Below are 144,179 nucleotides of genomic sequence, written 5' to 3' on the forward strand. Positions count from 1 at the left end.
CGCTTCCGTGCATGTGCACGGAGCGTACGGCGCCTGCGCAACGCTCCGCCGAGAATCTGGAGCATCACAGGAGGTAAGGATGCATGTGCGTGCTGCGTGCATGTGTACATGTGCTGCGCACATTCATATAGTGGACGCCGGGCCCCGTTGCACTGTACCGGTTGCAATGGGATTCGGAACCCATCACTGACCCACCTCCAACACAATACAACTCACAGGGAAAGACAAAAAATCCCTACCCTAGTGAATCCTACTAGGAAACACCCAGTCCTACTGTGCCATGTGAACTTATTGCATGTCGTGCCGGCCCCTCAAGTCAATCGTACTACAATACAATACAATACAATACAATACAATACAATACAATACAATAGCAGAGTTGAAAGGGACCTTGGAGGTCTTCTAGTCTAACCCCCTGCCTAGGCAGGAAACTTTATACCGTTTCAGACAAATGGCTATCCAACTTCTTCTTAAAGACTTCCAGTGTTGGGGCATTCATAACTTCTGGAGGGAAGCTGTTCCACTGATTAATTGTTCTAACTGCCAGGAAATTTCCCCTCAGTTCTAAGTTGCTTCTCTCCTTGATTAGTTTCCACCCATTGCTTCTTGTTCTACACTCAGGTGCCTTGGAGAATAGCTTGACTCCCTCTTCTTTATGGCAGCCCCTGAGATATCAGAACACTGCTATCATGTCTCCCCTAGCCCTTCTTTTCATTAAACTAGACATATCCAGTTCCTGCAACCGTTCTTCATATTTTAGTCTCCAGTCCCCTAATCATCTTTGTCGCTCTTCTCTGCACTCTTTCTAGAGTCTCCACATCTTTTCTACATTGTGGTGACCAAAACTGAATGGAGTATTCCAAGTGTGGCCTTACAAAGTGGTATTAACACTTCATGTGATCTTGATTCTATCTCTCTGTTTCTGCAGCCTAGAAGTGTGTTGGCTTTTTTGGCAGCTGCTGCACACTGCTGGCTCATATTTAACTATTCCACTAGGACTCCAAGATCCCTCTCAGTTATTACTATTGAGCAAGGTACCACCTATACTGTACCTGTGCATTTTGTTTTTCTTGCCTAAATGTAGAACCTAACTTTTTTCTCTACATTGAATTTCAATTTGTTCGATAGGGCCCAATGTTCAAGTTTGTCAAGATCCTTCTGTATCTTAAGCCTGTCTTCTGGACTGTTGGCTATTCCTGCCATCTTGGTGTCATCTGCAAATTTGATGAGTTCCCCAACTATGTTGTTTAGGGTTATTTTTCATTCGGGAGTCTGTCAGCCCACGGATAAAAACCGTTCTTCAGCCAGTTTGTGTGGCTGCCCATCCTACTACATCTCCTTCCAGATGGTAGGCGGGTAAAGAAGGAGGGACCAGGGTGTGAGTCGTCCCTGAGGATTTTCCTCACTCTCCTAAGGCAGTGAGCCCTAGTGATCTCATCCAGTAGTGTCAGGGGGCAGCCCACAATGTTTTGTGCTGTGCTCACCACCCTCTGTAATGTCTTTCTATCCGCAGCTGTCAAACCAGCATGCCACACCGTCATGCAATGAGTGAGGACACTTTCTATTGTGTAAAAGGAGGTCATCAGTTGTTGTTTATTTTTTCGGAAGACCCTGAGGAAGTTAAGTCTCTGTTGGGCCTTTCTGGCTACCTGGGTCGTGTTGAGGTGAGATCTTTGCTGAGAAGTGTTGGCAATGTCATTAGCATATACAAGCATATATTATTCCACACTTTCCTATATTCTTGCACATACATTTTAGTGAAGCCTAACATTCCTTCGATTATTATTGATATATTATTTAGTAAAGAAATTATTAAGTCCTCTAGGGTGAGGGATGTCTCTGAAGTTCCTCTGATGTAATTGTCATTACAAGTGTTTGGTAGAAACATTAGGTCATCCCCTGGTGTTGTCACGCACCCCACAAATTGCGTAATTCATGTCTTTTGTGAATTATTGGTAAGTTATCTATATTCACAATCCAAAGCAGGTATATGTTGACCAATGGTGGCTTTGTACCGTTTTTACTACCAGTTCTCTCATGCGCGCACACTCCCTCTCTCTCACAACACTTCTGCGCATGTGCAGAAGTGTCCGGGTGGGTGGGTGGAGCCTCCTGCCGCCGCCCCTACTGGTTTGGCCGAACAGGGAGCAACCCGCCTCTGATGTTGACTTCCGCCCTTCCCCAGATACTCTGAAACAGCTCATGAAACTTGTAAGTTACCACAATCTGTGCCAACAGGTGGCTGTTGATGAGGTGCCCTTATTTATTTTATTTTATTTATTTGTGCAGAATCTGTAGCTTGGATTCGATGTATATTAAAATATCTCACAGAACTTGCCAATGGGTATATCTTATTTACACCTTTATTTAAACTTTTCAACAATACAATTTTCAAACATCCATGTATTTATACATACAGGCACTGTGCATATATTTATATATCTATATATTTATATAAAAATATTTTTTAACTCAAGAACCTAAGAGTTGAGAAGACTTTATTGCTACAGTTTAGCATTGACAGGAGAACACAACCGCACAAAGCAAATTTGAAAACCTCAGGCTCCTGCGTAAACTACATTTGAACAAAAACAAAATTATAAAAATATAGCTTCTGAGACTCTTAAAAAGAAACAAATAATAAACCATCCAAGTGCCAATGAAGTACCGCTGTGCCTATAATTATTACAATTTTCTGAAAATAACCGCTATAAAAGCCAGAGCGCGTTTTTCTGGTAGCTTTAAAAGCTTTAGGAAGGTAAAAAGTATATGACTCCAGCCCTGTTTTCACCTTCTGTACAGAAATATACATCGAACTGGGGAAGTTCTCCAATCACCTCTCTATCTCCCACACATTCAACTAAAATGCTACCTCTCTCCCAGGAGATTTGAAGTTAACTTGTGATGATTGTATCTGGGTAAAAGATTCTTCTGCTACTAGTCTTTCTGACTTCTGGGAGGACTCTGTAAGGAAAGATGCAATATTCACATCTGGAATAAACGTGAATGCTGGGGAATCTCAAGATAGGTCTACATCTTATTCCGATTGCTTAGGACTCCCCCTTCAGAGCTGGCCGAACGGGTGAAAATCGGAGCAATGAGACAGCAGAGTTCTATCCGCAGTCCCAATTCTCTAGTTAGCCTTACGGGGCGAGGAGCATGGATGAAGAAACCTCTGCTATGGCTGAATGAGGGAATAGGTTAAGATTCTTCCATGCAACTGGGAAGCTATTTTGCAAGGTTTCCAATCCTACATTTCCAAGCCTATCAGTGCTGAGTTACGTAAGGAGGAGGATCTGTTTCAGATATTCTTGCACAGATTGGAAAGGGTCAGATGTTGTGACTTCTGTGTGTACCGAACGAGAAAACAGGGCTAACAACAGCCTTCTCCAATGTTGTCATATAGGTGCCATTTAGCTCTCCTAGCCCCCTCAATTGGAACAGTTGGTCCAATGGCTCCCCTGAGCAGGTAAGGTTTTGATGTACACACAAATACTTGGCAGGACCTTCCCCTTAATGAGAAGACCAAGGTCTTCTGCATTTTGCAAGGAGAATCTAGTATTTGGTTGAAGTCCATTCCCTTCACAGAAGGGAATGGGAACCTTCTGCAATTAGGGAGCTTGGACTACGCCATCCCCCCCCCCCCCCCAAAAAAAAAACTCTGGCAAAATTTGGAAAGGTGCAACAGTGTAACATCTCCAGTGAAAGGGTCTACAAAACTGGCTGGCCCACTTTGGTAGCTAAACAACATAGAATAATATTAAATTATAGATCAGATTACAAAGGCTAATGGCGTTTAACCCGGGGAGGACATTAGGGGTGTATTTTAATTATCTTGCAGCTGGAGAAGTGTTTAATAACATTTCAGGAGGTCAAATAACTGCTTTTATCAGAAATGTATGTAAACGTAACAATGCAGTAAATGTAAATAACAGGATGTGAAAGCCCCAGTGCATTCTAAATAAATCAATACTTTAGAATTTGTTAGGAGATTTATTCTCGAGTCTTCCCTGTTTTGCCTTTAAGAGAAAGATGCACTTTCAGAAAAAAAATACCAATGGATACACGTAACTGATATTTACCTGCCAATACTCTGATTTAAAACATGTTATTAGTTATTTTTCTAAATGCTGACATACCCAAATACCCAGTAACACAGGTAAGTAAGATGTTTCCAGATGTAACTAAGAAATGGTTTACCTCTAATAATTTTTCAAAGGAAAATGCACTCCTGATAAAAAATTTGGAGTTTATCAAATGTACTCGACTGATTTAAATACACCCTGTCACACATATACATAAATTGAACAAGTGAGCCATCTTTTCACTCAATCTACAGGAGCTACACAAAGAATATATGACTGTTTTGAAACACAAGTATGTCTCCACCAGACTGGGAAATCCACCATATCAGATGTTACATTTTTTTACACTCTCTTACAAATGAAGATACGTTGTTAATATGGAAACCACCATATGACAGCCTGTTTTTTTTCCCCTCCCAATATATGCTGCCGGAAACCATCAGGACTACCGTATCCGAGCTACAAATTCTGAACAAACCACTAAAGGGCAGCAGAGAGACATGGAAAACTCTTAAAACTCTCTGCTGCCACCTAGTGGTTCATCTGATAGTTGCAGGCCAGATAGAGCAGCCCTGAACATAAGCAAAAAAAGCAACTAGGAAACTGTACAGAAAATATGTCTGTTAATATCAACCCTGTAGAAGAAATGAGGCAGGAAGATTCTTTTGTGTCCCTCTCATGTTATATATTTTCTGCTCAAACGGTTTTTCTTCAACCTTGGGCAACTTTGAGAGGTATGGATTTCAACTCCCAGAATTCCTGAAACAGACAGCAAGCTGGCTGGAGAATTCTGAGGGCTGAATCTACACCAGAGATGGTATTCTGCCAGTTCGCCCTGGTTCAAGCGAATTGGTAGTGGCGGTGGTAGGGGGGTCCGCCCACCCATCCAGACGCCCTGCGCATGTGCAGAAGCGCCGCGCGTGAGCTTCCGTTTCCAAACCAGTAGTGATGATTAGAGCATTTCATGCCTGGTCCACAACCTCTTAAAATTGCCAAGGTTGAGAAACTGGCCTAGAGTGAAACATTTGGGAACACTGAACTAAGGCTTAAGCAAGATGGGACTGGCAGTAACTCAAACCTAGGGAATCTGTGGTTCTCCAAAAAGTTATAATTTTTAACATCCATGACTACGAGCTTGCTTCACAGCCATAAGTTCCTCAACTCTCTCTACTAGGAATAAGTTCTGTTTGAGGCTCATTCGAGATCTATTTCTCAACCAAGTGTTGCCTCTTTGTTCTTGGAATGTCAGTTTTTCTTTGTTTTGCTTTCGCTTCTAACCCTTTTAAGATTTGGGAAATAATGGAAATTGCTCAAATATTTCCTCTTCCACGCTCAACACAACAACATTTTGGACTCAGGTGTTTTGATGCCTTTTGTATGATGCTCTTTTTTAAAAAAACAACAACAACAACCCATACTTATTTTTGAAACTGCTATTTCCCACTCCCAAATCTGATTCTACATTACCCATTGCCTATAACATAGCAATTATACAAATCCTAGCAAGCAGTGTTAACAATGGTGTGGCTGTCACGGGCAGTCTAATTTTGTATGTGATTAAAAAGAAAGCAGAGCAACTCCTGAAGTACTTCTACTAGAGCAACAGACTGTCATTTTGAAACGGTACAATCTCCAGCAAGTTGGGTTGAAGTCTATTTTCAAACGTCCTCGTGTGTGAGTAAAGGCTGAGTAGACGAAGCACTGCTACCCACCGAGTTAATTCTTACGGAGTGATCTGTGGCATTTCCTTGACCACAAATGCCGTTTGAAACGTTTGAGTAAATCTGGAAAAGATAAGAAATTAGAATCAGTCTCTCGGACACAACACCAAACAAGCTATACAATTTGCTTTTTGCATCTCATCCGCAAATGCCGTCTAGCTTTCCTCAATCTGATAAAAGCGTATTATAAAAGCTCAAGCCACCGTAATTTTAGTGATTGCTTTTTTGCTTGCTCGGAATATTGATTCTGTTTATGATTTTTTTTTTTTTGCTTCCTATCTACATTTTATGGAGATTTCAATTACCATATCGCGAGAGGCAATCAACAGACATATTTTCACATTCGAGGGATGTATGTATATAATCAATAATTGATGTTGATTCATTCTGACTGTGATAAACTCAACGTGGCTGTTTTTTTTTTTAACAGATGATGATTTTAACTAAGGATGTGTCCTCTTAGTTTTGAGAGAAGGACAGTTTCCATCTATAAAATTAATAGTGTTTAATTCAAGCATCAATTAAACAAGAGATATAGAGTGGAGAGGGGGAAGATGCTCAGCACTGCAATATTAAAGGAACGGTTTTGTATTCATCTTTAAATACACCTGTTTAGATTTCAATGTCTGGACTGGGATCATGTGACCAGAGAAATGGTACGATGGGCGGAACTTTGAAGATGGCTCATTAAGTACCACATCCTCAGCACTGTTTTAAGCTTAAAAGGTTACTAAAGAAGTGGTTAAGTAATGACCACCTGCAGCTAAAAGTTGTTTAGAGAAAAAGAAAAATCCCAAATAATGAAGACAATGTAGGCATCGAAACTGATTAAGAAAGGTGGGGGGAACACAGTTAAGCACTTGTTTCATTTTTATTTTTCCCTTGTAAATTTTAATTTTGTTTTTAACCACACTTTTAGTTGTGATTTTATGTTCTGTATATTATCTTGTTTGTAAACAACTTAGCTGAGATGGAGCAGTGTACAAATTTCATTGACTGATGCATAAATAGAAGAAAGAAAGAAAGAAAGAAAGATAGATAGATAGATAGATAGATAGATAGATAGATAGATAGATGGATGGATGGATGGATGGATGGATGGATGGATAAGGATGGGTGGGTGGGTGGATGGATAGATGACAGAGGTGATAGACATATATATATGTCTTCAGAAAAGCTGTTAAAACCTGGCTATTCCGTCAGGCCTGGGGCTGTTGACCTCATTGTTGAGGTCCAGCTCCGATCAAAACGAATGGATGTGTGTTGATTTTAACCTGTTTCATTTCAGTTTTTACCATTTCTTTTTTTCCTCGTTGTAAGCCGCCCAGAGTCCTCCGGGATTGGGCGGCCTATAAATCGTATGTATGTATGTATGTATGTATGTATGTATGTATGTATGTATGTGTGTATGTGTATGTGTATGTATATGTATATATGATAGCAATAGAGAGATAGATAGCAATAGCAATAGCAATAGCAGTTAGACTTATATACCGCTTCATAGGGCTTTCAGCCCTCTCTAAGTGGTTTACAGAGTCAGCATATCGCCCCCAACAACAATCCGGGTCCTCATTTTACCCACCTCGGAAGGATGGAAGGCTGAGTCAACCCTGAGCCGGTGAGATTTGAACCCCTGAACTGCTGAACTAGCAGTCAGCTGAAGTGGCCTGCAGTACTGCACTCTAACCACTGCGCCACCTCGGCGATAGATAGATGGATGGATGGATGGATGGATGGATGGATGGATGGATGGATGGATGGATGGATGGATAGATACAGACAGACAGACAGACAGACATGGATAGATATTGGTGGATGGAGTGGAGTCGAATGGAATGGAATCAAATGGAATGCAATCAAATGGAATCGAAGCACATATTGGAAACGAAGCTGTTATGACCAGGACAGTGAGAACACACTTCATCCCTTCTGAAGGTCACAAGTGGCAGGAAACTAAATCCCCCAAAAAGACAAGCGAAAATAATGCGCTGAGCTTCTGGTTTCTGGCACGTGCATGCATGCCGGTCACCTGGCCTTCTGATTTCTGGTGCACACATCAGGGGTGGGTTTCAACCGGTTCGCGGCGGTCCCTGCGAACCGGTTGTTCAGCAAACCCGGAAGTAAGTAACTTCCGGGAACGGCGAAGGGCCCATCCGCCCGCCCTCCTTACCCGGTTTTGACAAATTCTGCGCTTCCACGCATGTGCATGCGCAGGACGCATACAGCGCCTGCGCGATCCTCCAGGAGCAGCTGGAGCATCGCACAGACACTAGTACGCATGCGTGCGCCGCGCGCGTGCACGAGGACGCCGCCGGCCCCGTTCCAACCGAACCGGTTGGAACGGGGTGAGAAACCCACCCCTGGCACACATGCACGAGCGAAGACCAGGTGGCCAGCGGGCATGCACATGCCAGAAACCGGAAGCTCAGCTTCTCGGCGCGCCAGGGTGGGAGGGAGGGAGAGGGGGAGAGGAAGAGAGAAGGTCCATTTTCCAATTCTCCAAACTCACCATTTAGCGCTGTTTTAAAGCTTTGCTAAAGCCATGCTTCAAATCTAGCCTCTCCCCCTGAAAAAAATTCAGCGGGCAATGGGATACTGGATAAAATTGAGATGAGCCCCTCTTTCAAAATCCAACCTTCTCAAAAGTCTGGTCCTCGCTTTACCTGACATTTATCTGATCATCTTTTCGACGAGATGAATGGAAAGCCACATAAAACAAGACCTGTGAACAACTAACACCTGATGTTGACACCTGTAGTGCCGAAATACTCAGTACTTACGTGACTTGTGGCGTCGGAGATCTGCTGTTCAATCAGTTGTACAATTTGCTTAAAAGTTGGCCTCTTCACAGGATCAGAATCCCAGCAGCTCTTCATGATGTTAAAGCTGCAGAGACAGAATGAACCAAATGAAAAACATCCATCGTAATTTTGAGAAGGTTTTGGGAAACTTTTAGAAAACTCACAGGCATGCAGTTGGGTTCATTTTTCCCAAAACAAACCATTCATTTAATCGCCGAAAGCATCAGAGTGCCTTCTCAAAGGAACTCTGAAAAATACAATGTGTGTCTAAAGTCCCAGCCGCCCATTTGTCATAAAGGGGTAAAGGTAAAGGTTCCCCTCGCACATATGTGTTAGTTGTTCCCGACTCTAGGGGGCGGTGTTGATCTCCGTTTCAAAGCCAAAGAGCCAGCTCTGTCCGAAGACATCACCATGGTCATGTGACTGGCTTGACTAAACGCCAAAGGCGCTTGGAGCGCTGTTACCTTCCCACCAAAGGTGGTCCCTATATTTTTCCTTGCATTTTTGCATGCTTTCGAACTGCTAGGTTGGCAAAAGCTGGGACAAGTAACGGGGACTCACACCATTACGTGGCGCTAGGGATTCAAACCGCCGAACTGTTGATCTTTCTGATCGACAAGCTCAGTGTCTTAGCCATGGAGCCACGGTGGCCCCTTGACACAACACTAGATAAAGGATAATTGTTGTGCTTTTATATTATACTTCTTGGAAACTGAAAGAATTCTGCTATGGAGCTTGCTGCAATTATATATGTATTTGTTTTTAAATTCTCAGTGCGAATGAATGCTAGTATCACAGACTGCAAGGGTTCATATTTAGTTTTGTTTACTTTACTTTATTGTCACTGCACATTGTACAACAAAATTAAATGCCATCTTCAATATACATTATAACTATAAAAATAAAAACACTAACACACATCCTTCACATTCATATCTCCTTGAAGTAAGCTGTGAGGAACTCTGGAAGAGTTCGGCTTATTTTATTAAGTACTGAGACAGGCATTCTATTTTTCCTGGAATGCTGACATGAACATCCAATGTTACAGTCACATGGGCATTCCAGAATGTGCTGCCAAAGGAGAGGAAAAATTAAACCAATTGTCAAGCTTATTAATTTTATCCACATGCTAAAATACACATATGTACATATACACACATACTCTACTGGAAATAGATCCAACAATGATGTTTTATTTACTCTTTAATTAACAGAAAACCAGAGTTGGAAGGGACCTTGGAGATCTTCTAGTCCAACCCTTGCTCAGGCAAGAAAATTAATTTCTGTTGATTTTTAGGAGAGTAGATATTGACACAGGGCAAAGAACCCAGTTCTATTCAATACAAAAAAAAAAAAGCATTTTGTCTCTATTTTCTAAGAAGACAACGTCTTATAATTGGAAAACCAATGATCAAGATCAATTATTAAATTGATGAATTGGCTATACACAATTGAAAGCCAGTCGCATCAGACCATAGTGAAGAGATTTAACTTTAGGATGTCAAATTTGATTTAACTGTGGTGATGATGATGATGATGGTTATTGTTATCCAGATAACTAGTTGCATAAGGAATCAAATAACCATCATGTACCTATGCATCCGGCCCTCTCAATTCCTGGCAAATAGTTGGGGAAGAAATGACAAATTTTATTTTCCTGGGCTCCAAGATCACCGCAGATGGGGACTGCAGCCAAGAAATTAAAAGACGCTTCCTCCTGGGGAGGAAAGCTATGGCAAATCTAGACAGCATACTAAAAAACAGAGACATCACCCTGCCAACAGAAGTGTGTATAGTCAAGGCTATGGTATTCCCAGTTGCAATGTTTGGCTGTGAAAATTAGACCATAAGAAAGGCTGAGCGCCAAAGAATGGAGGCCTTTGAACTATGGTGCTGGAGATGAAGACTCCTGCGAGTCCCTTGATTGCAAGGCAATCAAACCAGTCAGTCCTAGAGGAGATCAACCCTGACTGCTCTTTAGAAGGCCAGATCCTGAAGACAAAACTCAAATACTTTGGCCACCTAATGAGAAGGAAGGACTCATTGGAGAAGAGCTTAATGCTGGGAAAGATTGAGGACAAAAGAAGAAGGGGACGACAGAGAATGTGATGGCTGGATGGAGTCACCGAAGCAGTAATGGACTCCAGAGGATGGTAGAGGACAGGAAGGCCTGGAGAAATGTTGTCCATGCAGTTGCAATGGATCGGACACGACTTCGCAACTAGCAACAACAATCTTCTATGCATATGAGGTCACACACCACAATGGGTTAATTTAATGAGCACCTTAATTTCAAAAGATTTGTAAATATTGGGCAATGCATGCAAGGGTAGATAAATGTGGGATATTGACCGAGGAAGACCTGTGGTCACAATGGAACAAAAAAAAAAAATAGTGCCATGGCTAATTGTAACACCATTTCTTTTCCCCAGGATCAATTCAAACAGAATTCTACAAAATTTGTAAATATATGAAAATGCGAGAGGGGACCTACGCTTTTAGTATAGTATAGTCTTTATTGTCATTGTACAAAATAAAGACAACAAAATTGCTTTTATCTACTACTGAAACTTTTAGAAAAAACAGCATAAAATAAGTATTTCCATCAAAAGTGGATAATCGGAGTTTTTAAAGTTTAAATAAATTCAGACTCACATTTCTGGAGGTGCATATTCTGGACTAAACATTCTGTATCCTTCCTTAATGTTTTTATAGAATTTGGAATCCACAGGCATTCCAGGATAGGGACTGCTTCCTGTTAAACAAGATGCTATTTATTAGTATATAATTTTAATTACATGGGGGTTTTTTTGCATTTATTAACCACTCGCTCCAGTGGACTCTATTTTAAATGGGTTTATGTTCTGCTTGGTGCTTTTTGGGGAAGCCTAGGTCAGAACAGGCCTCAGTTGTTAAGTGAATCAATGCAGTTGATAGGTTAAGTAACCTGCTTGTCGATGGAATCTCGCTTTCCCATTGACCTTGCTTCACCATATGACCCTGGGACACTGCAACCCATTAGGAAGAGTTGTAAGTGTGAAAAACAGTCCCATCACTTTTTTCATAGTTGTAACTATGAATGGTCTTAACTGTCGTAAATTGAGGACTAGCTGTCCCAACCCAGCTCCCAAACACAACAAACCCTTTGTAAATATTAAATAAATGTTTCTTTTATTAGGAACGCCAGCAGCCCTTGCAAAAAGCTTCTCTCTCAACGCAAGCTAACAAGTCTGTCTGGCAGGGAGATGAATAGTTGTCTGCCACACCTCTGCTCCCTGCCTTTGATCCCCAGAGCTCGGGTGGCTCGCTTTGCTAGCAGCAGTGGCTCTTCCGTCCCAAGGACCGGCCCATAGATTTCCACTGCTCTCCTCTCCTCTGCCTTCTGCACAACAAGCACTGGGCCCAGCTGTTCCTCCTCTTCCTCATCAATCACCTCCAGAAATGAGGGCTGTTGACTCTCCATCTGAGGGCTGACAGACGGCCCAGGCTCCGCCTCTCTCTCTCCCCCCCCTCCCTCCCTCTCTCTCTCTCTCTCCCTCCCTCCTCCCCCTCCCTCCCTCCCTCCCTCCCTCCCTCCCTCTCTCTCTCTCTCTGACAGCTCCATTCCCTCTTCTCCCTTGGAGCTCTCAGGTTGCCTTGGTGCTGGCCCTGACTCCCACGCCTCCTCCTGATCTAATTCGGCTGCTGGAGGGGCCGGCGGCCGACAAGTCACAATACTACCTCTACAAAGGACATATGTGATCACCAGGTGCCTGTTACCTAAAGAGAAGAGTTCCCAGAGCAGAATTCCGTAAGACCAAACATCGCTCTCAAAGGTGTACACACATTCAAAAATGCTCTCTGGGGCCATCCACTTCACAGGAAGCCGTGCCTGGGGAGACAAAGGAAGAACATGTTACAAAAAATAATAATCGACAAAGATTAAAGATCTTATCCTGCGCAAGGTGAAAATCAAGAGTTATTTGATAGAGCTTTCAACGGATTAAACATTTAATCGAATGCATCAGTTAGCTTTCAGTACATTACTTGTTAATTAATCTTGTTGTTATAAATTTGCATGTAATCAGATGTATCATAAAAACAGTTCCTCGTTGCCGGAAGAAAAAACTACCAGAATACTAAAAATTAAACTGGATAGATTAACACTTCAAATAAAGGAGAAGGAAGAAACAGAATATTTTTTAATGTGGAATTTGTTTTACGAATGGATAGCTAATAGAAACAGAAGTTAGAAACTCAAAAGTTTAAGAGAATGACCAACTATAGACCAACTGTTTATTAGTATGGGTAAGCAAATATTATTATCATTATGTGATTATCATTAATGCTATGAATATTAGTGTTATTATTGCTATTACTTTTCAAAATGAATTGTTGCTAGACAACACACTATTCATGTAGATATTGAGTTTCTATGTATTCTAAAGAAAAATGTATAAATAAATATATAACAAAGATACAAAATACTAAAAATTAAACTTTTTTGGGGTTCCCATTCAATAATTAAAGAGACCAAGTGCCTCTGAGAACTTATTCTCATTTTTTGGGGGGGAAGAGTATCAGCAATGGGTAGGATAGATTAAAACCATCTGTTGCCATACAAGAAATGGAAATTACATGTCTCTCTTCTATTCCCCCTTTCAGAACAAGCACATTTGATCCTGGACAAAAGGGTCAGTAAATTAGTAAATTAATGATAGTGTCTAAACTGTATAAACATTCTTAAACATGCTGTTAACTTCAAGCCCAGTGAATTATAATTCAGCTTCTTGGCTTGTCAGCTAAAGCTTCTATTGATGATGAATAAAAGTTATTTAATAATTATTCAGTAAATTTATTGCTACCAGAGAGGAAAGTACAATAGAAACGGGTACTGATTGTCCACACAATACTAAATAATCCCACGAAGATACTGAAATTAATGTTATTTCAAAGATTTCATGAAACTTCAATCTATCTAATAGAAGTGACTAACAATCTGATTTTCATGAATGAATGAATGAATGAATGAATGAATGAATGAATGAATGAATGAATGAATTCCTTTCCTGGCTGCTCTTGCAAATAATTTCCTTTGAGATGGACAAGGTGATACCATCTCATTTGACCCTGATTCAGTTTAATTGCAGTTGTATCTGAGCTACAATTCCCAATTGTGTGGTTTTGTATGTATACATTGGATTTAATTTGCCACAATTCTCCACCTAAACTGATGAAAGACTTTTCCTCTATCCTATGGTTATTGTTTTCATGAATCTCATACATTTCTGTACAGAGGTGGTATTCAGCAGGTTCTGACCAGTTCTGGAGAACCGGTAGCGGAAATTTTGAGTAGTTCAGAGAACCAGTAAATACCACCTCTGACTGGCCCCGCTCCCATCTATTCTCTGCCTCCCGAGTCCCAGCTGATTGGGAGGAAATGGGGATTTTGCAGTAACCTTCCTCTGGAGTGGGGAGGGAATGGAGATTTTACAGTATCCTTCTCCCACCACACCCACCAAGCCATGCCGACAGAACCAGTAGTAAAAAAAATTTGAATTCAACCACTGATTCTGTATCTTTATTAATTTAAAATTCATGTCTTCGTCCATTTGCAAGTCTTTTCAAGTCACAATCTTGTAAACTCTGCTTTACATTGTTACCCAAGGAACCATGTCACCCAGCAAAAGTTGGATTTTGGATAGAAATTCCTTGGATTATATTTAAAAAAAAAACCCTCTGGAATTTGGATTTTCTAATGTAGATCCATGTTTTTTTAATCGCTACTATATAATTCATGTTCTTCGTTACAATTTCTATAGCAAAGTATTGATGATTATTGCTGGCTTTGTTACTGAAGTTAACATTTAGTTGAATCAGACTACTTTAATGGATCTCATTATACATTTCATCCAATGATAACCACTGCATGGTACAAGAATCATACATTTATTTTGAAGTTTAGGAAAGTAATCTGCATTACTATTTCAATTAATTCTATGAAGTAAAGCTTTTAAATTAGAGTTCTAATTCTATATCAAGAAAGAATGGAATCATTATTAAACTAAAGGTAAAGATTCCCCTCGGACATATATGCTAGTCATTCCCGACTCGAGTGGGCGGTGCTCATCTCCGTTTCAAAGCCGAAGAGCCAGCACTGTCCGAAGACGTCTCTGTGGTCATGTGGCCTGCATGACTAAATGCTGAAGGCGCACGGAATGCTGTTACCTTCCCACCAAAGGTGGTTCCTATTTTTCTACTTGCATTTTTACATGCTTTTGAACTGCTAGGTTGGCAGAAGCTGAGACAAGTAACGGGAGCTCACTCCATTATGTGGCGTTAGGGATTCGAAACGCCAAACTGCCAACCTTTCTGATCGACAATCTCAGCGTCTTAGCCACTGAGCCACCGCTCAATGATTCCTCAATTAGGAATCATTATTGCTAAAAGCCAAATGAAATGCTGACTCCTTTCATTTTAAAGCAGGATCAGTATTTCCTTAACATGTGCTTTAGGTTCTCCCCATATACATGGCGAGAAAAATGAATCTTGCGAGTTTACGAGACAGATGGCAGAGGGAACAAAGCTGTTACAGAATCTGGTAGTCCTACTAGAAATACTTCAAAACCTCCCAGATGGGAGTAACAGAAACAGACCCTCAAGTGGGTGTGTGGGGTCTCTAACAATGCTTTGAGCTCTAAGCACATAGTGCTTATAAGCAATATCCTGAATAATGGGAAGCGAGTTTGCTATAATAAAAATATAATATAAAATATAAACATATAATTTAATATAATATAAAATGACGCTATAGGGCACTGCACACCAGAACAACTAAACACAAGGACAGTTTTTCCCTGAATGCCATCACTCTGCTAAACAACTAATCCACACAACACTGTCAAATTATCTACTAAGACTGTATTACTATTATTATTCTCTTCCTTCCTAGTACTTATCTTTCTCCTAGTACCTATCTCTTTCCACTTGTGACTATAACCATGTTGCTTGTATCTTTAAAATTTATATTGTTTTGTTTCCTAGTATGATTAGATTGCTTATTATTAACCTATGACTATCACTAAGTGTTGTATCTTATGATTGTTGATGAATGCATTCTATTTGATTTTTCTTTATGTACACTGAGAGTATATGCATCAAAGACAAATTCCTTGTGTGTCCAATCACACTTGGCCAATAAAGAATTCTATTGTATTCTAATCTTCTCCGCTGTCCATACCACTCTCTGTATGGACTTTCTATCTGAGGCACTGCTGCCACCAAACCAAACAGTGATGCAGTTTGTTAAAAAGTTCAAAGAAGAGATAAAGAAGTTTATATCAGGGAAAACCATTTGAGAAGAAGTTTCTATCAAGGAAGCCATAGGCAGCAAGCTAATGCAAGGTAGGAGGAATCTCCTTCATATCTCTTTGTTTGGAAAACTAGCCAAATCTGCGTGTTTACCCCCCCCCCCCAAAAAAAAACCTTTCTAACTTTAGAGAAAGAATCACTTACTACAGAGCTAATTGGTATGGTTTATTGTTGTGGCCCAGCAGGAGCCGTTGGAGCTGCCACAAGACTCTGACAGCGAGGAGCTCTATGAGTTGGCCCTGGAGGATGTGGAGGACCCTGGACAGGGTTCTGACTCCGAGCAGGGCACAGAGAGACTGGTTGGCCACCAGGTGGCACCTGAACCTTGGACCAGTGGGGAGGAGACAAGGGAGAGTGATCCAGAAGCCAGCAGTGAGTTGTTCCTGGATGCACGCCATCGAAGAGCTACTCGGCATCAGGAACAATTACGCAATTACAGGAGATAATTATGCTCAGCTGGTGGTCATTAGGCTCCTCTCCAGACTATAAAAGAGACTGCTTGTGCCACACCCTTCTTGCAGAAGTCAATGCTTTGACTAAAGAGAAACTAACTTGGCAGGGTGGATTGCTGCCAAGGTTTGTCTGAGTTGCTGCCAAGGTTTGTCGGACTTGCTGCCAAGGTCCTTATCTGTTTGTTTGTTTAGCTTTCAGCCACCGAGATTCTGGTCTTGTTATTAAAGGACATTCCATTTAAGCTTGTCTCGGCTTTCGTTACTGGATGGAGGAGGGGGTCAGAACAGTTTATGGTCCATTGAGTTTGATGCTACCAACTGAGAGAGACATAAGCTGGGTCAAACATACTTACATTTCCTTTGACCACATAATTTGAGTCATTCCTGATGTCTCTTGCAAGACCGAAATCACAGATTTTTGTTATCCGTCCATGAGTAAGTAATATATTCCTTGCTGCCAGGTCTCTGTGAATGCACTGAAGGAATACAATTGCAGAACATACGTGTAAGGCAAGTAAACCAAAGTAATCATCAACACTGCAAATGACTATATAGAGGATATGATGGGATATAGAGGATATGATGGGAGTTTTAACGATTCATAGCAGAACTCAGGCTTTTGAAGATAAAGAGCATAAGAATCTAAGGAAATGCAAAGCAGCCACATGTTGTCGCTACATATACAAGATGGTCCTATATTAACACAAAAAATACGTGTTTCAACCTTGTACAAATTTCCATTCACAAATCATATCTGTCAGTGTTCTGAGCAACATGTCCGAAGAAATCAGAACTCCGAGGCAGGAAGGTTCCTCAGACAACGTGTTTATTGGATACATCATATCGGCACAATTAGTGAAAACTAACTCTAAAAAGTTCGTGTGGTTACAGTATAATTAAAAGAGTAAAAGTTTCCCTCCCCCCCAAAAAATGTCAGAGGTCACATTGTCCAATCAAAACAGTTGGCGGGCTCCTTGGTCACTTCTGTTCCTCCTCCAATTGCCACCTGTTGGGATGACCTTGGTTCCCACGGGAGAGCTCTTTATTATGTCTACGAGGTGGTCTAGCTATTTCCCCCTCATCCTCCCCCCGTAGTACGTGGCAACTATGAAGCAGCAAAAGATGGCTTCAGCCAGGTTCAATTCAGAGTTGGCAATATCATTAAGATTGCAATTGGTTATTTCCTTTCTCAATCCTCCGATAGGGTTAAAACATGCTTCGGAAGAATATTCTGTAGAAACCAATGGCAATGCGTTTGTTCACTATTTCTAAATTAAAGCACATTCTTGTTGCTTCTGGGGCAGGATCTGTGGGCCACCGTATTGGTGGCTCTTTCTTCCTGAGTCTGGAGAGAGGATTCTGACGTTGGAGGAGTTGCATCTGAATTGCCCCTTCTTTGTACACCAACCCACTAGGCTTGATGATCTTGTTTAGATGTGGGCATTCTTAATTCAGAAACCATCACAGATGTTGGAGGAGGAGGAATAGAAGAAGCCCTTCTCCAGGTGCCAATCCAAGAGACTATTGATATCGACAATTTTTGCTTATTTAGTTCAAGTAACATGGTGTTTCTCACAGCAAAACATTGTATACTTGAGGCCAAACATGCAATATATTGTTTTAGAAGTTATAATACAGAGCACTGAAGAACTTGCAGATTTCCTACCTATCTCAATTGGAGATGAATCACCATAAATTGGTGCTACCCTCTGTCTGTCTGTCTGTCTGTCTGTCCGTCTGCCTGATTACCTACCTACCTACCTACCTACCTACCTATCACTGTATATATGTATTATTATTATTTATTATTATTATTTATAAAATTATGTATAAAATGTACATAAAATATATGTTCCAGCATAACCCTGGAGCGCCTTGAGCAATTTCAACCAAACTTGGTACACAGATGATTTACCCTCTGGAAACAAATACGGGGGTGGGGGGGTCTCTGTGTGTGTGTTCCGCATAACTCTGGAATGCCTGGCCCGTTAAGGAGAACGACTGCGGCATTCTAGAGCGGAAATTGTTTGTGATGTCATTTCCTTTGCAGCTTCCTCTGGAAAGCCAGCTGTGACATTCGCCCTCCATTGGATCAATGGGGAAGTGCCTGATGCATTTGGGGCAAAGTGCCAGGATCGTACACAGGGCAGGAATGGGAGAGGGAAGGGAGAGGGCAAGGTTGATGGGCATGGGAGTAGGGGGAAGAAAGGCTCCTCCCAATGGCTCCCTGTCAGACAAACGCTTCGACGTCTATAAATACCCGGGCAATGACGGGTTATCAGCTAGTCTAATATAAAGGCAAAGACTAAAAAAGTGGGATCAGAGTTCCTAATGATTCCACAGGATAATTTAGAGATTGCCCTTCTCTAGAAGGTTTACTAACTTTGAAAATACAGAGAACATCATGATTCTTATATGAAAGGCTTCCTGGGGAGAAAATATGACAATCTAATATATTTTTTTAAAAATAAATTTCCTTGAGTTTCTACTTACATTTTTAGCTGAAAGAAAGCTCATCCCCTTTGCTACCTGGTAAGAAAAACTTAACAGATCTTCAACATCCAGAGCCAGTTCATCATCTTCTAAAATGGCAACAGTGACATCCGGATTAGCCAAGGAGCCTAACACGCGGGAACAATAAATGGAGAAATAATGTCACTTGGAAACAGAGCGGACATTTGATCAACAGGGCACGGCACCAAGGCCCTGCAGAAATGCTATTCAAATAAATGCTATTTAATGTTTAAAAAGAAAAAAAAAGAATGTAAATTCCCCCAAGCCAACATAACATTTTAACATTGCTTTTATTTCTTTTATCCTACATTTTATTTTAAGTGGCCACTGTCAGGGTTCCAAGTAACACCCCCGCAACAAAAGAAGACTCCGAGGCTGGAGTTTTCTCAAAGTTCCATTTTATTAGAAATGTCCTATCGGCACATCTGGGAAAACCTGAATCTGAAAGTTCCCAGGTTTTCCCCACCCAAGTGAAAGTTCAAGTCCCTGCCCGGCATCCACATGTCCATCACACATGGCCCAATCAAGCGCCATCCAAAACTGGAGATGCCTCCCAGTCACCTCATCTCAGCTGCAGGGCAAGGTGGCCTTGACTCTTTGAGAAAAGAATGTTATTTTGACTACATATCACCCACACTCCATATAATCCCCACTCCTGTTTTCCCACAGTAGCAAATGTGGCAGGCCCAAATGTAAAAGATGGCTTCCAGGTCGGACAGCCACGTTTAAACAAATATCAACAATTTCAGTGCAAAGGTTCCCACCCTTCCCCCACCCAAAAAATTACCTAGTCTTTTAGTGGTTTTGGCGTGGACGATTTGAGAAACTCCTGGTTTCATGTCCATGTACTCATTGGTGGCATCACTGTGTGGAAAGCAGAGGGGATATGAGACTAATTCATACATGGAGTTTACAAGAACAAAAGAAGTATATAAAATATTCAATTGCTAAATAACCACATTTCTTGAAAAGAAATGGGAATCTATTATTAACCTGATGAAAGGTGATGATACCTAGCTATGGGACCGAAGATACCACTGTGAGTGTTATATTTGAATTCTGACATTTTACGAGAAAGGATCTTAGAATTAATCATGAAAAAAGACAGTTTAAATAATAAGTTATTTGGGCTGAAGAAGGTTAATCTTCTTTACGGAGCCAAAAAAGGCTATCTTGTAGGAAATTCCCTTTATCAATTGACTGACCTCCTGAGAAATGACTTTTCACTGATTCTGTTTGAATAACATAAATTAACATAAGAAAGCAGCAGATTGTAATGTTAAGAGGTCATTTTGTGTGCAGATAAGTTCTTGTCAGAAGGAATACTTTAACTTGACCTGATAATTTTTTTTCTGATTATTTAAACCTCCTGAAATAATTTCTACTTTAATAACCAGCTTCTTGAGTTGATATGATACCAAATTGCTGTTTCCCCGAAAATAAGACCCAGTCTTATTTTCTTTTGACCCCCCCCAAAAAACGGCTAGGATGTCCCCACCCTAGCTCAATTTTTACCTGTATGGCTTGCCTCATTCATGCACCGCAGAGTGGGCAGGGTCTTAATTAGGGCTTATTTTGGGGGGAGGGCTTATATTGGGCGTGCATGTAAAAATCAAGCTAGGATTTTCGGGGTAAGGTCATATTTTTGAGGAAGCACAGTATTTAAATAGCTTGCCTGTGTGGCTTGCCTCATTCCTGCACCCAAGAGTGAGCAGGGTCTTATTTTTGGGGGGGGGCTTATATTGGGCATGGATGTAAAAATCAAGCTAGGACTTTCGGGGTAAGGTCATATTTTCGAGGAAACGCGGTATTTAAATAGCTTATATGAAAGACACACAGAGTATATATTGTACTGGACCCAATTCTGAAGAATAGTGAATTTATAAATGAAAAGAATCAACACCTCCCTCCTCTCTCCATCCCCTGCCTGTACATCTCTCGTAAAACAGGCACCAATTTCTGAAAGCCGAAAGCCTACAAAAATGCACTGTGGTTTCCTGGGAATAACAACTGCCAATTCTGGCAACACAGCCTTACTACATGTGTTCTTTCTGATAGAGGATGTTCTTGTAAACAGCTGCTTCGTCAGGCCTCTGGCAAATAAAGGAGTCTCGTTTCCTCCTTAGGAAATTCAAAAGGTCGCCATAACAGCAATACTCAGTGATGACCAGGGTAGGACCTGCAGATGTAAAGGAAGTGTGTGAAGAGTGGGTGAATTCTGCGTTCTGTCTGAGACCTTTTTTTAAAAAAAAAATTTTTTTTAAACAAGATTATTTGTCTAGGCGTATAAAAATGAGCCTTTTCAAGCCGTGCTTTAGATTAGTCAAAGCAAAATGACATCAGCAACATCTTCTTTCAGAAGCTGGGTTTTCATCCCGATTAAAATGCTGTCATTTCCAATTAATTATTCCCGCACATCAATAGGACTGCAGTGCAGAAAGACACATACACACGTACACACTAATCCTGTTGTTAATGGCGCAAACCAGATACATCCGCTTCATTTTAAAGAACTTCCTGAAGGGACACCTCCGTTCCAAATACGAGCTTTTAACGTTTATTCTTTTGATTTACCCCATTTATTATTCATATAGTAATGTTAGAAACAACATTAAATATTATAGTTCTTGGTGTAATAGGAGGGAAAAAACACACACATTTGGACAGAACAGCCAATTAAGACTGAAAGCCCAGATGCTTATGACTTTTATAAAACATATTAAAAAAATGGCAGAATCAGCTTGTCTATAGTACAAAATATTTTTATATCAAAGATGCTTGCCAGCTAATTTAAAAAATTGGAATATGTAACATTATCTGGAATTTCAATTATTGAATGCTGGGCTGGTGCGAGTAGATCATAATAATTCTCTTAATTATCCTAAAGCATATTTTGCTAACTAGCCTTCTAGACGGTTTGTCAAAGTAAAATTACTACTTGTTTATGCTGCGGTGGATATCATAAAACGAACTTTAACCACCACTGGTTGGGGCAGAAAGACAAATAGAATCACAGATAAAGCCTTATTTATTATATAATACAGAAGATAATCAACAAAACACGCAGTTGGAAGGCTCCTGATTGGTATTCTTGTAAGTCAAATGGATTCACTCTGAGAATACTCCTTTTTTTCCCCTCTACCCACAAAAGATAAGACTGCATTGTGTGTCTACTGAGAGCTTGTAGATCGTTCTCCAGCAAGAGTTTGCTCTAATTAGCATTTGAAGCTTTGCAAAATTTTGTTACCTGAAACCGCTGATGGCTTCTTTTATATTTAGATTATGCCTATTCTGTCTTTATGATACTTCCCAGTCTTGGACTAAGATGACCATCAGTACAGTGTGTCGACTGGGTTCAAAACGAAAAGATTACTTATTTATGATGAGATACACAGACATTATGAATTCCTCAGGGTGCCCAGAAGAAATGAAAGCAGCTTTCTGTCAATGCTTGGCCTCAAATACACAGCCAGGCCCTTATTTTTAGAAACTCTGAAGTGTGAATGGCTTTATCCTTCCTTCTCTTCTGAACGCACTCAACAAACACCGTCAGAATCCTACCTCCAATAGTACAGGCTCCGAGCAGGTTCACAATATTGATGTGATTGCCAAGGTAACTCAGGACCTTCAGTTCTGACATCAAGGCTTCCTTTTCGGTGAAATGAGCACTGGCTAGAAAAAGAAAGAAGATGGAACTCAGAAAAATGGAAGGGAATAAAAAAAAGGAAGGAGGAGGAATACTAGATATGTTTCCCTTTACAGAATAAAAAACAGTGAAGGTGGGATAAAACCCAACAACCTTATTATGTAGTATTCCAATATCCAATGACACTCAAGACCGGGGCGGGTCAAACTCGATTTCATTGAGGGCCACATCAGGGTTGTGTTTGATCTCTGGGGGGCGTGGCCAGGGGTGTGACCAACTTGACGTCACTCATGTTAGGGGCGCCGGTGGTGGCCTGAGCGCACTGAAAGCGAAAACAGGTTCCCGAGCTCCATTTTCGGCTTTGATGGCCTCCTGCAACACTCTGCCAATGAAAATGGAGGGGAGGGACTCTATTTTTGCTGGCAGAGGCACTGTGGATCGGTCCTTTGCTGTTCTGGCCCCATATTGCCTGTTAGCTGCTAACAGTCCTACCTATATAACATTAGCTTGTTTTTAAAAAATTAAATGAATCATCGTTAATATAATATACATACAATAATACAATAGCAGAGTTGGAAGGGACCTTGGAGGTCTTCTAGTCCAAACCCCTGCCTAGGCAGGAAACCCTATACCGTTCCAGACAAATGGCTAACCAACATCTTCTTAAAGACTTCCAGTGTTGGGGCAATTCACAACTTCTTGAAGGCAAGCTGTTCTACTGATTAATTGTTTTAACTGTCAGGAAATTTCTCCTCAGTTCTAAGTTGCTTCTCTCCTTGATTAGTTTCCACCCATTGCTTCTTGTTCTGCCCTCAGGTGCCTTGGAGAATAGTTTGACTCCCTTTTCTTTGTGACAACCCCTGAGATATTGGAACACTACTATCATGTCTCCTTTAGTCCTTCTATTCATTAAACTAGACATACCCAGTTCCTGCAACCGTTCTTCATATGTTTTAGCCACCAGTCCCCTAATCATCTTTGGTGCTCTTCTCTGCACTCTTTCTAGAGTCTCCATATCTTCTTTACATCATGACAACCAAAATTGGATGCAGCATTCCAAGTGTGGCCTTACCAAGGCCTTATAAAGTGGTATTAACACTTCACGTGATCTTGATTCTATCCCTCTGTTGATGCAGCCTAGAACTGACATATCCAGTTCCTGCAACCGTTCTTCATATGTTTTATCCTCCGGTCCTCTAATCATCTTTGTTGCTCTTCTCTGCATTCTTTCTAGTCTCCACATCTTTTCTACATCGTGGCAACCAAAACCTAATGTAGTATTCCCAGTGTGGCCTTACCAAGGCATTATAAAGTGTTATTAACACTTCACGGGATGTTGATTCTATCCCTCTGTTTATGTAGCCTAGAACTGTGTTGGCTTTTTTGGCAGCTACTGTACGCGGCTGGCTCTTATTTAAATGGTTGTCCACTAGGACTCCAAGATCCCTCTCACAGTTACTACTATTGAGCAAGGTACCACCTATACTGTAACCTATGCATTTTCTTTTTTCTTGCCTAAATATAGAACCTTACTTTTTTCACCATTGAATTTCATTTTATTAGATAGTGCCCAATGTACAAGTTTGTCAAGATCCTTCTGTTTCTTAAGCCTGCCTTCTGGAGTGTTGGCTATTCCTGCCAGCTTGGTGTCATCTGCAGATTTGACGAGTTCATCTTGGCAAATAGAGGCCAGGAACATTCTTAGGAAATAAAATGGAGCGTCTAGCGCAGTGGTGAAATTCAAATGTATTTACTACCGGTTCTGTGGGCATGGCTTGGTGGGCATGGTGTGGCTTGGTGGGTGTGGCAGGGGAAGGATACTGCAAAATCTCCATTCCCACCCCACTCTGGGGCAGGCCAGAGGTGGCATTTGCCAGTTCTCTGAACTACTCAAAAATTCCGCTACCGGTTCTCCAGAACCTGCTGGATTTCACCCCTGGTCTAGCGGTATTTCTTGTATCTTCTTGTAGGAGGGGGGGGGGGAGGGAAAGCAACCAACTACAGCCACCACACTTGAGTGTTTTGTGACCGGCTCTAAGGTCACTGTTATGCCTGCCCTTTGGAACAAAAAACCCCTGCAGATTTGTTTGGCCCTGGCCCTGCAGCTGTTTCCTATGTCTTCAAAGGACATGGAACCTGTAGGCTGGACGAGCCTATCACTGTGATCTTTACTGACATGATGGTGATGGGTTCAGGTTTTTATTACACTTAAGTGCCATTATGTGCCATTATGCATTATTAATGCCTCAAAGTTATTCTTTTCGTCCTGTTGATTTGAATCTTATTTCTCTGTCCAGAGTTGCAATTGCATGTTGGGGGGGCTATGTAATATAATAAATACATATGCCAAGTTCTTAAAGAGCCGTAGGTTCCAGTAGAAACACCTGGTGCATTGTATCAGATCCGTTCCTTCCATGACACAACGGTATGTGGGAATATCCTTGAGCGAGAGAGAGAGAGAGAGAGGAAGAGGAAGATTTGTAGCCAAGGGCGATAGTTAGGTAAGAGGCATCTCAACCCGCAAAGAGAATAGGGACATGTAAACATCTCAAGGGGAAACCTCCCTACTTCTCTGGAAAGTAAAGGCAAGGGGGAGGGAGACGGAGGTGGGCTTCACATAATTTAACAACTGGTTTGAAAATGTGCACATGCGCCTTGAGCACATGCGTGCTGCATCCAAAACACGGCAATTTGCTCACACGCCCCATCCGTGCATGTGTGCGGCATCAAAAAGCACAACGATACAGGACGGGATTGCACCAGGGTGGATGGGCGGGCGGGCCCACCGTCACCCGCAGGTCGCAACTACCGGTTTGCCTGAACCGATCCAAACCGACTGAATCTCACCGCTGGAGGGAGATGTCCTTTGAAACTTGCAAGATTGATGTCCGGCTTTCAAGTCAGTCCAGACAAGAAATCAAAGTCACGAGTCCTAACACTAACTTTATTGTAAAATTACAGTAACGCAATCTTGCCGCCTCCTTTTGTAGAGGCTCGAAAACACCGCTGACTTGACCTTGATTTATGTGCCTGGAGAGGCATCACAACTTCAAAAAGCCACCTCGCTTTGATATGTTGACAAGTGTTATTTACTGGTTTTGAAAACGTCTCACCATGTATTTTGGTTTTGAAACTTTTAAGGGTCGAAAAACCCAATTCAATTGTCCTCCAAAATAAGGCAACTTTACTAAGGTGTTGACCTCACTGAGGAGACAACATAGTTGTGCAAATTCTTCTCCAAAGAAGGTTTAACAGTAACAGAGTTGGAAGGGACCGTGGAGTCATCTAGTCCAGTGTTTTTCAACCACTGTGCCACGGCACACTAGTGTGCCATGACATAGTGTAAGGTGTGCCGTGGGAAAATTACTTTATATATAGTCAATATAGGCACAGAGTTAAATTTTTTTAACATTTTCTAATGGTGGTGTGCCTCGTGATTTTTTTCATGAAAAAAGTGTGCCTTTGCACAAAAAGGTTGAAAAACACTGATCTAGTCCAACCCCCTGATCACGCAGGAAACCTATACTTGGGATTCGAACTGCCGAACTGCCAACCTTTCTGATCAACAAGCTCAGTGTCTTAGCCACTGAGCCACCTAATCAGTTAGGTCTCCTGCTCTACTTTGTAATTTTACAGAATATTAATCAAGACCATCGTGATACTCAAGGTAAGCTTCAGAGGGCTGAGGAATCTGAGTTTCAAATGATTTCAAGAACAGTTGATATTTTACAGTAAATGCTGAGGAATGGTGGCAGCTTTTACTGTTTTCCCTTTCGCAGGCAATGGAATATGAAACAATTTCTGCTTATCTCTTTCCTCCTCGTAAAAATAAAAAGAACGATAGGAGTTTTTAATTAAATTTCTTTATTTTCTTGGTTTCTTCACAGGTTTCTTAAAGACTCTACATTCAAACCACCTCAGTTCTGGCTCATTCATGCTTTCAGTTTGGTTACCTGTGTCCAGACATGGCTACATTTCATAACCAAAGGTTCCCCTCGCACATATGTGCTAGTCGTTCCCGACTCTAGGGGGCGGTGCTCATCTCTGTTTCAAAGCCGAAGAGCCAGAACTGTCCGAAGACGTCTTCGTGGTCATGTGACCAGCATGAATCAACGCCGAAGGGGCACGGAACGCTGTTACCTTCCCACCAAAGGTGGTTCCTATTTTTCTACTTGCATTTTTACATGCTTTCGAACTGCTAGGTTGGCAGAAGCTGGGACAAGTAAACAGGAGCTCACTCCGTTATGTGGCGCTAGGGATTCAAACCGCCGAACTGCCGACCTTTCTGATCAACAAGCTCAGCTTCTTAGCTACTCCACAATTTAGGGAATGTAATAGGTTTCATGTTTGTTTCCAGACTTCTTCTATTAATTGGGAACTGTCCGAGCTTCACCTGGCAAGAAAGGAATTCTCTGTTCAAGAACAGGCTGGCTAGTTCCCCAGGGAATTTTATTTCTGAACTCTTCCTGACTAGGATGAGAAAGTTTAGAGAAGCAACCTTCTTCCAGTAGGGCCAATCTCTGGCCTACTTTCAGTCTGCTCTCCTGATTTCCTATTTTTCTCTATTCTTCTCTTTGCCAGTCAAGCTAGAGCCAGATCTCTCTCTTCAAACAGTTACCAAGTTCATCTTCAACCTCTAAAATGAAGGTTCTAGATCAGGGGTGTCAAACTCGATCCTGTCGTGGGCTGCATAGGGGGGCTGGCATAGCTGTGGCCTGGCCCTCATGGGCAGACTGGATGGGCATTGTTGTGGCCCGCCAGTGGCCAGCAGAGCTGGCAGCAGAGTCGGACAGTGAGGAAGTTGGGGAGGAACATAGGCCAATCCTGGGGCTGAGGAAAGCTCAGACGAGGGCTCTGCATTTGAGGCAGAGAGGGAGTTCGTCAGCCAGTCAGCAGTGAGGCAGAAGAACAGCTGGAGCCTGTTCCCAGTGTGCGCATGCACAGAGCTGCCATAAGACAAGCACAACTAAGAAAGCGGGGTCAACTTCTTATCCAAGAAGCTTCTTGGATAAGAAGCGAAAGGTTTTCAAGGGAAAGCAAAAAAAAAAAAAAAAAGTCCAGTTGCCCCTTGAAAAAACACTTTTGGGACAATCATGACCTGGATGATTGAGAATCTCCATAGACAAATCTCTGATGTTGATATCTGACTCCGTTTCTGATAATACTTCTGCTTTGGTTCAGATGGCAAAACCCTCTAAGAATAAAGGGTTATAATATAATAATATATACAGTGAAGTAGTTATTAAATTTAACTGAGTATACTAAGTTACTAGTTACTAAGGTTCTTGATAAATGACTATCAGACTTTGAAAACCTGGTATCAATGGATCATGTTCAACAATGTTGTTGAAGTAACGTTAACTAAAAAGGTTTTTAAATTGGATTTTGAATAAACGTGCAACTAATTGTGAGAGTTTTGAATTTTACTGTTACTATCTTCCTTCCGTCGTGCAAACCACCTAGTCACATGACCCCTCCCCCAGTCACGCCCACCAAGCCACGCCCACAGAACCGGTTGTAAAAAAAAATTGAATTCCACCACTGGATAGAGGATCAGTTTGTAGCACCAAGGGGGCGGTGGACTGAAAATGTTTGCGAACTGCTGGGTTATAGGAAGCTCTGGAAGCTCCAAAGGAAGAGATTTTAAAAATGAAACCAAAGGAATTCCAAGGAACTTACGCTTGAGCATTTTCACCGCCACTCTCGTTGCCCCGTCAGGTTTGAAGAGACCATAGGCAGTAGCTTCAACGACTTTCCCAAAAGCTCCGGCTCCTAGAATCTTGCCTAAAAGTGTACCAAAACACGTGAAAAGTAAGCACAAAGCTTCCTTCAAACAGATGGTCAATAAAAATTAAGTAAACCCCTGCTTTTGGCCCTCTTGTTTCATCCTCCCCAGGCTCCAGAGGCTTTCTAGGAGCCTGGGGAGGGTGAAAACAGCCCCTCACCTGGGGCCATCGGAGGCTTCAGGAACTTCCCTGAAGCCTCCGGAGCGCAAAAAACCGGCCCTATGGGCAAACTGGAAGTTCGGGAATGGACTTCCTGTTTTCGTAGGGTGAAAAACGGCCCTATGAGCAAACTGGAAGTGACTTCCGTTTTTTCGCCTTCCGGAGCCTTCCGGGAAGCCTCTTGAAGCTTCCTGAAGCCTCCCAAAGGGAAAAAAAGGCACTAAGGCCAAACCGGAAGTGACTTCCAGTTTGGCCGTAGGGCCATTTTTCACCTTCCGAAGGCCAAACCAGAAGTGACTTCCATTTTTTCGCCTTCCGGAGCCTTCCAGGAAGCCTCTTGAAGCTTCCTGAAGCCTCCAAAAGGGCAAAAAATGGCACTACGGACAAACCAGAAGCCTCCTGAAGGCTCTGAGGGTGAAAAACGGCCCTACGAGCAAACCAGAAGTCTGTTCCCAAACTTCCAGTTTGCCCCTAGGGCTGGTTTTTCACGCTCCGGAGGCTCCGGAGGGTGAAAAACAGCCTCAAAAGAAGGCCGAAGTCAGCTGGTCAGCACACGCATATGCACTGGAACTGAGAGGGCAACGCCTCATGTGCCCTAGCAAATGGCTCCGCATGCCACCTGTGGCACGCATGCCATCAGTTCGCCATCACGGCCTTATTGTAATAGAATTATCTCTTACAAGCAACTGTGATAGGGGCAGGAATACCCACAGACTCCAGTGCTCCCCATTAAAATGATAGCTTCTCTCAGATACCTCTGCTGATTTCATATATGCATACAAGACTCAAGGTACATCTACAGAAAGACTGTAGCTGGCATTGTGTTGGTGCCCTTGATCCTACCCCGTTGATCAGGGCCGGATTTTCCTATAGGCTAACTAGGCTTCAGCCTAGGGCCTCAAGATCAAGAGGGGCCTACATTCAAATTGTTAGCAAAATTAAAATTACACTATTCTAAAAACAGTGAACACTAAAACACTGAACTGAAAATAAGGAGAAATTCTACGCATATGACTAATAAACAAACATAAAAATGTATTGGTTAAGATCGTTCCAGCGCCGCGGCAGTTGGGGAGCCCGCCCACGTTCCCGGCACCGGCGGTCGGGCAAGAGGCGCGGCCGCTCCCAGTAGCCGCCCTGTCGACGCGGAGCCCACCAGCGGCCAGGCAGGTGAGGGCGAGAGGGCCGAGCTGGGCAGCTGCCTTTGCCGCAGAGCAGAGCCGCCCTCCGTCGGGAGGCCAGCTATATATATTGATATATATTGATGTATATCACAGTAATGGTGTATTTTATTGTCTGTCATGCAATTTACAAGCTTAAAAATGGAAGGTGAAAGGGCCTCATAAGTGGAATAGCCTAGGGCCTCTTTTCATCTAAATCCGGCCCTGCCCTTGATTCTGCCTTTAAATACCATGAGATACCATAGTATGGATGCCCTTCTCTGGAATGAACTGGCCAATCAAAGCAAGAAAAATTAGGCTAGGAAAAGAAAATGTCTTTAAACTACGCTGATGTAAGGGTACTAGAAGCATTACTGGATTGCCAGCAAGGTTAAATATCTGCAAACTAACCAAAACTGAGGCAGTTCCTTGGAAACTCCCACTTCTCATCATATGGAAGCTGTGTTGGATCTATGTAGATATAGTTGTTTCCATTGATTTCATCAACTACTTTCCACTGTACCTCGTATTTGGGTTTCTGGAATACAAGACACAACTTTTTTAAAGTATTTAAACTGGTAAAGCGGTGGCAAAGAAAAAAAAAACACCTGGCATCTAATAAGACACAATTACACACAATTCTTACCTGGAGATATTTATAAACAAGGATTATGACTATAACACACATCAGTCCTGCTGCTACACCGAAGCCGATTAACAACGGAGTGAAAAGGCTGCCGCTGTTTTCTTGTTCTAGAGAGACAAGCGCATGTAAAAATACAAAAAAAATCATTAGCAACTTGATTTATTAACATTTTTATACACTTATTTATAAATTGCCTTCATTCTGGCAAGCCTACGAGAGAGCTGGCAAACTTTTAAAAACAAAACAAAAGCAGAACATAGAAAATTAGTCATATTAATTAAAGCCTACACTACAATTGATATTCAAATCCTCAAATGTAGTTTAAGAAAGCACTCAGGTCCTGCGTCAATCCATTTTAACCACTGCTCCGTCTTTCCAGAAGATTGGAAAACTGATCAGAAGTGAGTTTTCGTGACTGGAATGGAGCACCTCCATTTCCAGGTCACAAGTTCCATTCAAACAAAAATATTGTGTGCCCTGATGCATCTGTGAGGCCAGGCACTAGTTAGGACAGATCTCTGGTTGGCATAATGGATATGTTATCTGGAGTTACTCCTGCTTGGAGAACCTCACATAAACATGGAGAACCTCTAGGGTAAGAGGCTTAAGGTAATCCAATACCATGCCTAAGATCACCTGGTTTATTAAGAAAGAGTGTCAGGCAAGTGGCATGAAGGCTATAGTAGCAATGTTCCTAGACTGGCCCAGCTGCCTGGAAGCAGCCGAATCCATTCAGAATTTACTCACTGCTGAATGGACTTTTCTTAGATCAGTGTTTCTCGGTTTTGACAACTGGACTTCAGCTCCTGTAATGCTGGCTGAGGAATTCTGGGAGTTGAAATCCACACAGCTTAAAGAAAACCGTTTAAATATGAGCCAGCAGTGTTCAGCAGCTGCCAAGAAAAGCCAACACAGTTCTAGGCTGCATAAACAGAGGGATAGAATCAAGATCACGTGAAGTGTTAATGCCTCTTTATAATGATTTGGTAAGCCAACATTTGGAATACTGCATTCAGTTTTGGTCGCCACGATGTAAGAAAGATGTGGAGATTCTAGAAAGAGTGCAGAGAAGAGCAACAAAGAGGATTAAGGGACTGGAGGCTTCTACTGTACTGCGGTAAAATGGTTTCTACTGTACAGAGCAGTGGAGTTGCCATGATAATGGGTTCATAGTACTCCACGAGGGGGCTCCCTCTGGTAAGGGGTAAAATCCAACATTAGAAATTAAGTTTGATCTGGACATTGTCCCCCTATGAATAGGTTATCAGAACTAGTGCTTAATATAAAAAGCAAAAAAACAAGTATTATGGAAAAGGTTGTGACAAAAATATATGCCTTTGGTTATCAGCATCATAAAATAACTTGGTGACTTAGGTTCAGAGTGCTATTCCTTTTTTCCAAAAGCTTGCAGAATAAATACCGTATTCTGTTTCTGAAATAACTCACAAAATTACCTTTAATAGCAAAGTTAAAGAAAGCTGAACGCCTATCAATGGTATTGGAAGCCTCACAGGTGATTGTGCTATTGCTCTTGAACATGCTGGTATCAATAGTGCTTTCCACAATTATCTTTCCAAAGGAAGAAAATGTTGAATCTTTGTATTTGGTTTTTACATTCTCGGGAGAAACATTTGGTGAATCTGGACATCTGGGGGAAAAAACAACAACAAATCACCTGGATGTAAAACAACAAAAGAAATGCTATTGCACGAGCATCCCAGGCAGAGATGGTGTTGTAGTGGAAATTTTGAGTAGTTCGGAGAACCAGCAAAAATCACTTCTGGCTGGCCCCAGAGTAGGGTGGGGAATGAAGAGTTATGAGTTATGAAAGTTTATTTATATGCCGCCCTTTTCCCTGGGGGGACTCAGGGCGGCTTACAACTCAAGGGAGGGGGGAAACAAACATTTAACACATAAGAGCAATACATAATTAAAAAGCACAACATTCATACCATTCGGGTGGGTTACAATCTTTAGCCCCAGGCCTGACGGGATAGCCAGATTTTAAGGGCTGTGAGGAAGGTCTGGAGGGTGGTGAGGGTACGAAGCTCCACGGGGAGATCGTTCCAAAGGGTCGGAGCTGCTACCGAGAAGGCTCTCCTCCGCGTAGTTGCCAGTCGACACTGACCGGCAGATGGAACTCGGAGGAGGCCTAATCTATGTGATCTAATTGGCCGCATGGAGGTAATTGGCAGTAGGCGGTCTCTCAAGTACTCTCAAGATTTTGCAATATCCTTCCCTCAGAAGTGGGGAGGGAATTGAGATTTTGCAGTATCCTTCCCATGCCACTCCTACCAAGCCACGGCTACAGAATCGGTAGTAATTTTTTTAAAACCCCACCACCGATCCCAGGGCTTATAATTTGACATTTATATCAAGCCTTTTCTCCTAAATGGATGTCCAGTTATCCAGCCATTCTTGCTGACAAGAGAAGGAAAGTGACATGGTTAGTAGGCATCAATATTCTTGCTTGGAAATTCTTGGCAATTATAATTTTAATGCTTATCCTTAATGCAGCCACTGGAGATTTGGTTGCTTTTAATTCAGATCCACCGAAATAGTCTTATGTTAATCATGGCAATCTTAAATCTGATTAATTTCACTGAGTTTGCACACTCATTATAATTAGATCTGGCTCCAACTCGGTATACCTCAAAAGTCAACAAATCTGCTTATTTTTCATTTATTTCTTGTGAACCTAACCTAGTTTTTTTTCATTGACTTTCAAAATATAAAGAAAAAGCCCAATGCTTGTCAGAAATTGCTTAAGGCTTAGGGCATGTTGGTGAGAGTGAACTGAATTGAATTGAATTTTATTATTTATATGCCGCCCTTCTCCGGGAGGACTCAGGGCGGCGAACAATTCAAAAGGGGAAAAAGGGGAACATAAAACGAAATACAGAGAATTAAAATAAGCAAGAGTCACACAACCATACAAGTCGAGAGGGGCCAGGCCTGCCGGCAAAGCCAGGTTTTGACGGCTTTTCGGAAGGTCTGGAGAGAGGTGAGGGCTCGAATCCCTGCAGGGAGTTCATTCCAGAGGGCCGGAGCTGCCACAGAGAAGGCCCTCCCACGGGTAGTAGCCAGATGGCATTGGCTAGTAGATAGAACTCGGAGAAGGCCAACCCTGTGAGATCTAATGGGTCTGTGGGAGGTAATTGGCAGTGGTAGATTAGACGCTGAAATCTTCGTAAATGAGGACCAGTTGCCAAGACCTCAAATTACAATCATGTGACACACACACCCAAACGGGTTCTAGTTTAGAGGATTGGTCATAAATCACTTTTCTGACTGCTGTCGTAACTCTGAACTGTCGTTAAACAAGTGGTCTCTAAGTCGAAGATTGCCCGTCCATACATCTAATGAACCTCAAACAGAACCACACTTTCTACTCCTGAATAAATTGTTTTTATTGGTGTGTCTCCAATTCAATGGCCATTTAATAGTTCTTTCCTGTGGTTTGCATCTATCAGTTCCTTCTTTCCAAATAGGTGTAAAGTTATCAAGCAAGATTAGCGAGCAGTGTTGTGGTTCACCGGCGGCCTGTGGAGCTGGCAGAAGTCGAACAGTGAGGAGATTGGGGAGGAACATGGGCCAGTCCTGGAGTCTGGTGAAGGCTTGGAAGAGGGCTCTGAATCGGAGATAGACAGGGGGGCAGGACCATCTGGGAGTTACGTGCTGCCTCTAGAGCCTCCGGAGTCTGACATCAGCGAGGCAGAGGAACAGCAGGAGCCTGTTCCCAGTGCATGCATGTGCAGAGCTGCCAGAAGGCAAGAACAGTTAAGACAAAAGGGGCGACTCAGGAATAAGGCTTGGAGATGATTGGCCCCTCCCATAAGACATAAAAAGAGGAACAAATGGGCGTGACCCTTTGCAGGAAGCAATTTTGTTGGTTTAAACTCTGAAGCTCCGTTTGACTCTGGGCTCCGTTTGGCTTTGAAAAAGCTAATTTGCAATTAGGTCTCTGGCAGCGTTTCAAGGGAGATAAAGGTGGATGCTTATCAGCCTTATCCCGAAAGACTTTGGCAGACTTCTGTCGGACTATTTACAAACTATTTGGGACTCACTACAGACTGTGAATGAACATAATTCACAGCCATTTAAATAAAAAGATGGTTTCGGGGACTAAGCGTGTGATTTTTACTGTCTCAAGAAGGCTAGGTCAGAAGAAGCAGAAGTTCAGCCTCTTCTCCTATCTGCCGAACTTGTTTCTTTCATCCCAAGAGGGGTGGAAATTATTTCTATGAAAACAGAATTTGCTGACCACGTGGCATGGGGTGGATTAATACACCTCCGTCTCATCTCACTTCCAATGGAAACCCAAGAAATGTACTTTCTCGTGAGGTTTCAGGCCATGAAAAGCACACACATTGGAACATTAGAGCTGATTGTGTTGACTTCTCATCCTTCACATTTAATCCAAAATCAAAACACATTTTTGGAATCTCTCACCTTTGCTCAGTAGCTGGACAAACATACCAGCTAATAGTAGGAGCAGGATATCCAGTTGCCACACAGAGTAGCATGCCATTGCTCAGTCTTTCTGAAGTGACAATCTCTGGTTTGGCTAGAGAATGAATGAAAGAATGAAAAAAAAGATAAAGAAAATAAATAAAGAGGACAGTTTTATGAAGTCATTTCTATTTTGCCTACAATTCAGCACAATTCTATTAAAAATACTAGCATATTGTATCTGTATCTGCAAAAGCTCTCAATTTGTAAATCTTGTTTTTAAATCTTTACTCCCACAATCTTTTCATCCCATTTTATGCCTCTATTCAGTGTTTCAAGAAGCAAAATAATCAGCAGAAGGGACAATGGGCAGCCTTGTCTTGTCCCTTTTTTTTTAATTTTTCACATGTTTCTGTTAGATCGCCACTAACAATTATTTATGTTTTCTGTAAAGTATAAGTCGATTTTACCCATTTTAAAATTCTCTCTAAAATTCATGTCTTCAAAACTGTAAACAGGAAAGTCCAGTTAAAATTGTCAAAAACCTTCTATGCATCTAAAAAAAAAATATCAATGCAGTTACGTTGTTTCAAATATTCTGAAATATCAACAGAGTTGTAATATTGTTCTTTAACTATCTTTTAGGTAAAAACACACATTGATCTTCATGAATAACTTCTTGCAAAATTCCTGGAAGAATGTGTTCCTACTGGATTTTGGAGTTAAACTAACTCGGCTTTTGATCTGGTTCTGAATCAGCAGAAAGATCAAACCATATGATTCTATACAGATTATATGCAAATTGTATGCAAACATAGATCTGTGATTTGTCAACATATGTTTTTATTTTGGTATGGTAGAAACCAATGAAATTATTATTCAAATGTATATTCAATCGTATTGCAATTATAGTATAAGATTTTTTTATCTTGCATTCCCATTTTGACTTTTTTATTTGTATGATTTAGCTAACCCTATAGCTTTTCTTGTAAAATTTAAATCTATAACCTTTGTTCTTGTTATTATGTGCAGTTAAAATAATAATAAAATTATAATTAAAGAATTAAGGAACTGATGTTAGCCTAAGCATGCATAATCACGCAAGCTGAGACTTAATCTTTTGCTTATCAAATTCACATTTTTCCCAGGGACTCAATGTGTTTGATACCTTTTTCACTCAAAAGCCTTCGTAATAGCAGTTGAAAGACACAGTAACTTAATTCTGTGCAGTCACCTTGTGCATAGAAATCTTGCACACTCCTCTCTATTATGTTGCAGCAAAGAGAAATAGCTGGCTTCCGCACAACTACTGAATCTCTCTTCCCTGCTCAGCACCAGAAGTTTTTGCCTCAGCTGGGGACCAGGTACAAGTTTTCAGGGTGTTTAGCACCCCGACTAAGGGTAATGTGGTTTGCAAAAGGGAATTACAGGATGGACAGAAGAATGAAGTGCCCCCTATTGCCTTTTTCTTGCAAAACAGCAATAGCACTTAAGATTTATATACTGCTTCACAATTCTTTGTGTAGCCTTCTCTAAGCAGTTACAGAGTCAACCTCTTGCCCCCAACAATCTGGATCCTCATTTTACCCACCTTGGAAGGATGGAAGGCTGAGTCAACCTTGAGCCTGGTGAGATTTGAAATGCCGAACTGCAGCTAGCAGTCAGCAGAAGTAGCCTGCAGTACCGTACTCTAACCACTGTGCCACTCTGGTTCATGGGAAAACATCCCTTCTTGATCTCTACAAACTTTTAGCTATACAATTTGGGATGAACATCCTGGGAATGATGTGGGAGTAGGAATGGATTTCCAGAGGGAAAACTTGCAGACTAGAGGAACCAGGAAGGACACAGATAAGCCTGCCAGTGCTTTAACGGCCCTCTAAAAGGAGGCAAATGATCAGCTGTCTGCAAGGAGTATAAATCCTTCCATTCCCCACCATCCTGTTAGAGTTGAAGAAGCTTCTTGGATGAGAAGCGAAACCTCTTCAAAGAAAAAACAAGTAAGTCCAGTTGCCTCCTGGAAAAAAAAAATCCACCTTGGGGATCCCCTCTTGATATTACTTTTCAATGCAGAAGCTGCTTGGCTCCAGAATACAAGGCATTTATGAAACATATAGTCCAAGTCTAAAACAGGCTGATCATTATTTTCCCCATTTTAGAGTGAATGGCTGAAAGACAATCTTCCTACGATAGGACAGAAACATTCTCGCAGCCCCTTCCCAAAATCCACTCCAACGTCATGGATTTTTACTAAACTCAAGGTTTGCAATTATTGCAGCAAGCCTTGCTTGAATATACTAAATTTTCAAGACTCCTAAAAACTTTTAAAAGATTTAGTGATCTCACAATTTTTGAGACTTTAAAGGTAAAGGTTCCCCTCGCACATATGTGCTAGTCGTTCCTGACTCTAGGGGGAGGTGCTGATTTCTGTTTCTAAGCCGAAGACCCAGCGCTCTGGTCATGTGGTCAGCATGACTCAATGCCGAAGGTGCACGGAACGCTGCTACCTTCCCACCAAAGGTGGTCCCTATTTTTCTACTTGCATTTTTACATGCTCTCGAACTGCTAGGTTGGCAGAAGCTGGGACAAGTGACGGGAGCTCGCTCCGTTACGCGGCACTAGGGATTCGAACCGCTGAACTGCCGACCTTCCTAATCGACAAGCTTAGGATCTTAGCCACTGAGCCGCCGCGTCCCCTAAGAAACATATAGTCCAAGTCGGACAACAGGCTGATTTTATTTTCCCCATTTTAGAGTGTGTGGTTGAAAGACAACAATCTTCCTAAGGTAGGACAGCAACATTCTCGCAGCCCCTTCCCCAAATCCGCTCCAATTTAATGCAGTTGCTGCTGGGACAGGCACAAATTTTCTGACTTCCTCAGCTACCAACCTGTTGAGTCCTGTCTCGAGGCCACTGAGAAGATCAAAGCTCATGTGACCTTTGAGGCACCCCCAACAATGGCATTGTGTTGGCTGTTTGTTCTCCCACTAAAGGGATCTGGCATCAGGTCAGTGGTGGGTTCCGGATCCCAGTGCAACCGGTACAGTCCAATGGGGCCCAGCTTCTCCCACACGCACGCGTGCGCATGCGTCTTTACCTTTGCGACGCCTCCGCGATGCTCCAGCTCAGTGGTGGGATTCAAATAATTTAACAACCGGTTCTCTGTCCTAATGACCAGGTAGGTAAGCAGGGCTTAGTGGTCATGTGACCGTGTGGGCGTGGCCAACTCAACATTACTCAGGTCAATGGGCACTTTGCCTTAGCTGTTACAATGGAATAAGGGTTAACCAGAGAGGCAGTTTCTGTAAGCAGGGCAATAAAGATTAGGCTAGAAACAACACCAGCATGTTTCCTTCCTGCCTTCCTTACAGGATCAGCCCTGTAAAGCGGAAAGAAACCAAAAGAAGATTTCTTCCAACAACCAGTTCTCTGAACCTCTTAGAAAATTAAGAACCGGTTCTCCCAGATAGGTGTGAGCTGGCTGAATCCCACCACTGCTCCAGCTGCTCGGCGGAGTGTAGCGCAGGCGCCGTATGCTCTGTGTGTGGAAGCGCCGAAAAGCTCAAATACTCCCGACAGGCACTGGTATGCCCATACCGGGCCGTACTGCCTGCAATCCACCACTAGATCAGGTTGACATCTAAGCCTGCTCAGCTCAGCTTACGCTTTAGCTTAAGCGGCGTTAAGGTTATTTGAAAGATTCCAGGACCATCCTTCATTGTGCTGCTTTATTTAAAAGATGTTTCCCTTTAAATGATAGGAAGACTGATGACTTATTATGCCATTACAGAGCTAAAACATATAACCGGATTTATTAAAGTCTGAGATATATTTTATTTCCGCTCCAAGACTTTTCTTGTATTACGTTTAAGAAAGCCGAACGCCGTTGCAATTAGAAGATTATTATCTGAGCCCTGGGAAGACAGAGGCAATAAATAGGATCTGCAGACATTTACATCACCTGTCTTGAAACAGTGTTCAAAGAGAAACAGGTACGGCAAGAAAGGCTTTTGACAAACTTTTCCATAACATCCTGTGAGGATTTATTTAATGGAGCAGTTGGACAGCTGTTAAAGGAACCAGGGCCAATAGAATTTGTAAGTATCTAGGACTATGCCTTGATATTCGGTGCCAAATCTCCTCAGGTGCAGAAAAACAAGCTTTTAACTGTAATTAGTATCAAACATTTTAGCAACCGGTTCTCTGCCTGGTTGCTGGAGGGGGTCTGGGCGTGGCAGTGGTGGGTTGCAGGTGGTACGCCCCGGTATGGGCATACCGGTGCCTGCCTGGAGCACCGGGTACCGTTCCGATATGGTGCTCCGGAGGGCTCACCCGCCACCCTCGTTCCTTACCTGTATTTGGAAGAAACAGGCCATTTGGGCATGCGTGCACAGTGTATGGCACCTGCGCGACTCTCCACCAAGCAGCTGGAGCATCGTGGAGCGTCGCAGGAGGTAAGGACGCATGTGCCACTGCATGTATTCATGTGGTGGCCACCCGGCCCCGTTGCACCATACTGGTTTGCAACAGGATTTGGAACCCCACCACTGAGGTGTGGCCTACCTGGCTTCCTGCACCAGGGATGGAGGGCGGCGTTTTTGCCCTTCCCAGGCTTTGGAGGCTTTCCTCGAGCCTCTGGGAACAAGAAGTTCCATCATATATCATACAGCAGTTCCGTATCGGTTTCTTTACAGTTAGTGTTTTCCCTTCTATACCTTTCTATCTTACATTCATGGTCTCCTTATTCGTTATCCATTTGTATGTACAATTCTATATTGATTTATACTTAGCTATTTATAACCAAATATTGTTTACCTATATTGTGCTTTATATTCTTACTGTCATTTATTCTCTTACATACAATTATAGGTATACATTCACATAGTTATTCTTTTCCTTTGCCATTCTTATACTTTTGTTATTCCATTTAAAAGGTTATAATATACAGTTTGAGTTGCTTTGTTTACCATCCCTAGCGCCTGTTGTAACACCACCTTATTTTCCCTTTCTTTTCTCCCTCCCTTCCTTCTCTACTTCCTTCCTTCCTCCTCTCCTTCCCCTTCTTTCTTCCCTTACCTCTCCCCTACTCCTACCCTCTCTCTTCCCCTTCCTGCCCTCTCTCCTTCTCTTTCTCTCCCTTCCACTCTCCTCTCCTTCTCTTTCTCTTTCACAGAACAGATTTTAAAAGCCCATTTTTTTATCTGCTGGCACTGTTATTGGCCAATAATATTTACATGATCAACTATTCCTACATTGCAACATAAAGTAGTGGCTATCAAGAACTGATGAAAGAGAGCTCGTTGGGTGTTTCTGTAACTGTGGCCCAAGCCGTGATATGCTGAAAAGAGATTGCCTCTCTCTATACCAGCAGTCACCAACTGGTGGTCCACGGACAACTGGAGGTCCGCAAGAAAAATTTGCTGGTCCGCAGAAAAATTATTTGCATTTGTTATATTGCACTAAATCAGGGGTCCTCAAACTACGGTCTCCGGGCCGGATACATGCAATGAATGTTTGTGTTGCTGCAGAGAGTCTCCCCCTTTGGGTTCTTTTCGTCCGGATTGGAGTGGGGCAGATATTCCAACTTGGGGTCTGCTTCAGCCTCCTGGTGCGGAGCTTTGGGCGAAGGCTGGAGGGGAGCGCCGCTGGTGGCAAAGAGCCGGGGAGGGCTTGTTCCAGCATCATGGGCTGGAACTGGCTGACCGTCTCAGCCCGCTGAACCTCCAGGCACTGGCACCTGGCCTTGCACTCCCGCAGGTCTTCCCTCTGCTTGGAAAGCCTATGCTCGTAGTCCTCAGTGAGGCCCTTCTGCTGAGCCTCCTCCTCGGTCAGATCCAATTTGAACTGAGCCAGCTGTTTTGTCAACTCTTTCTCGTGGTGACTGTTTAGCTCCAACAACTGCTTTATGTTAGGGCCCTAAGGAGCCTGGGCAGTCAGTCGAGGGGTGGCTGGGAGGGGAGGGGAGAGTAGAGGCCAGCGAGGCGCCCCTTGACATAAGTGACATAAAGTTGCCCATGCCCACCCAGTCACATGACCACCTAGCCATGCCTAGCCAGCTAGTCATTAGGCAGATCATATTAGTGGTCCGCGGGATTTAAAATTATGAATTTAGTGGTCCCTGAGGTCCAAAAGGTTGGGGACCCCTGCTCTATGCAATAATCCAGCTGCCTAAACATTTCACATTGAGGTGGAGGGAAATTTTGTTTAACGCCACGTTCAACCATCAACTCATGTCTCTGGATCAATACCGCAAACTGAACATTTGATGAAAATGTTCATCAAACATTAATGGCCGTCTTTATCTTTCAAAATAGATTAAGTGGAGAGGGGAATTCCGTAATCAAAGGCTGCCGGGGAAGGTTAGAGCCTCCTTTTTCTCTAAACCAGACTAAAGTTGTTGTGGTGATTCTTGTTGGGGTGGAAGAGCAATAGCACTCAAGACTTCCAGTGGGGCAAAAAAGTATTTTTGTCAGCCACCAATTGTGCAAGTTCTCCCATTTAAAAAGATGAGATGAGGCCTGTAGTTGACATCATAGGTAGACCTCAACTATGAGAGACAAAATGAGAAAACAAATCCAGACCATCACATTGTCTGATCTGGAAAGAGGTTTTTTTGCAAGTGTTGGTGGAAAATAAGTACTTGGTCAATATCAAAAGTTCATCTCAATACTTTGTTATATATCCTTTGTTGGCAATGACAGAGGTCAAATGTTTTCTGTAAGTCTTCACAAGGTTGGCACACACTGTTGCTGGTGTGTTGGCCCATTCCTCCATGCAGATCTCCTCTAGAGCAGTGATGTTTTGGGGCTGTCGCTGGACAACATGGACTTTCAACTCCCTCCAAAGGTTTTCTATGGGGGTTGAGATCTGGAGACTGGCTAGGCCACTCCAGGACCTTGAAATGCTTCTTACGAAGCCACTCCTTCGTCGCCCGGGCGGTGTGTTTGGGATCATTGTCATGCTGAAAGACCCAGTCTTTCTGTATATATCGCTTCACAGTGCTTTACAGGCAGGGGTAGGATTCAGCTGGTTTGGACCAGTTCACACGAACCGGTAGTTGCGGTAAGCAGTTGGCCCCGCCCATCCGCCCCTGCGCTAGTTTGTCCTATATTTCCCTTGTTTGAAGCCCAGCTGATAGGCGCGGCAGAGAGGATTGCTGCGCCTCAGTAGTTTTACTCACCGTGGCTGCAGTAGAAGTGTTAGAGCTTTTTGGAAATGAACTGCGCACAAGCAGAGCGCATGTTTGGTGCGCGCTCAGTGAATCGGTTGAATCCCACCACTGTTTACAGCTCTCTCTAAGTGGTTTACGGAGTCAGCTTATTGCCCCCAACAATCTGGGTCCCCACTTACTCTATTCATGATCAAAGTAGTGTAATATATATATATATATATTTTACCCATATTTTACACTATTACATTAGTGTAATATATATATATATATATTTTACCCATCCTTCCGAGGTGGGTAAAATGAGGACCCAGATTGTTGTTGGGGGCAATATGCCGACTCTGTAAACCGCTTAGAGAGGGCTGAAAGCCCTATGAAGCGGTATATAAGTCTAACTGCCATTGCTATTGCTATTGCTACCCTGGGAACAAATTCCCTCCGGCGGGCAATGATGATAAAATACATACTGCCTCCATATTTATTTGTTCTACTAATTAGCAAGAGGGGAGGGGGGAATTAGGTAATAAACTAAATGCAAATCAACTCAATGACACTAAACTTGTAACTCCCAAGACGGAGAAATGCTAAAGCAATTTTTTTTAATTAAAAAAAAAAAAAACCAACAACCTCCATATAACCATGCTTGGAATCTGTCTCAGCGGTCTTTAATAAAACTAATGAAATTAGAAAATGTAAAGCATTTAATGGCAAATTATTGATAAGAGGATGGGAAGTATGCAAAAGAGCTTAATGAACCCTTCAATAATTAGTTTGTTGTAGTTGAAGCAGCGTGCAATATATAGCCATTAGCATTCCTTTTTTTTTTCCTCAGCATAATAGAGATAATTAAGGACAATGGAGTGTATCAAGCCCACCCCTTGCAAACTAGCTCCCAGGATGAGGGTTTGGGGTATTCTTTTTACACTGTCTGGATCAGGCTGCATCACATTCCTTTGAATACAGTACAGATGGAGATGTCAACAGAGAAACAAAAAGTTATAGGAAAAAGCAGGCGAGAAGCATTCCCATTCAAATCATTGCTCATACCAAAACTCTCATTGTGCACATCAGTGAATCTATCCTACCTCTCAGTGAGATATGGAAGGAAACACAGTCTAAATCAGGGGCGTCAAACTCAATTAAAACAGTTAGCGGGTTTCTTGGTCATTCCTCTCCTCCTTCAAATGCCACTTGTTAGGATGGCCTTGGTTCCCATGGGAAGGCTCGTTGTTGTGTCTATCTACTCCCCGCCCCACTAAGAGTGTGTGGCAACTGTGGAGCAACAAAAGATGGCTTCAGCCAAGTTCAATTCAGAGTTGACACTTGAGTTGATGAGAATCGAACTGCCAAACTGCTGGCAGCTGTAGCCTGCAGTACTGCATTCCAACCACTGCGTCACCACGGCTCTAAAATCTCACTTTATAGAATGGCCTTCATTTCAGCCATGAAATCCACAGATTCTCCCAATGTGCAATTTGCTTTAGTCAAACGCAAGGCTTTGGGGCAAGGAAATGTCACAGGGATTGTTACTTACTGTTTACGTAGATGTTAAACGTGACAGAGGCGTTGGCGTCTGAGTTGGAGACGAAAAACGTATAAACACCTCCTTCCGTTTCCTTCAGCCGTGTAAGGTGAAGCTCGCTGGAATAGCTGCGGGAGGAACAAAACAGCAACCTTCATTACTCACCTCATGGCGGATAGTCTAGGTCAGTCATGGCTAACATTCTTCTAAAGCCCCACCATCTGCACATGCACACGTGACAGCCCAGCCCCACGCATGCGACACCCTCCCTGCGCACGGGGGGAATTTTCACCCTCCCCAGCAGTGGTGGGTTCCCCACATGGACATGCGCAGCGCGTGCGTGCTTCTTGCTGTCCAACGACACTTCCGTGAGCCTTCTCAACACTCTAGCTGCTCGGCGGAGCGTCACTCTAGCTGCTCGGTGGAGCGTCGTGCAGGTGCTGTATGTACCGTGCGCATGCGCGTAAGCGCCGAAGACTTTAAAGACAGGTAAGGAGCACGGGCGGGCAGGGTGTACCACCTGCAACCCACCACTGCTCCCCACACTCTGGAGGCTTTCCTGAAGCCTGGGGAGGGTGAAAACGGCCTCCCCTGCCCCCCCCCGGAAGGCGGAAATGGATCGTTTCCAAACTTCCAGTTGACCCGTTGGACTTGTTTTTCACCCTCTCTAGGCTCCAGAGGTTTTCCTGAAGCCTGGGGAGGACAAAAATGGCCTCCCCCATCCCTCCAGAAGGCCGAAAATCAGCCGGTCAGTATGCACATGCACGCCAGAGCTGAGGGCCGCTATGCTGGAAAAAAATGGTTCTACATGCCACAGGTTTGCCATTACAGGTCTACATGCTTTTTTATAATATAGTGCCCTGTTCCTCCGAAAATAAGACCTCCCCAGATAATGAGTCCAATTGGGCTTTTGAGCGCAAAATAAGCCCTCCCCAAAAATATTGCAACACAGCAGCAGCCATGAGGTGACCTCGCTCGCCGCCTCCTGCATCTCAAAAATAATATGACCTCCCCGAAAATAAGGCCAAGCGCTTATTTCGGGGGTCAAAAGAAAATAAGACCCAGTCTTATTTTCGGGGAAACACAGTACTAAACTTAAACAGACAATTTATGGGTTTATACAATCAGACACAATGAGAGGTTCAATTAGGGAAGGGAAAGTTGGCAACCATTAGATTCCAAGAAAAGCAGGAAGAATTCTTCCAAGCCAAGTCTGTACAGGTAGTCCTCAACGTACGACAGTTCATTTAGGGACCATTTGAAGTTACAACGGTACTAGTGACTTACAACCATTTTCCACACTTACGACCATTGCAGCATCCCAAGGGCCAGGCAATGGACATTCGGAGGCTTAACCACTGACTCATATCGATGATGGTTGCAAAGTTCAGGAGTCAATTGTGCGACCTCCCGAAGAGCAAACTCAATGGAGAACCCAGATTCGCTTAACCACCGTGTCACTAATTTAACAACGGCAGTGATTCGCTTAACTAAGGGGACAAGTTCACTTAACAAATGCTTCACTTCACAGCGTAAATTTGGGGCTCAACTGGAGTGGTACATTGAGGACTATCTGTATAGCATATTCCTACAGAACATCAATATAATTATTCTGTGGAATTTGGTCTCCGTCTCCATATAGCAATATAGCAATAGCAGTTAGACTTATATACTGCTTCATAGGGCTTTCAGCCCTCTCTAAGCGGTTTACAGAGTCAGCATATCACCCCCACAGTCTGGGTCCTCATTTCCCCCACCTCGGAAGGATGGAAGGCTGAATCAACCTTGAGCCGGTGAGATTAGAACCGCTGAACTGCAGATAACAGTCAGCTGAAGTGGCCTGCAGTACTTCACCCTAACCACTGCGCCACCTCGGCTCTATTGATACTTCAATTTCATGCCTTGCCTTACCTGTTTTTGTCTATATTTGTGACTCTCACATAATGATCAGATGAATTCTGCAGTGTTTTATTCATGTATAGCCACAGTTCCTCTTCTGGTTTCGGATACGCCTCATACGTTACTACCAAGCCCAGATTTTCCCCGTCGTTGACATAGAGTGTTGTATTTGTTGAAGTCGATAAATTGACATATCCTTTACCTGGTGGAAAATATTTAAAGACCTCTCTTTAGAATCAAGGTCAAGGAATACAGAAGCCCAACTAAATTGCAACTTGAAGAAAAGCAAGCCTTATTAGCTAATGTGTGCTAATGACATTTGACTGAATGAAGTGAACAAAACAATGTTTTGCACACAGTCCATTATCTTTATACGCCATCTACACCTATAGGGGCACTAATGACTTCCATAGGCCATTCAAATCAAAGTGTATTTATTTAGTTTTTCATCCCATTAAATACAAAGGTGGCACAGTGGCCAAGACGCTGAGCTGGTCGATCAGAAAGTTTGGCAGTTGGAATCCCTAGTGCCGTATAACGGAGTGAGCTCCCGTTACTTGTCCCAGCTTCTGCCAACCTAGCAGTTCAAAAGCATGTAAAAATGCAAGTAGAAAAAGAGGAACCACCTTTGGTGGGAAGGTAACAGTGTTCCGTATGCCTTCGGTGTTTAGTCATGCTGGCCACATGATCACGGAGACGTCTTCGGACAGCGCTGGCTCTTCGGCTTTGAAACGGAGATGAGCACCACCCCCTAGAGTCGGGAATGACCAGCACATATGTGCGAGGGGAACCATTTCCTTTACTATTTGCCTAGATGGGCTCCCAACAATATTATTTGGCAGTGCAAAAACTAGTTATCTATTATAAAGATACCTTCATATCAATATCCAAGAACAATCAGTCACACACTAGCTCCAGAACAGCAGAAATTTCCCCATTGTTTCATAAATAATACATGTCTGCAGCAGATATTTCAAAACAAATGGCTCTGATTAATCTTCTCAAGAAAATCATAACAATTGGAACGATCATTCCGAGAGTATCTCCTTGTTTTAGCTACCAGCCCAGTTTTGAAGATTTTTTTTTAAAACAATGATGCATCTCTTCCTATTTCTAGAAATGTGTCCTTCATATTTACCACGGATAATGGCAAATATTATACCTTCCTCGTCAGGAAGTTCTACAAGATGACATCTAGGGTTTTATTCATTTCCTATGTAAAATAATAGCATTTAAGCAGCAGAGTGAGGGGTGGGGTGGGGGGAACCTCTTTTTTTTGCCAATTACAGATAAAGACACGTTCAGAATACTCCTGCTAATTACACTACATGAATATGTTCCTAATCAGTTTAGCACTTATGGTAATTTTAATATTTGAAAAGTATTATGTGTCACAGCAATCCAGCACTCTAGGATGGCTTTTCAGGAAAGCATGTTAATAAACAGCAGAATCTAAGCATTTTTGATGGCTTCTGGCACAGGGTGTGCAAGACACAATGGACCCAGGTTTTAGCGAGCTCTGGAAATCAAACCTTTAGCACTAAAATGGACTCTTTGGGTACAATCCAGTATTATTTGTGGAGCAGTTTCTCCTACAAGTTTCTGCTCAATTAACAGATGAGGCTTTATTCCACATGCTTTCCATTAGGAAAGCAGGTAAGAATATATGTTTTTACAGTAACCACCATCATAGTCTTCTCTCTCCTCTCTCTCTCTCTCTCTGTCTGTCTCTCTCTCTGTCTCTCTGTGTCTCTCTCTCTCTCTCTGTCTCTCTCTGTCTGTCTCTCTCTGCCTGTCTCTCTCTCTCTCTCTCTCTCTCTCTCTCTAAAAATTGGTCCTTTCACGTTGTGGTCTCCGTCTCCATATAGCAATATAGCAATAGCAGTTAGACTTATATACCGCTTCATAGGGCTTTCAGCCCTCTCTAAGCGGAATATATGTTTTCACAGTAACCACCATCATAGTCTTCTCTCTCTCCTCTCTCTCTCTGTCTCTCTCTCTGTTTCTCTGTGTCTGTGTCTCTCTGTCTCTCTGTCTCTCTCTCTCTGTCTCTCTGTCTCTCTCTCTCTGTCTCTCTCTCTGTCTCTCTCTGTCTCTCTCTCTCTCTCTCTCTTTTCAATTCAAGAATTGTATGATTATTTTTTTGTGATCTCATCCTTTAAAGACAAGGCAGAACCCAGATAAAAACAGTACTTGGGGCACGCCAAGGTCTGGATTTGAAGGGCAAAATGTGATTTAAGTGCACATGTAGCATCTATTGAGAATACTTCAGATCAAGCGCATCTTCTCCTGGAGTCACATGTCCATTGCAGAAGGGAGCCACATGAGCCCAGGAAAAGGAACAGCTGGTTTCAGGCATTTATTATTGGGGCTACGTGCAATACACTGCATGCTCCTAACCCCATTTTGCCTTTCAAATCTAATTCTTCGCACAACCTAAAAACTGCATTTAATATAGTATTAAAGTATTTTAGAAGCATTTCAAACTTCCTAACAGTGAGAAAAATTAACTAGTGGAACAGCTTGCCTTCAGAAGTTGTGGGTATTTCATTCCTGGAGGTTTTTAAGAAGAGTCTGGACAGCCACTTGTCTGAAATAGTATACGGTCTCCTGCTTGAGCAGCGGGGTTGGACTAGAAGACCTTGAAGGTCCCTTCCAGATCTGATCTATCCTAACCTATCCTATCCTATCCGATCCTCTATATTTTACTATTCTATTCTATTCTCCTCTGTTCTATTCTATTCCATTCCATTCCTCTCTATTCTCTGTTCTCTTATTTTATATTTTATATTCTATATTCTATTTAAATTTAAAAATTACCAGCAATTTTTCTTTTTTAGGTATTTTATATATTTTCCCTTCTAACACATTAAAAATTTAATGACAACTATTAGGGGGGACTCAGGGCCTACTGAGATGCTATTTTGGAACAGGAAGGCAGGGATTCTTCAAAATTCTTTCAAATAAATCTATCTCAGTTTTAAGTCTACTTCTTAAGTCACACCACACTATTCTTTTGTTGTGGAAACACAATGATGTAGACATTTAAGAGATACATAAACAAACGCCCAGCAGAAATTTCTTCACACAACCTATTGTTCTGACCCAGTTCACATTCCCCTTCAGGGGAGTTTGAGATGTAAACCTTTGCGAGTGTACTCCACGGCCAAATAAATAACAGGAAACTTTCATAATTTCACAAAGACACAGTATGTTTCTAACATAATCACAGGTACTACTTTACACAATATAAATTGGATGCCAAAACCTGAAACAGTAAATAAACCTCGTGCTAGCTCTGTGTCTATACTAACATTTTATTGTATGTTTACAGTGTTCCATCCAAGACTTTTTGTTAAAAGAAAATAGGCTTTGAAACTTCATGAGTCTTCATATTTACCAAGTATCGTACAACATTGGAGAACATTGGAGATACACCACCCAGAGCCCTATTCTGCCAGCAGACTTTGCTGTTAGTTGCAAAGTCCTGTGTGACCCATCGTGACCCCATGGACAACGCTCCTCCAGGCCTTCCTGTCCTCTACCATCCTCTGGAGTCCATTGAAGCTCACACCGACTGCTTCAGTGACTCCATCCAGCCACCTCATTCTCTGCCGTCCCCTTCTTCTTTTGCCCTCCATTTTTCCCAGCATTAGGCTCTTCCCATTGAGTCCTTCCTTCTCATTAGGTGGCCAAAGTATTTGAGTTTCATCTTCAGGATCTGGCCTTCTAGAGAGCAGTCAGGGTTGATCTCCTCTAGGACTGACCGGTTGGATCGCCTTGCAGTCCAAGGGACTCACAGGAGTCTTCTCCAGCACCAGAGCTCAAAGGCCTCCATTCTTTGGCGCTCAGCCTTTCTTATAGTCCAACCTTCACAGCCAGACATTGCAACTGGAGAAACCAGCAGACTTATGGGGTGCTTTTGTGGATTACAGTCAGACTCTTTATTTTTGATCTGCCACACCTGTTTTTGGTACATTCATGAGGCTACCAATAATGTGATGGATTTTCACAGTGCATGAAGGTAAAGGCAACTGTCCAATGGCACATCATTCTAGAAGTATGGATAAGGCCTTCAAAGGGACTTCAGCTAAAGGAATACTTCTTTATGGACTTTCAAATCTTCAACTAGATACAGCTAGGAGCACCTCTCAGAAAATCTGCAATGAATGGGGGGCGTGTCGTTCCTACTTCCCACTTTTCCATAATAGAATAAGAGTTTTGTTTTTTAAAAAAAATGGCTGTCCAATCTCTTCTTAAAAACCTCCCACAACTTCTGAAGGAAAGCCATTCCGCTGATCAACTGTTTTCACTATCAGGAAACTTCTCCTTGGCGGAAGGTTAGATCTCTCCTTGATATGTTTCCATTCATTCTTGTCCTGCCCTCAGGTGCTTGGGAGAATAGGTCAAACCCTTCTTCTGTGTAACAGTCCCTCAAGCACCGAAAAACTGCTATCATGTAATCCATAGTGCTTCTCTTCGTTAGACCAGACATAAGTAAGTATAAGTATAATCTTTACTGTCATTGTACTTAAATACAACGAAACTGGTTTTAACCTCACTGGTGCAAAATTACAGCAGAAACGAAAAAAGAAAGAAAAAGAAAAAAAAACTATCGTGTGCATGGAGTGATTGTGGTTCAGTGGTGGGTTTCAAAAATTGTTCGAACCTACTCTGTGGGTGTGGGCTCCTTTGTGGGAGTGGCTTGCTGCCCATGTGACCGGATGGGAGTGGCTTGCCGCCCATGTGACCGGATGTGAAGATGCCAACGACACTTATCAGAACCACCTTAAACTACCTCACACACAGCACTGGCATGCATAAGAATAGGATGTCAACTTGTTTTTTAAAAGGCATCTTTGGTTTGCGTTAAAACAACTTCAACACACGCAATGTTCTGATTGCACCACAAACGCAGTAGTCATCCTTACCTTTCACAGAGGCACTGAGTTTTATAAACATGAGCATGGTAGTGTAGAATAATCATATCCAAGGACCAGTGGTGGGTTTCAAAAAAATTTGGAACCTCTTCTGTAGGTGTGGCCGGCTTTCCGGGTCCACTGGTGGAACCTCTTCTAACCGGTTCGGTAGATTTGACGAACCGGTTCTACCGAATAGGTGCGAACTGGTAGGAACCCACCTCTGTTGTGGTTGTATCTAAAAGTCTGACAGCCCAAGGACAACTATCTTTAAACCTATTTGTTCGGCTAAAATCAGTAACTCCCTGCAGGTATAGACTAGTTTTTGCCTAACTCCACTGTGACACCAGGAGCTCAAAGGCGCAGCATCTTGGCAGGGAAAAATACCTACCTAGTTCCCGCAATCATTCATCTTATGGTTTAGCCTCTAGAGCCCTGATCATCTTTGTTGCACTTCTTTGCACTCTTTCTGGAATCTCAACATCATTGTATTCATGAAAACTGGATGGAATGTTCCAAGCATGGTCTTGAAACTAATATTTCACATGGTCTTGATACTATCCCTCTCTTGATGCAGCCTAGGATGGCATTAGGCTGCTGGCTCATACTTAAGTGGTTGTCCACTAGGATCCCCCTCACAGTTACTGATCTGTATCTCTGCGTTTGAGTTTTCTTGTCTAAACGTAAACCTTACTTTTCTCACCACTGAATTGCATTGTGTTGGATAGGGCCCAGTGTGTGCTGTTCCGCTCACACATACCCCGGGTGTATGGAGTCTTTATTAAGGCCCCTTACTGAATTGGTATTCCCCAATTATTCCCTGTACCGGCAACAGCACCACCCCAGTAAGTTCCACAGGCTAATCAAACTAAGAAAATAAAATAACAGAATTGGAAGGGACCTTGGAGGTCTTCTAGTCCAACCCTCTGCTTAGGCAGGAAACCCTATACCCATGATGGCGAACCTGTGGCACGCGGAACCACATTTGCTGGCACGCCAGCTGTCAGCTTCAGCGCACATGCGTACACTGGCCAGCTGATTTTTCGCCCTTTTGGAGGGCCGGGTGCAGTGGTGGGTTTCAAAAATTTTTTAGAACCTCTTCTGTAGGTGTGGCCTGTTTTGTGGGAGTGGTCTGCCAGCCATGTGACCGAGTGGGAGTGGCTTGGCAGTCATGTTCCCCCCCCCCGGAGGAAATATCAAGCTCAGCTTGGCGGCGAGCAGTGGGGCGCACGTGGGAGGGGGTTGTGCGCATGCATGCAGGGGGGCGCTTTTTATGGGTACTAGCACTTGCATTTTTTGGCACCCAACCACAAAAAGGTTAGCCGTCGCTGATTTTGAGTATATCCCATGTTTCAACTTGAAAATCTCTTAGGACAGCTTATCAATGAAATACTTGGATTTGGCCCTGATCCTATCCGAAGGTAAGTAAGATCACCTCTGTTTAGGCATTTGGGATGCGAACTTCCACTAGTCCCCATGAAAGGTCTGTGACAATGGCAGTCGAAACCATTTGGCAATCATAATCCTGGCCAATGTGATCAAATTACTCTCAATTTCCCAGTAATTGGCACTGACGCAAGGGTTTTGATCCACTTATAATTATGGCACCATGGAAATATGACTATTACTACCCTATTTATTTGTCTTGTATGCCGCCCACTCCCGGAGGACTCCGGGCGGCTCACAAAAGACAAGGGAAAGGGGGGAACGAGACAAAGACAACATATTAAAAACAAAACCAACATTCACAATTTCTGTGGAGGTAGATGCTTCTCAGCTCCCCCCAGCCTGCTGGAACAGCCAGGACTTGGTGGCTTTGAGGAAGGCCGTGAGGGTAGTAAGGATCTGGATCTCAACAGGGAGCTCGTTCCAGAGGGCCGGAGCTGCAACAGAGAAGGCTCTTCCCCCGGGGAGTCGCCAGCCGACATTGGCTGGCAGATGGAATCCGGAGGAGACCCAACCTGTGCGATCTAATTGGTCTGAAAGAGGTAATCGGCAGGAGGCGGTCTCTCAGGTACCCTAGGACTACATACATGCACAAACTCAAGGAAATGTTCTTTTTTACATGGACTTTGTTTTTACCAAGAACTATTTCGGTATTGCAAAACAGGAAGTGGGAGGGTTAGAGTTAAAAACATATTGAAACATACATTTCAACACATATTCCAACAACATACTAGCGTGTGGCTTTTGCTCTAACCCTGGCATTATGTGTGTGTGTGTGTGTGTGTGTGTGTATATATATATATATATATATATATATATATATATATATATATATATATATATATATATATATATATATATATATATATATATATATATATATATCTGCGATATTAATATTTACCTATTACATTCAAGGTTAGTGTGACATTAGATGTTCCAAAAGCATTGGTGGCTTGGCACGTGAACGCTCCAGAATCATTAACTCCCACTGAACGGATGCTCAGCCTTAATTTTTGTTCATATTCATAATCACGCACATTCTTGCTGTTGCTGGAGAAGCTCTGTCGGCAAAGGAGGGAGGGGAAAAAAAATTAACATCTAAGATACAGTGTACGTAGCATCATTCTCAAATAAATTAAAAATAGATGTAATTATAACTTCGCCCTATTAATATTCATAACTTAAAACTTGAATAATAAGCCGTCGTGGCAAACCTGTCACTGGCATCAATCCATAGAAAACATCTATATTCTTAAAGCCGCCTTGAGGGGGGACAAAAATAATAATAATAATAATGAAAGAACAAAAATGAAGACGTGCTTCTCGGGATTGTTCTTACTCTCTTTGCTTTGCTCTAAATCTTGCATTTTGGGGGTTTGATGGTCTCTTTAGGTAATAAACTCCGAATGAAATTTGCCCTAAAAACATTCACTATCACGAAGAGCTTTACAAATTAAGTTTGCATCATGGCAGTCGTCATAACTCTCTCTCTCTCACTCACTCACACTTTGTTTGTGTGTCTGTGTGTGTGTGCCTGTGTGTGTGCGTGTGTGTGTGTGTGAGAGAGAAAGAGAGAGAGAGAGAGAGAGAGAGAGTCAGTCTGTCTGTCTGTATTTTAAAACTGTTATGTGAGATTCTTATAATTGATAAGTGGTATGAGAGTAAAACAGAAAAAAATCCAGGAGTTCCTACAGCTATTCTGAAGTAACATTGAAAGTATTTCAGATTCCTGGGTTTCCTGGTCAAGAAATCACAACTGTGATTGGTGTTTTTTTTTTTTTTTTTTTAAAGTTGGTGTGGACCAATGATCCCTGCTGTGGAGATGACAAAAGAAGAATGTTCTATTCAAGGAAGGAAAGATCCTATTGACTTGGAATATCTATTTACAAACTATGCATTTTACTTCCTAACTGCATTTAGCAGGGAATCAGATTGTTACCAACATAGAGCTGAATGTAATTCTACTTTTTTTTTTTTTAAACACAATGCAAATCTCAACTCTGCCCAAATATTATGATGGCTTTTTTTTTTTAATTAACATGTGCTAAAGCAAATTTAGTTTGAAACAAAGCTAAAACTGAAAACTGGCTTTTCCAATGCATTATTTAAAATGATATCGGAACTTGCTTCAGGAGAGCAGTAGGCCACATCCTGTAGGTATGGACCAGGGGTGGGTTTCTCGCCCCGTTCCAACCGGTTCGGTTGGAACGGGGCCAGCGGCGTCCTCGTGCACGCGCGCGGTGCACGCATGTGTACTAGCGTCTGCGCGATGCTCCAGCTGCTCCTGGAGGATCGCGCAGGCGCTGTATGCGTCCTGCGCATGTGTGGAAGCGCAGAACTCGTCAAAACCGGGTAAGGACCGCGGGCGGGCGGGCGCGCCCTTCACCGTTCCCGGAACTTACTTACTTCCGGGTTCGCCGACCAACCGGTTCGCAGGGACCGCCGCGAACCGGTTGAAACCCACCCCTGGTATGGACCACATATGTTAAATGTCTGCTTTACTTCAGAATGGATAAGTTAGGATCAGTCAATAAAGAAGCACTTAAAACACAGAAATTATGCCGGCACCAGAGGATTAGTAGAGAATGGCCGGTAACACTCCAGGGACATATTATCCAAATTGTACTTTCTTGAGACTGTATAATTTCTCCAGCATTGCAACACTGCAACAGTCTTCCTATTTACATGAGCTGCTGATTATGTATTTTAATCACCGCCATTAACATTTGTCAATTAAGACAGAAATGACTGTACTCAGCTAGCTGAACTCTTTGGGGAAGTTTTCCTATACAGTGAAATGCAACTATTTACATATTTTTAAGCTATATGAGTGCTCTGAGTCCCAATTCAATCCAGTCTTATGCATATTTAGTTAATTTCTATGAAAATTGGAAACTAGAAATTAACTGATTTCTAATTAAATTATTTCTATGCATCCATATCGCTAATACAGGGACTGGGCAACTTGCAAGATAATAAGAAATTTAGAAGTGTTAAAAAAAACGATTAAAATTAGAATAAAAAGATTTAAAAAGTTAGTAACCAAGATGGATGGGCAATCTGGGTGTGAGAGCTTTCTCTACCCTGCCAGTGACGTCCAATGTATCAGGTCAAACAGGACAGCCAAGTTTATAGATTTTTTTCCAGGAGGCCAGGAATATGGGGCACATCTCAACCTCTGATGGGAGAATATTCCGGAAGGTGGAGGCCACAGCAGAAAGTTGTGGTTAAAATTTAGTAGCAAGAATGGCTGCTATTAAAAGTATTTATTCAAAAGTGTGCCTTTCATAGGTGCCATATTGAAACTGAGTTCACCGACAAATGCACGCTGGACAAAAGCACGCCGACGAAACCGCGGTGAGAAAACCGTGAGTTTTAAATCGCGCCGACAAATGAGCGCAGAGGCGCGCCAACAACAGCGCGCCAACAAAAGCGTGCCTTCAACAAACAAGTAATAACCACGAGTTCTAAACCTAACCCTAAACCTAACCCTAAACCTAACCCTAAACCTAACCCTTACCTTAACTGAAATCGCGCTTTTGTGGGCATGGTTTTGTCGGCACGTGTATGACATCGTGGTTTTCTTGCCACGGTTTTGTCAGCGCACTTTTGTCGTGCGTGCATTTGTCGGGTTACATTGAAACTGAACTCCTTATATATAATTGACCTTAGCCAAAAGGCTGAGCAGCCTTATTCCCTTCTGAACCAGCTCCAACCTGCCCCGTGTTTGACTTGAGCTTGGTTTAGATAACCCAATCTTTCATTAGGAACTAAAAAATACACACACTTAGACACACTACGTTTCAGTCGCCCACCCTAAGGTATTCAACAATCCAGAACAACTTGTGTTTGTTTCTCCTGACCCACTCAACTCTCACTTCCAAGCAACAACTGGACAGAATGCCCTCTATTATTTTCGTTTAATTGATATTGACCACATCCTTGTCAGAATTTGTATCTTTGCTCTGCTTTTCTGTTATTTATGATTTGGGTCCACAACATGACATTCACATACGTTCACATCCCCACCAAGGCACCTCCCACTTCAAACATGCCATATTCATAAATTCCTTATCCATAAATACAGAATATGGTGTGGGAGGACATGGCATACACAAATATTACCCCACATTCCCTGTCAAACCAGTCACTAAGCATGCCATTTATTTTTAATCATGCTTTACTTCCACTATATGTGGTCATTTATCAGTGGTGGGTTGCTCTTACCGTCGCTACCGATATGCTGCTCACGGGCCACGTGTCATGTTCGTGCATGCACAATTCACCTCTTCTGCGATACCTAGCTGCTTGTTGGGGTTCACGCAAGCGCTGAACGCTGCTGTGCGCGCATGCGCAATTGGCCAGTTGTTTTAAAAACAGGAATAGAACGCGGGCGGGCGGGTGGGCCAAATGAGCCACCGTACTGGTATGCTGTCAGCTGCTCACAGCTACTACCAGTTCGGCCGTACCGGACTATACCCGGAGGAACCCCCCACTGTCACTTATCCCTTCAGCAATCAGTTTTCAACTCCCTCTTCACACAAAACATTCCATACTTCAAGCTTGCTAACTATATTGAATACGTTCTGTAACACATGCATGGTAAGCTTCCATTCTCATATTCATGCATTTCCCAATGACCTGGTGATGAGCAAAATTTAGGCTGCACAATTTGAGAATGGCATTCTATACTATTCTCAAGTTGTGCTCATTCTCATTTCTTGTACTCTTTCAATCATAATTCCATCAAATGCTGTCTTAGGAACAGTTAGGAAAGTTATCCTTTCTTAGGCAGCCCAGAGTCGTATCAGTGACATAGGCAGCATAGAACTTTAATTTTTTTCTCTTTTAACGATCCTGTAATTCCTTGCATCAGGGCAGAGTCGGGACAATGAAATGGAGCTGAGAGATTACTGGCCGGATGCTCTTCCTGACACCTACAAGGAGCTCACAGCAAATATTTTTTCTTTGCACCCAGAAAAATATCTGCCGCTACCTAGGATCGAACTCACAGCCTCCTGATTGTGAGGCAGGAGCTCAGTGGTGGGTTCTGGATCCTGTTCCAACCGGTACAGTTGGAATGGGCCGGCAATATCCACATGGATGTGCACAGTGCGTGTGCATGCATCTTAGCACCTCCGCAAGCCTCTGCAACGCTCCAGCTGCACTGTATGCGCCATGCATATGCGTGGAAGTGCTGAAGACTTAAAAGATTGGTAAGGAGCTCGGGCAGGCAGGTGAGCCCTCCGGAGCACCGTACCGGAACGATATCCAGGGCTACAGGCAGGCTCCCGTACCGGGGCGTACTGCCTGTAACCCACCACTGCAAGAGCTCCATCTCTATGCCACCATGCCATTCTCAGCATTCTCAACTTTAATAACAAAAATAAATATTTTTTAAAAAAAAAATGCTGCTGCCATTTTTGAATTCATTTTTGTTATCTTTCTCTTAACTCAGGGAAACAAAAACATTCTTCCACTCACCAGGCACAGTTGCAATCTTCACATGCATTAAATACATTGACAGCAACTCCACATAAACTGCACCCAATTTTAACATTTCTCCAGTTGCATCAACTCTATCTGTACCCTTACAATTATTCAACATTCTCACAGTATTTAGGACTACATTTTTATTGTTGTTTTTTCCTTGAATGCTAACATGTGTAACACTTGTTACAGTTCTACTCTTTTGACATCAGATATCACTGACATTGCATTAAAAAAAAATTCAACCATACTTTCCCACCAGTTTGTTCGTTTCATTCAAAATTATTTTGAGACTTTAAAAATAAACTTATATATTTAATTCCATATATTATGCCATAGATTCCTGCTTCCAAAACGGTTATTAATTTCCATCAAAGCTTTTATTTATTTTTTTGCATTTTCTCTGTCTTCCTTTTTTTTAGCAGATTTTATTATTCTTTTTTGCATTTTCTCTGTCTTTCAATCTTGATAATTCCCTGATTTCTTGGATTACATTCTTTGTGACTGTATAACTTTGAGAATTGTATACCCATTATATTTTCTGCTCATCGTTTATTGCAGCAATTGTTTTCTTACATGCATCTTTTTCTCATCCATATCCTCTTTCATTTCCTCATTGTACCAAAACTTTTTTCCAATTTCTTACTTCCCATTACCTTTTCTTTGTGCAGCTGTTCTTTCTCTTCTATTCAAGATTTGTCAATGCTATCATTCCAACAATGATGCCTTCCATGAATATTACTTTATCACAGCTAATAACTTATATCTCAGACCTGTTCTTAAGTTATTATTTCAGAAAGACTATTCTTTCAAGTACATTGGTACATATTAGGTATAATGAACTCACCGCATTGCCTTGAAAAATCCAATTAGCTTTAAGAGAGCTATCTATATCCTTGATTGTACATGTAACTTCAAATTCTTCACCTTCTTTGAGAAGCTGCATTGTTTTGGACAAGGTGATGGATGGTAAGGACTTGTGAACTAAAAAAAAACCAATCCAGATGCACATTATTGTAATTATATGCAAAAAGGGGGTCGAAATTGACAGTGCCTTAAAAAAGGCTGTATGTATGTATGTTCCAGCGTAACTCTGGAGCACCTTGAACAATTTCAACCAAACTTGGTACACAGATGTCTTACCCTCTGGAAACAAATACTGGGGGGGGGGGGTTGGTGGAGAGGGGAGACACCCCTGGGGTGGGTGGGTGTGGGTGTGTATGTGTGAGCCGAGGTGGTGCAGTGGTTAAATGCAGCACTGCAAGCTACTTCAGCTGACTGCAGTTCTGCAGTTCGGCTGTTCAAATCTCACCGGCTCAGGGTTGACTCAGCCTTCCATCCTTCCGAGGTGGGTAAAATGAGGACCCGGATTGTTGTTGGGGGCAATATGCTGACTCTGTAAACTGCTTAGAGAGGGCTGAAAGCCCTATGAAGCGGTATATAAGTCTAACTGCTATTGCTATTGTATGTGTGTATGTGTTCCAGCATAACTCTGGAACGCCTAGCCCGTTAAGGAAAGCAAGATTAGTGTCCTAGAGCGGCAATTGTTTGTGATGTCAGTTCCTTCGCAGCTTCCTCTGGAAAGCCAGCCATGATATTCGCCATCCAGTGGACCAATGGGAAAACGACAGATGGATTTGGGGCAAAGTGCCAGGATCATATACAGGGCAGGAAAGAGGAGCGCATGGGAGGGGGAAGGGAGAGGGCAGGGATGATGGGCATGGGAGTAGGGGGAAGAAAGGCCCCTCTCAATGGCTCCCTGACAGAGAAACGCTTCAATGTCCATAAATACCCAGGCAACGGCAGGTTATCGGCTAGTCTTCCAATAAAGTATCAGATTTGCTATACATATTTTAAACACTGGGAAATATCACAGTTGTACTTTCATCCAAATAAAAATGTAAAAAACATTTATAGGCACTACGTAACAAGTACAGATAATAAGCCTGCCCTGTATTTGATCTTGCAAAAAGACTGAAGGTCAATGGGGAAACTCATCTAATACCATTTTGTAAGGCTACAATTCACAATCTTGAATCCACCGGTGGGATCTGAGAACATCTATTAACATGAAATATTTTCCTAATTATCTTCCCTTTATATACAGGCAGTCCTTGACTGATGATCATAATTGAGCCCAGAATGTATGTTCCTAAGCTAGACATTTAACGGAATTTCCCCCAATTTATGATCTTTCTTGCCACAGTTGTTAAGTGAATCACTGCAGTTGTTAATTAGTAGCCCGGTTGTTGTCAAATCAATCTGGCTTCCCCATTGAGTCCGCTTGTCCGAAAGTCGCAAAAGGCGATCACGTGACCTTGGAACACTGCAACCGTAATAAGTATGAGTCAGTTGCCAAGCGTCTGAAGTTTAATCATGTGACCATGGGGATGACGCAGCAGTTGTGTGAAAAATGGTCCTTTCTCAGTGCCGTTGTAACATTGAGTGGTCATTAAACCAACTCTCAAGTCGAGAGTTACCTGTAAACTAGAGACACTGTTTGCCACCCGTACAAGAAAAAGGATTGTATGGCGCAATACTGGAAGAAGGAATACTTGCCTACAACTCAAGAATGGACATTGAAAGTTACAAATCTAGCCGAGATGGCTAAAATATCAGCATATCTTAAAGACCATTCAAATGAGAGATATAAACGAGACTGGAAAAAATGGATTGACTATATACAAAACAAATATGGGACTAAGAAATTACAGATAGCCTATGCTTAAGATTAGGAACAATCTAAGATGCTCAAAGTTAGAGTAACAGGAAGAAGCTGAGTTCAATGCAGAGATGTTATTAATTTCCTTTTTTTATTATTTCCTTTGTCTTAATATATTTTAGACTGTGTTTGTTAAAAATCTATACCGTGTACGGGCTCTGGGAAGTCGGGGGGGGGGAAGGGAGGGGGGTGTTAGGGGGGAGGGAGGAGGGGGGGATATACAGTATGTGTTAGATTTTAAAGTAACGTGATTGCACTTGTATACTGTTGCTCTATAATTCCACTGTAAAAATAGGATAAGCTGAATATATTAATAGATAGTAGAAATACACTGAAGGGAGGAGTAGAGGGATAGAAGAAAGAGGGGCAGAGAGGGTGGGAGAGAGGACTGGAGGGAGAGTGAGAAGGAAGGGAGGGAGTGTACCGGGAGAGAGGAGTCGTAGAGGGGGAGGGGAAGTAGGATAGAGGGGAAGGATGGAGGGAAGATGGAAAGTTGGAGGGGGGCGAAAGAAAGGGTGTATGGAGGGTCAAAGCGGTACATTGGGTCTTTATTTTGGGGGGTTTTGTTGACAAGAGGAATGGCTGTGTTTATTGTTTAATGTTATATGACCCCGGTTATGCACAGTATATATGTAACTGTACGAAAATGAAAATGGAAAATAAAAAACACATTTACACCAAAAAAAAGGAAAAAAAAGAAAAGGGATTGTACACAACGGTCCAACTGTAACAAATATTTGAGTTCAGCTGAATGTATCTTTTACCTGCTCTCACCATAAGTGTTATATCTTTAGATTTTTTCTCAACTCCATCTTGTTGCGCCACACACCAGTAACAGCCTAGAAATGACCTCTGTACATTTTTTATGGTGATTCCCTTCCGAGGATCAGGAACTAAGGTCATATTCTCAGGCAGGGGTTTGTGATGACATCTTTTCAAAGTGAAATTGGAAACATCTGGATCTGTCACCGGGCAGACAACGAGAGCATCGCTGTCCTCCCTTCCAAAGACTGTGGGTCTGTGAAAGAACAGAACCTCTGGATCTGTAATAAAAAGAATTTTTTTTAAAAAAAAAAGACATTAAAACAGAGGAATTCCTACAAAGGTATAATGAGCCATGTTTAAACTCATGCAATATCTTGAATAACATCTAATTTGGATAGTTGTGATAGTTGGATTAGAAGCTATTTTTTATATGCACATATTTAATGTCCCCTCCATATGGAGCATCAAAGAAATGTCAGAATTTTCTGGAAATACTTCATTGACTCTGGCCTTGCTAAAAACATTCTACCAACTGGCAATAATTCCAAGGAAGAGATAACTAAGCTTACCTTTGGCAGACGAGGAGAAATTAGGAAAGTCATTATTTTAAGAAAGGTAGCTATTAAAATTTAAAACAGTATGGCTAATGATGCTCCATCCAACTAACCACTCCTTTCGTCCAGCAAGTCTCGAATCTTCCTCTTAGCCAGGTAGCCTGGACATTCTTGGCATTGAATACCAAAGATATGTGAAACTGTCATAGAGTGATTCCTCGGCAAAATACTAAAAGCTTTCCATAATCCTGGAGTCTAAGACATATGAAGAATGGTTGCAGGAATTAGGTATTGCATTCTGGAGAAAAGAAGTACTAGTCTCTGCTGTGCATTGCGGGAGATGTGCGCGCAAGCGTGGGAGTTGCACACACATGCACGGGAGGGCGGGGGGTTGCACGCGCATGCACAGTGGGAGCATGGGGGTGCGGCGAGCCCTGCCCGTGCCCCATTTTTGGTCTCAGGAGGCTTTAATGAGGCCTGCAAGGGCCAAAATGGGGCACGGGGGGGGGGGTTGTATATGTAATTGTGGGGGGTCATGGATGCATGCATAGGGGGCAGGGCACACAGGGGGGTATCGTGCACGCATTGCAATATGGTATACGAGGACAAAAAGGTTAGCCATCACTGGCATAAGGTCTCCTGCTTGAGCAGGGGGTTGGGTTAGAAGACCTCTAAGGACCCTTCTAGCTCTATTCTGATTGACTGTTTTTTTTAATCAACTCTAAACAATGATTTAAGTGGCTCCTGTTTTTTCTACTTGCATTTTTACATGCTTTCGAACTGCTAGGGTGGCAGGGACAAGTAACGGGGGCTCACTCCATTACACGGCGCTAGGGATTCGAACTGCCGACTGCCACCACAAAGAAGGCTCTCCTTCTGGATCCTGACAGATGTCTCTCCTTAGGGGACAAGACCTACAACATTCCTTGCCTCCCCACTTTAGTGGGTCGGATAGATGTGACTGGCAAGAGATGGTCCCTTAATCTGATAAGGTAAAGGTTCCCCTCGCACATATGTGCTAGTCGTTCCCAACTCTAGGGGGCGGTGCTCATCTCCATTTCTTATCCGAAGAACCAGCGCTGTCCAAAGACGTCTCCGTGGTCATGTGGCCAGTATGACTAAACACCAAAGGCGCACGGAACGCTGTTACCTTCCCACCAAAGGTGGTTCCTATTTTTCTACTCGCATTTTTTTTTAACGTGCTTTCGAATTGCTAGGTTGGCAGAAGCTGGGACAAGTAACAGGAGCTCACTCCATTACACAGTGCGAGGGATTCGAACCACCGAACTGCCAATGTTCTGATCGACAAGCTCAGAGTCTTAGCCATTGAGCCACCTTAACCAGATAGCCATACATATATATGCTATGCATATTTTCCAGCATGGAGGTAAGAATGATACAAACAGCATTGAAATGTGGTGCAAACCTCACTCCTTTTCTACATATGCCCCGATGTTGCAGCCGGCCTCCGCAGGGCACTTCTTGTAGTATCATGCTGCCATGCTAGCAGCTATCATCATTCTAATAAAGCAAAAACACCCAGTAGAATACTACAGTGCACTGTCTTATAAATAAGTCCGCTCCCTTGTCTTAAGCCTGATAGTGTAATGATGAAAGGTCTCGTGCAAATCTTTCAGTCACAATCAATTTTGAACTCTATTCAGACATTAGACGAGGGATTAAAAGTCACCGGGGACGAGTGGAAATGAACCCTGTCCTCCTACGTTGAGCTGGTGATCTTTGATCAAGAAAAGCATCCCTACTTTCAGCAGTGATGTCCGTCACAAGAGGAGCTCATACAAGAGACCCCATCCTGAATTCCTTTGCACGCACAGTTTTACACACAAAGGCCTCCTTGGGTCAGGTGCTGAAGTTGAAAAAAAAAAGATGGCTTACAAGGTGAGACCTCAACCTGTGTGACTTTCAAAGGATTAGGATTATCACTGCTGTCCAAATCATGGCATTAACTCTATCTAATGCCTCAGTTCTCTCTCTGCCTGTCTCTGTTTGTCTGTCTGTCTCTCTGTTTGTCTGTCTGTCTCTCTATATATATGAATCTGTCTGTCTGTCTCCGTCTGTCTCTCTGACTCTGTTTCTCTGTCACTTTCTGTCTGCCTGTGTCTGTCTGTCTGTCTCTCTGTCTGTCTCTCTCTATCTCTGTTTCTCTGTCTGTCTGTGTGTCTCTGTCTCTCTCTGTATGTCTCTCTGTGTGTCTCTCTCTCTGCCTGTCTGTCTGTCTGTCTCTGTCTGTCTGTCTGTCTCTCTGTGTGTGTCTGTTTCTATGTCTCTGCTTTTAACTTCTGCAGGGGCAGTATCATTGATGAAATGATGTAGTTCTGATACACATCCACGATCACAACAATTAAATTTTTTTGCTCCCATTTTTCATATCATCCTAACCTGTCTGGTAAGTGGTGGGAAATAAGGGAAGCATTTGCTACAAGGCTCAATTTCCTCGAGCTTGTTTAGACATTGGTTAGAAATGTATCTTACAACACAATAAAATTCACATTTCAGTAGATTGCTATGAATAGATTTTTCCATTTCACAATGTTTAATCCCTTCTTAATTGAGCAGAGCATTAATAGAACTTAATTGGTAACAAAGTTGTATTCTATTTGCCAAACCACTCTCTTCCCAACCCACATCCTCAACTTTTTGATAAAGTGCTGAGATATCTTTCTTGTTCGTTTGTTTGTTTATTTGCCAGGAGATGGTACATATATGTGTTTGCTGCTCCTTTATTTTTCCCATCTAATTTCCACAGTACTGTGTTTCCCTGAAAATAAAACAGGATCTTATTTTCTTTTGACCCCCGAAATAAGCACTTGATCTTATTTTCAGGGAGGTCTTATTATTTTTGAGGTGCAGGAGACAGTGAGTGTAGTCACCTGTGGCTGCTGCTGTGTTGCAATATTTTTGGGGAGGGCTTATTTTCATGGGGGGGGGGATTATTTTAGCGCATGTGCTCAAAAACCTGATTGGGCTTATTATCCGGGGAGGTCTTATTTTGGGGAAAACAGGGTACCTTGATGGGATTTGTGGAAAAGTAGTATATAAATATTGTTAATAAATAAAAAATATAATCTAGAATGGCAACAAAATTCTTATACTCCTACATTTGTTCGACGGTAAAGTCTATAGCAGTGTTTCTCAACCTTGGCGACTTTAAGTCCTGTGGACTTCAACTCCCAGAATCCCCCAGCCATCACAGGACTTAAAGTCGCCAAGGTTGAGAAACACTGGTCTATAGACTCAGCACCACAGAAAAGGCTTCCCACCCCCTCTAGATTTTAAATTATTCAGTAAACTGAATGCTATACCCAAGTATCGCTAAAGGGCAGCTTGCAATGGTGTTTTTTTTTTAAGTTAAAAGCAGCATCAAAAAATATGGGTTTTCAAGCAAAATATCATCAGGTTCCCATACCTAGACCCTGTTAAATGATGTATTTACTAATGGGTGGGGGGAAAGCATTGATTGAGGTCTCCTAATAATTGTTCCAGATTATTTCATACCAGCAAAACAACTTTTTTCAGTGCAATCTATTCATTCATTCAAATGCCAATTACTGTCTGATGGAGAAATGTAAAAACTGCACACACATGTGGACCGGTCCTTAAAATATGCCAGCAGAAGATTATGGATGTTTTGGCAAAACACAGAACTTACTTTGTTGATGCTTCCAAAAATCCCTTTAGAACTATAAAAGCCCACAGAACAGCTGCCCACTGCCCCAGAGGACTCATCAGAAAGCCATAATCCAAATCTTCTCATCTTTTATTTCGTTCTAGTCTCAAAAGCCTTTGGCTTCAACTGGGGCTTCGTTCCAATCTGCCTATACAGACAAACACAGTCCGAATATCAACAAGAAGAACACGTCTCAACAGGATCTTTTTGGAGCCACGCTGCTCAAGGCAAATTTCGAATGAAATCCTACGGATTTTAATTTCTTTATGGATGCTGCATCTGGTTTCCGCATGTATGGTAACAAATGGGAGCTATGTAGTAGTAGATGATGTGCTTCAGTGGGCATCTGTGATACTTTTCTGTGGCCAAAACCCTTTCGGCCTTCTAGAAGGCTGTCAAAACCTGTTGGGTTTTGTTGTGTTTTTTTTAACCCAGGGACTTGGACCACAGTGAGGAAGCTTGGGCTTGGTTATTGGGGCTCCCAAGGGGGGGTGAAGTTTTGGTTGTGTTTTATAGATTTGTGGTTTTTATAGTATGGCAGTCCATAATTGTGGGCTGTCCAGACTTGAGTTTTAAAATAAGGTAGCCACACAACTATTTTAAAAGAAAGAAAGAAAAAAAGAAAGAAAGAAAGAAAGAAAGAAAGAAAGGTGGAGGGTGGGGGGGAGGGAGGGAGGAAGGAAGGAAGGAAAGAAAGAGAGAAAGAAAGAGACAGACAGAAAGAAAGAAAGAAAGAAAGAGGGAGGGAGGGTGGGAGGGAGGGAGGGAGGAAGGAAAGAGAGAAAGAAAGAAAGAGAAAGAAAGAAAGAAAGAGAGAGAGAGAGAAAGAAAGAGACAGAAAAAAAGAAAGAGGGAGGGTGGGAGGGAGGGAGGAAGGAAGGAAAGAGAGAAAGAAAGAGAAAGAAAGAAAAAAGAGAGAAAGAAAGAAAGTTACAGAAAGAAAGAAAGAAAGAAGAAAAAGAAAGAAAGAAAGAAAGAAAGAAAGAAAGAAAGAAAGAAAGAAAGCAAGAAAGAAAGAAAGAAAGACAGAACACACATCCCAGGATTCGGTCCCAAAATTTAAGTTGGGTCAAATGACATCTTTCAATGTTGAAGCCAGAAAGGGATGGGGGAAATTTATGGAAAAGTTTTCCAGCTTTATTCATCACTGACTTAGTGTAGGCTCACTAGATGGTTGGTACATATGAGTCAGCCATAAAAGATCTGGAGTATAAACCCATAATTATATTCAGCATCCTCTTGGCTTCAAATGCCATGCTATCCAACATGCCAGTTGAAAGGGTTAGAGAAATCAGGTAGTAATCTGTTACCTAAATATTCCAAACTTTTTAAAAAAAAAACCAGTTATTTCTTCACTAATACTATGAGAAAAACTGGGCCTGCTAATCCCAGATGGCACAGCATATCCAGTCTTATTTTATATAGCTACCAGATCAGAAATGAATAGTTATTTGCCCTAATCAAAATGAATGTCACAGCACAGTTCTCTGATCTCACAACAGAAGGCAGAGATGTCCTGCCCATATCTAATTCGAGTGGCTTACAGGGCCAATTACGCTCACCCATTTTTTGACTAGATCAGAATAGAATGGAAACTCACCCAGCTAATGCCCGACCATTATCTATGCTTTCGTTTTCCTGGCTAGTCTAGATAAACCATTACGTGCCAGTCAAGCATATCTTATGCCCTCGTTTATTTATCGTCTATCGGGCGTGTCAGAAGCTGTAAGACAATCAAGTCTTGCCACTCTGGGTAGAACACAAAATCTGGAACAAAATGGCTATGTTGGAGGAGGAAAGGTAGAATATAATTGATCTGTGCATCTGGCAGTCTTTTGCAGGTTTAACCAGAGGCCATACTGGAGTCAATCAACCTTAGTAAATAGATTTAGGTTCGCTCTCTAGAAGTGCCCTTTGATTATGACGTTTGAAGCCAAAGTAATAAACAAGGCCTGTTCTAAAGACATCATATGATTTCCTGCCACTAACGTCCCTTGCAGGGATGTGTCCTGGGGGGGGGGGGGGGGGAAGGGACTCTTTATTTCAGAATAAATGAGGTCTTGCTCATGTTCTTCTTACATAATGCATTGGGATAATACTACTACTACATTTGGTAGGGTAGATATGTTCCAAGTCGTTTCTCTGACATAATGCTTCTCTGAAATAATGTTTATCTGACATAATATTAGGTGTGCCTTCTATATCAGGAAACCTGCCCTAATTTGGATGGCTGTTGGCATTTGGGAACACCTTAAAAATCTAGCCCTTTCCTGCAGGTTTTAGAATCAGGATATCAGTGCAACATACAGTAGTTTGATTAAGCATTTAAATTGAGTTCAGATTTTTCCTGGCATCTTTTATTGTTCAATTGTTTGCACGTCTGGTTTTGTTTTTAGAGCTTTGTTAGCTGCCTTAGAGTTCTTTGATTAAGATGGGTGGCTGTATAAATGTGTGCAATCAATCAATAATTTGCAGAATTGTCAGCGGAGTATCTTCGGTGTCTTTGTTTAGTTCCCTGCCAGAGTGGGGTCAGTGAGGACACAAATTGTTTATGTAAATCACTTTACACTGTGCAAAATGTAAATAACTTTACACTGTGCAAAATGGTAACATATATGGCTTGTGTGACGCTATCGTGCTGCTCACGGGTCTGTTTTGAAGTCATCAAGGCTTGCAAGATGTTTCATCTATGGTATGAACTTGCCTGAAGGACAATAATCTTTCTCTAAGAATCTTTAAAACTTAAAAAACAAGGCTTACTTGTGAGGCAGACCGAAAGCCTTATCTGAGATGGCAGATTCAGATTTGCAAACTGACTCACCCTTGTCACTGTTTACGTCCCTGGGCCCTCTCTCTAACGTCAAGTGGCAGTTTCAGAAAAAGAAGATGTTTTTATTTTGTGCTAGGGTGCCGGGGGGGGGGGGGGGTGAATCGACTTTTCTCATGATCCTGAATAGAGTCAGGAGAACTCTTGGTGACTAGAACACATAAATTCAACATTGCTGGAATTGGGGAGGTCTTGCTTAAGAAAAAGAACCAGGGGTGACATGATAGCAGTGTTCCAATATCTCAGGGACTGCCACAAAGAAGAGGGAGTCAAACTATTCTCCAAAGCACCTGAGGGTAGAAGAAGAAGCAATGGGTGGACAAAAACGCGCCTGACTAAACCGCGGTGACAAAACTGCGCCGACAAAACCGCGCCGACGAATGAGCGCTGAAGCACGCCGACAACAGCGCGCCGACAGAAGCGCGCTGTACCCTAACCCTAAAAATAACCCTAAACCTAACCCTAACCCTAAACCTTACCTTAACTTAAATCGCGCTTCTGTCGGCGCGCTGTTGTCGGCGCGCTTTTGACATCGCGGTTTTAGCGCCGCGGTTTTGTCGGCGCACTTTTGACATTCGCGCTTTTGTTGGGTCACGCCGTAAACCCCCACAACTTTAACCTTTAACCTCATCCCACTCCTAAGAAGTCTGTAAGGGGCATGCATAAGCGCACCAATATGCCTACTGTCCCTGTCCTAACAACCCCTTTTATTTGTATCCGTTTCATGCATTCATAATCTTGTATATACTTCTATCTATTATCCTATACATGCTTGACAAAACAAATAATAAATTAACCAGTGGAACAAGTTGCCTCCAGAAGTTGTGAATTCTCCAACACTGGGAGTTTTTAAGGAGAGATTAGACAACCATTTGTCTGAAGTGGTGTAGGGTTTCCTGCCTGAGCAGGGGGTTGGACTAGAAGACCCCCCAAGGTCCCTTCCAACTCTGTTATTCTACTCTATAGAAGTTGGTGTCAGAATATTTAAAATAAATGTTTAGTGTCAATCCATAATTTTCAACGTTATCTGTCTTTAATATCCAGGAAGAGGTCTGGTGATTATACCACATACAGAAATACTTTCCTCCAAACAGTACTTTGAAAGTGATACCATCTTAGATCAACAATTTGCCAGTGTCTCGCAGCTGTGCAAGAAGGTACGTATCATGGTTTTTTTAGAAATTGTGGGAGCTTCCACCAGAAGTAATAGCTTTCTATCTTTACCAACTCAGTGCTGTCCAAATGGATCGAACTGCTATGGCTGTACTAGACCATGATTAAAAACAAGTGGAATTGCAATCACAACAATGACCTGAATTTTTTGAGCATACCCTGTGCATGCACACACACACACACACACACACACACACACATACACACCCCAGGGGGGTATATATTACAAAAGTAAAGGGGTCCCTGATGATTTTATTCTGCTAATCGTTGGCAACTCTAGGAGGTGGTGCTCATTTCCATTTCAAGGCCTTTGAGCTGGCTCTGCCCAAGGACATTTTCTGTGGCCATGTGGCCAGCATGACACCGCAGAGCGCTGTTACCTTCCCAGTGAAGTGGTACCTATTCATCTACTCGCATTTGCATGCTTTCAAACTGCTAGGTTGGCAGGAGCTGGAGCAAGGAACAGGAGCTCATCCCGTCATGTGGTGCTCGGGTCTCGAACCTGGGCTGCCTGTTTTCCAGCCGACAAGCCCAGCATCTTTATTCCCCCAAGTTTTTTTTTTATATATATAAAAATGTCAAATCAATGCATGAGCAATGTGGCACCTGAGTGCCATATATTCCAATGCAAACAAAACTAGTCAAATTAAACATTATTATACATCCAATCAACATGTAAAATTCCCATAATACACATCTATATTTGGTTACAGTCTATCATTATTCAATTATTCCACCTATTTCTCATTATTACTTTCATTTTATCAAATAGAAATGTAATACATTGATATTCCCTTTATTTCGTTCTCCTACTCTAGCTTTTAATCATATTGTCCTACATTAAAAAAGCTTTTTCTTCCTTTCCTGTCTAACATCTAATCATGTCATCTGCCTACAAAAAGAGAAAGGAAGGAAGGAAGGAAGGAAGGAAGGAAGGAAGGAAGGAAGGAAGGAAGGAAGGAAGGAAGAAGAAGAAAGAAAGAAAGAAAGAAAGAAAGAAAGAAAGAAAGAAAGAAAGAAAGAAAGAAAGAAAGAAAGAAGAGGAATGGAGAGGGAGATATAGGAGAAGACAGTTCAAATCAAGAATCGAAAACTGGTATTGTCCATCCATAATCTCTTGCCTGCTTTATGCTTTAGTTGCTATGCTTTAAATAAAGAGGAGTAGAAGGGAAAACAAGTCAAAACAACAATAAAGAAAGAAAGAAAAAGAATCATCTACCCATCGTCCCTTGCCCGCTTCAATACTTCAGTTGCTATGCTTTTTTTTTTTACTGGACAAGCCCAGCATCTTAACCCTTGAGCCACCGCATTGCCTGTAAGTATAAACGGGATGGCCACAAATCAGTGGTGGGATTCAGCCAGTCCGCACCTATTCGGGAGAACCGGTTGTTAACTTTCTAAGCAGTTCGGAGAACCGGTTGATGGAAGAAATCTCCTTTTGTTTTTTTCCACTTTGCTGGGCTAATCCTGTAAGGAAGGCAGGAAGGAAACATTCTGGTGTTGCTTCTAGCCTCATCGTTATTGCCCTGCTTACAGAAACTGCCTCTCCGGTTAACCCTTATTACATTGTAACAGTTGATGCGAAACGCCCATTGACATGAGTGACGTTGAGTTGGCCACACCCACCCAGTCACATGACCACCGAGCCATGCCTACCCAACTGGCCATTAGGGCAGAAAACCCGTTGTTAAATTATTGGAATCCCACCACTGCCACGAATCCAAACTGAATCCAGCCTTCCTACCTAGTGCATTTTAGAAAATGTGCATTTGTGGCGAAGAAAGGGAAAGCGAAGAGATGAAAATGAAATTACCTTTAACGAAAACATAAATGGAGCTGTTGGAGTTTTTCCGGCTATTGCACTGATAGGTTCCCGTGTCTGCTGGTCTTGCCTGGGTAACATGCACTTCGTTGGTTTTGAAATTCTTTAACTTCCCGAAGGGGTCAGCACTGTTGAAGACCCAGGACACAGGGCCATCGTCGGTACAGGTCAGCTTAAATTCTTGCCTGCTGTTCACAACCAAAGTAGATCTCGATGGGGAAATGGAAGGGGCACCACCTACCCAAAAATAAATGATATGGTTAGTGTTGTGTTATTCTCCACTGGTTTATTTTTTAAAAGGTTGCAGATTTACTGTATGTACATTTAATCTCTTTACTGGTTTTCTTGATTGCTCCAATACAGGTAGCCCTCGATTTACGACCACAATTGAGGTCCACATTTATGTTGCTAAGTGAGTTTTGCCCCATTTGATGACCTTTCTTGCCACAATTGTTAAGTGGATCATTGCAGTTTTTCAGTTAGTAACAAAAGGTTGTGAAGCCGGGCTTCCCTATTAGCTTTGCATGTCAGAAGCTCCCAAAAAGTGATCATGTGGCCCTGGGACACAGCAACCGTCATAAATATGAGCCAATTACCAAGCATCTGAATTTACCAAGGAGATGCTGCAACAGTCATAAGTGTGAAAAACGGTCATAAGTCACTTTTTTCAGTGCCGTTGTAACTTTGAATGGTCGCTAAACACACTGTTGTAAGCAGCGCTGGGATTCAGCCAGTTCGGGCAAACCGGATATTAATTTTAATCTGGTGCGCCAGACCGGTAGTTGGAAGGACTGGCTGACCCCGCCTGCCCAGCCCTGCACCTCCCAGGAGTCCCCATGCAGCTGGTTCATATACCAGGTAAGTGCAGGATCTGTGCGGAGGTTCAGAGAGGGCGAAAGACGGGCTTATCGGAAGTACTGGAAACAAGCCCGTTTCCAGCCTCTGAAGCGCCTCCTGAGCCCAGGGGATGCCGTTTTCACCCTCCCAGAGGCCCGAGGAAAGCCTCCGGAGCCTGAGGAAGGCAAAAATTCCCCCCCCCCCGTGGTGCAGGAAACCAACTAGGCCACGCCCCCATGGCCACGCCCACCCAGCAACCAGGCAGAGAACCGATTGCTAAAAGTTTTCAATCCCACCCCTGGTTGTAAACCAAGGACTACCTATATTTTTATCCTACCTGCTACTTCTTTCAGCCCAAATTGGTCAGAATCTAACCAACCTGGGAAAAGCACTATGCCTTTATGTGACATACCATTACTGACATACCGTTATTTTCCTCATACAGATCTCTGAACTCCTTTCAGCACCTCAGCGGAATTCCAAATCACATGATCACTTTTATTATTAATCCCATTTACTCAATTAGAGGGAGCTTGTTTAACCTCTTCACCAATTTCAAAACATTTTGTTCTCTGTCTCTTATTCACCATTTTTTTTTACCCCGTGTGCAATAACTTTCAACTTCTTTTTTTTGAAGCAGTCATTTTCCTGTATAAATTTTTCTCATCCACAGAGCCTTCCATTTCATCACTCCGTCTAGCATCCTACTTTATAACTCAGTCATAAAATAGGATGCTATAATATCATTTCTATAGCCTTTTTTCATTCCCCTGCTTTCCATTCAACAAGAGAATAATCTATCATCTAATGTTGTTGTACAGGATTCTGGTCCTGCTTTCACTTTCATTTCTTTCCCCCTTTTTTATCTGTTATGTTTCTTTCTCTTTCCCATTCTCTTAAACAATTAAGAAAATGGTGTGTCAAGTTCCAAAAAACAACAAAAACACATTGTGATTCTTCCAACCCTGATTTTTTTCAAAAATTGTTCCTCACCTAGATAGACTACTTTCAAAGTAAAGCATTCTGTCACCCTCATAAAGCCTTTGGGAACTATTAGGGAGGAGCCATCTTCATCCCTATTCTCTCACATCATCCTGGGAATCCAGACAACGTTCCATCACATATGTCTCATGCTGGAAACCTCTTAAGTATCGCTTTCATGAACACATCTTTCATCACAAACAATCAAATACATCATGGCTTTTATATACATTACTAGCTGATGACCTGGCGTTCCCTGGGTATTTATAGACATTGAAACTTTTATCTGACAGGGAGCTGTTTGTCTGACAGGGTCGTTTCTTCCCCCTACTCCCATCATCCTTGCCTTCTCCCTTCCCCCTCTCATGCGCTCCTTTCCCGCCCTGTTTACCATCCTGGCACATTGCCCCAAACCCATCAGGTGCTTCACCATTGGTTCACTGGAGGGAAAACGTCATGACTGGTTTTCCAGAGGAAATTGCAAAGGAACTGACATCACAAACAATTGCTGCTCTAGGACGCAGCACTTGCTCTCCTTAATGGGCCAGGCATTCCAGAGTTATGCTGAAACACACACACACAAAACCCATGGGTGTCTTACCCCCACAAACACACCATTTGTTTCCAGAGGGTAGGTCATCTGTGTACCAAGTTTGGTATATACAGTATATAACAAAGATATATGATATAAAGATTACATTGTTTGTCATGTGTAGAGGTAGTCCTCAACGTACGATCACAATGGAGTCTAACATTTCTGTTCCTAAGTGACGTCTGCAACAATATTCAAAACCTCACAACAGCAGGAAGAGGAAGCTAGGCCCAAGCCTCACTAGAAGTCCCTAATGAAATACACACTGGGGGAATCGAGTCGCTTTATAAATGGATCTTAGCTCATGTCCAATAAGTTGTTTGTCCAGCACAGACAGAACACGTCGATTAATTATTTCTTTCCAAAGCTGAATTTTCTCACGGTGGGTCTACAAATGGAATTGCAGAGACATTAACCCGGTCTCAGATGCATTCGTTTACCATCTTGGCAGGTCTTAAATGTACAGAGGTATTAAAAGGATGTCAGGTAAATATTTTGGATGGTGGGAAATCCAATGAAAGTAAATTACAGAAAGACTCAGAGGGAGGATCAGATTCTTAAAGAAATTTAATCAACCCAGTCAATAAAGAGCTTTTCAAATCAACAACCGAGTATGACAGCGTAATATTGATTGAATTTGGGAGGTCAGAATTTTAATTCCAGCACAGACATGAAATTCAAGAAGGCCCGTAATGTATCAGGTCCAAATGGAAAAATTCCCACTGCCAGAAAAAGATATTAACAGATCACAAGTAATGCCATTTCAGTGAGTTAACCAAAGTAATACCTGCTTAGTACTTGGACAAGAATCAGTCAAGAAATGCAGTGTGTTATTATTTAATGCTTGAAATGCAACATTAAGAAAACTAAGACCATGGCATCCAGCCCTCTCAATTCCTGGCAAATAGATGGGGAAGAAATGGAGGTAGTGACAGATTTTATTTTCCTGGGCTCCAAGATCACCGCAGATGGGGATTGCAGCCAAGAAATTAAAAGAGGCTTGCTCCTGGGGAGGAAGGCTATGGCAAATCTAGACAGCATACTAAAAAGCAGAGACATCACGCTGCCAACAAAAAATGCTTATAGTCAAGGCTATGGTTTTCCCAGTTGCAATGGATGGCTGTGAAAGTTGGACCATAAGAAAGGCTGAGTGCCAATGAATGGAGGCCTTTGAACTCTGGTGCTGGAGAAGACTCCTGCGAGTCCCTTGGAGTGCAAGGCGATCAAATTGGTCGGTCCTAGAGGAGATCAACCCTAACTGCTCTTTAGAAGGCCAGATCCTGAAGATGAAACTCAAGTACTTTGGCCACCTAATGAGAAGGAGAAAGGACTCACTGGAGAAGAGCCTCATGCTGGGAAAGATTGAGGGCAAAAAAAGAAGGGGATGACAGAGAATGAGGTGGCTGGATGGAGTCACTGAAGCAGTCGGCGTGAGCTTAAATGGACTCCAGAGGATGGTAGAGGACAGAAAGGCCTGGAGGATCATTGATGATAGGTCGGACACAACTTCACAACCAGCAACAACATTATTTAATGCATACAGTATTAGATAATAGAATAAGAAAAAAAAGATAGAAATATAGCTATTTAGGTCTGTAGACTAGACAGAGAAGTAGGAAAAAAAAACAAGAATCTTGAAGGAACGCAATGCCAGGTATATCATTCTAATTTTCATCATCAACATTAGTATGTCTATAAAAAAATTAAGACACTCTTTGATCTTGCTTGAAATACCATCTTCTAAGTAACAATATGGAAGTGCATTCTTCCAGGAATTTTTTTTTTCAACTTTCCATTCTATCCTACAATGCTTTTATTATCTTGAAATATGCATCAAGTCAGGCCCAACTTTTTCTCAATCGCCCAGGTACTTCCAGCTACTGTAACTGAGATAAATGCACCACAGCAATACATTAAAACAAAATTACTACAGTGTTTTGTAGTTTCAAGTTGGTGTCACTCAAGCATGCCTCTCGCTCTTGTAACTTCTGCATTAATATTACACTTCTTCTAAAGTTTTCTGAAATATGCCACTGGCTTCTCAATAAGCAGTTGTTCTCAACTTATAACAGTTCACTTACTGACCATTGAAAGTTACAATGGCTATTTCTGCTGATTGCAGTTCGGCAGTTCGATTCTCAGCAGCTCAAGGTTGGCTCAGCCTCCCATCCTTTTGAGGTCGGTAAAATGGGGAGCCAGATTGTTATCGACCATATACTGATTCTGTAAAACTGCTTAGAGAGAGCTGTAAAGCACTGTAAAGCAGTATATAATTCTATTGCTATTAAACATTTGGGTGCTTGGGAACGGGTTCACATTTATGACGGTTGCAGTGTCTCAGAGTCACACAATCCCCTTTTGCAACCTTCTGACGAGCAAAGTCAACGGGAAAACCAGGCTCACTTCATTATTACCCTGTTTCCCTGAAAATAAGACCTCCCTGGATAATAAGCCCAATCGAGCTTTTGAGCGCATGCGCTAAAATAAGCCCTCCCCAAAAATATTGCAACACAGCAGCAGCCACGAGGTGACCACGCTCGCCGCCTCCTGCACCTCAAAAATAATAAGACCTCCCCGAAAATAAGGCCAAGTGCTTATTTGGGGGGGGGGGTTGTCAAAAGAAAATAAGACCCTGTCTTATTTTCGGGAAAACACGGTAGTATTTCTAATTTAACAACTGCAGTGATTCACTTAACAACTGTGGCTAGAAAAAGTCGTAAAATGGGCCAAAAGCCACTTAGCAGATTTCTCACTTAGCAACATCAATTTTGGGCTCAGTTGTGGTGGTACATTGAGGACTGAGTACCTATACAAACTATTCAATTCCATTGGGTTTTTCGTATCTCTTGTATTGTTCACTAATTTAATCCCCCTCTTCGGTTTTATTTAATGGAGTCTGTTTTGTTTTGCTTTGCCCGGGAGAAGTTATAATAGTGTGTGCTTTGTCCTTAGAACATGCAAAGGCTAAAACAAAAGAAATAAATGTATGGATGAAACGCCACACTATTTTCTCCTATTTCTTCATATTATTATATCTGATGCTTTAAAAACTCACATGGAACCGGTGTCTTCTTTTTAATGCCTAATTTTCAAATCACATATTCCAAGGCTACTGTTTTGTCAATAACAGAGACTCTCCTCCAAGTTAAAGTATATTTCTAACAAGCTGCTCAATATAAACACATTCTCCTAGCAAGGCTGGTCTTTTGTGTCTGCTACTAATCATGAATGCATTTATATTGCTTAAGGGGGGAAAACAGCCAAAATAAATACTTTTAAATCACTTAAAGTAACTGTGAAAATTGCCCACTTGAAACAGATTTTTGCAATCTGTGATTTAACAGGAATAACCTATTTGCTAGGTATGCAACGTGCTACTTCAAGCAACTCCCAAAGAGCAGAAAGAAATTAATTCCTTGTTTACCCAGTTCTGAATTAGCAGGATTAGCCATCAGCAGACATGTGCTACAGGTAGTGCTCGACTTACAACAGTTCATTCAGTGATAATACCGCAAAGTTACACGGGCAGTGAAAAAAGTGACTTGTGGCCATTTTTTTTTTTACTCTTACGACCATTGTAACATCCCCATAAATCAGGTGAACAAAATTCAGATGCTCGGCAACTTGTTCATACTTATGACCATTAAGGGATGAAATCCATGTATGTTTGCTACTGGTTCGGTAGCAATGGGAGCAGGAGCGCGCATTCGCTTAGCTCGCACGCACTTCCTCTGGGCACGCGCAGGACCTTCCGCACATGTGCAAAGAATCAAAGTGACGTCCAAGTGGGTGGGCGGAGCCAGCTACTGAGCATGCCTACAGAGGTAAACGAACAGTGGGGGTGGAATCCGCTGTGCCACGCGATTTATATTAGCTAGAAAGCAGGAAATCCCGCTTTCTAGCTAATATAAATCGCGCGGCACAGCTGATCGTCAGAAAAGCCGGTTCGCCTAAACCGGTAGCATTTTTTTTACGACCGGTTTGGGCGAACAGCTGGCATCTTTTACTACCGGTTCGGGCGAACCGGTCTGAACCGGTAGCATTTCACCCTGTGACTGTTGCTGTGTCCCAAGATTACTTGATCCCCTTTTGTAACCTTTTGACAAGCAAAATCAATGGAGAAACCAGATCCAACGACCAACCGTGTCCGTTAAGAGCCGCAGTGATTCACTCAACAACTGTGGCAGGAGTGGTCATAAAATGGGGCAAAATGTACTCAACAAATGTCTCATGTAACAACAGAAATTTGGGGCTCCATTGTGGTCGTAAGTCGAGGACTTCCTGCACTAGTATTGAGTAGCTGGGGTAGGTTTGCTAGGATGGACATCTTCCATTGATTTAAAAGACTACATCATGCTTGGTGTAGCATGTTGACAAGTTACATTTCCGCTCACTGGATGCAATTTAAAGATGATTTGATAGTCACTGAATCAAATTGATTTTCCAAATTTTTAATGTGGATCAAATCATGTCTAAAATATCCCGTCGTTAGATGGCCTCATGTGCATTTGCAAAACGTTTTTTTCCCATCATATCTGAATTTAATCATTGTAATCACCTGAAACGAAAATCTAAATTGAAGTGATTATTTGCTGAGCCAAATCAATAATCTGAAATTGGGGCCCAATCTAATCAATGGTGAAAAAAGTAAACTTCTACATTTGGGCAACAAAAACCAAATGCACAATATATGTAGGTGGTACCTCGCTGAATAGTAGTAACTGTGAGAGAGATCATGGAGTCCTAGTGGACAATCACTTAAATATGAGCTAGAAGTGTGCTGAAGCTGCCACAAAAAAAAACCCAATACAGTCCTGGGCTGCATCAATAGACGGATAGAATCAAGACTGTGTAAAGTGTTAATTCCACTTTATAAAACTTTGGCAAAAACACACATACTGCATCCAGTTTTGGTCACCGCAAGGTAAAGATGCTGAGATTCTAGAAAGAGTACAGAGAAAAGCAAGAAAATTGATTAGGGGACTGGAGGCTAAAACATAAAGAACGGTTGCTGGAATTTATGAAACTCAAATACTTTGGCCACCTAATGAGAAGGAGGAAGGATTCACTGGAGAAGAGCCTCATGCTGGGAAAGATTGAGGGCAAAAGAAGAAGGGGACGACAGAGAATGAGGTGGCTGGACGGTGTCACTGAAGCAGTATGCGTGAGCTTAAATGAACTCCAGAGGATGGTAGAGGACAGGAAGGCCTAGAGGAACATTGTCCATGGGGTCATGATGGGTCAGACATGACTCCGCAACTAACAACAAAAGTTTAATGAAAAGAAGAACTAGGGGTGACACAACAGCAGTGTTCCAACATCTAAGGGGCTGCCACAAAGAAGAGGGAGTCAACCTGTTCTCCAAAGCACTTGAAGGCAAGACAAACAGCAATGGATGGAAGGAGATGACCAGCCTAGAACTAAGGAGAAATTTCCTAACAGTGAGAAAAATCAATTTGTTCTAACAACTTGCCTCCAGAAGTTTTAGGTGCTGCAATACTGGAAGTTTTTAACAAGAGATTGGACAACCATTGGTCTGAAATGGTATAGGGTTTCCTGCCTCAGCAGGGAGTTGGACTAGAAGACCTCCAAGATCCCTTCTAACTGTTATTCTGTGCATGATACAGAGGTGTGAACAAATTGTTCAATTGTGATGGAGCAAGAGACATACCAGAGAAATATTCATATACACAATAATGCTACTAGTAGGAGTGGGGTTACAGCTAAACCAATGACATCTAAATCCAGAATAGATTTCCTCACTCACAACTAACTCGGAGTGTTGTCTTTCCAGATAGCAAGAAGAAAGGGAAGATCATCAGAATTTACAAAGGTATATTAAGGCTGGGAATGAGCTATGAACCGCCTTGACCTGTTTCCAAAAATAATGTCCAAATTTAGATCCAACACTAAAATGAACTGAGTACAGCCCAGCATTTGTTCTCATACTTCCAAGAACTTGGAGCTGACCAAAAATTAAGCCATCAACACTTTGGCTCTTCTTAAAAGAAAAAAGAAAGAAAAGAAAAGAATAAACTCTTTGAGCCCATAGTACATAATACCTGCAGAAAAGTTGCCCAAAATGAATAACTTGAACCCGACCAAACTACAATATATGCAAAATCACTGTAACATTTGCTGCAATTTTTCTAAATGTTTATTTTATTTTATTTTTAATACAAACATACCATCTTTCATTAAACAGTCCAGGTACAAATATTTTGTGCAATAACAGTTAAATTTATAGCCATATTCATGATTTTATCTATTAAGTTCAGGGGTCTCCAAATTTGGGAACTTTAAGACTTGTGGACTTCAACTCCTAGAATTCCCCAGCCAGCTGGGAGTTGAAGTCCACAAGTCTTAAAGTTCCCAAGTTTGGAGACCAGCATGGCTGCCTAGGGAATTCTGGGAGTTAAAGTCCACAAGTCTTAAAGTTCCCAAGTTTGGAGACCAGCATGGCTGCCTAGGGAATTCTGGGAGTTAAAGTCCACAAGTCTTTAAGTTCCCATGTTTGGAGACCAGCATGGCTGATTGGGGAATTCTGGGAGTTAAAGTTCACAAGACTTAAAGTTCCCAAGTTTGGAGACCCCTGCTTAAGTTAATACTAATACATAACATAATATTATAACAATCCCCTTCCTAACTTATTTAACTTTATTAATACAATTTCCCTATTTCACTCCTCTGCTTTCATTTCTAATTTTCATATTTATTCTCTAATCATTGATAAAAATAGCTCCCATATACTATAGTAGTCAGGTTCTTCCTTTTCTTTAATTGCAAGTATTAATCTATTCATTTCTGCATGTTCTAAGATTTTCTTAAACACGTTCTCATCCATAGGGATCTCTTCACTTTTCCAATTTTGTGCAAATACAATTCTAGCTGCAGTTATTACATGGATAATCAGATGTACAATACAATAGCAGAGTTAGAAAGGACCTTGGAGGTCTTCTAGTCCAACCCCCTGCCTAGGCAGGAAACCTTATACCATTTCAGACAAATGGCTATCCAGTATCTTCTTAGAGACTTCCAGTGTTGGGGCATTCACAACTTCTGGAGACAAGCTGTTCCACTAATTGTTCTAACTGTCAGGAAATTTCTCTTCAGTTCTAAGTTGCTTCTCTCCTTGATCAGTTTCTACCCATTGCTTCTATTTCCAAATATACAAATGTTGGAAATATCGTCGGATATTGGGATCATATTATCATATGTGGTGGACATATGTAGAAGCTAAAAAATATTGGACAAAAATCCGCATGTGGTTGGAGAAGATGATACAACAACATATTGACTTTAAACCAGAATTATTTTTGTTGGGGACTTTACCGGAATTGTATAGTAAAGAAAATGTATATTTGATTAACATTTGTTGCAACTGTGATTGAGACACTATTTCTTTAAAAAGTATGGGTTCTATTGCATCGTAGAATTAAAACACACTCCATCTCTGATGGGGCTAAGGTAGCAGGTCATAAATGCATGCACACTTCTGCCTTGTAAATATAGCCATCTATCAGTCAAATAACATGGGGACTAAATTAACTCCTGAATGCCACATCTTGGCATAGTTTTCATTTCCTCTGTAGCAGTGTTGCACCTGTGCTGCATTTTGCACACGGCTAGCCAAACACAATGTTATCAGTGAGTGATTATCACCCATATTTCTCTTTCCAAAGATCCAAAGATCTGGGCTTTGATAATCCTTCAAACATTCTCCATCCTGATGCAGGGGTACAACAAAGAGCACCATACCTCTTCACTGTTTATTGGAACATACTCTACAATGCCTTCCCCAGGAACAAACCACACTGTTGCTACAGTAAATAAATCAGGTAAATTATCCTTCACAGCTACTGTTCCTAACTATCCGAACATTTGCAGATCAATAGTGCTTTCTTTGGCAATTCTTAAGCAGGAAGAAGATAAAGAGATGGGCATCAACAAAAGCTCTCTTGTTTACCAAATGGGGATGTTTACACCATTTGTGAAGGTAATGTGATCATAAGTTAGTTCTTTTAATGAATCCCTTTATCTTTAAAGCCCCCCCCAAAAAAAATTCCATATAGCAAACTACAAGGAGCTGAAGAGAGAAATGGGAAATTGCCATGCTTTAGAAATTGTTGATTTTGCCGACGAAGCTAAATAAAAAATGAAGACAACCTAAAGTGAAATCATCTTTTTTTTTGAGATCTTTTTCAGCTCTCCTAATGTGTTGGATTAAAGTTCTAAACATGCTAAAGGTCTAAGAACCAAGATGTTTGATTGATGTGCCAGTCAAACCTTGCCTTTGGTATCTTGCCTAGTCCCATATTTATTTTGAGTATAGTCAATCCATCTTCTCCACTCCAGTTTATATCTCTCGTTTGAGTGGTCCTTGAGATATGCAGATATTTTAGCCATCTCAGCTAGGTTTGTTACTTTCAGTGTCCATTCTTGAATAGTAGGCAAATCTTCCTTCTTCCAGTATTGCGCCACCAACAGTCTAGCTGCGGTTATTAAATGCAAAATCGGGTTAATCTCTACAACTGTACAATCAGTAATTATACCTAACAAAAATAACTGAGGGGTAAACTTTATCCTTTTTTTACAGTACATTTTGCATAATCCACCATATTTTTATCCAAAATGCTTTAACCTTTTTACAAGTCCACCATATATGAAAGTAAGTAGCATCAGCACAATCACATCTCCAGCATTTAGGTTGTAAATTCGGATATCTTCCTTAGATGGATGGTGCTGTAAAAGTTTTTCCATGCAAACATGAACATCGAGAGGTAAGAACAGGATGCAGGCAGGAACAAGCAGAGGTAAAAGGGTTACGTAGCAAAAAATGCTACAGAACAGAAGGAGGAGGAAGGACAAAATGATAGGAGCTGCGGTCTCAGTCCTTCAGACTGGCTCTGATGAAAACAGCTGTCCAAAGTCATGGACACTCTATAAATGAAGTAAAACTCCAAGTAACTAATTAACGAACTAATAAGAGAACTGATTTTACCATGTCTTGGAGATTCTCCATCATCCAGGTCACGGCTGTCCCAAAGATGCTTTTTGAAAAGGCAAGTGGACTTCATTTTTCCTTGAAGACGTTTCACTTCTTATCCAAAAAGCTTCTTCAGTTCTTCGTTAAAGCTTCTTCAGCTCCTTGGATGAGAAGCGAAACGTCTTCAAGGAAAAACGAAGCCCAGTTGCCTTTTGAAATAGCACTTTGTGACTTTATTACGTCATCAGCTGAGATGACCTATTATACCCGTGATGGGCAGCCTATGGCACGCATGCCAGAGGTGGCATGCAGAGACCTCTCTGTGGGCATGCGTGCCGTTGCCAGCTGGTCCATTGGATTCTGGCACGCTGGGCAGCTGGTCTTCGCGGGTGCTGGAGCGCCAGAAAACTAGCCAAAAAAAGTCCTGAAAACATCCTGAAAAATGACCCAAAAACAGACAGTTTTTGGAACTGTTTTCAGGCTGTTTTTCGGGCTGTTTTTAGCCAGTTTCCAAGGTCTTTTTTAGGCCAAAACTGGCACAAAAGCAACCTGAAAAGAGCCCCCAAAATGGCCAAAAAACAGGCATGTGCACGCCTGCCAGCTTGTGTTAGAGTTTCCAGCGCTCTAGCATGGGCCATTACATCAGCATACATGCATGAACCGATGTGGGCATTCAGTGCCGAAAAGGTTCGCCATCCTTGACCTATACAGTAATACATAATGTAGATACTAGTTCAGAGTATTTCTGCTAAACACAAAACCTCCCATCTGTGAAGAAGGAACAGATTTCAGACTGATCACTGTGGCCTTAGATTTCATTGTATCAATCTCCACCTCTCCACATTTTGAAAGCATGCCACCACATTTGCACAGTTGAAAAGTTTTTTTTTAAAAAAAAACTGCAGATAGTTAATAAACATGACACTGATGGACGCCTAGGAATCCTTTGTGTCCTACAATTAGTTCAGCATCTCTTAAACTGTATAAAATAGCTGCATGTGATTTGATCAATGTAAGGGACATTCAGACATTGTGTGATAAAAATATCAATAGCACTTAAGACTTATATACCGCTTCACAATATGTTGCAGCCCACTCTAAGCGGTTTATAGAGTCAGCCTATTGCCCCCAACAATCTGGTTTCTCATTTTACCCATCTCAGAAGGATGGAAGGCTGAGTCAACCTTGAACCTGGTGAGATTCGAACTGCCAAATTACAGGCAGCTGGCAGTCAGCAAAAGTAGCCTGCAGTACCGCATTCTAACCACTGCACCACCAAAGCTCATAATATAAAAGTTCTAACCTGGTACATTTAAAAACAAGGATGCAGCCACTGGCCTCACACTTGGTACCGTATTACACAGCTGTTTGCTGCAATTATATGATAACATCTGGTTGAAAATTTTGTTTATCTTAATGAGAGGGGCTGTGGGCTGGCATGAAACCAAAGCTTCGTTTTACGCAAAGAAGCCAAAATTTAGAAATGCCGATTTGTTGCAGAGATAACTTAATGAACGTTGTGTATTTAACACTGTGTGCCACTTTGTTCTCTTGTGTTTTTAATGGAGTGCAGGGCAGGCTATGTCTGCCACTTGCAAATGATCGTTTAATTTTCATACTGGGGGTTTAATATGATGACTTCATTGAAATCTGTCTTGAGAACGTCAGGACCAAAAGTGGCAAATGGCTAAATAATCCCAGATCAATAGAATGAAAAACCAACTGGAAAATTGCTTCGTATTTTGCTTAAGCTGAAGAATTGTATTAAAGGCACATTACAAACGAAGGCAAAAATATGTGTCCCAGGATAATGCGGCAAGAACCCATCTGGGTCATAGGAGAACAAGCCCCGATCAGGACAGGATTCAGTAGAGTATCTGCATTTAAAAGAAAAAGCCCACTCTTTTGAAGACAGAAAAGTCCACATTTTGGACAGAGATGATGGCTGGTTTGAAACAGGGATCCAAGAGGCCATCTATGTCAAAATTGAACAGCCCTCTCTCAACAGAGGGGGAGGGATACAACATCATAGCAATAGCAATAGCAGTTAGACATATACAGCCCTCTCTAAGCGGTTTACAGAATCAGCATATCACCCCCACAGTCTGGGTCCTCATTTCACCCACCTCGGAAGGATGGAAGGCTGAGTCAACCTTGAGCCGGTGAGATTAGAACTGCTGAACTGCAGATAACAGTCAGCTGAAGTGGCCTGCAGTACTGCACCCTAACCACTGTGCCATCTCGGCTCTTTTTCATCTATCTTCATTCTACAACACAATCCTTTCCACAGTTCCAAGGAGGCTCCACACACATTTGCACCACTCAGGTGACTCTGAGGACACAGATAAACTTCCAAGTGGCCTCAACGACTCTCTCAAAGGATGCAAATGACCAGCTGTCTGCAAGGAGTATAAATCCTTCCATTCCCCAGCATCCTTTCAGAGCCGAAAAAGCTTCTTGGATGAGAAGCGAAACGTCTTCAAAGAAAAACAAGGAAGTCCAGTTGCCTCTTGAAAAAAAGCACCTTTGGGACCAACAATCCTGGTCGGTCACTGGGACCAGAGGTTTACTCTTCCGAGCTTTCAGGCTCATGCTGGAGCCCATCCTCCGAAAACCTCTCTCTCTTAGACCGTGTGCTTTGAGCTATTATATGTGTCGTATTTATGTGGTGCCTTCCTATTGATGAATGGTGTGTTGATGGCTGGCAATTGGCGGTTGTTTCCTTGTGCTGCCAATTCCTCAGGCCCTAAGCACCTGATAAGCTGGGAGTAAATCAGCACTCCTGTTGACGGACAAGGCGGTCGTTTCCCAGGCTTCAATCATTTCTCTGGCTATTTTTGTACCTGCTCGGCCAACAATCTCATTAGTTGTGAAGATGAATGCATGTCCTTGTTCATTGCAATGGGAGGCGACCAATGAGTTTGAGTTCCTTTGTCTGATCGCTCGCTTGTGTCTTTGTAGCTTCCTCCCCATCTGTCCTACATAGTCACAGGGACAATCCATGCAGGGAATCTGGTAGATCACAGGGAGTCCGCAACTTGCAACAGTTCATTTCATGACCATTCAAAGTTACAATGGCACTGGAAAAAGAGACTTATGACCATTTTTCACACTTACGACTATCACAGCATCCCCTTTGTCATGTGATCAAAATTAGGATGCTTGGCAATCGGTTGATATTTATGACAGTTGCCGTGTCCGGGGATCATGCAATCCCCTTTTGTGACTTTCTGATAAGCAAAGTCAATGGGAAAGACAGAGTCATTTAACAGCGGTGCTACTAATTTAACAACTGCAGTGATTCCCTTAACAGCGGTGGCAAAGTAGGTCATAAAATGGGGTAAAACTCACTTAACAAATGTCTCACTTAGCAACATATATACACATGGTCTCCTGCTTGAGTAGGGGGTTGGACTAGAAGACCTCCAAGATCCCTTTCATCTCTATTCTGATTGAGTGATTTACAGCTGGAGGAGAGGGGAGGGGAGGAGAGAGAAGGGAAGAACAGAGTTGGAAGGGACCTTGGAGGTCTTCTAGTCCAACCCTCTGCTTAGGCAGGAAAACCCTACACCACTTCAGACAAATGGTTATCCAACATCTTCTTAAAAACTTCCAGTGTTGGAGCATTCACAACTTCTGGAGGTAAGTTGTTCCACTGATTAATTGTTCTAACTGTCAGGAAATTTCTACTTAGTTCTCAGTTGCTTCTCTCCTTGATTAGTTTCCATCCAGTGCTTCTTGTCCTGCCCTCAGATGCTCTGGAGAATAGCTTGACTCCCTCTTCTTTGTGGCAACCCCTGAGGAAGATTGCTATCATGTCACCCCTAGTCCTTCTCTTCATTAAACTAGACATACCCAATTCTAGCAAAATTAAAAGAAAAGAAAACCCTAATCTGTTTTAGAAAGCAGCCTGAACTTCTATGCAGGCAGTATCTATATATAGGTTTTCTATATTTAAATATATATTATAAAAATAATTCTGTTATTCTCAATAATTCTCAAGTAATTAAAGTAGAACAAATAAAATAGGCCAGACTGCACACTATTGCAAAGAGTCCAATAAGCAAATATATTGGGCCCTTTTGCTTTTTTCCCCATTTATTATAATCTTCACTGGACATTTTGATTAACATTTCTTTATTCCTTACCCTTTTCTTAGGAAGTCCTTTTTTTAAAAAAAAAAAATGTGGCTTTTATTTATTTCAGTGAATGCACCAGGTGGAAATGAAGTGAAATTTGTTACATTTCTATAAGAAACCTGGAATCCACACAGCATTTTGCCAGCCATTTGAATCCCAACCTCTTAAAAAAAACATGAAACCCAAAACGAAATACGGCTTTTTAAGTAATATGAATGCTAATTATTGAAAGGGCTGGCAGCAATTTAATCGAGATATTGGAAGTTTCATTAAAGATATTCTGATAGTCTCCTAGATAATGCCTTTATAAGAAGGAAAAATAGCAATAACTATGTAATTATTCTACTGTTGCTATTTTGCTATCTCTTGGATTTTTTTCCCCGCCTTCCTATGGCAGTATCTCATTTTGAGAAAAACGGGACAATGAATAATACATGCAGATTAAAATAATCTACACAGCTAAATTGGGGACAAAAGAATGCTAATATTGGATCCCAAGTGAAATTGACAATGGGTGGCCTCGGAGGCAGCAACGATATCGCTGAGGCTTTCATGGCACTAAAAATTCAGAAGTGGGAGAGCTATTAAGGGCTGAACGGTGCTTGAGTTTCAATTCCTGGCAAAGCGCAGGGGGGCATGAACGTAAGACCTGTCTGTAGCACCTGAAAGCTGAGCATAGGCCTCGCTGGGAAAAGGATACAGCTGCTCGAAACAGCTGTACACAGGTGCTGTGTCGGTGTTGCTGCACATTTCGAAGCGCTGCACTGGAAGCTCTCCCAAAGCACTTCATGGACCCAGGGTCTTTCTAGAGATGTAGTCTTCACATCTGAGATATCTGAGGAACCCTTCTTAACATTTAAAAAAAATCAGTGAGGGGCAATAGAATGGGATGGGGAATAGAGTGGAGCAGAGCAGAACAGGATATAGAATGGAAAATAGAGCAGAGAACAACAGAACAGAACAGAATAGAATATAGAATGGAAAATAGAGCAGAGCAGAGCACAACAGAACAGAACAGAATAGAATATAGAATGGAAAATAGAGCAGAGCACAACAGAACAGAACAGTATAGAATATAGAATGGAAAATAGAGCAGAGCACAACAGAACAGAATAGAATATAGAATGGAAAATAGTGTGGAGCGGAGTGGAAAATAGAGTAGAGTAGAGTAGAGTAGAGTAGAGTAGAGTAGAGTAGAGTAGAGTAGAGTAGAGTAGAATCCCGAAAGAAGAAGCCAATCTACAAGAAATCCAAAACTACAGACCAATTTCACTATTGAATTCCAATTATAAAATATTTGCAGCAATTATGGCAGGAAGAATTAAACAAGTTTTAAATGAATGAATACACCCAGACCAAAAGGGATTTTTACCCCACAGACACATTAAAAATAATACGAGAGTCATCCTAGACATAATAGAATATTATAAGGTGCATCCAGAAAAGCAAATGGTACTGGTTTTCCTTGACGCACAAAAAGCATTCGACAATATAATTTTGGAAAATTATAACAACACAACAAGATAGGATGAAATTCGGAGAAAAATTTACAAAAATGATAGAAAAACTTTATAACACCCAGACAGCCAAAGTTCTGATGAACGGAGAATTAACAGAGAAGATTGAAATAAAAAAGGGAGTTAGACAGGGATGCCCGCTCTCTCCTTTGCTGTTTATACTAACTCTGGAAATATTATTAAATGAAATTAGGAAGGACCAGGGAATAAAAGGTTTAAGTCTTAAAAATGAAGAATATAAGACCCAAGCCTATGCTGATGAGTTAGTATTTGTTTTAGAGGATCCACTAGAATCCAGTCCGAAATTAATTAAAAAATTAGAAGAATATTGCAAAGTGGCAGGATTAAAAATTAATAAAAGCAAAACAAAAATGATAACTAAGAATATGACAAAAAAGCAAGAAGAGGAATTGGAATTAGTAACTAAAATGCAAATAACTAAGGAAGTGAAATACTTGGGGATCTGGGTGTCGGCAAAATGTTCTACAATTAAAGATGACAATTATAATAAACTAGTGACATAAATAAAGATTTAGAAAGCTGGAAAAATATTCAGCTATCACTAATGGGACATATAGCCACAGTAAAAATCAATATTTTACCAAGAATTTTATTTTTGTTGCAAGCCGCACCTATTAATCCGGATAGAACTTTCTTTTGGGAATTAAACAAAATAACCGATAGGTTCATCTGGAAAGGACGAAAAGCGAGGATTAAACTAAAGTCAATGCAAGATAGCAAGCAGAGAGGAGGCATAGCACTACCAAATTGGGAGTTATACGCATTAGCATTAACAACAACATGGGTGAAGGACTGGATAGAGTTAAAGAATAAAAGAATCTTGACTTTAGAAGGCCATGATCTGCAAGCAGGTTGGCATACATTTTTCTATGGGATGATAAAAAATAAAACGCACAAATACTTTCAAAAACATCTAATTAGAAACGGATTATTGCAAAACTGGCTCAATTTTTTTTAAAAAAAACCACTATGTGAAAATCCCGAATTGGTTATCCCCGACAGAAAGGACGACACACCCAAATTTTACAGATATGAATAAAATGTTAAGATACAGAGACTTAATTAACGGACAGGGAAATTTTAAAACAATTGAAGAATTGGCAGAACAAAACATGAAAGTTGACTGGCTAACCTACTTGCAAATCAAAACTAAACACAACAATGATACTAAATTATATGGCATCGAAATGGAACCACATGAATTAGATAAAATAATCCAAAGCTCAGAAAGAAAGATGATAGGGAGAATGTAAAAATTTCTCTTGAAGTATAAAATGGAAGAGGAAATTGTGAAAGAACAAATGGTAAAATGGGCACAGAACTTTGGCTACAATATTGAACTAGATAAATGGGAAAAAATTGGGGGGACAAATTTAAAAATGACACTAGCGGTTGTATACAAGGAAAACCAGTACAAAATGTTTTACAGATGGTACCTGGCACCAGTAAGGTGAGCAAAAATCTCAGCAAATACCTCCCCAAAATGTTGGAAATGTGAATCAATACACGGAACATATTATCACTTATGGTGGACTTGTGAGGAGGCTAAAAAGTATTAGAAAAGTATTAAGATAGGCTAGAGTCAATAACAGGAGTCAAAATAGATTGGAAACCAGAAGTTTTTCTATTAGGAATAATGACTGTGAAATATAAAAAAGAAATCCAGTATTTAATTTTACACATAATTATGGTGGCGAGGATTGCCTTTGCTCAGAAATGGAAAAATAAATTAATACCAAGCAAAGATGAAAAATAAGAAAGGTTATGGACTATGCCGAAATCAGAGGTGGGTTCCTACCAGTTCGCACCTATTCGGCAGAACCGGTTCGTCAAATCTACCAAACCGGTTAGAAGAGGTTCCACCAGTGGACCCGGAAAGCAGGCCACACCTACAGAAGAGATTCCAACATTTTTTGAAACCCACCACTGGTCCTTGGATATGAGTATTCTACACTATCATGCTCATATTTATAAAACTCAGTGCCTCTGTGAACGGTAAGGATGACTACTGCGTTTGTGGTGCAATCAGAACATTCCGTGTGTTGAAGTTGTTTTAATGCAAACCAAAGATGCCTTTTAAAAAACAAGTTTACATCATATTCTTATGCATGCCAGTGCTGTGTGTGAGCTAATCTAAGGTGGTTCTGACAAGTGTCGTTGGCATCTTCATATCCGGTCACATGGGCGGCAAGCCACTCCCATCCGATCACATGAGCGGCAAGCCACTCCCACAAAGGAGGCCACACCCACAGAGTAGGTTCGAACAATTGTCGAAACCCACCACTGGCCGAAATGGACAAATTAACAAAAGAAATCCAGGGAAAAGTAGAAACAGAATATTACCAGATACGGGATAAATGTTATAGGTGGATGGAGGAAAGAAACAAGGATCAGTGAAGGAAGTCAATAAAACCCAAATATAGTAGTTAAGGAGAATTAATAAGCTGGCCATTCCCACCCTGACCATGCCCACTTTTGCCCCCTCAATGAAATTGAGTTTGACACTCCCGCTTTAGAAGTATATTTCCAACTGTCTTTCTGAAATATCAAACCACTTCAGTTCTTTCTACATTCAAGTGGCGCTTTTATTTATAGTAGGTCAACATAGTGTTAGCTTCAATTTCATTAGGTATTCACTAAAACATACACCCCGAGCAGGGATGCATAAAGTTACACAAGCAACTGAACTATATACAGGATTTAACATGGCCTCATGGTTATTATTTAGCTTAAGAGAACATTATTTTTTTCAGAGACCTATATTCAAATGGCAGGGACATTACAGAATGCATAATGCTTTTCTTCTGCTCTTATGCAATCTATTTTAGCAGATCTTGAAAAATAAATCTTTCGCAAAAAAAATAAAAATAAACTGTAATGTTTACAACCCAAACTGGAACATGGAATTTGGCGTAGCTTGTTTCGAGTTTTGAATGCCTAATTACTGAGAATTAAGCATGCCGAAGAACGAATCTGACTCCTTCAATATGAAAGCCTCTATGAACAGTTTAAGACTAATTGATAACATTTTAAAAAAAATAGGCCGTTGCAAATCAATTGATCAAAGTAAAAAAAAATCATTTGTTTGTGTTACAAAATAAATCTAACCTGTTTTTCACTGATCTTCTCACTGAAGGAACTAACAAAGCAGGTGATTTTGTGCCAATTATAAAGCACTTGATGGGACGCGTTGGCTCAGTGGCTAAGACGCTGAGCTTGTCGATCAGAAAGGTCGGCAGTTCGGCGGTTCAAATCCCTAGCGCCGTGTAATGGAGCGAGCTCCCGTTACTTGTCCCAGCTTCCGCCAACCTAGCAGTTCGAAAGCATGTAAAAATGCAAGTAGAAAAAGAGGAACCACCTTTAGTGGGGAGGTAACAGTGTTCCGTGTTCCTTCAGTGTTTAGTCATGCCGGCCACATGACCACAGAGACGTCTTCGGACAGCGCTGGCTCTTCGGCTTTGAAACGAAGATAAGCACCACCCCCTAGAGTCGCGAATGACTAGCACATATATCTGCAAGGGAAACCTTTACCTTATAAAGCACTTTCTTGCACAATGTACAGGAAGCATTTTTTTCACTCCTACTTTCCCTGCAACAGTAACAGCCAGAAAACTTTTCATATCTATGAAGACCCAAAGAAACACAATGAATTGAAATAGTATTTCAGCCAACCCCCGAGCACATTTCTGCGTGAGGAGTCTCTTCAACTGATCTGCTTTTGTCACATAAGTCAAAAGGCTCTACTCTTATTTTGGGAAACTGACAAGCCATTATTTCTGGAAACAGCAAAAATTGTTCATTCCCAACTTTGCTGCACATCTGCAAGCTACGACACTACTTCACACAATATATAGATTGTGGGCCATTTCCTAGACACAAAGTAGAATAAATCTGGAGATCTCCAGAGACGAGTAGCTTTCCTGAAGCACCAGGATCAAATGGGCCTTGAGACAGAATGTCAGCGACCAAAAGCAATTTCCAAGCTTGTATTTTTATGGAAATCCCAAATTACCTTCTCTGTCTTCCAGCGAAGACAGACACCCCCATTAATGTAACAGCCTCAATTAAGAACAAATAGCGCTCCTCTCTTCCTGTCTAAAAACCTTGGCCGGAAACAGAATCGTTCTGCTCCATTTGCCCAGAGTCTGCCAGGAATCCTGAAATCTGCAGATTTCTTTTTGTACAGGTTGTTTGGTGGGGTAAAAAAGCTTAATGAAGTACGGTGTTTCCTCTTTCGATTGCACAGTTGCACCTCACAGGGTGTTCTTTTTAACAGATTAACAGAGTTGGAAGGAGGGACCTTATAGGTCTGTGATGGCAAACCTTTGGCACAGGTGCCCTCACCTGCTGCTCTTCCGGGTTCCGGTGCGTATGCCGCATCGACATGCCCACCTGCCAGCTGCTTTCTTCCGGGTTCTGGTGCTCCGCCACATGGGGGGCCCCCACACCCCGTTTTCAGTCTGAATTGCCTCCTGCAACACCCTGCCAGCCAAACTGAGGCATGTAGGGCCATTTAGCAATAGCAATAGAGGTTAGACTTATATACCGCTTCATAGGCCTTTCAGGCCTCTCTAAGCAGTTTACAGAGAGTCAGCATATTGCCCCCAACAATCTGGGTCCTCATTTTACCCACCTCGGAAGGATGGAAGGCTGAGTCAACCCTGAGCTGGTGAGATTTGAACAGCCAAACTGCAGAACTGCAGTCAGCTGAAGTAGCCTGCAGTGCTGCATTTAACCACTGCGCCACCTCGGCTCTTTGGTGGGGGCACATCCCGTTTTCAGCTTCAATGGCTTCCTGCAGCATCCTGCCAGTCAAAGTGGGGTACGAGGAGCCGGGGGGGGGGGGTTGCAGAGAACTTAAGCTTATAGGGCCTAAATTGTGCAGATTAATACAAACGCGTGTTGAGTAAAATTGGGCTCTAGTTGCACATGTGGCAAATGTGCCCAAACTGTCCTCAGTGTAAGCAATTGCAAGAGATTGTGTGGAAATAAACAGAACACAATCACAAGCTGTCAAAGAGATAATGGCCTGAGTTCGTTGACCGCTTATCTCACGAACAGGAACTTGGTACAGGTGAAGAGAAAAGCTGAAAAGAAGCCTTTCAAAGCATTCAGAGAGATTTTGCCTTAATGAATCCCATTATAAACGAGGTTGGGAAGTTCCCATTACAGTTTCCAAAAGTTTGCATTCACCCCAGATTAATGGTAAAGATAATGAAAACTACGCAGTTTGTGCTTCCTTGAACCTTATCTACTAACATAAGGTTTATCAGCAAGGAATGCTGCTTGTGGCCTATGTGTTCTGAGCTAGGCTTCCCCAAAAAGCACGAGGCAGAATCTTGGTCCCGACAAAACCCCTTTTATTAAACGAACGTGAATTCCTCTCATTCACATTCAGCAAAGGCCTGGTAAACAGTCTTTCAAAGGTGAATTTATGACCACAGACTGTTGTGGCCCAGCAGGAGCCGTTGGAGCTGCAAACAGACTCCGACAGCGAGGGGCCCCATTAGTCGGCTCTGGAAGATGTGGAGGACCCTGGACAGGGTTCAGACTCCGAGCAGGGACCAGAGAGGCTGGTTGGTCACCACGAGGTGCCTGAGGCATGGAGCAGCGGTGAAAGCCAAAGGGAGTGTGCCCATGATGTCAAGCCCTGGAGCAGTGGTGAGGTTCAGAGGGAATTGGTCCCGGACGCTCGGCAGAGGCAGGCGGATAAACGCCGGCAGCAATTAAGGAGACAAAGGAGATAATTGGACCCAGGTAGTTGTGATTAGCCCCCCCCCCAGGAGAGTATATAAGGAGAGACTTTGGGAGGAGGCTGTTTGCAGGATTCAACTAATATACTAACGCTGGAGAAGCTCTCATGTATTTCTTATCTTGGAAGTCTGGGTTGCTGCCAAAGTCTTGTCGGTGTGTTAATTTACTGTGAATAAATTGTCTAGTAGTAATCTTATGTTGGAGTGCTTCACTGTACAGAGGAGGGGGTCAGAACAACAGACCTTATCTAGCTTGGAAAGCTGCCATCTAAATATTTTCCAAACGCAGTGCAGTGCAAGGAAAGACTTGGCACAGAATCTCTGAGATTCACGGACAGATCTTCACACTCCTGGAACAAAGGAACGAACGAACGAATTGTTTCCTGCAAAAGCCCACTCCCCTTTCGCTTTTCTTTTATTTCCTATTGGGAGGGGCCATTCACCGTCCACCTGTGGCTTGGTTTCCAAGTTGGCCCTTATTTCTTAGCTGTTCTTTTCTTCTGGCAGCTCTGTGCATGTGCACACTGGGAACAGGCTCCAGCAGTTCCTCTGCCTCACTGCAGTCTAGCTCCGAAGGCAGCTGAGAACTGCCAGACAGGCTTGGCCCCATCTCTGTCACCGATGCAGAGCCCTCGTCCGAGCCTTTGCCAGCCTCCAGGACTGGCCCATGTTCCTCCCCAACCTCCTCACTGTCTGACTCTGCTGCCAGCTCTGCTGGCCACTGGTGGGCCACAACACTATGTACAATACAGTCTACACCTGACTGTAGGATGTGTGGACTTATTTATTATTACTTAAGGAAATGAACGTATCTAATACTCTTTTTTCCTATTTTCCCCACAACAATGACCTTATGATAAGAGTTGGGATGAGAAAGAGCAATTGGCCAAAGTTATCCAGGCTGGTTTTTATGCCAAGGTTGAACTAGAATTCACGCTCTCCCAGTTCCTAGCTGGATGCTACAACATTACACCAGACTGCCTACAAACAAATTAACCAGTCCTGGCTGAAGAATTGTGGGAATTGAAGTTCACATGTCTTCAAATTTCCACTGACTGGGGAATCCCGGGATCTGGAAATTCACATTTCTTAAAGTTGCCCAAGGTTGAAAATCACTGATCTAGATCTCTTCCATCTTAGTAAAAGAAACAACAACATGATGTGACAGCAATTAGCTGATCTGAAAGGCATCCCATCTCCAATTTGTGAGCAATATCTTTGACAGCTATACGCAACCTGTAATCTGACATATCCATTTACAGAACTACTCTGACTAAATCAATCAATCTGATTCATCATTTGGAAATGATTGCCTCGTTTAATTATCCTTTAGGGTTGTTGTTTCTTTTTTTTTAAAAAAAAGTCAAATCATGTTGTGACTGGCACCATTCATGATAGTTATTGACACTCCCATGGGTTCCTCATGAGCCCACTTTCGTAATTTTATTCTGAAATAACGACAACTTGGGCAGGAGGGTAGTAGGCAGCACTTTTCGCGAAGAAATGTTCTTCGATTCATGCCCGAACAGATGGAAAATCTCAGAACCAGTTTGTTACATTAAAAGCAAAGCTTTATTCCACCTGTTACTAAGATGCAGACATTTCAAAAGCAGAAACCTTAAAAGAGACTGAGCGCGCTATTACAAGAAAAGCATTGATTTTTGTCAAGCCATGTAACAAAACCACAAAATTTCATTTCAATTGTGCAAGAGCAACAACAACCTATATTCTATCAAAGGTGTAAACTCCAGCAATTTTTTCGCCAATATTCTTTTCCCCCCCCCCAATTCCTATTTTCACATAAGTATGAAAACAGTATAGGTCCAAAATAACTATTATTCAGCTTTTGGCTGTTTATTTGTTTATTTGTATCTCGTCTTTTATTATTTTTACAGATAACTCAAGGTGGCAAAAATATCCAATACAACTTCCTCTTACTTTTCTCTCACAACAGCTCTGTGAGGTGGGTTGGACTAAGACAGGGGGTCAGCAAACTGCGGCTCTGGAGCTGCATGTGGCTCTTTCCTCCCTCTGCTGTGGCTCCATCACTGGTCGGCGCCACAATTTTGAAAGGAGCTTCCGTTGGGAGGGGAGAGAGAAGCACAGTGCGCCAGGAGAAGACTCTGTGGCAAGGGGAGGGTTTTCCAGTTGTCTCCACAATTGATAGGGCTTTCGGTTATGACAGGTAGAGGAAAAAGTATGCTGCACTAGGAGGAGACTCTATGGTGGGGGAACTGAACTTCCGGTCAGCTCCAGAGTTGAACAGGGGGCTTCCGGTTAGGAACTTTGTGGCTCCCGGTGTTTTCTTTTCTGTGAGAAACGGGTCCAAATGGCTCTTTAAGTGTTTAAGTTTGCTGACCCCTGGACTAAGAGAAAGGGATTGGACCAAAGTCACTCAAGTTGGCTTTTAAGGTGGCATTTGAACTCATGGTCTTCTCCTTTCTAGTCTGGTGTCTTAATCACTAGACCTGTGATGGCAAGCTTGTGGCACGCAAAGCCCTCTCTGCAGGCACGCGAGCCATCTCTCCAGCTCAGCTCCACTGTGCATGGGCACGCGCCTCCTGCCAACTAGCTGATTTTTAGGTCTCTGCCACGCATGCGTGGGAGGCGGGGCGCGTGCGGGAGATGTGCATGCATGTATGGGGGGAGCGCAGGGGGTGGTGCATCTCCCCTCCATGGCCCATTTGTAGTTCCAGAAAGCTGCAGGGAGGCCTGCTAGGCCCAAGATGGGGCGGGGGGGGGTCACATATGCATGTGCACATAGGGGGAGCACAGGGGTATCGCGCGTGGATGCGCAAGGGGCCACGTGTGGGGGTGTCACACATGCATTGTATTATGGGTACGGGTACACACGCGACAAAAAGGTTAGCCATCACTGCACTAGACTCAAATGGTTGGTTATAAAAAACTAAGTGCTTTTTAGATATGACAGTCAAACTCAAGTTTTATTCCTTCAGCTCTGTGCCTTTGTTTGTAATAGTATCAAGCGAGCTCTGAGAAACATCCGTTCTCAGTCACAAGTTGAAGTGCCAAGTTGCAATTTCTGCCCACAGGAAAGAAAAGGCCCAGCACATCCGAATACCTTTGTTATCTCTCCTTCCAAGCAGCACAAATCATCTGTCAGGTTTCCAAATAGAAATATTTAATAGAAAGGAAGAGGGGGGGAAAAAAACACCTTGAAGTTAACTAAGATGCAAAGCTAAATTCTTTTATCAGAGAACTCTAAATGCCTAATGAAATGTTAAAACTAAGCACAACGAAGAAACGATCCATTAATAAGTGTGCTCATCACAGCTTTATTGTTCAATAAACTTCAGATTTATGTATGAGATCAACGGAAGGACTCTGTCCTCCTGTCAAATAGCTCAAACAAAGGGTCAAGTGAAGAAACAGAATATTTTCTCCAGTCTCATCCGACCAAGTTCCTGTTGCATTCTAAACAATCACACAGCTTATCTTACAATCGAGAGGTGGAAACGCCAATCTTGTTTTTTAATGAAATAAATGTAATCAGTTATGTTCACGATCAGTTTCGGTTACTAAAATAATAAAATCGCCATATAAGTTGTTGCATTTGCACCTAAATAAAAGTTCTCTAAAAAATATTCTCTATCCTTCCTATTCGTGTACAAAGATTCACCACCACAACACTTTAGAAAAAGAAGAATAATTCCTTGGTGTTTTATCTTGCAACCATAATTTTGTGTAACCAGGGAGGATAAATCCACAATCGTTCTGAAGACTTGGATTCAAATCCTAACCACATTTATAAAACATTCCTATTGATTTCAGAAAAGTTAAAATCACAGAACCCAAGAGACTGAGCTTGTCGATCAGAAAGGTCGGCAGTTCGGAGGTTCGAATCCCCAGTACAGGTCTCCCACATGAGCAGGGGGTTGGATCAGATGACCTCCAAGGTTCCTTCCAACCCTGTTACTGTTACTAGAATAGGCAAGTGTCTTAAAAGCCATCCATCCATCTAATTTATTGATCACCCATCTTACTGCAGGGTAACTGTAGGAGACTTTAGTTAATTCCTACTCAGTATAACATTTCACAAAACATCCCTGTCAAATGATCATCCAGGCCTTGTTTGAAGACTTCTAGCAAAAGAGATCTCATCTGTACATGTGGTAGCATGGAATCAGGAGACTCCTTATGAGGTCCAGCGTCATCCTCAAACTCAGAGGTGGGATTCAGCCAATTCTGACCAGTTCTGGAGAACCGGTAGTGGAAATGTTGAGTAGTTTGAAGAACCGGTAAATACCATCTCTGGCTGGCCCTGCCCCCATCTATTCTCTGCCTCCCGAGTCCCAGCTGATCGGGAGGGAATGGGGATTTTGCAGTATCCTTCCCCTGGAGTGGGGAGGGAATGGAGATTTTACTGTATCCTTCTCCTGCCATGCCCACCAAGCCCACAGAACCGGTAGTAAAAAAAATTAAATCCAACCAGTGCTCAAACTGCATTGTAGTTTTAAGCCAATGATTCTGCTCCTGCCTCTGAGACAACAGACGGCCCATTCCTTCTTCTAACTCAGGGGTCTCCAACCTTGAGAACTTTTAAGACTTCAACTCCCAGAATTTCCCAGCCAGCTTTGTCAAGATTGGAGGCCCCTGTTCTAAGTGACATCGCCTCAAGTTCTTTATGTAGGCTAAACACAGACAATTTAACCATTCCCCATAGGGTTTGGTTTCCAGACCCTTCGCCGTTTTGGTAGCCCTGTTTTTGTCATTTATCTTTTTGGAACTGTCCCACCCAGAAGGAACCGTTTACACTTCATTTGGAGATGCAAACAACAGAGACTCATCCCCAAACAGCTTGTGCCTGTCTTCAACGGTGAACACCCTGCAGCCAAGAAGGCCCCACACCCATTTGCACTACTCAGGTGACCCTGAGGACACAGACAAACCTCCATGTGGCTTCAACGACTCTTTAAAACAGGGGTGTCAAACTCAAGGCCCGTGGGCCGCATCCAGTCTACAGGGTACTTAAATCTGGTTTGCAGGGTTTGGAAATAGCAAAGGACTAGCTTGTGGTGCCTCTGCCAGCCAGAACAGGGGGGGGGGGCACACCGTGCCCCATTTTCAGCCTGGACAGCCTCCTGCAGTACTTTGCTGGCCAAAATGGGATGCGGGGGGTGGGGTGGGTGGGTTAGAGACCCCATTGTGGCCAGCAGATTGCTGCAGGAGGCATCCGTCCCGTCTCCCCCACCCCCAGCCAGCCCGCGGAGAACTATAATACTGATCCAGCCCTCTATCTGCAAGACCAGCTGTCTGCAAGGAGTATACATCCTTCCATTCCCCACCATCCAGTCAAGAGCGGAAAAAGCTTCTTGGATGAGAAGCAAAACATCTTCAAAGAAAAAACAAGAACGTCCAAGTGCTTCCTGAAAAAAGCACCTTTGGGACAACCATGACATGGATAACTGAATATCTCTGATCTGAGAAATGGACACCATGTTCTATTTGGGTTTGGCAAAGGTAAACTGGAATGAAACAACTAATTCTTATGATCTGTGCTATATATATATATACCTGTTCATACACACCAAAGCCTTTTGCTTTGGGGTTATCTGTCAATTCATTTTGTTTCATTTGTGGCCAACAAAAATCCCCAGATTCTTTTTTCAACGGCTCTACTGCTAAATTTGGTCTCTCTCTTCTTCCACTTTTGTCTTTCAGATGCAGAATTTTACATTTTACTTACTAAATTCCATTCCTTTCAGCTTAGTGAGCATTTTTTCCCCCCTGAATCTTCTTTTTCTAAAATTTTGCCCCAAACCACCCAGCTGCAATTTCTTCAAGTTAAAACTCAAATTTGGCAATTTCAATTCTGTGTCCTTTTCTTGGTTTCTCATGACTTTCCGCCGGGATATTTGTCTGTTTTGCTCCCAGTCTGTCATATAAATCCGTGGCACGACAAAACCGCACTCGACTAAAGCGCGCCCGATGAAACCGCATCGCTGACGTCATCAACAGGACGACAACAGCGAGTGCGGAGAAAGAAGGGCGCTTTAAATAGCGCTTTTAAAGCAAGCCGATTCAAGTTAAGGTAAGGGTTAGGTTTAGGGTTAGGTTAAGGGTTAGGCTTAGGCTTAGGGTTAGGTTAAGGGTTAGGTTTAGGGTTACGTTTAGGATTAGGTTTAGGGGGGTTAGGTTTAGGTTTAGGTGTTAATTTTAGGTTTAGCATTCACAGCGTGCTTTTTTCTCCGCACTGTTGTCGCGCTGTGATGACGTCTGATGACAGGTGCTGCTACCTATTAAATATGAAGATCGTTCTTTTACATTGTCTGTCTGCAATAATCCCTCCTTGTGTGTCTTCTACGGACTTGACAAGACTTTCAAAAGAACTGTCCCCTTGCGCAAGTATTCTCAAAAGTGATTTGGGTACTTCTGAGAAATCGTACACAAAAGATAAACATTATTGGCAGATCATGTTGAAGGAAAGCATAATACAGATAGCTCTGTTATCAGTGACACAACCGCAGAGTTTTAAAAATAAGAGTTTGCCAGAAGATTATGGTAAAGGGTCACATGAACTCTGTATCCTAGATTTCGGTGTTCTAATTCAGCAAGCCTGGGGAAAAAAATCTTTTCCGATCCAGACCTATTATGTTCTGGAGCAGCGGTCACCAACTGGTGATCCGTGGACCACTGGTGGTCCATGAGAAAATGTTGGTGGTCCGCAGAAAAATTATTTGCACTTTTTATATTGCACTAAATAAGGGGTCCTCAAACTACGCCCCCTGGGATGGATATGTACAATGAATGTTTGTGTGGCTGCAGAGAATCTCCCCCTTTGGGGTCTTTTTGTGAGGGGCAGAGGGGGGGCAGAAATTCTGACTTGGGGTCTGCTTCAGCCTCCTGGTGGGGGGCTTTGGGCGAAAGCTGGAGGGAAGCACCGCTGGTGGTGAAGAGCCGGAGGGCCTCGTTCCAGTGGGACTGCATCATGGCCTGGAACTGGATGACCATCTCAGCCCACTGAGCCTCTAGGAGCCAGTACCTGGCTTTGCACTCCTGCAGGTCTTCCCTCTGCTTGGAAAGCCTGTGCTCCTAGTCCTCAGTGAGGTGCTTCTGCTGAGCCTCTTTATCGGTCAGATCCAATTTGAGCAGTTTTGCCAACTCTTCCTCATGGTGGCTGCTTAGCTCCAGCAACTGCTTCCTAAGGAGCCCGGGCGGGCAGGTGAGGAGTAGTGAGTAGAAGCCGGCGAGGCGCTCCTTCAATGTGAGTGACATCGAGTTGGCCGCGCCCACCGGGTCACATGACTACCTTGCCACACCCACCCAGCCGGTCATTAGACACATCATATTTGTGGTATCTGCAGGATTTAAAATTATGAATTTAGTGGTCCCTGAGGTCCGAAAGGTTGGTGGCTCCTGTTCTGGAGAAGAATAAAACCATCTTGGCATGCCAAGAAACTATATTAAATAGAGAAGACCTGTAGCATATTGGAGGAGAATATGGTTCCATTCCTGTCTGAAATTCTGAAGAACTGACATCCTATGAAGAATTGAGAGAGATGATCTGGTTCCCCTTGTTTTGTATTTCGTCTCACATCAGCAAGTCTAAAGGCAGAAGATTGTGAAGTTCTGGGACAAAACATCTGGAGAACATCCCGTTACATATATAAGCAACACTGATGTAGACGGATGAATGTTTCTCACATGCTCTGTGGTACTGACAGGATCTCAAGAAGCTACCTAAATGTACATGATTCCTATAAAGGACTCCCATTTCAGACAACAAAAATAAGAGGAAAAAAACTTTTCAGACTCCAAAAACCGGGTTGTTCATAGCTTTCACTTGAGGAAACAAGTCAAGAGAAATTCTTTGAGGTCATGTCTATCTATCAATCAGACTATTTCACTCCAGTGATTCATGTAGGGATGATTTTGTATCCATTTTGTGTCATTTCCCATCCGTAAGATAATAAAAACATACCAATAGTAATATGAATTTTGGGCAGCTCTTAGTCTATCACAAGAGCCATAGTGGCGCAGTGGTTAGAATGCAGTATTGCAGCCAAATTCTGCCGACTGCCAGCAGTTCGATTCTCACCAGCTCAAGGTTGACTCCGTCTTCCATCTTTCTGAGGTCAGTAAAATGAAGACCCAGATTGTTGGGGCAATAGGCTGACTCTGTAAACCGCTTAGAAAGAGCTGTAAAAAACTATGAACTGATACATGTCTAAGTGCTATTGCTATTGTTATCATTTTATGACAACGAACTATTTAAAAAGTTGGGAACGATTACACTCTTCGGTTACAATTCTAGCACTACCATAGTTCGACAACTTTCCCCAGAGCACATCCATTTACCACGGTTAAGATAGCAGAACAAAAACACAGAGGGCAATTTTTATTAAAAACGTGTTTTTAAAATAATAGTAATTAAACTTCAATGCAACATAAAGGAAATCAAATGTATAGTTTCTCTTCAATTCACTTGTGTCTCAGTTCTATACACAGGACCCAAACATAATATGGTCCTAGAATCAAAACTGATTGCAAGTTCTTTCTCTTCAAATGTACCAGTTTTTTTAATCCCATTCTCAGCAGAATCAGAAATGTACATTCTGAATAGAATTCAGAAAATTAAGAAGTGGGAAACATTATTTTGGGGGGAAAAAAGGAAAATCCTGAAGATGATGTGAGAATAACTATATTTCAATAAACCATGAACTGCATATTGTGTGTGTGTGTGTGTTTTAAAAAAAAGAAAGAAAGGTTCCTTTCAGGATATTGGAGATAATTTCCTCTTGTCCTTTCAGAATTGCTAAAAGAGACTTGAGGAAGTGAGTCAAAGTCCTGGAAGATGTTTGTACTATATTATCAAGAAAAACAACATCTGTAAAACGGCATGCAAATATAAAGAATAAGGCTGCATGGGATGGAGAACTGAAAATTACAGAAATAGAAGGAAAAGATCTACTTATAAATAAAGTAGTTTATTGTGCAAATATTAATCACAGTTATCTGAAATAAAATTTCAGGGGTGCTCTGAATTTGTAGGCACATTCTTCACTCTGAGATATGAACATTTCCGTTCATAAAATGCTTTCTGCGAAAAGTCCATTGATCTATGAATTAATATTCCAATATGAGACTATCAGGAATGCAATCCCCTTGACTTAGAGCTGGAAGCCAAAACAGAGGAATGTAAACTTGTATGAAATACTGTCTTTTTTTTAATAAAAGGGATGAAAAATGCCAGATTTGATTTAAATTATTCCAAATATTTCGGTACAGCTGAAGCTTTTACTATTTATTTATGAAAGTATTTGTGCTGTGACTTCTGATTCTACATCTGCACATACCTTTATAAATCACACTGAATTCAACAGCATTGACTTTTGAGCTGGGCAAGATAATATAGCTGTTTTTAATACACACGCGCACACACACACAAATGGGAGAGGAAGAGTGTGTTTGTGTGCGCATGCTTTTATAGGACTCACAAGAAAAGTAGATTCTACAGATCTACAGATAGCCAATCATTTTTTATCAAATGTGCCAAATGATACATCCAATATCTATGATAGGAAATTCCTATAAATGCTGTCCTATATACATACTGTACTGTACTGTACCTATGACACCACATTGTGACTGCGTGAAACCACATTGCTTTGCTTCTTCAGGTGTCTGATCACTGAACTGAAGCAGTGTCAGGATGCAGAAATGTGTACAGGTGTATAGGGATGGATGGATGGATGGATGGATGGACGGACAAATGGACGGACATGCCTTCTAACATATTTGCCTATTCTACGTTCGGTGGTTTTTGAGATTTAACTTGAAAGGACTTTTCTGAAATCAATAGGACTACTGGATTATTGGATGGATGCATGAATGGATGGACGGACAGACGGACATGCCTTCTAAGATACTTGCCTATTCTAGTGTTAGGTGGTGTTTGAGATTTAACTTGAAAGATATTTTTTCTGAAATCAATAGGACTATTGGATGGATGGATGGATGGATGGATGGATGGATGCATGCATGGACAGACAGAAGGATGGATGGACATGCCTTCTAAGATACTTGTCTATTCTAGTGTTCGGTGGTTTTTGAGATTTAACTTGAAAGGACTTTTCTGAAATCAATAGGACTACTGGATTATTGGATGGATGCATGGATGGATGGATGGATGGATGGATGGATGGATGGATGGATGGACTGATGGACGTGCCTTCTAACATACTTGCCTATTCTACATTCTGTGCTTTTTGAGATTTAACTTGAAAGATATTTTTTCTGAAATCAATAGGACTATTGGATGGATGGATGGATGGATGGATGGATGGATGGATGGATGGATGGATGGATGGACGGACGGACGGACGGACGGACAGACAGACATGCCTTCTAAGGTACTTGCCTATTCTACATTCTGTGGTTCTTGAGATTTAACTTGAAAGGACTTTTCTGAAATCAATAGGACTATTGGATTATTGGATGGATTTAACTTGAAAGAGGGATTTTCTGAAATTAATAGGATTATTGGATGGATGGTTTTAACTTGAAAGAGGGATTTTCTGAAATTAATAGGATTATGGGATGGATGTATGTAGCATGTGTATATATGCCTTATGTATGTGTATGGGTAGAATATATACTTTCTTCTGAGATCAGCCAAACATAATTTCATTTTTAATGCGTGCCAGTGTGCTCACAATAAAAAAAATGACAGTAAAGGTTATCTTATCTGTTCAGCCACTTCATATCAGCAGAAATTACTTTGGTTCTTAGGCATGGAAGCCAACAAAGAAGCCACTCTGTCTGAGACCATAGCTACAAAGAAGAGCATCACTTTGCATGACATCGCCGCAGAGTCTTGTTAAAGATCAATGAAGCGTCAACTTTCCTAGAAGAGTTTAAGATGCACCTGAAAGTCAGTAGCACTTTAGTCTGCAGAATTGCACTGAAGGGGTGATTGATGAAAGTAAAAGCCTCGGAGGCTTCACAGAGGCTTACTATAGGTGTAACCACATTTTAAAAACACCAACTTGAAACAATCACATCCCCCATTTCTCTGCCAAGACCTTGATTTCTCTCAGTTCTGAATTTGCATGCCATTCACTTACTTCCACAAACTCTATATAAATACAGGTTGTCAACGTAACCACAATTGAGCCAAAATGTATGTGACTAAACGAGGACAGTTGTTAAGTGAATTTTGCCACATTTTATGACCTTTCTTGCCACGGTTGTTAACTGAATTATTGCAGCTGTTAAATTAGTCACTTCCCTGTTGACTTTACTCGCAAGAAGTTTGCAAAAGGAGGTCCCTGCAACCGACATAAGCATGAACCAGTTGCCAAGCATTTGAACTTTAATCACATGACCATGGAAGATGCTGCAATGGTCGTAAAGTGTGAAAAAAGTGGTTGTAAGTACCTTTTGTTAAGTGCTGTCGAAACTCTGAATGGGCACTAAATGAACTGTGTATTTCACAGGAAGGCTTCATCGGAAGTTCTATCAGATGCTGATTCTCCTCAATTGCAAAGAGTGAAGCCAAACAGCAAACCAAGAACTTAAAACTTCATGTAAATGTCTGACTTATATTTGCATAGGTAGAGATCTATTAGAGATGGGGAGGGATTCAGCCAGTTCGCACCGGTTTGGGCGAATTGGTGCCTTCAATGACTGGCTGGCCCCGCCCACCCAGGAGTCTCCACGCGGCCCATTCATCATGCCATGTAAGTGCAGAGCCCGCGCGGAGGCTCTGGGAGGATGAAAAATGGGTCTCCCCGAAATCCAGAAACAGACGTGTTTCTGGGCTCCAAAGGACTTCCGGAGCCCCAGGAGGCCATTTTCACACTCCTCGAGGCTTGAGGAAAGCCTCTGGAGCCTGGGGAGGGTACAAATGGGCCTACCAGAAGTACTGGATGTCTGAAAACGGGCCCGTTTCCAGCCTCTGGAGCCTGGGGGAGGCTGTTTTCGCCCTCCCGGAGTCTCGGGGAAAGCCTCCAGAGCCTGGGGAGGGCAAAAACTCCCCCCCCCGCCATGGTGCAGGAGGCTGAGTAGGCCACACCCACCCAGCCACCGGCAGAGAACCGGTTGCTAACATTTTTCAATCCCACCCCTGGTAAGAGCCGAGGTGGCGCAGTGGTTAGGGTGCAGTACTGCAGCCACTTCAACTGACTGCAGTTCTGCAGCTCAGCGGTTCAAATCTCACCAGGCTCAGGGTTGACTCAGCCTTCCATCCTTCCGAGGTGGGTAAAATGAGGACCCGGATTGTTGTTGGGGGCAATATGCCAACTCTGTAAACCGCTTAGAGAGGGCTGAAAGCCCTATGAAGCGGTATATAAGTCTAACTGCTATTGCTATAGTGCTATAAGAGCAGTGCATCTCTCTCTTTGGAGAGACCCTTTGGAACGAACTCCCCGTGGAGATTCGCACCCTCTCCACCGTCCAGGCCTTCCGCACAGCCCTTAAGAACTGGCTCGCCCGTCAGGCCTGGGGATAAAGATAGTTACCCCTCCCGAATGATGAATGTATGTTGTTTACTATTTTATTATATGTTTCTATCTTAATGTCTGTATTCCCCTTCCCCGATTTTATGTGAGCCGCCCTGAGTCCCCTCAGGGAAAAGGGCGGCCTACAAATATTAATAAAATCACTAAAAAAAAAAAAAATCACTCTCAAATTCGTGCTTCCCAGTATTAATAAATTAATCCCGTGTGTGTCTCTCTCAGCAAAAACAAAAGTGGTACTCAAAAGTCACCCAATGTCAGTATGCAATGTAAACAAAGAATAGAAGGCAGGAATAACCACTCCAATAAACTCTAGTATAGTGGAATAATGAGTACATTAATGAGTTTTCTTCTTCCAAAGAAGCTATTAAGTCTGGACATGTTTTCCCAAGTTTTCCTTAAGATAATATTCTATCAAGAAATTATAAGGTAGCTAATCTTCCTCTGGAAAATAATCAGATATCTCTAATGCATCCAAACTAAGGCTCAATTTCATCTTTCTAATAGGCTATTATCAGTGGACATAGTGGTAATAATGTTCTTCAGGAAAATATTCTGAAACGCATTAAAAACAGATTCCAGGAAAACCTCTGGAGCTTTCACCATGAATAGGGAAGGAAAGACCAAACGGAAAGAATCATCTACAGATCTTATTTTCTTTCATGAATTGGCACAAAATGTTGCAAGCATAGACAAAGTTCCATCTTCTCTTTGTAGCCTCCCCTTCTTTCTCAGGCAATACTACATCTTCCCAATGATTGTCCAAGGAAATAAAATTTGCATTCCACCTGAATATAGGCTGCATAAACAGAGGGACAGAATCAAGATCAGGTGGAGTGTTAATATCACTTTATAGTGACGTGGTAAGGCCACACTTGGAATACTGCATCCAGTTTTGGTTGCCACGATGTAAATAAGATGTGGAGACTCTAAAAAGAGTGCAGAGAAGAGCAACAAGGATGATTAGGGGAGAGGTGGGGTGTTAGGGGGAGGGGGGATATATAGTATGTGTTAGATTTTAAAGTAACGCGACTGCACTTGTATACTGTTGCTCTTTAATTTCACTGTAAAAATAGGACAAGCTGAATATATTAATAGATAGTAGAAATACACCGAAGGGGGGAATAGAGGGATAGAAGAAAGAGGGGTAGAGAGGGTGGGAGAGAGGACTGGAGGGAGGGTGAGAAGGAAGGGAGGGAGTGTACTGGGAGAGAGGAGTGGTAGAGGGGGAGGGGAAGTAGGGTAGAGGGGAATGTTGGACGGAAGATGGAAAGTTGGAGGGGGGCGAAAGAAATGGTGTATGGAGGGTCGAAGAGGTACATTGGGTTTCTATTTTGGGGGGAATTGTTGACAAGAGGAATGGCTATGTTTATTGTTTAATGTTATATGGCCCTGGTTATGCACAGTATATATGTGACTGTATGAAATGAAAATGGAAAATAAAAACACATTTACAGAGGGGGAAAAAAGGATGATTAGGGGACTGGGGGCTAAAACATATAAAGAATGTTTTCAGGAACTGGGTATATCTAGTTTAGTGAAAAGAAGGACTAGGGGAGAAATGATAGCAATAGCAATAGCAGTTAGACTTATATACTGCTTCATAGGGCTTTCAGCCCTCTCTAAGCGGTTTACAGAGTCAGCATATCGCCCCCACAGTCTGGGTCCTCATTTCACCCACCTCGGAAGGATGGAAGGCTGAGTCAACCTTGAGCCGGTGAGATTAGAACCGCCGAACTGCAGATAACAGTCAGCTGAAGTGGCCTGCAGTACTGCACCCTAACCACTGCGCCACCTCGGCTCTGAATAGCAGTGTTCCAATATTTGAGGGGCCCCTATAAAGACGAGGGGGGGTCAAACTATTCTCCAAAGCACCTGAGGGCAGGACAAGAAGCAACGGATGGAAACTAATCAAGGAGAGAAGCAACAAGAACCAAGGAGAAATTTCTAGACAGTGAGAACAATTAACCAATTGCCTTCAAAAGTTGTGGGTACTCGCTCACTGAGGCTTTTAAGAAGAGACTGGACAGCCACTTGTCTGAAATGGTATAAGGTCTCCTGCTTGTGCAGGGGGCTGGACTAGAAGATCTCTAAAGTCCCTGTCAACACCAGGATTCTTAGATAAAGGCAATGGAAGGATTCCAGAAATTTTAGTCCCAAACACACTCTGAAAGGCTTAATTTGGGGGAATAGTATCTACGTCCTAATTGATATAATTTCACGCCTATTTCTCAGACAATATCCAAGCTTTCAAATAATCCTAAACCATAATATGGCACGCTGTTTTAACACAAATACATGAACCCCACTATTGTGGCTTATTAAACAAATGCATTCTGAGTTAACACTATGTATGAACGCAGCTACTCAGCTAGTATGAGAACTGAATCAAACTGTGGTACAACTGTGGAATCAAACCGAGGAACCAGCAGTTGTAAAAGGAGACAGAGAGAGAGAGAGACAGACAGACAGACAGACAGACAGACAGAGACAGAGAGAGAGTGAGAGAGAGTGGGGGAGAGAGAGAGAGAGAGAGAGAGAGAGAGAGAGATTATGTACACAACAGGAACATTTTCTTTCAGAGATTCTATTATTCAAAGCGGGGAAAACATTGCACCCCAAGATCAGAAAAGGGCCAATGTCTTTAAAAACACCTTTCATGAATGCCTGATTTCATATGAACTTATGTAGGCTTAGCTCCTTCGGATTCTTATTCTGGATTTGACTTCCACCAGCAGTTGCTATAGCAGCCTCCTTTCAAAGACCAGATGTCAATTGTAATCTACTAAGAGCAACTTGCTCTAGTACACCAGATTTTCAGGGCTCACCTGACTGCCGGGGGGGGGGGGGTAGTACTGTTTCGAAAGACTTTCAAGAAGCAACATAGGGGTGTCTGTCACCTTATCTGCGAACTCCACTATCAGCAACCCCGTATTTCTCCAGCTACCTCTGAGTTGCACAGATACTTCGTTCATTGCTATATTATTATTTTTCCGGTTTAAAATATTTATTTTCGTTTCCATAATATATAATCACATGTATATTATTACATAGACAATATCATGTTGTAAGAGAGGACAATATACATGTGCAACCATGCTACTTTAAAATCAAACCTGGAATAGTTCCCCCCCCCACCCCCCGAGCCCCCACTACCTACCCCCCCCCCGACTTCCCAGAACCTGTTCATTGCTATTTTTTTTCTCCAAAAGGAGCATAACATTTTATTTATGTGTTTGTTTCTCAAGTGTGTATAAGATAATAGATATAAGTACATATAAGGTTATGAATACATGAAATGGAACGAATAGATGGAGACAGTAGGACAGGGACGGTAGGCACGCTGATGCGCTTAAGCACGCCTCTTGCAGACCTCTTAGGAATGGGGTGAACTCAGCAGTAGAGAGTTTGAGACTGAAGTTGAGGGTTTGAGGATATAACAACAGAGTCGGGTAGAGGATTCCAGGCGTTGACCACTCTGTTGCTGAAGTCGTATTTTCTGCAACTAAGTTTGGAGCGGTTTACCTTGTGTTTGTATCTATTGTTTGCCCATGCGTTGTTATGGTTGAAGTTTTCGATTGCCCCTGGAAGCTAATAAGCAGAGAACGATTTAGATTGTCTTCTGCCCCACAGAGATAGAATGGCTCGTAAACTTATTTGGACCCCATCCAAACAATGGCTAGCACTGCTCAATACAGCTTTGCCTGCAACTAGTATCTCTCAAGATATCTACATGTGAATCCAAAGGGTTTCCACTGCAGATACAAGAACCAAAGTTCTTGACCAACATTCTCTCTTCGCTGTGGGCCTAATATATGTATAATTTTCACCTACGGTGGATCTTTTGGAGGAACGCGGTGGCTCAGTGGCTAAGACGCTGAGCTTGTCGATCAGAAAGGTCGGCAGTTCGCCGGTTCGAATCCCTAGCGCCACGTAACGGAGTGAGTTCCCGTTACTTGTCCCAGCTTCTGCCAACCTAGCAGTTCGAAAGCACGTAAAAGTGTGAGTAGAAAAATAGGAACCACCTTTGGTGGGAAGGGAACAGCGTTCGGTGCTCCTTCGGCATTTAGTCATGCCGGCCACATGACCACGGAGACATCTTTGGACAGCGCTGGCTCTTCGGCTTTGAAACGGAGACGAGCACCGCCCCCTAGAGGCGGGAACGACTAGCACATATGTGCGAGGGAAACATTTACTTTTACTTTGATTCAATCTTGGTTCAATTGAGGGCCCGAGTAATACTTTTTTTTTCTTCAAACCTGAAGCACCGGGCAGCCCTGATTTTATTCAGATTCGAAGGGGAAAAGCATTTGAGACCACGGGGAGCTCTCAGGAAGCACCTGCCTGCAATTCCTTCAAGCAGCTGCAACTTGTTCCTGTCCCCTCTCCAATGATGCAGCACAATCCTGGGAAAGGATGCGTTTGGCTTAAGGAGTTGGGAGACGTTTAGCATATCCGCATCCTATCACTTCAAAACCTTTTGACCACGAGCCATTGCACAACCCTCATGAAGCATTCACTGCCTTCACAAGCAACTTGATACTTCCGCAGCTCAAACTTTATGATACCGCAATTCCTAAAAACGGCAAATGAATTGGTGCGATCCACACAACATCAGGGGGCCCCAACCCAAGGTCCGTGGACCGGCACCAGCCCGTGGCGTGCCAGAAGCCGGGGCGCACAAACAAGCGAAGCCCCATCCAAGCGGGATGCAGACAGCACTGCATAGCCTGATTAGCGCAAGCAACTGATGTTCCGTTGGATCGGCCTCCCAACCGCCAGCTCTTTCAGGCCGCAGGGATTGGCATTGCTTAGGGCCGCCTCCACGCGCCCCGTTTTCAGCTTCTGCACCCCGTTTTTGGCCTCTGTGCACCCTCTTTTCAGCCTCCATGCGTCCCATTCCCTGCCCATTCCGATCCCCAAAATGGGGCGCATGTAGGCCAAAAATGGGATGTGGAGGCCGAAAATGGGGGCGCGCAGAGGCGGCAATAGGGAATCCCTGCAGACCTGACAATCAGCTGATTGCGCTAATCAGGCTTGTTTTCCCATACCCAATTCCTGCAACCGTTCTTCATATGTTTTAGCCTCCAGGCCTGTAATCATTTTTGTTGCTCTTCTCTGCACTCTTTCCAGAGTCTCTTTTTCGCATTGGGGTGACTCATAGTTTTAGTGTCTCTTCCCAACGTACAAACGAGCTTCATGAAGGTGTCCAAAAGTAGGTACTCAATGCGGTGGTCCCAATGAACTGAGCAGAAACGTCTCTGTGAGCCGAGACCAACCTGAGGCCAGGTAAATCCCCAGAACCATTCATGGGTCTTTCCACATTGGAAATTGAACTATCCAGCCCCATTCGAGGTTACGGCTGTTGTAGTATTTTAATGCTTTGTTTAAATTGTTTGTTTTTATTTTATTTTTATATCCCCTCCCTTTTTATTGTAAGCCGCCCTGAGTCTCTCGGGAATAGGGCAGCATACAAACCTAATAAATGAAATGAAATGAAATGCAGAATGAAGAAAATAAGTTACAAATCCTGTAGCCGCCATTATGTGCGTTTTTCATGGCTGTTAAAAAAAAATGTTTTTACACTCTCTTTACACCACAAAAACCTGATGTGGTGATATGTGGGCCCCCAGCCCACTCCTGGACAAAGAGATTGGTACTCCTGCCTTCTGAAGAAGCATAAATCAGCGGAAAAGGAGAGAGAGAACTTGCAAAGGCTTATCAGCAAAAGCAACTTTACAACAGAAGTGGCAAATGAGAATAATTATGATTAACATCTCCTCTCAGTGGCAAATTCTGAAACTGCAGTTACATATCCCACAACCCACGCACCATCCATCAAAAACCATACCTTTAGCTACTATACCTTTGAATGAGTATGGTATTTTTAAGGAGCCTGTCAGAATGTTCCAACGTTAATATTTTGGAAATAAAACCAACGAAGGTCTGCAAAGTCATTGCAGAATTGTCTTTTAGGCAGGTCACTTAGAAAGTAGAACGGAGAGGCGCAGGGCGCATAATGGTGATTGGAGCACCAAGCGCAACAGTACACCGAGTGCGCCTAGGAGCTTTTGTAAAGCTGTATATATGTCCAAAGTCATTCCAATTATTCCTTTTTTATTTCTATGGCTAAATTTTATTTGCAGTGATTGTTGAAGGAAGTTAATTATTGGAGGGGAGAAAACCCCAACAATTTCACTGCGCTGGAACTAAAATAATTGTGCTTTATGGGACTTCAGACCAACATTCAATACAGTGTTTTTTTTAAAAAAAGTTACCTTGGAGTAATGCATGGTTGCATGGTTAAAGAGCAACATAGCTAACCAATCTATCAAACAATGGATTATAATAATAAATTTTAAAAATAACCGAGAGGAAGAGTGGTCTAATCTATCGAGCCAGGGAGCAATAAGAACAATTTAAACATACTGCATTTTGGCCCCCAGCAGTGATTAGCATCCAACTATTGTCCTATGGGGTTCCCTTTCAACCTACACAAGTTTGAGAAGACAAGCTCAAAAATCTGTTTCTCATGTGAATCTGCAGGATTAATTGTGCATGGGGGGGATGACAAGATTTTTAAACAGCATCCAGAAAGATAGTCTAAATCCACGCAAATTACTACCTCAATTCACTACAGTGTTGGTGTAACTGATCATTTTGCAAAGGTTAATCCCAAAAAAAAAACCTTGCAAAAATCAAGGAAGATGTATAGTTAGTTCACCTCAATTTTTTATGGCGGTCTCTCTGGGACCTTGAAAGGCAAGGGTTTTTTTTTCTGCGTCCATTCTCTCTTAAATAATGCCATCCCATCTCTATTTTCCTACTGGGGCTACCCAACTCACAGACTTTGAAAATATTGCTGCTGATTTCAAACCAGCTCCCCTTAAATTGTGCAGCGCAATCCTAGAGACAAATCTTGAGAATTACCCCCCATTAAGGGAGGACAGGACGGTAAAGATATAGGTTATGCATTTTAAAAGAGTTTTCAGCAGAGCAGTAAAGCTACGCACTTTATATTTGGGTGAAAATAGCACAAAATTCAGCTGAAGCTAAACTCCGGTCCTTTGCACATTAATATCCAATGAAATAAAGGGAACGCGAAGCTTAGTAGACAAGCGTAGATTGAAGGGACATGATGGAGCTACGCAGTCCCTACACATTTTCCATGGAAGCTGCGGGTGGGTGTTCCTCCACGTTTTCAGATCCCTGGGAAAAAGCAGCCGGCCGGTTCGATTCAAGGAGGCGCCGATTTGACGACTCCAAGCCCGACGCTTATCCAACCTCCCTCGAAGTCGCTGGAAAGGAACTTTCAAAGGAGCGCAACGGCGGCGGAGCGGGGGGAGAAGGCAAACTTCCACCTCCGGCCTCGCAATCGCAGCCTTAAGGGGGTTTGGGGGAGCGGAACGGTAAAAGAAACGCGCACCTCGAGCGTGGATCTGGGAACTTCGCTCCTAGTTAAGACCTAGCTTAGAAACGCAGCATTTGTGAATGGAGGGGAGGGGGGAGGGAGGGGGAGAGAGGAAAGAGAGAGACGGGGGGGTGAGAGAGAGAGAAAGGGAGAGGGAAAGAGAGGGAGAAGGAGAGAGAGGAGGGGAAGAAAGAGAGAGGGAGAGGGAGAAAAAGAAAGGGAGAGAAAAAATGGGAGAGAAAGAGAGAGGTAGAGAGAAAGAAATGGGGAGAAAAAGAATGGGAGAGGTAAAGAGAAAGGGGGGAGAGAGAAAGAGGGAGAAAGAAAGAGAAAGGAATGGGAGAGAAAGAGGGAGCAGTAAAGAGAGAGGGAGAGAAAGAAGGTAAAGAGAGAAAGAAAGGGGGAGAGAGAGAGAAATAGAGAAAGAAAGGGAGAAAGAAAGGGCCAGAGAGAAAGAGGGAAAGAGAGTGAGAAAGAGAGTGAGAGAGAAAGAAATCGGGAGAAAGAGGGAGAGAGGTAAAGCGAGAGAAAGAGGGAGGGAGAAGGGAGAAAGAAAGGGGCATAGAGAAAGAGGGAGAGGTAAAGAGAGAGTGAGAAAGAGGAGAGAGAAAGAGAGGGGGGAGAAAGGGGGAGAAAGGGAGAGATAGAAAGGGAGAAAGAAAGGAAGAGAGAAAGAGAAAGAAAGGGGACAGAAAAAGGAGAGAAAGGGAGAGATAGAAAGGGAGAAAGAAAGGGGAAGAGAGAAAGAGGGAGAGGGAGAGAGAGAGCGAAAGAAAGAGGGGAGGAGAGAAAGAGGTAGAATCAATCCGCCACGCAACAGCGAATCCACGGAAAAGCAGCGAACAACTGACCGATTTCCAGCTAAACTCGCGCGGGGGAAATTCGCCGCTTTCCCAGCTGAGCTGCCGCCGCTTCTCTTGCCTTCCCCTCGACCTCCGCCACCCCGCTTCACCTGAGGCCGGCGGGTGGGGGGGGGGAGGCGAGGGGGGAGAGACTGCATTCCCACGGCCTCTCAGGCTCGCTGTGCCCGGGGCCGTTCCGTCCATCCTCGGAGTGGGGGGGGGGGGAGAGAGAAACGACCAAACCCTGCGCGGTTCTCCTCCGCTCGGCGGTTTCCAGGTAAGCGCCGCGAGCGAGTTCCCCGCCCGCCGCCGCCGCCACAGCCGCTCGGTTGCTCACCTGTTGATGCGCTCAGGAGCGCCAGCCAAGCCAGTCCGAGCGCCCAGCGGCCTCCCATCGCGGGGCTCTCCGAGCGGGGGGAAAGTCCCTCCGGGGTGACCTTCTCGGGCGAAGCCTCCCGCCTCACCTAAGAGGAGCCAGGCGCAACACACGCGACTCAGCCCCGCGCGCGGAGAGTTTCCCCCTCCCGCCCCCTCCTCCTCCTCCTCCTCCGGCCACGCCTCTGCCCCTCCCTCTCCGGAAAGCCCACTGGCTCCGCCAGGCCAGATTCACGCGGAGGGGGGGGGGAGGACTTTGGGGAGGGGGGAGCAGGAGGGGGAGGGCTTGGCGGGAACCCCCGGAGGGGCCGCTTGGGGCGTCTGAAGCGCGTTAAGCGAACTTCCATCGTTTGGTTTCCTCGGGGGGAGTATTTGGGGGGAGGGGGGAGAGGAGAAACCCCCCCCCCGCCCCAGAAATAAAGAGTTTAATTCCACATGGTCCTCAACTGACCACAGTTGGTTCGAAGCAGTATTACAGCATCCCTGGGTAGGGGAATTCTGGCCATTTTTCACACTTATGGCCATTTTTCACACTTATGACCATTTTTCACATGGCCGTTTTTCACGCTTATGGTCATTTTTCATGCTTATGACCATTTTTCTTGCTTATGACCATTTTTCACATGGCCATTTTTCACGCTTATGGTCGTTTTTCACACTTATGACCATTTTTCACACTTGTGACCATTTTTCACATGGCCGTTTTTCACGCTTATGGTCGTTTTTCACGCTTATGGCCATTTTTCATGCTTATGACCATTTTTCACATGGCCATTTTTCACACTTATGGTCGTTTTTCACACTTATGGCCGTTTTTCATGCTTATGACCATTTTTCACGTGGCCATTTTTCACGCTTATAGCAGTTAGACTTATATACCGCTTCATAGGGCTTTCAGCCCTCTCTAAGCGGTTTACAGAGTCAGCATGTCGCCCCCAACAACAATCCGGGTCCTCATTTTACCCACCTCGGAAGGATGGAAGGCTGAGTCAACCCTGAGCCGGTGAGATTTGAACAGCCGAACTGCAGAACTGCAGTCAGCTGAAGTAGCCTGCAGTGCTGCATTTAACCACTGTGCCACCTCGGCTCCCTATGGCCGTTTTTCACATTTATGGTCATTTTTCATGCTTATGTTTTTCACACATTTTTTACAACCGTTGATGCCCACCGTCAGTGATCAAAGTTCAGACTCTTGGCTCGGTCGCAGTGTTGTGTGCCCCCCCCCCCGTGGGGGGCCCTGATCCCCTTTTTCCCACCACCTAATAAAATCAATGGGGAAGACAGATTCACTTAGCAACCGTGCTAAGGTAACAACGGCAGCGATTCACTTGACGATTGTGGCAAGAGAGGTTGTAAAATGGGTGCAAAGCGATCTCAAATGCCTCGCTTAGCAACATACATTTTGGGCTCAACTGTGGTCGTAAGTCAAGGACTAGAGTCATCACATTCGAGTATAGGTAGTCGTTCACGTACAACAGTTCGTTTCGTTACAACAAAGTGATTCGTGATCATTTTTCACCATGGCCCGTGGTCACGCGATCAAAATTCAGAATGTTTGCCACAACTGACTCATATTTATGACGGTTGCAGGGTCCCGGGGTCACGTGATCCGCTTTTGTGACCTTCCAACAAGCCAAGTCAATGGGGGAAGCCAGACTGACTTAACAAACTTAGCATTTGCGGCGATTCACTTAACAACATTGGCGAGAAAGGTAGTCAAACGGGGCAAAACTCACTTAACAAACGTCTCCCTTAGCAACATGAATCTGAAGCTCAGTTGTTTAGTTTACATTATGGTCGCTGCACATGGTACCACGAAATCAAATGCCTTCTTCAGTGTACATTATAACTATAAAAATAAAAAACACAAACATACATCCTTTACATGCTACATAATTGAAATTGAAAACCCTCATTATTGCACTATACTGTAGAATTCAGTGTGGTTACTGCCCTGGGATAGAAGCTGTTTTTCAGCCTTTAAAAAAAAGGCTGAAAAAAAGGCTTGTGGTCATTAGTCAAGGAATACCTGTATTGCATTACAGCCTTTTACTGGGGAAAAAAACACACCCTTACCTGTGCTTAAAACTATCACGTCAGTTTGCCAATAATGCGTGGGGAGCACCTGGCTGAATTCATGCAGTGAAGTGGTTGTGCATCGCAGCTTTCCTCTTGGGAGTGTTCCCCCCCTCCTTGCCAAAGAAATGCAAGACCAACATTTGACCTCATCTTCTCTCCCCCCAGGCTGTTTGAGCAAGTAAACATCAAGGCAAAAGAAGAGAATCCATGAGTCTCTTTTGCAGGATAGGTTTTTGAAATTAGCCTAATTTGGCTGTATTGGCAGGAATTTGCACTAAAATTGCACTGACTAATTTTTGCCTTGATGCCCAGAATATGGAAACCCAGCTTAAAGACTATATGAAAACTTACTTATTTTATTTATTTAGTTAATTAGTTAGTTTGTCACTCGTGTATAAAAGGAAAAAGAATAAACATGAATAAGAGCACAGGAAATGGGTATAAAATAAATGGGGATATTAGGAGAGGGATGTTAAGCATGCTGGTGCGCTTATGCACACCCCTACTTATAATAATCTGAAGTGCTTATTAATAGAAAAAAAACATCTAAGTGTGGGCAATTAAGGCTTATATTGTAAACCTAAATACGGTCTACTTCATCGTATCCTGGTGTAAACTTCATAACATCCATCATCATTTCAATGTGGGCACTTTAGGCTACACTTTCATTGTCCTTTGAGTTCCGAGCTTTACTTCCAAAATAAAAGAATTGAAAAGTAAGCTGGAGAAAGAGTGAAAGAAGCAGGCAGGGTGAAATCTTTTTATTGTTACTGGGTTTTAAAAGTTATAGATTAATTTGACATTCACCAGCCCTGTGATTCTATGATTTTTATGCTCTCCTCCCAAGCTGCTCCATACAGAAGTAGATTCAGCTGAATTAAACCATAGAGGGTTGTAGCCATAATCAATTATAATGTGGCTTTCAAATTGTATGTCTAGGAATACTAGAAGAGGACTCCCCAACACTTTGGACCTCAGGGACCACTAAATTCATAATTTTAAATCCCGCGGACCACTAATATGATCTGTCTGGCTCGGTGGGCGTGGCTAGGTGATCATGTGACTGCATGGGTGTGGCCAAATCGATGCCACTCATATCAAGGGGCGCCTCGACAGCTTCTACTCGTCCCTCCCCTCCCAGCCACTCCTTGCTTGGGCCCCAACAGGAAGCAGGAGCTAAGCAGCCACCACGAGAAAGAGTTGGCAAAACAACTGGCTCGGTTCACATTGGATCTGACCGAGAAGGAGGCTCAGCAGAAGCACCTCACTGAGGACTACAAGCATAGGCTTTCCAAGGAGAGGGAAGACCTGCGGGAGTGCAAGGCCAGGTACCGGCGCCTGGAGGCTCAGCGGGCTGAGATGGTCAGCCAGTTCCAGGCCATGATGCAGTCCCACTGGAACAAAGCCCTCCAGCTCTTCGCCACCAGCGACACTTCCCTCCAGCCTTCGCCCAAAGCTCAGCATCAGGAGGCTGAAGCAGATCCCAAGTTGGAATTTCTTCCCCCCTCCGACCCACAGAAAAAGACCCCGAAAGGGGAGACTCTCTGCAGCAACACAAGCGTTCACTGCACGTATCCGGCCCAGGGGCCGTAGTTTGAGGACCCCTGATTTGGTGCAATATAAAAAAATGTAAATAATTTTTCTGCAGACCACCAAAATTTTCTTGTGGACCCTCAGTGGTCCACGGACCACCAGTTGGTGACCGCTGTACTATAGCAATAGCAGTAGCAGTTAGACTTATATACCGCTTTATAGGGCTTTCAGCCCTCTCTAAGCGGTTTACAGAGTCAGCATATTGCCCCCAACAACAATCCGGGTCCTCATTTTACCCACCTCGGAAGGATGGAAGGCTGAGTCAACCCTGAGCCGGTGAGATTTGAACAGCCGAACTGCAGAACTGCAGTCAGCTGAAGTAGCCTGCAATGCTGCATTTAACCACTGCGCCACCTCGGCACTATAGGCAATAGGATTCTACTCTTCCCATGTCTTCCTTCCATTACAACTTAGGATGGTTCTCTTGTTTTTGTCTTTGCCGCAAGTTATTTCATCTAAATTCTCGTACTTACGATGATTATTAGATTTTTACCTCTAGTACAGGTGACCGCTGCACTAGAGGAAATATGACCGGTTATCTGACATGATGGTGGCTCTTTCCTTATCATGTGCAGTATAGCAGGATTGTGCAGCCACACTGTTTGAAAGTTTTACTGTTCAGTAAAAAGGAGGCTGAACACCAAACAAACTGGCGCACCATGTGATTGCAAGCTAGGGTAGGTATTCTTAGCCCCTGGGCCTAATTTTGTACGCTGTCAGCGTGTGAATGGTTCACTTTTCTAACAAGAACCAATCTGTCACTCCCGGAGCAGCCCGGCGGCTCGTAAGGAGGAAGAAGGGATGAGAAAACAGATGGCCCAATGCAGGAAGCGGTGGAAGATCAGTGTTTCTCTCATGCATGGGTCACCTTTGTTCTGTGGGTACGTGCAAACCTTCAGGCGTAATCATTTTTTGGGGGGTGAGGTGGGGTGTCACGTAATGGACAAACCTGAAACTGGATCCAAAAGTTGATGGGAACATTTATTGTCTGTCTGACCTATTCTTTTTCCTCTTTCTAACATCCTCTTTCAAGAGACAGCGGATCTCCTGGGAAGTATTTCGAAATTGTATCAAGGAGGCCCACGTGAGGTCAACTTGAGGACTTCTCATGGCCCACTCTTGGCATATATTCTATTTTTTTTTTTCCTTCAAGGTGGCACAAATGGTGAGATGATGGGCCAAGTTGTTGTTGGTGGTTTTTTTTTCTTCAACATTCCAGTTTTTTAGGAAATGAGTGCCCAAGTTTGTAAATGTTAGGAATCAGAACTAAAGGATGAGGGACGAAGTCATATTGGGTATTCCACATTATTCCAAATTACCTCCACTAGACCGATTAGATCCCACAGATTAGGCCTCCTCCGAATTCCATCTGCCGGCCAGTGTCGACTGGCGACTACTCGGAGGAGAGCCTTCTCTGTGGCTGCTCCGACCCTCTGGAACGAACTCCCCGTGGAGATTCGAACCCTCACCACCCTCCAGGCCTTCCGCAAAGTCCTTAAAACCTGGCTGTTCCGACAGGCCTGGGGCTAAAGAACCGTTGCCCCCGTCTCGAATTGGTATGACTGTTGTGTTTTAATCATGCATTGTTTTTTTTATGTTGTTTTAAATTTTTGTTTGTATCCCCCCTTCCCTGGTTGAGTTGTGAGCCGCCCTGAGTCCCCTTCGGGGGGAAAAGGGCGGCATATAAATAAAATCAACATTCAACAAATCAACATTCAAATTTAACATTGCTAACTCCAAACGTGGGAAGTTGGAAGTCTCGGGAAGACAGCTGGGGCTCCCTCAGTCAAAATGCAACTCCTGAAGGGCAACAGCCCTTCTATCATCTCTCACTATGGCATGAATAAACACCTGGAATCAGTGGTAGGTTTCAAAAATTTTTAGAATGCTGGCTGGGAAATTCTGGGAGTTGAAGTCCGGACATCTTCAAGTTGCCAAGGTTGAGAAACACTCTGCTAAGTGAAATGTTTGTTAAGCAGAGTTGGCCCCATTTTACGACTTTTCTTGCCAGCGTTGTTAAGCGAATTGTTGCATTTGTTGAAGTTAGGAACACGGTTGTTAAGGGAATCTGGATTCCCCATTGACTTGGCTTGTCAGGAGGTCACAAAAGCGGATCACATGAAGACTGCAGCCGTCCTAAACTACTTGCCAAGCATCTGAATTTTGATCACATAAGGGTGGAAAACAGTCATAAGTCACATTTTTTCAGTGTTGTCGTAACTTGGAACGGTCACTAAATGAACTGTTGTAAGTCGAGGACTACCTGTAGTAAACAAATAAATCCATAATTTCCCCCAGGATGGGTCGGAAACCTTAAACACTCAAAGAGCCACAAAGGTCCTAACCGGAAGTCCCATGGTTCAATTTTGGAGCCAACCGGAAGTCTGGTTCCCCCACCAAAGAGTCTCCTCCTAGAGTGGCGTCTTTTTTCCTCTACCTGTCCTAATCGAAAGCCCTATCAATTGTGATGCCGACTGGCGACAGGGAGCCGCAGCAGAGGGTTGAAAGAGCCACATGCGGCTCCAGAGCCACAGTTTGCTGACCCTTGCCCCAGGACATGGAGAATCCATTGTTTCTGAGATTTTCTGTGCACAGTCCTAATTAATCTGCTTTGATTATTGATCTAAACATATATAAAACTGCAATCCGGGTAGGAATAGATTCTAGATGTTATGCTGCCCCTTTCTCTTTACGATTTCTATAAACTCTATCAGGAGGTCAGAAGAAAGCTGTAAAAACCTGGCTGTTCCGGCAGGCCTGGAACCTCACTGTTGAGGTCCAGCCCCGCTTAGAATGAATGTATGCGGTGTTGTGATTTTAAACTGTTTTTTCTCTCTCTCTTTTTTTTTTCTCTTTTTTTCTCTTTTTGTAAGCTGCCCGGAGTCCTTCGGGATTGGACGGCATATAAATTTAATAAATAAATAAATAAATAAATAAATAAATAGATAGATAGATAGATAGATAGATAGATAGATAGATAGATAAATAAGATGGACAGATATTTCCACATACTCACAACGCAGGATGAGTATAGGTAATCCTCGTCTTACAACCATTTGGATCATGGCACTGCAGTGTTGCTGAAGAGGCAGCAATATGGCAGCCTTGAGGCGGTCACAATTTCCCCACATTTCCTTCCCATGGGATTCTGTAAGTGAGCCCCCTGGAAGTCCCTTGCTTCAAAAACTGTTCCCTTATGATGCACGGTTTTGCTGAATTATAAGTAAAGAAATAGGCGCAACATATTGTCAGAATTGGAAGGGAACCTGTAGGTCATCTAGTCCAACCCCCCCAATCCAAGCAAAAGACCCTACACCATTTCTGACAAATGGAATCCAATCTCTTCTTGAAAGACCAGCGATGAAGCTCCCACAACTTTTGTATAAATGTGTTTTTATTTTCCATTTTCATTTTCGTACAGTCACATATATACTGTGCATAACCGGGGCCATATAACATTAAACAATAAACACAGCCATTCCTCTTGTCAATAATACCCCCAAAAATAGAAATCCAATGTACCTCTTCGACCCTCCATACACCCTTTCTTACGCCCCCCTCCAACTTTCCATCTTCCCTCCTTCCCCTCTACCCTACTTCCCCTCCCCCTCTACCACTCTTCTCTCCCGGTACACTCCCTCCCTTCCTTCTCACCCTCCCTCCAATCCTCTTTCCCACCCTCTCTACCCCTCTTTCTTCTATCCCTCTACTCCTCCCTTCGGTGTATTTCTACTATCTATTAATATATTCAGCTTGTCCTCTTTTTACAGTGGAATTAAAGAGCAACAGTATACAAGTGCAGTCATGTTACTTTAAAATCTAACACATACTATATATCCCCCCTCCCCCCTCCCCCCTAACACCCCAGAAGCTCCCACAACTTTTGAAGGCAATTTCTGTTCCATTGGTTGATTGTTCTCACCGTCAGAACATTCCTCCTTATTTCCAGGTTGAATCTCTCCTTGATCAGTTTCCATCCATGATTCCTACTCTGGCCTTTGGCACCCAAAGGAAAATAGTTTGACCTCCTTCCTCTCTGTGGCAGCCCCTCAAATATTGGAAGACTGCTATCAAGACTGCTTCTCTTCATTAGACTAGCCATGCCCAGTTCCTGCAACCGTTCTTCATATCTTTTAGCCTCCGGTCCCCTAATCATCTTGGTTGCTCTTCTCTGCACTTTTTCTAGAATCTCAACATCTTTTTTATAGCGTGGTGACCAAAACTGGATGCAGCACTCTAGGTGTGGTTTTACTAAGGCTTTAAAGAGGGGTATTAGTACCTCACTTGATCTTGATTGTATCCCTCTGTTAATGCAACGTAGGATTGTGTTGGCTTTTTAAGCTGCCTCCACACACTGTTATTTATTTAATGGTTATCCGCTAAGACTCCAAGATCCCTCTCACACTTACTGCTATTAAGCCTGGTTTCACCCAATCTATATGTGTACTTTCGGTTTTTCTTGCCTAAGTGTAAAACTTTACTTTTCTCTAAAGAGTTTTAGTAGTGTATGGATACCCAAAGTTATGGAGCAAGAAGAAATTGAAGTTAACTTTAAACTGATAAGAACACTTGATCTTAGCCAAAAAGCTGAGAAGTGTATATAAGTGTATATAAAGACCCCCAGGTGCAAAGGATCATAATTCAGTAACTCTGTGCGGCTTGCAGACACTAATCCTGCTACTACAATCCAGAAACTATGCCTCAAACCAGCTTTAATGAGCATTTAATTTGTTAGCTAAGAGTGTTTTGTATAGTGATAGATGTAGTTAGCCATATATATTAACTTTTATGTTCCACTGCATTTGTTTAATGGTTTTAAATTTCCTCTAGATTTTTTTAGATTTGTATGCTCTGTCTCTCTCTCTCCCTCTCCCTCCCTCCCTCCCTCTCTCTCTCTCTCTCTCTCTCACACACACACACACACACACACACACGCACCAGTGGTAGAATTCTTTTTTTTTTACTACCGCATTCTGTGGGCGTGGCTTGGTGGGCATGGCAGGGGAAGGATACTCCAAAATCTCAATTTCCTCCCAATCAGCTGGGACTCGGGAGGCAGAGAATAGATGGGGGCGGGGCCAGCCAGAGGTGGTATTTACCGGTTCTCCGAACTACTCAAAATTTCCGCTACCGATTCTCCAGAACTGTTCAGAACCTACTGAATACCATCTCTGACACTGATCAAACTTTCCTCTTCAGGCATAGGGGGGGGAGGTTGTTCTTGAACATTATGCTTGCCACATGCCTGCCAACCACATTTAACGCACCGTTCAATTTCCTAACTAATACATATATTAGTTTTATAAAATGTATTTTTATGCTTTTTAACCTTGCGTGACTTTTGCTTTTATTAAAGTTTTAGCTTTTTAAAAAAAAAGTTATTCATTGTTTGCATCCTATTTTCCTTGTGCTGGTCTATGATCATAATAAAGTTTTGATTGGAATTAAGTTTAGCATCACTTTCTCCATTACATTTTAAGGCATTGACATGGAGATGAGTGCACAAAGCTAATTACTAGTTCTTCTCTAAACAGGAAATTTCCAAACAGACTGGACTTCTAGTAACTTCCTGGACATTCTCATATAGTTTTCATGGTGAGAAAACAGAAGTGTGCTTTCTTCTGAACTTGTGTTTTCCCAACACAGTCTAGAATTCTGTTTTTTTTTTTTCTGGTGATCTCTCTTCCATGTATTAACCTGCTTAGGTTTTTTAAAACAGCCAAAGTAGACAAAATCCTAACTAACTGGGCTCTCTACATAGCAGGCAAAATTTGGGCATATATTCAGATTATCCTGTCCCCACAGGAAAATTGTACGATATCTCCACTGCGAGCAGAAAAAACTGCAATGGGTTTCAGCAAAGGTTTTTTTTTTTCCCCTACTCTGATGTAGCCACTAATGGAAAAATATATTTTCAAATCTATTGTTTTGCACTTGTTTCTGCTTAACGTAAAGTGTGAAATCAGCACGATAGCTCTCTTGGAATTTGCAGACAAAAGTAAATTTATAAGAACAGTAGAAAGGATTCTTGTAAATTGATTCACATATGCATGTAGCTTACTAGTAACTTTTGTGTGTGATAAAACAGGCCTTCCTTGTAAGCAGAAAGAAAAATAATTTTTGGGCTGCTTATTTGCTTAGCTAAATCACACTGGTAGCTGCAACTGTGTGGAAGTAACATCACAGTTCTAATATCAATTAAAGCAAATAGAAGGGACAATCACAGAACAATTGATTTTAAAACCCACTCAGGGAGTGCTCTAAAGACCAGTGGGTGCCATAAAGGAATATGGAGCGGTATATAAGTCTAAGTACTATTGCTATTGCTAGTGCTATTGAAAAACTATTGTTATTCCCCTGCAAAGATGCATCAGACTAGCTTTCATGAATGCACAAACTTGTGTGCTTGTTTGTTTGCAAGTTGTCCTGCAATCTGAAAACAACTGTATGAAGCACTCCCCTCTCCAGATTAAAATATTCTTTACTCTTAATATTAAAAAGAGGTAGGATAGAATATTTTCCCAAAGGAGAAACATGTTCTTAAAGGCAGAAAGCAGCCCCAGCCTTCCTGCCTTAGGAAAGCAGCCTCAAACATTCATTCAGAAAGACTTGGCCAATCTATTCATAAACAAAATGCCTCCAGCCACAAGCTCCCACAGAAGGCTGGAGCTGATGGGATTAAGAATTTATATTCCCCCACCCAAGTTCTAAGGACAGGACAGGATTTTTAGGACATGATAAGATTTACTCACCACCATTGGAATAGCAAAAGACACAAGGCTCACTACATTGCACAACCCCCCTGGAGCATCTCAATTACCAAACCTCACAAGCCTATTTTTGCCCTCCCGGAGGCTCAATAGAAGACTCTGGAGCCTGGAAAGGGTGAAAACGCCCCCCACCCCATGCTGCAGGAGCCAAGTAGGCCACACCCACCCAGGGACTTGGCACCGAACTGGTTGCTAACATTTGAGAATCCCACCACTGACCTTATCCCATCTCAGAACTATGTAGATAAGAGAAATAATATTATTAAGTTGATCAGTATAAAAAATGTGTATGTTATGGCAATAGCAACAGCACTTAGATTTATATACCGCTTCATAATACTTTAGGCTTTCTCTCTAAACAGTTTACAGAGTCAGTGTGATGCGCCCCCCCCCCCCAGCAATCTGGCTCCTTATTTTACCAACCTCAGAAAGATGAAGGCTGAGTCAACCTTGAACCAGTCAGATTCGAACTGCTGGCAGCCTGCAATCAGTAGAAGTAGCCTGCAGTATTGCCCTCTAACCCCTGCCCCACCACGTTTATAAGGTTGACATGATGAGGCCACCACATAGATTATTCTTATGTGATTTCATTAACTAAATATATATGAAGGAAGTCAAATAAAACTAGAAACTACATTAAATATGAAAGGATCATATGGGTCAAGTTATTGTCAAGTCCATGTATGATATTCTAAGGAAGGAAACATGGCAAAATCTATTGGCCAGGATCTGGAACTCATTGATTCATTAGACATCATGCATTGTATCAACTTTTTTGGTCATATCCAGTCAATTTAATGTTACCTAGGTCTTCAATTTTCACTGTATTGTGTAACAAATTTGGTTTATGCTTCTTGGTAGCTTGCTTTACAAATAACTTCATTCAAGATATGATTTGAATTGTATGATTCTCTGGGATCTCATAAAAAAACAAATATATACCGTAAAATGCTTACCCCTATAGGGTGATTTCATTAATGTCTAAGGGGAGGAAATAAAAAATATATATTTGTGATAAAAAAATGTTTATCGCTAATATCAAAATGGCTCTCAGATTTTCATATTGCTTGATTTGGTTAAGTAGCAGAAATAATTTGCAGTTCATGGCTAAGACTTAAAGGTTCAAAGGAGATAAGTATTTTTGTGGTATGACATCCGCTCTGAATGGCTCTTTTTTTAATTATCCCAAGAAGCAGTTTAAAAGCGTTTTAAGAAATCCTGATGTGTCTAATTCCTGTGTCCAATCAAACCAGACAGCACTGGAGATTTTATGCCTTTAAAGTAAAAGAACACACTGTGTGATCATGGACATGAAAAACAAAACAGACTCTTAAGGCAGAGCTCTGAAAAATCAGATTACTGCAAGATGTTGGGGGATACATGAATACACAATTCAGGAAATTCAGCTGTATGCCTCTTTCAATAACTGCTAGGTCCATTTTTATATTTTATGTGCTTGTAAATATTAGCTGTGCTTACTCATTAGGTAGAGGGAAGGGATCCACACTGAAAAACATCACTTTTTTTTTAATTTCCTGACTTTGGTGATATTAAATGTTCAACTTTTATATTTCAGCTACACCATGTTCCCTTGCAGTAATTTGGAATTTAAAAGCAGCTGGAAAAGGGCGTATCAAACATCTTTAGAGACATTCTACGTATTTGTGTAAGGTCTGGGCCGGTGAATTTACTCAGTCATGTCTGAGTAATCAATAAAGTCAGGATATACATTAATCAGAGAAAAAAACAAGACTTTGGCTTGATGTAACATAATGCTTGATTTCTTCTACTCCTCCTTTTTCCAATCTACCTTTCCTGGTGTTTTCCACCCATGAACAAATATTAGATCTGCGAAAGTGATTAATGTGTCTGTCTGTCCATCTACAGAGATGCAGCTGTAGCAATGAACACAAAGAACAACTTCACGACAAAGCATGTTTTGAATGACACCGGGACATTTTCTGATATCAGGCACAGACTTTCTATTTGCTGTGGATTTTGAATAAATTAGAAGCCGAGCAAGACATTTTATCCAATAAGGCAACTTATGTTCCATTGGTTGATTGTTCTCACTGTTGGAAATTTTCTCTTTATTTCCAGATTGAATCTCTCCTTGATCAAATTCCATCTATTATTCCTTGCCTGGCCATTCAGGTGCTTTGGAAAATAGCTTGAGCCCCCTCCTCTGTTTGTTTTCCCCTCCTTTCGAATTGTAAGCCGCCCTGAGTCCCCCCAGGGAAAAGGGCGGCATATAAATAAACTACTCCAAACTCCAAACTCCTCTCTGTGGCAGCCCCTCAAATATTGGAACACTGCTATCATGTCTCCCCTGGTCCTTCTCTTCACTAGACTAGCCATGCCCAATTCCTGCAATCGTTCGTCATATGTTTTAATCTCTAGTCCCTGAATTATCCTGGTTGCTCTTCTCTGCACTTTTTCTAGAGTCTCAACATCTTTTTTTTATAGTATGGTGACCAAAACAGGATGCAATATTTTAGGTGTGGTCTTACAAAGGCTTTATAGAGTGGTGTTAGTACTGGTTCCACCACAAAATCGCGGAGGACAAAATCGCGCTCGACGAAAGCGCGCATTTGACGTCATCACAGCGCGACGAAAACATCGCGCTGTGATCGAAAAATGTAAAAATAAAGCTAAAACCTTACCCTAACCCCCCCAAACCTAACCCTAAACCTAACCCTAAACCTAACCCTAAACCTAACCCTTAACCTAACCCTAAATCTAACCCTAAACCTAACCGTTAACCTAACCCTAAATCTAACCCTAAACCTAACCGTTAACGTAACGCTAAACCTAACGCTAACCCTTAACCTAACGCTAAACGTAACCCTAACACTCTAAACCTAACCCTAACCCTTAACCTAACCCTAACCCTAACCCTAAACCTAACCCTTACCTTTATGTGAATCGGCTTGCTTTAATTTTAATTTTATTTCAATTTTTAAATTTTTTCGTCACGCTGTGATGACGTCACATGCACGCTTTCGTCGAGCGCGATTTTGTCCTCCACGGTTTTGACGGGTCACGGTTAGTACTTCACTTGATCTTGATTGTATCCCTTTGTTAATGCAATTTAGGATTGCATTGGCTTTTTTAGCTGCCGCCACACGCCATTGGCTCATATTTAACTGGTTGTCCACTAAGACTCCAAGATCCCTCTCCCAGTTACTGCTATTAAGAAGTCTAATTTCACCCACTGTATATGGGCATTTTTGGTTTTGCTTGCCTAAGTGTAAGGCTTTACTTTTCTCTACATTGAATTTCATTTTGTTAGATAGGGCCCAGTGTTCAAGTCTTTGGAGATCCATCTGGATCTTCAGCCTAACTTCTAGAGTGTTAGCTATTCCTGCCAGCTTAGTATCATCTGCAAATTTGATAAGTTCCCCTTCTATTCCCTCATCTAAGTTGTTTATGAAGATTTTGAAGAGTACTGGCCCTAAGACAGAACCTTGTGGCACCCCACTGCTTACTTCCCTCCATGTAGGTCAAAGAACACATATTAAATAAAGTTCCGATGGACATTATTTTTGTTTTGATCCTTGGGGCAAGGTAAGACAGTGCCATTTCTTTGAACCTATCACCTTCTCTTCCTTGATAGCATCAACCCCAAGGTGTTGTTGACAAGTGCTACTAATGATAAACAGAAGGGGACCATCCTGTTCTTCCAATCCTATGTTTTTTGTTTTGGTTTAGGAAACTTGTATCCAGTTCCCGTACCTAGAGGCTTCAGGGAAGAATAAATGGCCTTCTGTCTTCCTTTTGACGTGCCTGGAAAAAAACCAGCTTCTTAAAAGAAACCTATTGGAAAGGACAAGGAGGTTTATCTGATCTTAGTTTACTTTGAATGATGTAAGGAATAAAAAGATCCTTACACAAATACTAAATAAGGGTAGATCTTCTGACTTCTGAGCTCAAGCAGATATTTATCAGACCAAGGCTGTCCTTTTTTTAAAAAAAAGAAACCTCATGACCAGTCTTTTCACGGGAAATCAAAGTTGTTAAGGTGTTGGTTTAGGACAGGGGTCGGCAACCTTAAACACTCAAAGAGCCACAAAGGTCCTAAACGGAAGGCCCCCGTTCAATTTTGGAGCTGACTGGAAGTCTGATTCCCCCACCATAGAGTCTCTTCCTAGTGTGGCATCCTTTTTCCTCTATCTGTCCTAATCGAAAGCCCAATCAATTGTGGAGCCGACCAGTGATAGGGAGCCACAGCAGAGGGATGAGAGAGCCACATGCGGCTCCAGAGCCGTGGATTGCTGGTTTAGGACTAGGTAGACTGAGACTCAAATTTACTCTTCACCTTGGAAGTTCACTGAGTGATTTTTGGACCACTCATTATCTCTCAACTCATTTACCTCATCATGATTGATGGGGAGAGAAAAAATGGAGGACGGCTACCTGTGGAAATCTGAGGGGAGGCCGGATATAATTATAGCAAATAAATAAGAAGTCGTTAAAATACAATGTAGAATTATTTCATTGAGATCAACAAATTTACTGGCTTTCTTGCTAACTTTTTCTTTTAACCCCATCACATTCTTTCTAAAATAAGTGTGTTATGTTTATATTTGCTGGAGGTGAAAAAAGTTAAACATAATAACCGCTTCCATCCATTGTTTCTTGTCTTGTCTTTTGGTGCTTTGGAAAATAAGTTGACCCCCCCCCCCCTCTCTTTTTCGTGGCAGCCTCTCAAATACTGGAATGCTGCTATCATGTATCCCCTAGTCCTGCTTTTTTCTAGACTGGCCATACCCAAATTTGCAACCGTTCTTCATATGTTTTAGTCTCAAGGTCCCTAATCAATTTTGCTGATAGGTATAATATGAGGAAATACAATATGATCAGGGGATGCTTTACATGATGGTAAAAGAATTTTAAGTATATTGTTATTCCTCAACTTTTATCAGAACGTGTTTGGGTCAGGTATTCTACCAGTTTCTAAGCTTCTATTGTGGTTATATAGAAACTTATAAAACTAATAAAAGTTATATAGAAACTTATAAAAGTTTACACATGCTGTGCTCATTATATTTATTTCACTAATGAAAGTCAATGTTAAAATAATATCTGGGACTCTTGCTAACCTATTCCAGAAGTAGTAATATATTCACTAATTACATTATCATGCAGGATTTATTCACCATAGGTAAGCAGGTGAATAATGTGAGGTTATTAATACGTTTTGCAGCTTAAATAACATTTAAGGCAAATCTTGTTAATATCATTTCACCGGATACAGAGAAGGCGTTTGATAAAATCTATTGGCAATGTCTATGATGTATTCTCTATCTATTTTCTCTTCAGAAACGTTTTAAAGGAGCACAATTTTATTCTTCTCCAAAAAGACAAGAAGGAGAAAATGGGACTTGATCCAAAAACCCTATTTACTGAATCTACAGTATATTTATGGTCAAAATGATTGGGATCTAACCGCAGCATTTATGCCATGATGTCACACTGCACACATGTCATCCCTTTGATGTCCCTGAGGTTTGCTGCATATCCTGCTAGATTGTCTTCTCCCCACTTTCATTTGTGTTTGAATCTTTAGCCTCAGCATTAGGAAAGTAATCAATTTGTAGATGACATGTTTGGCATTCCTTGATAAACCTGGATCTTCTACATTAATTATATTAATTGAAAGGTTTGGAGGCCTCGTTAACCTCTAATGTTAATTGTATTGTTTGTGTCTATGCCAGTGATGGCTAACCTCTGAGTGCCAATAGTACGTACGTGCGCCCGAACCCCCCAAAATGCAATGCACGTGGGGAGGGCTCCAAGTGTTCTGCCTCATGTGCATTGGTGTGCATCGCCCCTCATGCACCCTACCCCATGCCCCCCATGCCCCACACAAACATGCGTGGCAGAGACCCGATGACCAGCTGGCTAATGGGAGGCGCGTGCGCATGTGCAGTGGAGCTGAACTAGGGTGGCGGCTCGCATGCCCACAGAGGGCACTGCATGCCACCTGTAGCACACTTGCTATAGGTTCGCCATCACGAGTCTATGCCATCCTTCACCCTCAGGCTGAGGATATATGAGCTTGCTTTATGAAAATTTCTGTCTTACTACTCATCTTCTTAATGCCAAGAAGCTTGTTGTGACCTAAACCCAAACCCAGTTTCCATGCCTTTAAATCTGTGTAGCAAAAATCCATCTGTGCTCATATTTACAAAGCATATCATGTATTCTGCTACTTACCAGACAGAAAACACAGGTCTACAATTAGGATGCTAATGGCTGGAAAACTAGCAGGATGCTCTGGCTAAGAAACTGGTAAGAAATTTATTTATTATAATAAATGAAAAAATAAACTCACTTTTGAGTAGCCAGTCTATTTGGAATCTCGTTTGGTCATGAGTTCACTTGATGCCTGTTAAATGAAATACAGACTCTCAATTTCTCCATCTACAGGAGGGTGAAAAATAACACCGGCAGGATTGTTATAAAGATTAAATTTGTTGAGCATTATTGGAGGTGTTATTTTTTCTCAAATATGTTAGGAGGGCAGAAGAGAGATTAAGGTAAGAATATGTGGGAAGTTATCACCCAGCCCTCTCCCAGAAAAAATGAAATATCCTAGGAAATATTGAAAAGGCAGAATATTTCTCTGGATGTGAAAAGAAAGAAACAGTTTTAAAAGACAGAATAGTTGCCTGTAGCTTTCTGCCCATCCCCAGTTAATGGGCCATTGAGATGGCCAGGCTAGCCCACTTTACATAATAAAGACTTCACCAGCAGCTACAGAAAGGCATGATAATATACTCAACTGACCACAAGGCATCTGAGAACTCATCACAGCCTAGAGAGTAGCCCCGTGCATGGAACCATGGGAGTCTGACAACCAATCAGAATACATTTCTTACACAGGAACAGGAAACAGAGAGGTGGGAGTAAACAGGGTATAAAAAGCCTAGCAAGCCCCTCCTTCAGCCCTTCTCTCCTTCTCCACCAACATTGAAGCATGTGATCACCTTTTCAGTTCAGGGCTCAAACCATGTGGCCCTGTCCAACAATAAACCATCTTTCCAAGCAGCCTCCATGTTTCCAGTGTTTTCTTCCCCACTTGGAGCTGAACCCAGAAAGACATTTCTTTCAACAAATATAAATTCAAACATTTTCTTGGAGGATATTTTGAACCCATCCGTATTAAAACAAAACAAAACAGGAAAGTAAGACTAGGGTCTTTTCCAAATGGCAGCCTTAAGCTCCTTGTCTGTAGCACGGAAATTGGTTGGAAATGAAGCTGGCTTCATACAAGATTGCTGTCTTCTTTGAAATGCGTTCTTCAACTTTGGATGCAATGCTGACCAGGACTTCTGTCCAGATGGCACTTACCACAGGCTTTTGATTTGTGAATCCTTCCACTTGCTACTTGTCAAGAAAGCAAGCACCAATCACTCTTCTGGCCATGGATGGGTCTTTGAGGTCACAAGTTTCCATGGACAGATTTTTGTGTGAAGCCTACTTTGTGATACCTCCTCAACTTGATATCTTTCTGTCTTCCACATCTACCCATAGCCTAGTGGAAGGGGGGAAAAACATTTCGGAGAAGAAAATTATATTAAGCAGATTCTTTAACTGACACACAGATTAGACAAATGTGAGTTTTTCAAAGCAGATGTCAATCTAAGAACCAGGTTTTTCTTATATAAAAATGATGCGGAGATCAGAATGTTCTAGTGAAATCTGCAAGCTGGGTACTAAAAATTGTGGAGATCCTGAAAAAGATTTAGATGAATAATGCTTCACTCTTCGCAGTGTAATATTTTGGCTGCCCCTTTTCATTATTTCTGCCCATTTCTTATATATGAAGGGGTTCCGTTTCATAATCACTGTAGCAAATATTGTACAGAAATATTCATTTGTCCCAGTATCTTTTAAAAGTGGCATTGCAACTATTGAAGTTGTTTCAGATTGTGTACATTTCAAAATATCGTTGATCATTTCATTGAACTACTTTGGCCCCAGACAAACAAAAACAAGCTTTAAAAAAAATCAGACAAACGAAGAATATTTGAGGTTGTACTGAATTTTAGGACATCCTTAAACCTTCAGCTTTGAAAAAAAAGAGGTGAACGAGAACCTGTTTCCTTTCCTTAAACCAGTGGTGGGTTTCAAACTTTTTAGAACCTCTTCTGTAGGTGTGGCCTGCTTTATGGGAGTGGCTTGCCGGCCATGTGACACGGTGGGAGTATTCCTCCTCCAGTCATGTTGGCTCAGCACCCCTAACCCTTTAGAAAAAAAACCCTCAGGGGTGTTCAAACTTGACAGCTTTAAGACTTGTGGACTTCAACTCCCAGAATTCCTCCTCCAGTCATGTTGGCTCAGGAACTCTGGCATTGAAGTGTGCAAGTCTTAAAGCTGTCAAGTTACAAGACCCTTGCACCCCTAACCCTTTAGGAAAAAAACCCAGGGGTGTTCAAACTTGACAGCTTTAAGACTTGTGGACTTCAACTCCCAGAATTCCTCCTCCAGTCATGTTGGCTCAGGAACTCTGGCATTGAAGTGTGCAAGTCTTAAAGCTGTCAAGTTACAAGACCCTTGCACCCCTAACCCTTTAGGAAAAAAAACCCAGGGGTGTTCAAACTTGACAGCTTTAAGACTTGTGGACTTCAACTCCCAGAATTCCTCCTCTCACTCTTCATCTTGATGATGTTCGGACAGGCAGGGGGAGGGAGCTCTGCCCACCTACTCACTTGCCCACCCACCCGGCTTTCCCTCCCGCTGCCCACGGTGAGTTGTCCCCATGGCCAATTGGCCATCTTGAGTTGTCCTGCGGTGACTTGGCAGTGGCAAGCTGGCTGCAGTGACCCGGCTATGACGAGTTGTCCATAAGGAGCCGACGTGGCGCAGTGGTTAGAGTGCAGTACTGCAGGCCACTTCAGCTGACTGCTATCTGCAGTTCAGCAGTTCAAATCTCACCGGCTCAAGGTTGACTCAGCCTTCCATCCTTCCGAGGTGGGTGAAATGAGGACCCAGACTGTGGGGGCGATATGCTGACTCTGTAAACCGCTTAGAGAAGGCTGAAAGCCCTATGAAGCGGTATATAAGTCTAACTGCTATTTAATAGCAATAGCAATAGCAATAGCAGTGGACTTATATACCGCTTCATAGGCCTTTCAGGCCTCTCTAAGCGGTTTACAGAGAGTCAGCATATTGCCCCCAACAATCTGGGTCCTCATTTTACCCACCTCGGAAGGATGGAAGGCTGAGTCAACCCTGAGCCGGTGAGATTTGAACCGCTGACCTGCTGATCTAGCAGTAGCCTGCAGTGCTGCATTTAACCACTGCGCCACCTTGGCTCTATTGCTATTGCTATTCTGAGGTTCAATGGTTTCTAGGTCAATGGATTTATGAACACATTCTCACTTCAGACCATGTAATTAGCACAAGACTTTATTTCCCTTGTTCTTCACAAAATATCCATCATTAATTGCTCTCCAAATGTTCATTGTTAACAGCTACTTTTGCTGCTCTTCTTGTTTGAAACTTAGGAAGCAAAAATCCATGGGTGGTTCTGCAAATCACTCAACGGTTCTGGTACTACCTTCTGTCCACTCCTGGTGCATTGTTGAACCACGTTATAATAAGTGCCTTCAAAATTAAAGCTTCAGTTGTCAGCAGATGTTTTTAGTAAGATATCAGGAAGTCATAGAAATGAAATTGCTCTAGAATCCAAATGGAGGCATTATTAGCCATTAATAGTCTTTTTCTTCATTAGGCATGATGTCATATAATTTGATGCAAGATTGCTTTGTTAGCTACAATATCTTTGTTTCCTGTGGAGTTGGAGTCCATATTGCAGTCCATATTTCCACAGCTCAATCCGCCAAGGTGGCTTCCTCCCTATCACTGTAAGAAATGTAACACAAATATACCAAGCATAAAGCATGTTAAAGTTAATGTTTCATCACATAATGTTGCATTGTGGAGTCCTTGGTGGTCTCTGAGCTTGGTTATTTGCTTGCAGATGTTTCATTACCCAACCATGTTGTATTCTCATTTGTATTCTAATTATCCAACTAAGTTGTATCCTCAGAAAATCTATTTGGTTCTGAAAACAAATTAACCAACCAGGCATAACCTGACTTCCATTATCTTTGGATGCTCAGTGGATCATAAGGATAAATCTTGCTCGTGCTTGCTTCATTTACCATAGAACATGGTTTTTTTTCCCCAATCTATTCAGTTCATTTCTAATATCATAGAAAATATTTTACTGGAAAAATGGTTGAAACATATGGATAAGTGAGAGGGGCACTCATCACCAGTTAGAATCCTGGTGTTCTTGCATTTTATGGTCCCATTTCCTAAGATCTATGGAATTTCCAAATATCTAGCTCATTCTATTTCCAAGATTTGGAAGGGAAAAACAATTAGTTTTTAGATGCCTTTTTTGCTATTTGGGATTCATAAAACTGTCTTATTTCCACAGGAATGGCAGCCTGTTTCCGGAGGAGGAGGAGGAGGAGGAGGAGGAGGAGGAGGAGGAGGAGGAGGAGGAGGAGGAGGAGGAGGAGGAGGAAGAATCTGCCAATCACAGAGGTATCTTTTTGTCTTATAAATTTGGCTCTTTGGAAACTATTGAGGTAAGTATCTTGAAATCATGGAATCCTGTATGAGTATCTTGAAATCATGGAATCCTGTATGAGTATCTTGAAATCATGGAATCCTGTATGAGCATCTTGAAATCATGGAATCCTGTATGAGTATCTTGAAATCCTGGAATCCTGTATGACCTACTATATCTACAACTGAATTGTCCTATTGTGGCCCCATTGATAAATCTGTATTGAGGAGAAGGCAATCACTATTGGATCTCGTGTGTCCTACAGGACTTAGAGCCGTGACGGTGAACCTATGGCATGCGTGCCACAGGTGGCACGTGGAGCCATTTGCGGGGCATGTGAGACGTTGCCCTGTCAGCTCCAGCACGTATGTGCGCGCTGGCCAGTTGTCTTCTGCCTTCATTTTCAGCCAATATTCACCCTCGAAAGACTTTCCTGAAGCCTCCGGAGGGCGAAAAACAACCCAACGCATACACCGGAAGTTTGGGGACGGACTTCCGGTTTGCACGTTGGGCTGTTTTTCTCCCTCCGGAGGCTTCAGAAAAACCTCCAGAAGCCTCCGGAAGGCAAAAAACAGCCCTAGGGGCAAACCAGAAGTCAATTCCTGAAGTTCTGGGTTGCCGTAGGGCCATTTTTCACCCTCTGGAGGCTTCAGGGGGGGGTCCCTGAAGCCTCCGAAGGGCAAAAAATGGCACTACGGGCAAACCGGAAGTCCGTTTCTGAATTTCCGGGTTGCCTGTAGGGCCATTTTTCACCCTCCTGAAGCTTCCAGAGGGGCTTGGGGGGGCAGGGGAGGCCATTATTGCCCTCCCCAGGCTCCTAGAAAGCCTCTGGAGCCCAGGGAGGATGCAAAATGGGTCCATCGTGCACCATAAGCGGGGGGAAGGCAGGGGTTGGGTCTACATGCCTGGGGGTCACATATGCGTGTGTGGGGTAGTCGCACACATGGAATTATGGATGTATGACCCCCCTGCACTCCCCCCACTTTAGACACGCGAAGGGAAAAAGGTTAGCCATCACTGACTTAGAGGGCTCTTGGTGTCCCAGTGAATCATCACTTAAGTCTGACTCAGCTGTGTGCTGCAGTTGCCAAAAAAAAGCCAATGAAATCCTCGAGTGCATCAACACAGGGATAGCATCAAGATCAAGGGAAGTGATAGCGCCACTTTATGATGCCTTGGTAAGCCCACACTTGGAATACTGCATCCAGTTCTGGTCACACAACCATAGAAAAAAAGATGTTGAGACCCTATAAAGAGTTCTGAGAACAGCAACAAAGATGATTAGGGGTTTGGAAGCTAACTCATAGGGTGAATGGCGACAGGACCCAGGTATGTTTACCCTAACAAATAGATGGATTAGTGGGTAACATGATAGCTGACTTCCAGTACTTGGAAGAAGAGGGGGTTGATTTATTCCCCATAGCACCTGAGGGCAGGGCAAGAAACAATGGGTGGAAGCTTGTTAAAGAAAGATCCAACCTGGAACTAAGAAGAAATTTCCTGACAGTGAGAATCATCAATCAGTAGAACAGGTGCCTCCAGAAGTTGTGAATGCTCCAACACTGGAAGTTTTTAAGAAGAGATTGCACAACCATTTGTCGGGATGGTATAAGGACTCCTCCTTTGGACAGGGGGCTGAATTAGCAGACCTGCAAGGTCCCTTCTAGCCTTATGATTCTAAGCAAGGGTGGGATTGAAATTTTTAGGCAACCGGGTTCTCTGCTGCGTGGTTGCTGGGTGGGCCTGGCCATGGGATTGTGGCCTCATCGCTTCCTGCACCATGGATATTTTTGCCCTCCCCAGGCTCCGGAAGGTTCCTCAAGCGTCCGGGAGGGCAAAAATGGGCTCCCCTTGAACTCCAGGAAGCTGGAACGGACCTGTTTCCAGACTTCTGATAATTCTTGTAGGCCCATTTTTGCCCTCTAAGGCTCTGGAGCTTTCCTGAGCCTCCAGGAGGGCAAAAACAGCATCCCATGAGTTCCGGAGGCTCTCTGGAGGCTGGAAATGGACTCATTTCCAGACTTCCAGTAAACTTCTTGTAGCCCACATTTTTTGCCCTCCCCAGGCTTGAGGCCTTCCTCGAGCCCCTGGGAGGGTGAAAACAAAATTGAGAAATACCGAAAGGATGGCTTCATAAATAGTCATCCCAGAAAAGTTCTCAAACTTTCTTGGAGGGCCCTCTAGGGAAATTTTAGCAATTGAGTTCAGCTAAATATCAGGAATTTGCACACCCACCCCTCCATTTTTCCTTAGAAACTTTGGGAATATGAGACAGGATACATGCACTTATATACCCTGTTTCCCTGAAAATAAGACCTCCGTGGATAACAAGCCCTTTCGGGCTTTTGAGTGCATGTGCTAAAATAAGCCCTCCCCCGAAAATAAGCCCCTCTTTGAAAATATTGGCAACATAGCAGCTGCCATGAGGTGATCACGCTCACCGCCCTCCTGCACCTCAAAATAAGACCTCTCCGAAAATAAGGCCAAACGCTTATTTCAATGGTCAAAAGAAAATAAGACCCTGTCTTATTTTCTGAGAAACACGATAATATGCTACAAAAAAAGAAAAAATCCTTTAAAAAATCCAAATCGAATCTTCTACTGCTGGGTGTGACCATTTCTTGATATTAGTCAAATATTAGCATGTTTTATGCACATATTAAATAAACTGCTTTATTCAGGCATGTTTTAACTAAACTCATTTTTCAGCAAACCTCCATAAAGTAAGGTTATTAAACCTTTGATAGGTCAAAGAAGATTTGATAATCTACCTTCATAAACCATAGGAAGACAAAGAAGGCTTATTTCAAATAGTTACCTCTTTTTCATTCCATGAGGTAATTTTAATCTCAAAATATTTTTTTGAGCTAAGGGCGGCCTATAAATGTTTAATAATAATAATAATAATAATAATAATAATAATAATAATAATAGAGGAAAACCTCATCAATTTAAAGCCAGCCTCCATATAGAAGGAAATATCATTATTTTTCACCTCTAGGCAAGCTGCTTTAACACTGTATGATTGTGATATCATATTGAATGCACATTATCCCATGCTTACGGTTCTGTTTATATAAAATTATGAATATTGAGGAATTATGTCCATTAGCATATGAACCAAAAGATCATCAAACGCTCTGAAGAAACAGATGTTGGCCAGGACACACATCTCCATGGCATTATCAGTTCAAGTCCAATTGAATGTAACCCGCATCAAAACAGCATACTTTTTCCCATTGTTTTTTCTTCCTTGTCAAATATATTCTCAACTAGTTGATAACGTGGTGTTGCCCGGGTATTTACAGGGGGGAAATGTCTGGACCAAACGTAATTTCTAATGTTGGATTCTCCCCCCTTACCAGAGGGAGCCCCCTTGTGGAGTACTGTGAAATTGTTACCATGGCAACGCCACTGCACTGTACAGTAGAAACCATTCTACAGCAGTACAGTAGAAGCCATTTTAAGGCACAACAGGTTGTATCTTAACAGAACACACATCCTGAGGGGTGCTAGAGGTGTCTTACCCCACAGTATTTTTTTCCAGAGAGTAAGTCATCTGTGTACCACTTTTGGTTGAAATTGCTCAAGGCATTCCAGAGTTATGCTAGAACTCTCTCTCACACACACACACAATACACAGACACACACACACACACGTGTGTGTGTGTGTATATATATATTATATATGTGTGTGTGTGTGTGTGTATGTGTGTGTGTATGTGTATATATATATATATATATATATATATGTGTGTGTGTGTGTGTGTGTGTGTGGTGTGTGTGTGTGTGTGTGTGTGTATGTATGTATGTATGTATGTATGTATTAGTGTCACAACCCCTGGTATGCCCAAATATGGGAGGAGGCATACTGCTTCCTTTCTCTGTCTATCGGCTCATCACAAGAGACCATCCAGACAGAAAGCCATTATTTTTACTGTTGCCTTTGTTACATTTTTGTTGTATTTGTGCTGATAAATAAATAAAGGGAGACTAGTATAGATCTATTTCAAGCTATTTAGCTCTCATCAGCTAGCCATACCCTTACTGGGATTTGAACCTGTGCTGTATTACATGTATGTATGTGTATATATATATATATTAACTGTATCATATTTCTACTGTAACTATGCAAATTGCAGACTGCCTATAATCCTAGGAATGATCATAGTTTATAGTTTATTTTATTTATTTGTATGCCGCCCTTTTCCCTGGGGGGACTCAGGGCGGCTCACAATCAAAAGGAAGTTAATATGTTTATTTAATATGATCATGTGGTATTTATATACGCTTTAAAACAAGGGAAGCTTATAAATGAAATGAATATTTCCCTGTAATGTTAGAGCAATATTCCCATTCTGGTTCCGTAATTACCGTAAACCCTCAGCCTATATTACAACATGTTATTCAGCATGGTTGAGAAAGCATTAACAGGGTTAACCACTGGTACAGCTGTATATACAAGGATTCCTAACACACAGCATTTAATCTCCTTTGAGACAAGATACTTCATAGCAACAAGCTCTCGCTCTCTCTCTCTCTCTCTCTCTCTCTCCCTCCCTCCCTCCTTCCCTCACATATATATATGTGTTGTGTGTGTGTGTGTGTGTATACACACACACACACACACACACACACATACACATACGTTTTTGGCCGTTTGGTGCTTATACAACTAACTTCTGAATTAGGAACCATAGCTGCATCATATAGTCCTGGTTGGGTGATGAGGACTGCACAAAAAATCAAATGATCTAAGCCGCAGAGCTCACTGTAACAGCATTGCCAAAAAAGGCATTAAGAGTTGTTAACCTAATTTTGCGAAGCTTCTTCTCCAGTAACATTGCACTGCTTAACTAGGGCATACAAAACCTTTGCCAGACCACTCCTCGAATACAGCTCGAATCCACACTGTATATTGGATATTAATACAATTGAGCAGGGTCCAGAGGTATTTCACGAGAAGAATCCTCCACTCCTCTGCTCACAATAGAATCCCTTTTGCCACCAGGCTTGAAATTTTGGGCTTGGACAACCTGGAACTGCACCGCCTACGGTCCGACCTAAGCATAGTACACAAAATTGTCTGCTACAATGTCCTACCTGTCAACGACTACTTCAGCTTCAACCACAATAATACTCGGGCAAACAATAGATACAAACTCAAGGTAAACCGCTCCAAACTCGATTGCAGAAAATACGACTCAGCAACAGAGTGGTCAACGCCCTGGAATACTCTACCCGACTCCGTTGTTACAGCTTCAAACCCTCACAACTTCAATCTCAAACTGTCTACCATGGACCTCACCCCATTCTTAAGAGGTCCGTAAAGGGGGCGTGCATAAGCGCACCAGTGTGCCTACCGTCCCTGTCCTACTGTCCCCATTTATCTATATTTACTTCCTTTGTTCATGTTTATGTTCATATCCATACTTGTTATCTTGTACATGTTAGACAAACAAACAAATAATCAATAGGCTCAGGGAAACAAACTTGCTTTCTCTGAGCATATTCAGACGCAAGCAGGTTTGCTTCCAATGACTTATTGCCAGTGAGTTATCGGAGAGTCCCCAGCAATTTCAAATCTGAAAATCGAAGGTCAGACTATGGGGCTCAGCCTGCAGGTTGAATAGTAGAACCAAGACTGCATCAATCCAAGTAATAACAGACTGGAGCTCCTGGCCAGAGAGGAACAACGCAGACAGAGGGAGTTCAGCCAAAACCTATGATTGTTATGTTATGCCAGGATGCCCCACTCCACAGCTGCCTGGTATTGTAGGATCTGTGCTCCTGATATAGGCAGCCACAAAGAAGAGGGGGTCAACCTATTCTCCAACGCACCTGAAGGCAGGACAAGGAAGCAACGGATGGAAACTAATCAAGGAGAGAAGCAACCTGGAATTAAGGAGAAATTAGAACAATTAGTCGGTGGGCAACTTGCCTCCGGAGGTTGTGAGTGCCGCACCACTAGAAGATTTTAAGAAGAGATTGGACAGCCATTTGTCTGAAATGACATAGGGTTTCCTGTTTGAGCAGCAGGTTCAGAGGTGGTTCCTACCAGATCGCACCTATTTGGTAGAACCGGTTCGTCAAATCTACCGGACCGGTTAGAAGAGGTTCCACCAGTGGACCCGGAAAACCAGGCCCACACCTACAGAAGAGGTCCCAAAAATTTTTGAAACCCACCACTGCTAAAGGGTTAGGGGTGCAAGGATGTGTTACTTGACAGCTTCAAGACTTGCATGCTTCAATGCCAGAGTTTCTGAAGAGCTACTTGGACCGACCTAAGTACTAATTCATAATTTCATATCCGGTCACATGGGTGGCAAGCCACTCCATCCGGTCACATGGGTGGCAAGCCCACTCCCCACAAAGAAAGCCACACCCCACAGAGTAGGTTCGAACAATTTTTGAAACCCACCACTGAGCAGGTTGGACTAGAAGACCTCCAAGGTCCCTTCTGTTTGTGTCCTGGCCAGCAGATGGCGCTGTGCAAGGAGCCTCTGATTGGCCAGGACGTGCCTGCCAGCTGGCGGGAGAAACCGGGTTTCTCATTGGTTCCCCGTCTGACAGCTCCTAGTATAATAGCTGTCAAACGGGGGTTTTTGTTGTCTTCTGCTTGTTCCAGTTCTGTTAATAAAAGTTCTTGTTATTGCTAACCGGTCTCCTCAGTCTGTGTCCCTCAGAACTTAAAACCTTCCAACTTGTTATTCTGTTCTGTTAATCCAATTGTTTCTTGGAACCATTTGCTCCTTGTGTCTACAAAGTTTATGCAAGCTGTAGGTTTTGTATAGCCGGGGTGGCACAGTGGTTAGAGTGCAGTACTGCAGGTACTTCGCTGACTGTTGGCAGTTCGAATCTCCCCAGGCTCAAGGTTGACTCAGCCTTCCATCCTTCCGAGGTGGGTAAAAGGAGCACCCAGATTGTGGGGGCAACTGTTGACTCTGTAAACCACCTAGAAAGGGCTGTAAAAGAACTGTAAAGTAGTATATAAGTCTAAGTGCTATCGCTGTAGCTACCGGACTAGCTGGGGTGGCATTACTAGAAAGTAATTGGAGGCCTATCATATCTTATGTATTTAACAAGGTAACCCTTCTCTTTCCTACTCTTCTCACACCTGGTCAATGACCACCTGGCCTCTCTCCCCATAGAAAAGTGGTTCACCGACAAATACGCGCCCGACAAATGTGCGCCGACAAAACCGCCCGCGACAAGCGTGTCCACTAAAGCGCATCGATAATGTGCGCCGACAAAAGCGCGCCATCGAAAACAACGTGAAAACGTTAACAACCCTAACCCTAACCCTAACCCTAACCCTAACCCTAACCCTAACCCTAACCCTAACCCTAACCTAACCCTAACCCTAACCCTAACCCTAACCCTAACCCTAACCCTAACCCTAACCTAAAAACCCTAATCGTGCTTTTGTGGGTGCGGTTTTGTCGGCGCGCTGTAGTGGGCACGCTGTTTTGTCACGGCGGGTTTTGTCGCGGCGCGCATTTGTCGGCGCGAGCATTTGTCGGGTCACGAGAAAAGTTACTCAGCCTTGCGGCTCCTGTGTGCTGAGCCAATGGAGGGGGAACCGCACAGGTATGCTAACTTTCTCAGCCAACAGGTTGTGCAGAGAAAGCTGTAACTGTGTTGAAAACGCAGATTCCCTCGGCCTGATCATGTCGGCACAGTGACCTTGTGATCATCCAGTTTCATGAAGCAAATGTTCCCAAATCGTGACCCTCCCCGACGTTTTGTTTTCAGTCATTCCCTTGCTTGCAGTCGCCCTCATTTAAGAAGCTCGGGTTTTTAAGGCAGGAGGAATAACATAGCGCTGTGGCTCATGTTGTCCTGAGATCAGTTTGTGCCAGATAATATTTGCATAAGTCAGGTAGAGGGCTTAAAGACAGCAGGATACTGTTGGATAGCGGCGGTTTGCAAAACCAGCTATGCAAATATAGTGAGTCCTGTCAACAGTTGAATAAAGGCTAATAATGGGCAAGTCTTTGTTTGACCCTTTCCTTTCTCACATAGTTTCTGTTAAGATGTCACCTGTGCATTGTGCTCCAAAACCCATAGATTGTGTTCATCTGTTGCATTCTGTGATACGTTTCAGCTGCAGTAAAGTTATTACAAATGCAGGGGTTTTTTTATTATTGGGTGGGATAAAAACCTTATATTGCAAGCGGGAAAATACAAGGATTATCTTTCTTACTGCCTGTTCTGGGATCAATTAATCTCCAAATGAGAGAGGGGGGAGGGGGAGGGAGAGGGAGGGACGAGAGGGAGGGAGGGAGGAGAGAGAGAGAGGGGAGGAGGGGGGAGGAAGAGAGAGAGAGAGGGAGAGAGGGAAGGAGGAGAGAGGGGGAGAGAGAGAGAGAGGAAGGGAGAGAGAGAGGGAAGGAGAAAGAGAGAAATCGAGATTGTGTGTGTGTCTGTGTCTGTGTGGTTT

General features: G+C 42.6%; 1 protein-coding gene across 1 annotated transcript; it reads right to left on the reverse strand.

Annotated features, from left to right (window-relative positions):
- Positions 1-5,046: 5,046 nt before the first annotated feature.
- Positions 5,047-114,780, reverse strand: KIT (KIT proto-oncogene, receptor tyrosine kinase). Its single transcript, XM_032224279.1, has 21 exons — positions 114,666-114,780; positions 70,762-71,007; positions 60,706-60,984; positions 58,067-58,203; positions 52,631-52,790; positions 45,374-45,563; positions 43,475-43,590; positions 34,773-34,887; positions 31,775-31,968; positions 30,321-30,427; positions 30,086-30,212; positions 28,249-28,353; positions 22,485-22,595; positions 20,961-21,102; positions 19,711-19,787; positions 18,903-19,030; positions 16,763-16,885; positions 12,367-12,478; positions 11,263-11,362; positions 8,587-8,692; positions 5,047-5,869 (listed from the first exon to the last, which is right to left on the reverse strand). Exons 1-21 carry the CDS (start codon positions 114,721-114,723, stop codon positions 5,744-5,746), a joined length of 2,859 nt encoding a protein of 952 aa, XP_032080170.1. The 5' UTR covers positions 114,724-114,780; the 3' UTR covers positions 5,047-5,743.
- Between the last annotated feature and the right edge of the window lie 29,399 nt (positions 114,781-144,179).

Source organism: Thamnophis elegans, chromosome 9 (assembly GCF_009769535.1).
Source record: "Thamnophis elegans isolate rThaEle1 chromosome 9, rThaEle1.pri, whole genome shotgun sequence".
Lineage (NCBI taxonomy): Eukaryota > Metazoa > Chordata > Lepidosauria > Squamata > Colubridae > Thamnophis > Thamnophis elegans.

What these genes read in the sequence shown, in the direction of transcription:
- KIT (XM_032224279.1), bottom strand. Translation starts at nt 114,723, where the DNA reads ATGGGAGGCCGCTGGGCGCTCGGACTGGCTTGGCTGGCGCTCCTGAGC. An exon ending in CATTTATGTTTTCGTTAAAG is followed by an intron (nt 60,985 to 70,761) that starts GTAATTTCATTT and finishes TTTTTATTACAG; the next exon opens with ATCCAGAGGTTCTGTTCTTT. An exon ending in AAGGAACTGCCTCAGTTTTG is followed by an intron (nt 28,354 to 30,085) that starts GTTAGTTTGCAG and finishes GTACACTTTTAG; the next exon opens with GCAAGATTCTAGGAGCCGGA.